The sequence below is a fragment of the Xiphophorus maculatus genome, chromosome 20 (assembly GCF_002775205.1).
Source record: "Xiphophorus maculatus strain JP 163 A chromosome 20, X_maculatus-5.0-male, whole genome shotgun sequence".
Classification (NCBI taxonomy): domain Eukaryota; kingdom Metazoa; phylum Chordata; class Actinopteri; order Cyprinodontiformes; family Poeciliidae; genus Xiphophorus; species Xiphophorus maculatus.
Genome location: NC_036462.1, coordinates 31,578,003 through 31,698,967, shown reverse-complemented (window position 1 = coordinate 31,698,967; position 120,965 = coordinate 31,578,003). Strand labels below are relative to the sequence as shown.

The 120,965-nt window shown below is 41.0% G+C and overlaps 11 protein-coding genes and 4 long non-coding RNA genes across 20 annotated transcripts; 7 read left to right on the top strand and 8 right to left on the bottom strand.

Moving 5' to 3' along the window:
- Positions 1-449: 449 nt before the first annotated feature.
- LOC102220647 (zinc finger CCCH domain-containing protein 11A-like) lies at positions 450-16,572 on the bottom strand. Of its 4 annotated transcripts, XM_023324895.1 has the most exons (18): positions 16,469-16,561; positions 16,123-16,177; positions 14,719-14,790; positions 13,519-13,645; positions 13,290-13,409; positions 11,661-11,784; positions 11,401-11,583; positions 8,430-8,495; positions 8,184-8,354; positions 7,833-7,910; positions 7,653-7,751; positions 7,256-7,315; positions 6,697-7,185; positions 5,650-5,723; positions 5,107-5,566; positions 3,933-4,069; positions 3,511-3,674; positions 450-1,549 (listed from the first exon to the last, which is right to left on the bottom strand). In XM_023324895.1, exons 4-18 carry the CDS (start codon positions 13,570-13,572, stop codon positions 1,330-1,332), a joined length of 2,499 nt encoding a protein of 832 aa, XP_023180663.1. In that variant the 5' UTR covers positions 13,573-13,645; positions 14,719-14,790; positions 16,123-16,177; positions 16,469-16,561; the 3' UTR covers positions 450-1,329. The 4 variants fall into 4 exon arrangements, with proteins under 4 accessions (XP_023180663.1, XP_023180664.1, XP_023180662.1 ...); XM_023324896.1 differs by lacking the exon at positions 16,123-16,177 and having other exon boundaries at positions 16,469-16,563; XM_023324894.1 differs by having other exon boundaries at positions 14,719-16,177.
- Positions 16,573-17,277: 705 nt separating this feature from the next.
- On the top strand, positions 17,278-31,771 carry LOC102220384 (synaptophysin-like protein 1). Its single transcript, XM_005814101.2, has 6 exons — positions 17,278-17,465; positions 17,654-17,728; positions 24,495-24,616; positions 26,960-27,155; positions 28,488-28,664; positions 30,361-31,771. The coding sequence occupies exons 1-6, from the start codon at positions 17,451-17,453 to the stop codon at positions 30,484-30,486; spliced, it is 711 nt and encodes a 236-aa protein (XP_005814158.1). The 5' UTR covers positions 17,278-17,450; the 3' UTR covers positions 30,487-31,771.
- Positions 31,772-33,897: 2,126 nt separating this feature from the next.
- atxn7l2 (ataxin 7 like 2) lies at positions 33,898-50,216 on the top strand. The gene is made up of 10 exons (XM_005814104.3): positions 33,898-34,056; positions 34,979-35,047; positions 37,316-37,652; positions 39,409-39,659; positions 41,115-41,197; positions 42,759-42,970; positions 43,979-44,159; positions 45,937-46,058; positions 47,109-48,060; positions 49,863-50,216. Exons 1-10 carry the CDS (start codon positions 33,927-33,929, stop codon positions 49,878-49,880), a joined length of 2,355 nt encoding a protein of 784 aa, XP_005814161.2. The 5' UTR covers positions 33,898-33,926; the 3' UTR covers positions 49,881-50,216.
- Positions 50,217-52,567: 2,351 nt separating this feature from the next.
- LOC102220122 (cytochrome b561 domain-containing protein 1) lies at positions 52,568-57,150 on the top strand. The gene is made up of 3 exons (XM_005814100.2): positions 52,568-52,936; positions 54,470-54,507; positions 55,967-57,150. The coding sequence occupies exons 1-3, from the start codon at positions 52,780-52,782 to the stop codon at positions 56,471-56,473; spliced, it is 702 nt and encodes a 233-aa protein (XP_005814157.1). The 5' UTR covers positions 52,568-52,779; the 3' UTR covers positions 56,474-57,150.
- Positions 57,151-59,506: 2,356 nt separating this feature from the next.
- On the bottom strand, positions 59,507-70,033 carry zbtb40 (zinc finger and BTB domain containing 40). Its single transcript, XM_023325575.1, has 12 exons — positions 69,905-70,033; positions 68,441-68,605; positions 67,928-68,343; positions 67,333-67,532; positions 65,466-65,664; positions 65,005-65,388; positions 63,521-63,727; positions 63,257-63,421; positions 62,414-62,628; positions 61,063-61,219; positions 60,584-60,795; positions 59,507-60,472 (listed from the first exon to the last, which is right to left on the bottom strand). Exons 2-12 carry the CDS (start codon positions 68,590-68,592, stop codon positions 60,257-60,259), a joined length of 2,523 nt encoding a protein of 840 aa, XP_023181343.1. The 5' UTR covers positions 68,593-68,605; positions 69,905-70,033; the 3' UTR covers positions 59,507-60,256.
- Positions 70,034-71,876: 1,843 nt separating this feature from the next.
- Positions 71,877-85,258, bottom strand: LOC111605796. Its single transcript, XR_002751831.1, has 2 exons — positions 85,183-85,258; positions 71,877-72,361 (listed from the first exon to the last, which is right to left on the bottom strand). It is a non-coding gene; the product is annotated as an uncharacterized LOC111605796 (long non-coding RNA).
- A 272-nt stretch (positions 85,259-85,530) lies between these two features.
- Positions 85,531-88,652, top strand: LOC111605795 (myosin-J heavy chain-like). Its single transcript, XM_023324555.1, has 2 exons — positions 85,531-85,623; positions 85,725-88,652. The coding sequence occupies exon 2, from the start codon at positions 87,180-87,182 to the stop codon at positions 88,311-88,313; it is 1,134 nt and encodes a 377-aa protein (XP_023180323.1). The 5' UTR covers positions 85,531-85,623; positions 85,725-87,179; the 3' UTR covers positions 88,314-88,652.
- A 2,038-nt stretch (positions 88,653-90,690) lies between these two features.
- LOC111605910 lies at positions 90,691-93,400 on the bottom strand. Of its 2 annotated transcripts, none has more exons than XR_002751896.1 (5): positions 93,308-93,400; positions 92,975-93,097; positions 91,765-91,902; positions 91,592-91,632; positions 90,691-91,506 (listed from the first exon to the last, which is right to left on the bottom strand). It is a non-coding gene; the product is annotated as an uncharacterized LOC111605910 (long non-coding RNA). The 2 variants fall into 2 exon arrangements; XR_002751895.1 differs by having other exon boundaries at positions 93,010-93,097.
- LOC111605908 (uncharacterized protein C1orf50 homolog) lies at positions 91,447-94,063 on the top strand. Its single transcript, XM_023325596.1, has 5 exons — positions 91,447-91,574; positions 92,223-92,338; positions 92,413-92,499; positions 92,600-92,731; positions 93,331-94,063. Exons 1-5 carry the CDS (start codon positions 91,526-91,528, stop codon positions 93,514-93,516), a joined length of 570 nt encoding a protein of 189 aa, XP_023181364.1. The 5' UTR covers positions 91,447-91,525; the 3' UTR covers positions 93,517-94,063.
- A 193-nt stretch (positions 94,064-94,256) lies between these two features.
- Positions 94,257-97,784, bottom strand: LOC111605909 (zinc finger and BTB domain-containing protein 40-like). Its single transcript, XM_023325597.1, has 5 exons — positions 97,641-97,784; positions 96,174-96,338; positions 95,877-96,075; positions 95,552-95,758; positions 94,257-95,452 (listed from the first exon to the last, which is right to left on the bottom strand). Exons 2-4 carry the CDS (start codon positions 96,323-96,325, stop codon positions 95,720-95,722), a joined length of 390 nt encoding a protein of 129 aa, XP_023181365.1. The 5' UTR covers positions 96,326-96,338; positions 97,641-97,784; the 3' UTR covers positions 94,257-95,452; positions 95,552-95,719.
- Positions 97,785-99,611: 1,827 nt separating this feature from the next.
- LOC111605791 lies at positions 99,612-99,857 on the bottom strand. The gene is made up of 2 exons (XR_002751830.1): positions 99,769-99,857; positions 99,612-99,687 (listed from the first exon to the last, which is right to left on the bottom strand). It is a non-coding gene; the product is annotated as an uncharacterized LOC111605791 (long non-coding RNA).
- Positions 99,858-100,589: 732 nt separating this feature from the next.
- LOC111605790 (myosin-J heavy chain-like) lies at positions 100,590-103,717 on the top strand. The gene is made up of 2 exons (XM_023324534.1): positions 100,590-100,682; positions 100,784-103,717. The coding sequence occupies exon 2, from the start codon at positions 102,239-102,241 to the stop codon at positions 103,370-103,372; it is 1,134 nt and encodes a 377-aa protein (XP_023180302.1). The 5' UTR covers positions 100,590-100,682; positions 100,784-102,238; the 3' UTR covers positions 103,373-103,717.
- A 2,454-nt stretch (positions 103,718-106,171) lies between these two features.
- LOC111605907 lies at positions 106,172-108,152 on the bottom strand. Of its 2 annotated transcripts, none has more exons than XR_002751894.1 (5): positions 108,060-108,152; positions 107,727-107,849; positions 106,523-106,660; positions 106,350-106,390; positions 106,172-106,264 (listed from the first exon to the last, which is right to left on the bottom strand). It is a non-coding gene; the product is annotated as an uncharacterized LOC111605907 (long non-coding RNA). The 2 variants fall into 2 exon arrangements; XR_002751893.1 differs by having other exon boundaries at positions 107,762-107,849.
- LOC111605905 (uncharacterized protein C1orf50 homolog) lies at positions 106,205-108,815 on the top strand. The gene is made up of 5 exons (XM_023325594.1): positions 106,205-106,332; positions 106,981-107,096; positions 107,171-107,257; positions 107,358-107,489; positions 108,083-108,815. The coding sequence occupies exons 1-5, from the start codon at positions 106,284-106,286 to the stop codon at positions 108,266-108,268; spliced, it is 570 nt and encodes a 189-aa protein (XP_023181362.1). The 5' UTR covers positions 106,205-106,283; the 3' UTR covers positions 108,269-108,815.
- Positions 108,816-109,008: 193 nt separating this feature from the next.
- Positions 109,009-118,818, bottom strand: LOC111605906 (zinc finger and BTB domain-containing protein 40-like). The gene is made up of 5 exons (XM_023325595.1): positions 118,694-118,818; positions 117,237-117,401; positions 116,941-117,139; positions 116,616-116,822; positions 109,009-110,204 (listed from the first exon to the last, which is right to left on the bottom strand). Exons 2-4 carry the CDS (start codon positions 117,386-117,388, stop codon positions 116,784-116,786), a joined length of 390 nt encoding a protein of 129 aa, XP_023181363.1. The 5' UTR covers positions 117,389-117,401; positions 118,694-118,818; the 3' UTR covers positions 109,009-110,204; positions 116,616-116,783.
- Positions 118,819-120,965: the final 2,147 nt, after the last annotated feature.

Sequence of the window (120,965 nt, the reverse complement as noted above, 5' to 3'; positions counted from 1 at the left end):
AAAACATGTTTTACGCAATCAAAGAGACAAAAAAACACACTTCTGGCAAACAATATTATTTTAGAAAATAAGTGGCAAAATGTTTCGGTGGCAAAATGTTTCAATATAGTTTTAGTCCTTCTTGTGTTTCTTTTTTCCTCTATATTCATTTATCTTTGGCATTTCTATTTCTACTAAACTGCATCACCTCTGTAAATTTCATGTTTAGACTTTCAAGTCTGTAGTTGTGATAAAGTCTCCAGTTAGTAGCTTGGGTTATCAAAAAAAAGGACATTTTTACCCTAGTCATTGGTAATTACTGAAATCCTTTTTTGTTTTTGAACACATTGTAATTTTTTGAAATGCATCTGTTTAATGAGGATTTTTTTTTAGTTTTGGAAGATGGGAAAAACCATAGAGAAAATGTGTTGACCAACTTGGTTAACATGAAGTTCAAATTCCAATTTATTTTCCAATCTTTTATTGAGGAAACAAAATAAAGTTGGAGGTGTATTAACATAGGCACTTAGTGCCAAGGTGACCGCAGTGAATTTTAAATAAACTGAATCCAACCCAATACTGCTCCAACTTGTCAGTAAAAGTGTTTTTTATTTACATAGATGATTTTAAGATCATGACAAAGCGTCATGGAGGAGCAATCACACTTAAGGATCGTAAAACCAGTATATCATCTACCAGAATACATCAATATTTTTAAAAAAAGAAAAGAAATAGAAGTGTTTTCTTCTACAGAACTTAGAAACACCACAAAGACTCCCTGAGGTATTCATTATTAAAGTATGCAGAGTGCTGAGGATCTCGGCAAGGATTGGGTTTTTCTAAGTGTTCAGGACGAGACGTCTCAGTCCAACATGATCAAATCCACCCGTGACAAACGGCAGGAGGAATTCCACTCGCATGCTAACTCTGATCACAGGGAACCTGGGCAGAATTGTAACTCATAATACAGGAAGTGGAGGAATCCACCTAGACATACACAACAGAAAAATACACCAGCAGAAGTGCCCCTATGTTCATTAGTTCTATATCCAGCTTGCATACACAGTATACAGATAAGACTCCCCGGCTAAAACGCTGCTTTCCTCCATCAATTCCTGACATACTGCAGCTCCTACAAACATACTTTTCCTTTTCTTTCTTCTGGAACTTGTCAGACGCAAAGAAGTTGGGAGAATGTTCCCACACAATCCAAGTCTGCAGATTTTCACACGACAGCGCATCCGACAGAACGGTGTGCGAGAGACGTCGTCTAAAATGTGACAAACGTGAAGGTAATACGTGAAATGAGCTGAATTCTTTACGACGCATCTCCGACACGCCGGTTCTCTCTCAGCTGTCGATCATTTCTGACAGCTCCTGCAGCAGGTCGTCCTCTCCGATGGCCGGATCCACGTCGCCCTCCAGGTGGTCATCGGTGAACTGGTTGATCAGATCCTCGAAGTCGTCCACCGAGGAGCCGGAGGCGTCAGGGTTGGAGGTGGAGGCGGTGCGGGATGCCGCTGCACTGGATCTGCGTGCCCTGGGCTGGGTGGGACTTCTGACGACGGGACTGAAATGAAAGAAGGGAGGCTGCCTTGTTCATGTTCATGAAGTAACAATCTGACGTCCGGAGGATCCGTGTTGATCCTCTGAGATGGTGGAAGGTAGGTAACCATCTCTCTGTAGTATGCAACTTAGAAACAATGTTTTTCTTTCTACATATTTGTTAAAATTGTCATAATGTTGTGACATTATATTATGAGACAGATAGTGTGATTAAAAAAAATAAATAAATCAAGCTCCACTCCCTTCTCCCAGTAGTAACAGCAGAAATATACAACTCAGTTAGAAACAACCAATCAGAGCCAGGAGGAGGGTCTTAGTGCTGTCAGTCACTCTCATGCTCACCCCTGTCCCTTTCTCTCTGGTGCTCTACAGCAGGGTCACAATTACATAGTCTGCCATGAATGCTAAGGCTAGTTAGCATAGCCACTGTTGTCCACTGTTTAATGGAACGGCAAGTTACACCGTGTTCCAAATTATTATGCAAGTGATATTTTCTCAGATTTTCTTAAATGGTCAATGCAAATGATGGTCAGTATAATTTTCAAGTCATGAACTATTACAGTATAAATCAAATTTTACTGCACAAAGCTCCCCAGTATTTTTTTTCAAAAATAAAAAAACTCAAAATGCACTGTTCCAAATGATTATGCACAGCAGATTTTCTAAACATTTAATGGATTATAAAGAACTGCAAACATTCATTCTTTGAATGTGCAGCATTAAATGGTCACATGTACTAAAATCAAAAGCTGCTTCAATCAAAAGCATCTTAACAGACAGAGTTCCATGTTAACTTTGGACCTTCTTTGATATCACAGCACAATTCTTACATCCATTGAACTTGTGAGTTTGTGGAAAGTTTCTGCTTGAATTTCTTTGCAGGATGTCAGAAAACCTTCCCAGAGCTGCTGGTTTGATATGAACTGCATTCCACCCTCAGATCTTCTGCTTGACGAAACTCCAAAGGTTCTCAAGGGTTGAGGTCAGAGGAGGATGGTGACCACACCATGAGTTTCTCCACTTTTATGCCCATAGCAGCCAATGACACAGTGGCATTCCTTGCAGCTTGAGACGGTGCATTGTCTTGCATGAAGATGATTTTGCTACTGAAGCTCTTCTTTTTGTACCATAAAAGAAAGTGACCAGTCAGAAAGTCCATCTACTTTGCTGAGGTCATTTTCACTCTGAAGGGCCAATTTGCATAATAATTTGGAACACGGTGTATTTCTTTGCCATTAGCATATTGAACAGGATTGATTGACAGCATTAAGCCCCTCCTCCTGGCTCTGATTGGTTGTTTTCAGTTGGGAGTGATGCATTTCTTCAGACTGAAATAATAGCACAGAGAGGAGCTAATATTTCACAGATTATCTCTCTTATAGTATCACGACATAATAACAATTTTAACAAATATTTAAAATACATTTTATGTAACAAAATACAGCTTTAAAATGGGATTTTTTTTTAAATGATATGGATAGTAAAAAATATTATATATATCTTCTGACTGAATAAAGTTCCAATTACAGAATATTTTACTGAGCGTTTATTACCACAAAAGCAAAGGTACAGCTCAGATTAGCATTCAGCTTCAAAAACATTCGGCCTACTCCTGTGTACAGCATCACCTCTGATAAAATAGATATTTCACTGAAGAGTGAGTGTGTTTTCACATCTGACAGTCCAGCAGACTCGTTTTAATTGGTGACCAAAATTGCAATGTTTGTTCTATTTTCATTGCTGCGGTCTCCGGTCCGCATGGTGTTCACATGTGCATTCTAACCACACCAGAGTTCACTTTAACCGAATCCAGGGCTAGGGTTTTAGGCGAACCAGAGTTCACTTTTTTGGTCTGGATCAAAGTTTGACTGCGCAACAAACAAACCAGACTTTCCAGACAGACGGAACGGAGTTGGAAGTGGACTAAACAGTTCTGGTGAGAAAACAGCCTTGGTGTGAACTTACCTTTGTGGAACCGGCCAGGTGTCTCTTACTGCATCTCCACTGGCGCCTGCCTTGATGTCTTGACCCTGAATCTGTGTGAAGACAGGAACCGTCTGAAGTTCGTCCCTCTGGGTGCTGGGGGTGGGCGGCACAGCAGATATTGGCTGGACCTCTTTGTTTGAAGACTGGAAGGGGAAAATTGGCAGAGTGTCAATGAATTCAACGGTAAAATGGCTGATTTGAGATAATGACAAATGTTCTAAACACAGGAACACTCAGATATAATCACAGTCATCTATCATGGACATTTCCGATGAAGCGATGACTGACTGTTTTGATTTCTAGCTTTAAGGTCATTAGCATGTCCCGATAAAATATACATTTTTTTCCACCGGTATTATCATGAATTATGCATAGCTCAGCCTTAAGTGGGAGCAGTCTACCTGCTGAGCAGCGGTGGAGCTGTTCATGGGTTTCACAGCTGCAACAGCAGAACCCTCCACTCCTCTCTTCTTCGGAGGCGGCTTCACCTGCCCTGCAGGCTTCACCACTGATGGCTTCACATTCAGCTTAGGCCTCACTGCAACAAAATGAAAAACAAACAAAAAAACACATTAAGGGATGGAAATAGAAGTGCTTGTCTTCTCCTAACTGTTTTCTTTTTCCGAAGAGTTTTTGCGGCGCTAGTGACTCATATTTTTTCGACAGTAGGCAGACAGGAAGGAGGGTGAGGAGAGGGGGGAAGACATGCGGCAAAGGTTGTCGGGACCGGGAGTCGAACCCGCGACGTCCGCGTCGAGATCTAAGGCCTCCAAACGTGGGGCGTGCTAACCCCCTGCGCCACCACAGCACGCCACCTCCTAACTGTTTTTTATAGTAGATTCTACACACATGTTCAGACTGCAACCAGCTTTCCGTCCACCAGAGGTCACCAAGCTCTCTAAAACTTAATTGCAAACACTTTTTTTGTCCAGCCAAGTAAAAAATTCCTTAACATTGATTGTACTAGCTCCATGGGAGATTATTTAACTTATAACGTCGGAAAATGTCTTGTTAAAAGTGAAATAATCAGAAAATGGAAGTATAAATTGTTCATCAATATTATGGAATTATTTACTGAAAACAACTTGTAAATCTTACTGAAAAGTTACTTGTAAGTTAGTTCTGTCTTATTTCAGGTATACTAAGATATCTGCAGTAGAAAGTAGACAAACATACTTGCTAAGATTTTGTGTTTTTATAATATACACATCCATCTTTGGGGTTCATTAATATTTCAGATCAACTGAGTGGACCGCAGCTGCTGATTAATAAATATAATCCTCAGAAATAAGACCTGCCTAATAATTGTGCACACAGGAGGTGTGTATATTTGTCATGCATGTCTGATCACGTTAATGATTCCTCTGTAAAACGATCGGTGACAGACCAGGACAGGAAACAGATTTGTCTGGACAGAGAACATAATCTGTTATTTGTTTCTCCACCACCCTACACCCCAACAGTTTTGAATAGTTTAATCTAAATTTAGAGGATTTGGATTAAACTCAGTCCTGATCCCAGCAGGTCACGCTTGCTCTAATCAAACAGAGAAAGTGCAGTTCTGTCTCGTCTCACCTTTGCAGCTGCCTGGATGCTCCAAGGTTTTGGTCTGATTAGAGTCTGCCGGGAGTTCTGCAGGCTGACTCGACTCCCTCGTTATCAGTGCAGACGGCTGTGAGACGGTGCCTCTTTTGGTTTTGTCCAGAAAGTCTGTGGAGCTCTGCGTTGGTGAGTCTGAGAGCGCCATTGCCATGGCAACGGTTTTGGGGCCAGGAGAAGCTGTCCTCTTCGGAGGCGATGGTGCTCGCGGTTTTAGGGAGACGAGTTTCCGAATTGAGACTCTGGAAGCCGGCGGGGGCTCTGCCGGGGACTGACAGGTCGTGGCAGGGGTCTTCCTCTTGAGGGTGCTGCTGGCGCTCTGCTTCTGAGACGAATCGGCCTCGGCGGGGCTTTTGGCCTGCCCCTCCTGCTCCTGTCTGCGAAGGCGTTTCTCCTGCATGATCTCCTCAAAAGTCTTCACCTTGATATCGGAGGCCTGCACAGACGGGAAGTTTCCGTTACTTCACGCCTGGCAGAGCAGCAGCCAATCAGACGAAGGCACTGAAGGACTAAACATACCTGAGCAGGAGATGCTGCAGCTTTCGCCGGCCTCTCTGTTGGTTCAGCGCTCCTTTCAGCCGCCGTGTTGCTTTCTATCACACAGGAGAAAACGTGACAAAATCAGCTGGAATTATCCTCCATATCTGCCACATTTTCATTTTGGGTCATATTAAGATCATGAATGTTCTTAAAGGGCCGGTAGTGCCAAGACATGCTGATAAAACCACTAACAGATTGTTAAAATATTAATAAAAAAAACTGTCTCTGCTTTCACTAAGTTCCCCTTAAAGTGAAATAATATTAAGCATGTTTTCACACTGATCAGTCACTTTCTGGAGTTTACAATTGTTTTTGTGATTTTTACAAAAATCAGAAATTACTGCTTTTGTGTCATCAATTAAATATTTGCAAGAAACTTTGCGATATTTGTGATTTGGCAAAAAAGGAGTGCAGAGTTACTAATTAAAACATCAATCATTTAACATGATAATGTTTTAAAACTTACATCATCACATGGACCAAAATATAAAGTTATGTGGAAAGACTGAAATTAAAATAAAATAAATATCAAAATCACAACATTTCCCAAATCAGTTTCTTTCAATTCTGAAACTTTAACAAAAACTTCAGGCGTGTCTGTGTTTGGTAAAAACATGTTTGTTCTTCATTCAGTGGGTAGAGAACCCAGAAATTTTACTCAAATAAGAGCAATATGTCATAATAAAATAACTCAAGTAAAAGTAAAAAGTACAGCATAGTAAAAATACTCCTAAAAGTATATTTTTTCAAACAAGTTACTCAACTACCCAACTCTGCTTAAACACAATGTTTTAGTGGAAAATTCGCACCAAAAAAACCCCTCACAAAACGTGTGGCGTTCTTGTTGATTTTGTGTGAATTTCTGTGAAATTCCACATAAAAATAGAGGGACTGACTTCCGTAATTTGGCAGTAAATAGATAAAAATGGCTTTTATCCGATTAATAAAGTAATACGTATGTACACAAATGCTACCCTGAAGGCTCTATTAAGCGGTGGCGGGCCAGATATGCTTTGTGTTTCTTACGTTGGGTTGGGGACTTCTTGACCCGCAGCAGATGTGGCCTCTTTGGGGCGCTGTGCTCGGGGTCAGGGCTGTCGGTGGTCTGCTGGGCCTGGACCCTGGCTGCTTTCTCCCTGCGGATTTCCTCCAGTGTCTTCACTCTCACCTTCTCCACGTCAGCAGCGTCCGTCGGCCCCGGGCCCTTGGCTGGAGCCTTCTCCTCTGGGAGCTCTGCCTTCATCGGGTTGGGGTTCTGGTTCTGTTCCTCCTCCTGCTTCATCTTCTTCTCTCGAATGATCTCAGAGAAGGTTTTAACGTGGCCGATGGCGGCGTCTGTTAGAGTGATGGATCTCTTGGTCGCCTTGGCGGCCCTGACCAGTTCTGTTTTGGTGGTTTCCGCTGCGTCGGCTGCAGGAACGTCCTTCTGGCTGCCGGCCTTGGCCTGTCTGATCTCTTCTAGAGTTTTGATGCGGATCCGATCGGGAGCTTTGGTAGACACTGGGTTGGCCTCAGCTGGAGAAACGTGGGAAGAGTTTGTAACTTCCAACATGAGTAAGAAGAGAAGTGGTGGCTCTAGTCTTACCTGCATGAGCACCTCTGATAGGTGGAACCAGCCCAAGTCTTTCTTTGATCGGTTTCAAGGCTGAAGAAGAAAAGAAAAAAAAGAGTTTGTTGATCTGACCTCAACCTATGTAACATGTTGCCACAGGAAGAATATTAGTAATCTGACTGAATCAGCAGCAGGATTTGCAGTAAGGAAGCACAGACTGCATGCTTGTTTTTAGCTTGACCTCTGACTGCTCTTTTTGTATGCAGGTGCAACTTCCTCAAAATATTGTAAGAAGAATTAAACGATGCTGGTAGTGATTACTAGAAGGCAACGTGAATAAGCCAAAACCAGCAAAAACACGTCTGAGCTTTAAAACACGTGACAAACAGAACATTTTCAGACACCTCAACCAGTGCGTTTCCCCGCTCACCTTTCTGAGTGTTGACCGGCGGCTCCTCTTCATCAACAATTCTGCCCAAACGCTCAGCCAGACTCTTCTTTATTGTAATCTGTCCCCCGCTTTGAAAATCTGAAGCAGAACCAAACCAGGAGCTTCAGAATGGAACTACATCAGCATCAGCAGCAACAGCAGCAGGAGCTCCAAACCCACCTGCAGGGGGCGCCCTTTGCCCCAGCCGTTCAGCCACCCTGCCTCTGGGTCGCTCAGGCTCTTCAAAAACAACAGCGCCTGACATTAAACACACAGCAGAAGATCACTGATCTGAACGCAAGTGGTTCTCTACTGGCTCTTGATTGGAATTTACAGTGATATGTAAATGGTGACAGACAGGAGAATTAAAAAAATAACTAAATATAGAACTTAAACTTCACCAGAAGCACCATTCTGAAACGTAGAACTTTTTTCTTCAGATTTCCGAGGCCTGAATTATCCGAGGCTAAAGAAACTGCTGATGGTTCCAGGGTAAAAGCTGAGGGTAGAGGAAGAGCAGTTGTTGCTCACCTCCAAACTGTGAGTGGGCGGGCCGGTACGATGCCAGGCAGTTCTCCTTCTCTCCGTTGGTGGAGGTGTCGGCGCTCTGGAGGGGGTAACCCGCCCTCCTCATGCTGGACTTCAGGGCCTTCCTCAGCCGGATCTCCTCCAAGGTGCTCACGCCAAAGTTCAGCGGCTCTCCTGGACAAAACACGACCCTCGTGACCTTTCCCGGGCCTTCAGCCGTGGGGTCAGGGCTGCAGAGCTTGGTCTCACCTGATCTAGCCATCTTCCTAGGTGAAGGACCGACCTTGCCATCCTCTCCCTCCTCCGAGAACTGGTCTGAAACGCAAAGAGCCGAGCGGTCAGAATCGGAGCAGGAAGACATTGTTTAACCCTCGTGCGATCTTAACAGTTTACTCCCCTTGTCCTACGGGTCAAAAATGACCCGCCCTACCAAAAGCCCCAAAATAAAGCAGCTTACTTGAATTTGAAATCCAAAATCTATTTTGCATGATGAAACAATCAGTTATTTATCAATTCAATTCATTTTTATGATGTATTTTTTGTTACACAACACAAAAAGACGATCAACAATATTACACTTTTCTTTTCTTTTTACAACAAACCAACTGTCATAGGTTTTCTTTTACACAGTAGTTTATCATTTTAATTTTTTAAAGTTTATTATTGTAATTATATAAATGTAAAGTAACGACTGCCAAATCAGCTACACTGAAAGGGAAAAAACACAAGTCAGCAACTTTTTTGTGAACAGTTCATTCTTTTATACTGTATAGGACGTCAACTATGAAAATACTTCTCTCATACAACATCCTTCAACATGAAATTTTGAAGACGTTCGACATAAGGACGTCTGCAACATAAGATGTTCAACATCTTGTGTTTGAACATCCTGCAAAATAATTTTGCAGGATTTATGTTCAACTTGCAAACCAAGATGTTCAAATTCTTATGGCCAAGATTTTGAACATCTTGCAAAATTATATAAGATGTTCAACGTCTTGTGGAAGACAGTATGTGTGAACGTACAGCCCATGACCTATTGGACAGTGAAACAGGTCATGGGCCTCAGCAAGGAATCAACCAGGGGTATTTTGATTTACGGCACCCTTACATCCTCTATACTGAATTTGGTTTTATTATGTCTGAGATTGTTTTTTTGTTGTGTTTGGAAGCTTGTGTGATGTGAGGGGTCAGCTGCAGGTGCAGGTCAAATACAAGTTCAATATATACATCAATCCAGTTTATTTGATGTGTGCGTGTGGGTGCATATGCGGGTGTGTAGGTGTCGGTGTGTGTATTAGAGACAGTTTCTGTGTGACCTTCGAACTTTTTTCTCCTGTTTAAATGGTTTTAGAATTCACGGGTCAGAAATGACCCGCAAGACAATCCTTGTACCCTAGTTGTCTACAGCCCACATGGAAACATAAAAATTCAAGTTGGAAAAAGATAGTTCAGGGTTTTTTTTCTACAGCTAAACATGCTAGTGGGTCACTTTTGACCCGCAAGATAACACAGAAGTTAAAAGTGATTAATAGATTAGGAAAAGATGATGATGTCAGTTCAAAACAAAACATACCACTATTTTATACTACCTATATTCTATATTTGCCAAACAGAGAAAATATAGAACCGGTCTACAGGACTGGTTTAACAAGAGAGCCTGTCCAAACAAAACCAGTCATCCAGCCTCTGCAGAGCAGCTTGGACTGAACTGACTGGTCTGTGTTCAGTCATCCAGAAGGTGAAATGGACCTAAATGGACTGATGTTTATGGAAACTCTTCCGAAGAGCCATGTACTCCCGATTGTCAGGTGACAGTCTGGCCTCTGCGACATTTCCTATCCAAACAGCCGTTTTTGCTTTCATTTCTGGCAAATTAAACTCTGAACTGAGTTTAGAAGCACTAATTTCACATAACTTTGGGGGGTGGGGGGGGTCACAACGTTTTTTAATGTCTTCTGCAGGAAATTTGTCGTCAGTGTTAAAGAAACGTCAATTTATTTCTATTGGTAGGTTTTATTTTGAAGGAAAAAAAATGATCCATCATATAGAATGTACAGTATGTGGTGTATATATTCTTTGAGATGTTGGTATTTGTGGAAAATTGCAGAAAACACACACAGTTTTCAATATAATCATGAGGAGAAAAAGAAAATGTTAGAAATTTATTGCAATTATCCCATAAGAAACCTTCCGAAACATGCATTTTCAGAACTACATTTAAAACATTAGTTGGTTTTTTGACTTTCTCTGGTGTTTAACATTTTTAAGTGGTCTTCAAAACAGTAGAAGGTTCTTGAATTATTGCAAAACATCCACCACTGTTCCTGTGGCTCCATCATCCCTAGGAAGTCACATGATTACTGTTGATAAAATTCTTTAGATCGGCGTTTCCCAATTCCGGTCCTCAGGCCTCCCTGCCCTGCATGTTTTAGGTGTTTCCCTTCTGCTACACATCTGGATTGAATATATGGGTGATCAACAGGTTTCTGCAGCACTTGATGGTCATGCAATCATTTGAATCAGCTGCTCTGGAATAGAGGCCCATCTAAAACATGCAGAGCAGGGAGGCCTGAGGACCGGAATTGGGAAACGCTGCTTTAGATTATGCTTGCTAAAACAAAACCTGGATGTTACTTTTTCTAAACCTAAAGAATAAAAAAACAAGTCAGGATATTCTGAACTGTAATCCTCGTCAATCCTTTCCCACCTAACAGGACGTTTTTGTACCTTGTTTTTGTAAATAGTTGTGTTGGAATTAATTTAATTTAATTTCTTTGGTAGGAACAGTGCAAGCTAGTTAACATTTTTGTAAATTTAACAAATTTAGCCAAAAGGTTACTTTTCAGCTGTTGTCCCTGGACAGGGAATAATTTGTCTTGCTAAAAACAAACGCTACAAAAACAAGGTTAAAATGACTTCAGTACACAAATTTTGTTCATAAATGCAAAAAATACAGACAGTAAATGCAAAACAAAGAGAATGTACTTATTATTTAAAATGTTGACAGATCTGAGGTGTTATGAACCAGCTTTTTTTAATTGTTTTTAAATAGATGAGTCCAACTTGTGCTGAATCACAAGAGAACTCTGTTATTTCCTGGCTCCTCGCTGCTTTTACTGGATTCATAATCTGTTTCATCAGATAGAAATATGGATGTCGTTGTTTTGTGTTTAACTGAACAGACAGTGGACTGAACGTAAGACAGCCTAGGGCTCACCTTCTTCATCCTCGTCATCATCTGCTGGATTAATCACCACGGGTGGATGTGTGGGGCTTGGTACCGCCTCCTGTGTGTCCGTCTTGATGACCCCTCGGAGCTGAGGGTTGGCTGCATTGGGCGGAGCGGCAGCTGGCGGCGGTGCCGGCTCCTCGTGCGGCGGCTCCTCACTTTTGATCAGTACTGGAAAAACAGCAGCCGTCAACTTAAAGAGAACTACGTTTCTTTAGAGCGTATTGGTGGGAAGAAATTCAACTTACCTTTATCAGGAGGGACAAAGACGCCCTCTACGTAGCGGGGCCTCTCATGGAAGAAGGCACAGTGTGGTTTCTGGCAGCCAGCGGGCTGGTTCTCCCAGTAACAGGGAATTTCCTTCCTGTTTTTCTGGTTTTGATCAAACACAAACACGCGTGGCACTGTGAGCAGACAAGATCTTCGTTTGGGGTTACTTTAATGTTTCTTCTAATATAATCCAAACTACAGAAGCCCATAATCCTGAATCTGTGTTGTAAGAAAACCTGGAGTCTGAAACCAAACATACAATCCGACTCCAGCTGCAGAGAAGGAAGTAATGTCTGGATCAGAGTCAAGCATGAAGACTTACTGGAGGTTTTAAACTTCTGACAGCTTCTGCACAGGTTTTACAGGAAGCGGCTTCTCTTTCCTCCCTAGTAAGGACTGTGGCTTTAACACCTTCATTTTGATTTATTAACTACACAGATTCTGACGCAATTAATCACTTTTATTTTGACACATGGTTTTGGTACGTGTCAAAATATTACCAAAAATATGGTATGATGCACAAGTGACAACCGCAACATTAATCTGATGGTTGAAGAATCTAAATAACAGATTAGAGACAATAATCTTTGTTATTGAGCTCAGATGTCTATTTATTCAATAATTGAACAGCGAAACAGTTTTTGAAAATATTGCTTATTTTGTCGATAGGTGGTTTTTCAATGTGATTAATGACAGACCCTGCAATTGATACGAGTTAACTAAAGAGTTAGAAATTTTAACGCAATTCTTTTTTTAATGTGCTAAAGTTCCCACTGGAATCTTTGTACTCGCATGTTTTTGGTATGCCAATAAATCTGATGCACAAACAACATCCACTAACAACAGCGATGGAAGCTGCTGGGGGTTAATTTTGTTTAAAAAAAAAACCCAAAAAAACGATCTAATTGGATGCTGGAAAAGACTATTGTGTTCAAGTTGTGCTAAAAGTGAGTAAAATTTTCTTTAAAGTTGACAGGAAATTTGAAAATATTACTCAATAGCAATGCATTTTTGTAAGACTGGAAGACTAATACCTAAACACCAACCACAAAGTATTTTAAAAAGGCAATAATTTACAAAAAACCTAAGTTAAATGAACAATGCTATGCCTGGTGGGGCACAAAAAAAGCCTGATGGCCCACCAGGCTTATAATACACTGAGGGAAACCCTGCTATCAGTGAAGCTATTCAAGCCTGAAATAGCATCTCAGTGCTAAACATGTAGCAGCACCACAGACGTCCCCAGTGCTAACGCCAGCGTCCACAGTCCATATTTTTTATCAGGAGTTCATAAAACATTGGAAAGCTGACTGCCTAGAATATCACTCATCTTCAGTCAGATGGTTGAATGCACAATAAATATCTTTGTTCTTAAGCTCATCTATTTATTCAATAACTTAGCAGCAAAAAGTGTCTTTTGAATTGAAAATGTTTATGTCATTGATATGTGGTTTTCGATTAAAATGCAATTAATTCATTACAGTTAACTTGATTAAAACTCTTCATTGGCTTCCAGCACTAATTATAAGACGTTAAATAGATTAAAACCTAGCTCCTGTATAAAAGAAACCGGAATGAAAAGACAGGGATGGCTAAACCGGGCTTACTGTGATCTTCATGTGGCGAAACTTGCAGACAGTACGGAAGCAGCGTCCTTCCTGCCAGAGGTTGCAGACAGTCTCGTTGCCCATGGCAGCCTCACAGTGTCGGAATGGGCAGCTGTCACCCTGTTCAGTAAAAAAAAAAAAAACAAGCTCACTTTCTCTGCTCTCATTGCAAATCAGCTTCAAAACAAAGGATGAAAGTGCAGAGTGCATCAGAGGCCTCTGGTCTTACTTTAGAGCAGGTAGAGTAGTAGAAGAAGTAGCAGTCGTCTCCATGGTTGGTCATAGTAATACGTGACGAGGCTTAAGAGGCGGCAGTGACCCAGCAGCTGGTTCCCTTCTGAAACGATCGACTCTCCCTGAGATCACAAAGAGAAAAAAAAAAGGCTTCCTCATTACCTCTATTCCTGTTATGCATCAGACCAGGGAGTCGCATAATGAATCCGTCCGCCAGTGTTTACATGGCAGATGGATTTCCTCCGACTTGAAGGGACGTCGGAGGAAATCTCTGTGCATCGGTTTTAAAATGTGACTCAAAAATCCAATCTGTTCAGATGACAGATTAAAGTTTGCGAACGAACGTCGGTAGGGCCGTTCTGCTGCTGCCATGACGACCTTGGAGAGTTACTATGGTGTCTGAGACGACTAGTACTTTTTAGGGAGGCGGGGGAATAGAAAACTGTGGCAAATGTGTCGAAACAAAGACCAAGTTATTGATTTATTTTTATGGAGAAACAACTTATTGTTGTATGGTGCTGACCAGGGCACAATTTAATGTGGACCGTTTAGATTTGTCACAAGGTGTTCTGTCGTTATTTGGATTATTTTAGTTCTTTTTATAAGTTTTAACCACAGCTAAGCTATTACCCAGTTGGAATTATTAGCCCAGTTTTTGGCCATGTTTTCCCATTAATGAACTGTTGAGGTTAAACCTTAGACTGTTCACAGTTTGATTTTTAATGCTTAGAATTCAGAAAATCAATTTTCCTGCGTACAGTTTAGTTATTAAACAGCCCATAAGCACGTCTGCTACAGGACAGATTTTTCATAACTATCACATGTTAATTGCTCAAAATTTTTGTTTTATTTTACAGTTACTCTTATTTCGGTGTTTTCACATCCTAATTTACTTTTTATCATATTCAATCAAACTGAATTGCATCACAATTTGTTAGAAGACAACATACTGAATCGCAGTGAATTAAATCGTAGCAAATCTGGGTTTACTCTTCCTGTATAAATAACCAATCGTGTTGTTGCAATCGTAGGAAGTTAATTATTATGTGGGCTACAAATCAAGAGATGCATAACCCCAACATAGCCGGGCATTTAGGCTAGAGAACATCTCTCAACAGAACTTAGTTTAAGTTTTTGCAATTCCATCGACACCCATCAGCTACAACTGACATCGGTTCACACTGCCCCACTTTACCTGAGGTGCCTTTGCTGGTGTCTTCCTCTTGAGTGCACTGCTGGTACGGTGTCTCCGGAATTATATGGAGTCCTGAAGGAACACTTGATCCATGAGATAAGAGGAAAAGTGGGGTAGGTCGCCCAGAAAAACTCGTCTTCCTATGTGATCCCTGGTCTCAGGCGATGTGAGACATCTGTATCTCAGCCAGACTGCTAAACAGGACTGACAGAGGCTGCAAAAGTCCTTTTTTTTTTTTTTTTGGTATGAATAAATGAAGTGACTAATCGAGGAAATATATAGGGGGAATTAATCAGCCAGACGAATGGAAAGGACCAAAAAAAAAACTTTAAACTCAAGTGGCAAAAGTTGGGTTGAAAAAAGAAAAAATCTTCAGGGTCTTCTTGTGCCTGGGGGCATTTTGTTTGTCGGTGTGGCAATATATATTTAAAAAAAAAAAATGGGAGAGAAATCTGGGCTTCTAGTGATTTTCAGCTGTTGCTTAACAACGCTGAAATGGAGTCTTCTGCCTACGGATTGTGATGGGTGCAAACTATCCACATCCAGAGCTCCCCAGAGAGGGTCGAGACGGCTGGCTCTAAACCTACAAATCAATCAAAAACACTTCCCAACAAACTGAAAGTGGGTTAATGTGAGAAAAAGAGAGAGAGAGAGAGAAGGAGAGAGACAGCACAAACAGCTAGAACATTTCAACATAAAGGGTACATTTATAGCAGAAATACACTTTTGATATTGACTCTGGGGTATAGCAGTATTTGACAAAAATCAAGGTGCAATGCTAAGACAGGCTGCAGCTCTGTTGAATGTCACTTATTTATTTCGTGTATGTTTTTGCTACTTAGGAGCCTCCATTTTACACTGTAGATCAGCTTGAACAGGTTTGGCCTTGTTCTGAACGTTTCCAGGTGGTTCACATCTTCACTAATTATAATCCTTTCCCATAATGTCGCCACTCAAACAATTTTGTACTAATGTATCAGTTTATTTCTCAAGAGAGCTCAGGATATTGATAAAAACAGATAGACAAAATACAAAACAATTGTGGTTCTGATCACCACCATACAGATCGGTTGACTAAAACTGATCCCCGACCAAACCAGAGCAGCTCTGAACGAACTCCAGCCTGCAGATTTTGATTTCGTTGAAGAGCTCAAGATGTTCTTCCCAATAACACGAGTAACGTGAAAACTCCCCGGGTTTACGTCGCGCCTTTCTCGTTCTACCTCTCAAAGTAACATGTCTATTCAAACCGGATTGGCATCAGGGAGGGAACATTTGCTTTAGTACCTTGCCCAGTTGTAGTTGGGTACATGGCGAGGCCAGCTGGATCACAGCCGCCCCACTTTGGTGAAAATAACCAAAGTTTAAAAACAGACAAAGTGAAGAAAGCGATGACATACTTACTCTAAAGTGTGTAAAATAGCTTAAAGCTAGCTGGAACGAGCTACGGGCGATCCCCCTGCAGTGATGGAAATTTGACTATAACGTAAATTTATGAACTGATCACGACTCTTTATGGTTATCAAAAAAACTAGAAGCAGGGATAACGAACTATTCCTAATACTTGTCACGGGTTTGTACGACAGAACTTATTTTAGCACATGCTACATAACACAGGCCGAGACCTTCTCCTTAGCTAAAATGTTAAGATGGCTGTTTATGTCGTAATTACCGGAGAATGTACTCTCCAGCTTCAACGTTTCCAAATAACAACAGTTAGCATATAAACACGATGTATGATGTTAATTACCAGTTGTTGTTTTTTTAAAAGATATTTTAAAAGTTCTGAAATACGAGAGTTGTGGTCCCGGGTCGCTCAGATCCGAAGAAGTACGGAGACAAAATCAAAATGGCGGCTGCAGCTAAAAATACAAGTGGGCTCGGCTCAAGTGTTGCGTTCATGCAACGAGGGAACCTCAGATATTTAACTACTGTAAGCTTCTGTGCAACTCCAAAATATTTAACCAAAGTTTAAAACATAATAACTTAAACAGAAAATGTTAAATTCTGTGAAAAAAATTCACTTATGTTTCAAGTTGTTAGTTTGTATGATTTTGTTGTTTTGAAAGGTTGGGTCATTTTTTTTTCTGCCGTGACGCTCAAATTACACTACAGCCTGAAAGGGTAGAGTACCCAGAAATAGTCCCCAAGCTAGAGTACTACTTAAGCATGTTTTTCACTGAAGTAAAAGTAAAAAGTAGCCATCGAAGAAATTCTTCAAATAAGAGTAAAGAAGTGTTTCGATTGAGCTCCGAGAAACTGGCTAAGACATCAGATTTAATATTTTACAATTATGTTTTCAAAGAGACAAAAATAAAAACTTATGTGAAAATTCTGGTAAAACTGAAATAATTACAAATATTACGAACAAAATAACGTGATTGTACGAACGCTCGGACAGATTAGCGTTGTATAAAGATGATACTAATGTTCAGTGGCAAAAACAAACAAAAAACAGCCCGCATATCCCGCCTCTTTTTCCACTCGCCGTCACTTCTTGCTGGGAAAATGCAACGGTAAAAGGAAAAGGAGCGGAGCCAAAAAACCGGAACTTGTGTAGATTTTATTGTGGTGGGTTTGACATCCGCTGGCTGGTTGAGTAGGGTTTCACAGTAGCTTGCTGTTGTATCGCATGTCAGTTCGAATACTCAGTAAGTTACTCTAAGGTTGATAAGTAGCTTAAGTGACAGTAGTAAAATTTACTAGACGACATTTTACTCCTAACCGTCCCTATGGCGTCTGTTCAGGTGGGTAAAGTTGTAACAGTGGAGTAGCGTTAGCATTTCACCAACATTGAGGTGGCTAACGTTTTGCAGATAGAGGTGGTTGTTGCAGTTTCACAAACAGTAGCTGATAAAATGTCGTAATAAACTGTTTTATTCTTGTGCAGCCAATGAATGTTGTTCTTTTCTGTTCCGGACTTTGTGTCGAGCAGAGTTTGGCGTCTGGGTTCTCGCCGGACCTGGGGCCACTGAAAGAACCTCTCGGATTCATTCGTGTCTTAGAATGGGTGAGTAAAGCCACAACACAAGAATTGAGAGCTGGAGAATACTTTTAGAGCAAACACACACACACACTCCCGTCCCACAGCTTTGTTTGAGCACACGTTTAGAGTTCAAATTTAGCGCAGTTTATTTTCTAATTTGTGAGACGAGTCAGCCGAAATGAGGTCACCATTTACAGTTGCTATGGCTTTATCACCGTGGCATTGTGCGATGCTGAGATAGTACGGCTTGTCTTTTCAATCCGTAACGCAACGGTACGGCGATGGGCGTGTGGTCAACCGACACCAATCTTTTTAAATCAAAAGTAGAAACCCGACATAGCGTTTTGTGAAACCGGGCATGATGAATGAATGCCTTTTGCAGAGAATCTCATTGCTTGAGTACATGTGTGTGTTGCATGCTTAAGAGACTTTACGTCTGCTAAGACACAACAGCTCAGGTGTACCAGGCTGCTGGATTTTCTGGGTATACACCACTACTCAATTTAACTTTACAACCGATAGCACTGTGTGTGTTGAAGGTGTGGGCATCTGTGTCCTGTTGTTGATTAACATACTTCGGGGTCAGAGGTGGGCAATAACTGGTTACATTTACTCTGTAGTTTCCTTGACATTCGCACTGTATTCATCATTATGCGCATCGGAGGAGTATAAACATACAATAAACTGCAAACTGTGCATCACCAGAATTGTGACCAGGGCATGTTTTTTGTTTTAGCTGTGTTAATGGATTCTATTGTTTATAGTCAGCCAGAATTTCAACAAGTACTCATCATGTTGGACATTTATTCAGGTCATCTCTTTTCAGATGAATTAACACAATATCAGACTCTTACTTACAATGCAGTAAATCATATCCATTGAACTACTTATTTGCTTTATACCTCAGAGTACTATTCAAACTCAGATGTAACAAAAACACTATTCTGGAGAAAAAAATGAGCCTTTTACAAACAACAAAAGCAGACCAATACATTGCCCGACGTCCAAACAACCAAAATCTGAATAATGTACCACAAGAAACAAAGCTAAGTTGGATTCCGTGTCTAGTCAGACTCTTAATTTAATCATCAGTTTTTTATTAGTTTTGCATATTCACACATTAAACTGTAAAATTTCCTCTAGAAAAAGAAACAAAACAACAAGCCTGGACTTTTATACAAGAATTGAACATTTAGATAGAAGTGATTAAGAACATAATCACTTCCAATATGGAAGTGATTATGTTCTTAATCACTTCCATTAACATAATGGAAGTGATTCTTTTTGTTTTCGTTCTCTTCTGACAGAATCCTTTTTGCAGATTTGAGGGGGAAAAAATAAGCATAGAAAATTAGTTGTCACGATAACAAATTTTGCTGGTCGGTAAATTGTTCCAGAAGTTTCTGCGATAAATGATAATGTTGTTGTTTTGGGACCATTTTCCAGGAATACAATAGTAATAATGGCATAATAATGCAAGAACACATTCTCAAGGATCAATACATTTTAAATTCTAATGAACATTTATCTCTGGAACAGGAAGACATTTTAAATATCCAAAATAAATCAATAAAATATCAAATAAAGTGAATTTTAAAGTCTTTGTCATCAAAAATCTTCAAATAAAAAAAAGGGCTAGTTGAGACCAAAGCACCAAATGTAAGACTTTTATCGTCCAGTTTTTGGTAGAAAGAGAGGAAAAAAAGAGAAACAATAAATCATACTAATGGACATTATTGAGTTTGTTGTAATTTATCATGTGATTAATGGATTTATTGATGATTGTGACATGCCTAAGTTTACATGCTAACTATTTTTTTTAGTTAGCATGTATTAACGCTTTGTTAGCGTTACAGTCTGTAGTGCTAACAAAGGCCTTCAAAGTATAAAATTATTAGTTGACAAAGTCACAATTTGGTGGTGATGCAAGGACTACGTGTTTTTTTCCAGACTTTCTTAAATTTGGCAGATTCTAATCTGACAGGAAAAAGTAAACTCTTTCAATATATTAATATTCAGCATGTCTTCAACCCAGTCTGCCCAGTTAGAGGCCTCTGTTTTCAGTTGTTTCTTAGTAATTGCTCTCTTACTCGCCATTAAACATTAGCATGTCTCCTGAACTTGTTAATCTTTCATTTGCTCTCCCAGCATATAAGAAGTCAAATACGAAGGGAAATTTCACCTTCAAGATGTAATTCATCAGACTCAGTTTTTCTGATTGTTTCAGTTTGTTTGATCATTTCAGTTTTTCCGATCGTTTAACTCGGTAATAAAATCTGGGCAGGGGGTGGGAGGTTCTGTTTGACTTCAGCCGCCCTAAACCGTGGGCAAAGACGACAGACAAAAGTTATCAATATAACCAATGGAACCCAATTGTGGGGATAGTGACCACAGCTTCCCACGAATACTTGAGACCAACTTTAAAAATGGTTAAAATTTTAAAAATGCTTAAAATGCCCATTTTATTAGTTCAGACACCAAATATGCATTAATATGGCGAGTGGAAACCACCTTAGCACTACAACCAATCAGTACCAAGGAAAATGAATGGTCCTACTGGACTGACTGCTTTGCAATATTTCAGAGAAGATCTACAAAAAACATTTCTGTAAATTCTTAATCACATTCCACAGAGAAATCTGCGAATTGAAGGGTTTACCCACAGAATTGATAATTGGTTAAACTATGTTGTTTTTGTTGTCATACATGCAAATTATTATTTATTAACCTTTTATTTGTTGATCTTTTAGCCAAGTAATGACCTGGTAGGTATTGTTCTTGACACCACAGGGGAGACGTTGCTAGTCACCTGTCAGCCTGCTACCTGTGTCAACCTTAGCGAAATGAGTTAAACTTTAACTTGATGCAAAGATTGACACGGTTACCTTACCACCTGCCACTGAATAATCTCACAAAGAAACTGAAAGCAAAACAGAATGGAGACGTAATTAAGGTCAGGATATGCCGTACTTGGCTAGAATGGAGAAATTAGCTCTTTTCCTGATCGCTCTGAGGACAACATTTCTTTGACCTGGACATTTCATTCTTTACAAGAGCCGAAGTTCAAAAGTATCAGACAGCCTTCACAGGTCCCTCCTACTGCAGCACACCCACCTCATGTTTCTCAGACTCCACTCAAAAAAAAAAAAACAACCTCTGCCCAGAATATGTGCAAAGAAAAAACTGGAAGACCAGAATGAGATTTTCTTCCTTTCTGCTCCTTTTAGAACATTTACTCTTTTTACTAAGTTGGCAGTTTGCCTTGTGCCACTGGAATATTAATGCTGAAGGTTTCAATTGGTAAAATGTTACAACTGACACTGCTGCGTTGGATTAGGTGTAAAACAGTGCGGGTGATTTTTATTTATGTAATATCAAAAAGATAAGAAGTGTTAGTTTTAGGAGATGTACAGTATCTAAATCCAGTCTGCTTTACCTTTACTTTACTAAATACTGTGTAGCCGACCAAAGATTAAAAAACAAAGACTGAGTCCTTTCTAAACTCCTGGTGCTTATCAGTGTTCAGTCTGATCTTCGTGCTTTCTTGGAAATCAAAGGTTAATTTCCTGCACACCTCCAGTGAAAATGAAATGTGCGCAGTCTCTTTTCTGATTACAGCAGTTGTAATGAACTTTTATACATTTTTCCACTCACATCGTCTAAACAGTACCGTAAGCCTGGCAACGCCAGAGAACAGCAAAGAATAAAGACGGTTTGTCACAGCTAGATATGGATCAAAGGATGATAGAAAGTTTATTAATGTGATATTTGGAGCAAAGTTTGTCATTGAAAAGTTTGTAATTTCTTTGCAAGAGAATGATTATTTTCATTTATTCCTCTTTCTATTTTTATGCAGACAAGACAAAGGGCATGACTTCCACTGCACCACTTTTCTTTCTGTGGTTTTTCAGAATGACTGATTGAATTAATGTGGTCCATTGATGTTGGTAGACATTTTTTATAAAGTGGCTGCATGAAATGACCTTTGCTGTGACTTGACACTGTTTACTTAAACAAAAGAAACCTAAATCTAGGAATGTGGTTGCACTACTAGGAAAATGAAAATGTCAAAAGAACACTACAATGCACTGCAATGAAAATAAATCTATCAACACTTGAATGTTAAATAATTATGTTTAGATAGGGAGATTAAAACTGTTGTAAGGTAAAAGTTTCACAGCTAAATTAAACTTCTTGAATTGGACAATGTTGGTTAAAACAACAAACTTTGACTTTTTAACTGCACTTTTCCTTTTATTATATTTTCATAGTGAGTGTAGAGAATAATCATATGCCATACTTTATGTCAAAGCAAGACCTATAAAGCTAATTTTGGTGTTAGGCTAACACCTAATTTTACAAATGCTGTGCTCATATTTATGTCAAGGTTGCTGACAGAGAATTCTTCGCTCATTGTCGTTTATTTAAATGTGTTTTATTGTCTTGTCGGTGCTAACGCTTGTTCCTGTAAGAGCTCTTCACTCAGTGAATATGATTTCTATTGGTTCAAAGCGTTTTAATGATCTTTACTCATTTTAGTTGCTTTGAGTTTCCAAAGTAAAACATTGAAGCAGATTTTTGACCTTTGTCGCCTTAATTTCTCAGGTTAGGTTCGCTGCATGTCAGCTTCCGTAGACCAAGTCTTTAGGGTTAATTGTGTTTGAATGTATAGTTTTAAAACACATTTTGGACCTCTTTGTATAATGTGTCCATACTACCAGATAGTCACTATCTGTGCTACAGCCTTCAAACACGGACATTAGCCTGTAGCAGGAGTGTTTATCCCGTCAGGCATCCAGTGCTCTGGTTATTTTTGCTTTCTGTTGCCACATCCCCATGATGTGTCCTTTATAAATATAGGTTGTTGTATGAAATACTATAGAACGTGCCTTACAACCTCGTGACTGGCTGCTCTGTCCTATTTATGCTGCCACTCCCTGACCAGGAAATGGGGTCTGGAATGTGTTAGACTTTGGAAGCCTGAAAGTGGACACAGGGGTTATGTAGGGGGAATCCCTCCCTTAAAGTAGACCTCATAGAGGCTGCAAGGTGGGCCAAACACCGGCTGAGATGAAAGCTGGAAATGTTATGGAGATAAATATAAATCTTACAAATATAAATGGTACCTAACCATTTATTTTAGGTACCATCTGTTATATTATTTTATTTGAGACTTTGTTTGCCTAAGTTGTCCAAGTGAAGTTGGAACATCTCCATGGAATTTCAGACATTGGCTTTGGTAGGTGTAGTTAAACAAACGGTATTATTCTCTAGGAGAAAGTGAAGATAATAGAATAACATCCTTATTGGAATGTTTTCACTGGAGGAATGGTATCAGATTATAAACTGTTGCTCAAGATGAGTGTTCACATTCCAATATCACAGTTTATGACACATAAGGTTAAGTTCTTGACATTACAACAATCAAGCCCTTATAAATGTTCCTAATGCAAGTCCTGTTTCTAGTGCAAATATCTTAGTGCACTTGATAAAAAGACAAAACTAACTTACAAGTAAGCTTGTTTTAAGTCAATAATTCCTTAATATCCTTAACTAAAACATACTAGCTCCATTGTCAGATTAATGTACTTATAACAAGACAATTTCCCATGTTATAAGTGAAATAATCTGCCAGTGGAGCTAGTACGTTTTTCATCAGAGACAAGGTTTATTTAAAACAAGCTTCTATGTCTTGCTGAGAAGTTATTTTTGAATTAGTTTTCGTTTTGACAAGGAGACACTACACTGTAACAGCTCTGCTGTTTAAGCTCAGACTAGCTTCACACTGTACTGTAGAATCAGTTTTTGTCACAGGTTAAAGGAAGTGCTCTTGCTTAGCCCCATTCTTTCTCCTCTTCCTGCTTATGTCCGTCTGTGTCAGCATACTCAGCAATATCAGCTTATCCCCCTCAGCCCCCGAACAACCCCACCCTGTTCTGCTGGCTTTTGTTTTTCCACTTTTCAGAGTTGTCCCACCTCCCACGAATCGGATGCAAGTTCAGTCCAATTTCATAACGTCAGATTGATCCGGTATGAAAAATTAACACATTTTAAAATTCTGTTTCTCAAAGGCTTTCTGAGTTAAAGACTGTGATTCAATCCCCTCCATCCTGAGGATGAGTAGGGTTAGCTGGGGTGAGTGTAGAGGAAAATCTCCCACAGACGTTTTGACAATAAATGTCTTTTTTGGTATAAAAAATAAGACGACTTTGAATTGTTGTCTTGTGATTAAAAACTACAGTCCTTTGCAGGAACAGCCCTAGCAGTTTCATAGCCTCTCCATAGTTCTGTCCTTATTAAATAGAAGTAGAGAACATTGACTGCTAATGTAGGATTTCTTTTTTTTTTCCCCTCATGAAAAGAGCGGGTCCATGCTGCCCTATATGAATGTCAAATGCAGATAAATACAAATAAACACTGTATCTGTATTTATTGTAAAATATTGTAAAAGCCCCCATTTTGACTCAAATAAAACTGTGACCGTCATACCAGATGATGATGCCGGTCCAGTCTGGGTTTGGGTTGCTATTGACTTGATTAAATAAAATGGGTGGAATAAAAATGTGACAGCAGCAGTTTGATTATTCTCCTGGGAAGCTCGAAGGCAAGATTGAAAAAACAAAAAGTGTTTTATTGATCAAGTAAGAGAAGCATCATGAGATCCGTCTGATATGAAAACTCTTAAAGGCCGTTGTGTTCAGCAACAGATGCATATTATTCTTTGTCTCACATTAAGTTTGATTTCTTTTTAAGCAAAATATTAGAGTTTTTTTCTCTTCTGCCTTTCTAGGTCTTTGCTATCTTTGCGTTTGCCACCACCGGAGGTTACTCTGGAAAAACCACCATAAAGGTCACCTGTCAACCACCATTAGGTTCACCGGATGTCACAGCTGTGTTTGGCTACCCATTCAGGTATTGGAGAGAACTAGTGTTTCCTATAATAATCATCTATGCTACAGCATTTTGCCAATGATCAGACTGACACATGCTAAACTAAAAATTCACGTTCTTGCTGGATCTAAAGTTGTCTAATTTTCTGATCAAAGTAAGCAGGTTTAATGTCAGACTGTCTCCTGCTATGTTTCAACTGCTGTTTGGGGTTTTGCCATTATTAAAAAATTAATATTGTAAAACAGTTCAATGTTTTCACATCGTAGAGTGAAAGTCATACATCACATTGATTTATTACACATGGAGTTAAATATTTCAGACTTTTATTTCTTGTCATTTTGATGATTGTGGCTTATAGATAACCCAAAATTGAGGGTCTCAGAAAAAGTTAAGGATTGGAAACTCATGGATTGGGAACTCATGGTGTCGCATCCCAATCAGCTAAAAACTCAGGGTGTCACATCCCAATCAGGCTCAGGAATACCTGAAAGGATTCCCGAGCCTCTAAATGGTCTCAGTCTGGGTCAGGACTGACTGCACAAATGCCCAGAAAACGGCCATTAACACCTACACAAGGAGGGGCAATCACAAAAGGTCGTTGATAGAGAAGCTGGTTCTTCACACAGTGCTGAATTCAAGCATTATCATAGAAGGTTGAGTGGAAAATTGGCTTCCATTAAGCCATGCATATCAAATTTATAAATGACAACAAGCTTAAAATATTACACTTTGTGTAATGATTATATATTATATATGAGTATCAATTTTTGAAAATCTTTTCACAATATTCTAATTTTTGGAGCTGTACCTCTTAAAAATTAAACGGAAAAGACCTTCATCAGTTTCAGTGTCACACCGATTATGATTCATTTTGGAAAATGACACAAAATGCTAACTATCTAATTACGCTGAAACAAATAAGTTGCCAGGGGTTTGTAAAACAAGCATTTCTTTTCTTTGAGGCAGTAACAATATGGCCAGGCCAGCTTAATCACATCTGGAGATAGTAAATAAAATGGTGCTATCATGAAATTAATATGTTTCTTTTTATTTGTCTGGATGAATCACAATGAAAAGGTTCTTCTAAAAGAGTTTTTTTCTGCACCCATCTAGGGTCTTCTAGGAAAGAGCATTTAATTACAATTAAAGATGAGATCAGGGCCACCAGGGCAGGAGCACTAACAACTCGTAAAATCAAAGATAACCTACAGTTTAGAAGAAAATGTCACTTTTGAAGCATTTCCAAAGAACAAACATCAAGTAATTCTCAATATGGCGTAGGTTTATTTAGGCTGCTTCCATTATTTCATTTTGCCCAGAGAAATAAAATGATTCCACAAAAGGCCAAAACAGCCAGGGTCAAAATGAACTATATACTGCTGAGAACCACAAACCACTGTTACGTGTTTTAACTTTGTGGTCCTTAAAGCTTGACTCACCAAGTTAAAACATCACTTCTGTGGAAGAGACACCTTCAAGTCAGAGTCAAATATGCTAAGGACATCTTGTACAGAGTATGGTGGAAGCATGTCCTCTGCTCAAATGAGTCGAAATGAGAGCTCTTTGCCCCTAGACATTGCTTCTGATTGCAGAAAGAATAGAGAGGAGTAGAACCCAAACTACATTGTCCCATCAGTAAAACATGGAGACTTGCGTGAGTCTGGAAGTGGGAATCTTATTGTGGTGGAAGGAATCATGAAAAAAGGGCATAAGAAGATTCTGAAAGACAACCTAAAGCAGTCTGTATGTCATGGATCTGGGCTATCACTTTGTTTTCCATCATGGCAGTGACCCAAAACATACATTACTACTGCTGAGGAACTACCTCCTCCGGAGGAACATAAACTCTGATCGGCAGTGATCGGCCCTCATGGCTGATCGGAATCGGCAGCAAAAAAACCTGATCGGAGTATCCCTAATCTGATGATGTAATTTTTAAATATTAAGTAATTTATGTTTTAACCAGTTACTCAGAATTTGAGTAGCCTTTATATCACTACTTTTTTAAAACTCTTACTTGAGTAATTTCTTGGATGACTACTTTTTAACTTTTACTTGAGTAAAAATGTATTGAAGTAGAATTATTATACTTGAGTACAATTTTTGGGTACTCTGATCTAGTACAGGCTGCCTGAATGCATTCACTGCTTTAAATACAGCACTGAATACTTGTTGTTCTTGGCTGTGTAAATGGCCTGGCAGAATTTTTATGAAATTCTTTCAAAGTTCACATCATTGTTTCTCTCTTGTTGCTCTCCATGGAAAGTCCACTGATGGAGGTAAGGACATAAAATCCACCATTAAAACAACTTCAGTCACAGCAGCAGGTTAAATAATTCTGTCTCTTTCTTTTTTTACCATCAGATTGGGAGCGCATCCATTTGAGATTACTTTTTGTAACAGCTCTCAAATCACCAGCCACCTCCAGGGCGACTTCTCCTCCTCTGCGGAGTTCTATGTCTGCGTTGGTGTGTTTGGGTTCCTTTACTGCACCGCTACTCTGATCCTCTACTTGTGCTACCAGAGTGTCTACCGTCAGACCAGCCGCGGCCCCATCATTGTAAGGACACATCCTGGTCTCAGCAGTCATGAAGCGCTCCCAGCGTTGGTTTCCAATCCAATCCCTATTGCTGAATTTTACTTTCTGTCCATATCAACATTCTCTGATGCAGACATTTTTACTAAACCATTTATCGTTGCTTTTAATGCATGTGACGCAGGGTTTCCTCCTATGTATTATAAGCCTGACAGGCCACCAGGCTTTACTTGCCTGGTGGCAAGTAAGCATCATTTTGTTTATTTTGAAACGGTTTTATTTTACAGTAACAGTGATAGTAAAGGTGGATTTAGCTAGGTTTATCCTCCTGAGACCCTGCATCCTCATATGAGGACATTACATTTTTGTAAACACAGATGTAAATAATAACATTGATTGAATGGTCTTATCGTCACACAGATAGACCCAATGTCCTCGTCTGAGGACATTGGGTTTTGAGAAAACCACTTATTGTAGAAAGCTGAAATTTCATTTTTAGGCCAATTGGGTCCTTATGATCCCAAATGACAAGGAGAAATGTATATGCAAAAACAGACCCATTGTCCTCATATGAGGGCATTGGTTTTGACATAGTTCAAGAGCACATAGAAAGCTAAAATTTAATTTCAACTAAAATTAGGTCATACTAATCCCAAATAGTAAGGAGACATAAAAAATGCACATCAAACAAAAGCCCGGGTCTCAGGAGGTTAAACTAGTTGACGCAGTGAACTGGGCGCGAGGACGTGCGCACCAATTTCGCCGTCCCTGAAACCTGACCATTGGCTTCACATGCTATTATTTACAAATATGATCCCTGCTCATGCATTTCTGAAGTTTTGTAACTTTTAACATTTTGTAGCACAAAATCACAGTGGACAGCTGGTGGACTGCCCTGGCCCATCAGGCTTATCAGGATTTCTGTGATGCATGTGAATTACAGCCGTTTTCAGTTTAATGCCTCTTAAAGAAAATTGAGTTGAATCTGAATTCCATTTGAGAGGGAGGACTGAGTGGCAAATAGCACTTTGTTCTTGGAAAAAGCTACTGATCCAGGCCTTACTGAGAGGTACTGTGATTATGAAGAGTTAAAAATCCAAGTTAGCATAAAGGCAGCACAACAAGCAGCTTTTTGATGTATATTTTAGTTGATTTTCAGCACATATTCAGATAAATAAGCTATATTAATGCCCATGCTGTCTAAACAAATTATTTTCTTTGTTCTGAATTGAAGTTGAAATTACTTTTTTGCAAATGAGTCAACAGTGTCTCATTTACCTACCCTGATTACACAGTGCTTTCTATATGCTTATGTGTATGCAAAACATGCTGAGCTTGACTTGTTCTTTCTGCAAGGACCTGGTGGTGACTGTGCTCTTTGCCTTCCTGTGGCTCCTGTCCTCCTCAGCTTGGGGCAAAGGTCTGACTGATGTCAAGTGGGCCACCAACCCCAACAACATAGCATCGACATCGACATGTCATGATTGTGAAGCCGGAGAGTTTCCGTCCATGGGTCGCCTGAATGCTTCAGTGGTAAGTTTTGATGAAGTTAGGCAGTGCAGGATCCTTTAACTTCTATCACTCAGATTTCTTAACAAGTAGAAGAAGTTGGAACCCCTGGTAGTTCTGGTAGGCATTCAGGTATTTGTTACTGCAGTACGACAGACACAGGAGAATTTATGCTAGAACTTTAAAACCAAGATTGAACCGAGTCATCTAGTTGCTAGTATCTCAAGCACTCCTTCAGTCAAGTTGGTCTTTAGGTTTGCTGGGTCTTTCACTGAAGTCATTGTGAGAACCATTCGACCCCAGAACACAACCCTGGTGGGAAGACATAACTCAAAACATGTTCAGTTGGGAGCATAACCACTGCGAAACATTTAGAGGTTAACGATTCATTGGTGTAAAAACTGCTTCATAACACGTTTAGATCTCTGCTGCCAAGCTGAATGCAGAACTGCGGTAGTGGCATTCATTTAAACTCTGGTAGTCGCACTGTGCTGCCCGTCTGACTCAGTTGTGGTCAGATGTTCCAATCACATCTCTTCACACTGTTGATCTGTGAATGTCCTCCCTTCCAATGGGTGTGACCTGTTTCTCTAGCATCATAAACGTATTAATGTTGTGAAGATAAAAAAATTAGCTTGTTAGTCTGATGGACAGTTGTACTTTAATTTATTTCCTTTCTCAACAAGGTAAGCCATGTACTCTATTTAAATTATAATAAGTACATTAACACAACTTGATCGTCCATCCTCTTTTGGCTTCCTCTGTATGTACTGCAGGTTTATTCAAAGCGCCACACAAGCCCAACCCACCATCAGGCAAATGGGTTTTGGCTTGAATTTCGGGTCAGGGTACAGATCTAAATTCTAATGAGAAATGCATCTTTTAACGAGTAATTTGTTAAAGCAATGCTCCATTTATGATTTGTTGAAACAGTCGGAGTAATAGTAGACTTAAAAAGAAGAGAAATCCTGTTCTAAATAAAGTACATTTGTTTTCAAAAGTTATTGTGTGAATTATGAGTACCAACTTGTTCACTTTGTATCGAAAGTACTTAAACTGAAGTACTGGTACTGGTCTCGACACATTAAATACTTCCTTATTGATTTAGTAATAAGTAGTATACTAATAATTAATTGGATTGCCTATTCATAGTTGTTTTTTATTATATTTTAGAACCCATATGAACAGCCATGGTGATATGTATTACTTGAGCAGTGTATATATATTTACATTTTTCAGCAGTAAAATATCTGAAGATAAAACAGTAACACAATGATGGCTGTGCTCAAAATGGGGTACTTTATTAAAACTGAAGTAAAATGTATGTAAATGTAAATAATTCTCCTTTTCTTGTGGAAACTGAGATAATTAACGTAATTTTCCAATAATTTTTATGCATATTTGAGGAATACTGCCATTCTGACCTGCACTCCTCACCAGTAGGTGGCAGTAAAGCACACTAATTAGCTTGCCAATAAACTAAGAAAAGAAGAAAGTTATAACAACGTCACATCCACCTGTTTACATCATAAACCTAGTATAAATCTAAATATTGCAAGATAAGCACAAGCTTATCAATTTGAAGTGATTGTCGTGTTTTCTCTGTGTAATACCAAAGAATTTGTGTTTGTTATGAATACTTGATATAAAAAAAACAAATCAAGCAAATTTGGTTTTAAATGACAAACTAATTATTAAACTCATTTGTTATGTTTTCTAGATTTTTGGCTTTCTCAACTTGATCCTGTGGGCAGGAAACTGCTGGTTTATTTACAAGGAGACCCGTTTCCACAAAGACCCCAGCCAAGCAGCCACGGTGGAGGAAGGCGGCGCCCCAGGGCCGTAACCCCGTCCTCAGCAGCCTTAAGCTCCAGTCGGCTCTTATGTTAGCCTGCTGAAATGGAAACAAAGGAAGGCCGACCGCCATTTATTTTCTGTTCAGCCCCACCACGTAGCTTAAGGTTTGACTTCTCTCCAAACAGCTCTTGATGTCAAGTCGTTAAAAACACTAAGTGCAGACCCAAACTTTAAATGCTTTCACACTGTATAACCCGGAACTTCCAGTTGGTTCGATTTGGTTGAAATATGCAACTTTATGGATTTCGGTGAAGCTGACTAAACCAGACAACCAATGCTCTAAACTGCTGAGACACACTAAAAAAAATGTAGTTTTTTTGTATGTCTTTTTTTTTTAACATATATATACAGTATATATATATATATATATATATGTGGGTTTTTTTTAGAACATCACATCAGCTGTATGTTTTACGTCAAAGTTCTTTTTTTTTATTTCAGCCGAGAAAGCAAAACTTTCTTAAGTGTCTTTGGAACAATTTTGTGTTTTTATTGTTTGTTTTCTGTTGAACTCCAGATCCAGGCAGACTGGACTGGTTTCCATGAGCTCACAGTGGAGGTGAAGCATCAGGGCAAACTGGGTTTATTCCCTGTAATGTAATGTTGAACCTGTTCAGTAACACTAAGAGTCATCTTCATTTGAACCAAAATGTGCCTTACTGTGATATTATTTATATGCAGTTCATGTGAATTTTTGTCAACACTAATCAGGTTGCTGCACTTTTTTTTTAAAGTTTCCTTTCTATTTTGTCTGAAGAAAAAAGTTCCGTAGGCAGCTTCTCTGTGACAACTTTTATTTCCTTCCCCTCTTTTTTTTTTTTTTCAGTCCAGTTTAAATCCTCGGCTAGGTATGTTTAGTCTAATTGTCAGATTTAAAATCCCAAACATGCTTGACAGGCAAAGGTCAGTATTTCTTTAAGTGGCCAGCTATGAACTGTAAAATGTTTGTAACCAGACAGGCACAGCCATCGATAATGTTTCGGTTTCTGATTCTTGACGGAATAAATTCTTGCATTGTACCAGGAATGAATGTACCTGTGCGGAGGGAATATTGGTTGACATGTTTTAAACACTACCAAGGGCGATATGTCATATTGAAAATGATTGATTTATACCCTCAGCATCAGTTTTAAAGATTTACTCAGACATAATGATGTATTGTATGTTCGTCTATAGGATTATTGACAATGAAACGTAATGTTTTTATGTCTCATTTGTGCAGGAGGAAGCACTTGTTTTTCTGTATTGACACAATAAATACGAGAGCTGCGCGACTGGACTGTCTCCTTTTTTTTTCTACATGAACTGGTTTGATTTGGTAGATCAGTGCTGGACATGTGAACATTATGCAAGTATATAAAGTCGGCACCACAGAGTCAGGAGCAAAGTTACTGTTACAGGCAGCGACTGAAGCATCCGACACTTGGTTTAAAAAGTACCTGTGGATAATTAGAAAGTATTACTGGGATGTAGCAACACTTTTCAAGCAATAAGGCGTTTGGTTCACAGGAGCATTTTATTTGGATAATTTTTTTTCCATCTAGCAGGTGACATATAAACTGCAGGTTCTGCTCAGAACCAGTTAATACATTCACTTGAATAACTCGTTTGAAAAAAAGAAGTACTTTTAGGAGTATGTTTACTGCGCTGTACTTTTTACCTTTACTTGATTGTGAAGTATTGCTATTGAACAAGTTTATTTGAACCAAAATTCACCAAACACAGACACATACCTGCAGTTTTTGTTAAAGTTTCAAAAGTTTTGCATTGAAGGAAACTGATTTGGCGAAATGTTTCTTCGGATTGATTTTATCTTATATGATTGATATTTTGAGTTGCCTTGTTACCAAATGGTTTTTTACTCTTACTTGAGTAATTTCTTGGACTGCTACTTTTTACTTTTACTCAAGTAAAAATATGTTGAAGTAGTACTACTCTTACTAGAGTATACGTTTAGGGTAACTCTGCCCACCTCTGCTCAGAGCCAGGATCGCTTTACATACAGCAAGTTTTACTTGAAGGTGATGCTTCACCTGTTTCTTTTTGCTGTAAATTAAAGATGAATGAAATCAAAACAGGGTAAAAAAATTTTTTCATCTATTAGTGCAGCACTGTTACCCAGAGTATAGTTTCTACACTACAACAAATGTGCTCTAAACTTAGACAGGCTTCTCCGGTTACAGGCAGTTATTTTAACCAGGCATGTTTAGAGGCAACTTAAATACTCCAGCTGTCACAGTCTGAACTGTTTCCCACATTTCCTCCCCTCCCTTAATTCGATTTTATCAACAGCAAAGCTATTTTACAGCAAAATTAACATATATCACCTCTTTGTATTATTATTAAATATGACTGGAGCATGTTTATTTGTTTGAGATTTCCCAGAAGCTGTACTAATAGTCTTGCCTTAACCTGATCCTGGAATTTGAAAAATAAACTCTTACACACAGACCTGTTCAGCAAACTGTAATGTTATTGAGAAGTCAAGTTATTTGAGGAACTTTATCACAAAGTGAAACGCATAATATAGATTAATTACACACATATGACTGCAGGCTCTTAGGAATCACAAACCCACCTACAGTCTGAGTTCAACGTGCTCCAATAGAAAAAAACAAATTAAATGGGGAGATAGTAAACAACTGAGCTGCACTGTGGATCAACTTCCCAGGTGTTACTAGATTAATGTGGTTTCTTTTAATCAGTGTCATCATCAAGCCTCTGCAGGAGAACATTGTGGTCAAGCTCAACATTGACATTCATAGAACAGTTAGTCGATTAGGAGCTTATTGATAACAGTCCCTCTTGCTCCTCTCATCACCAACTGCACTACCAAGTTGATGCGCTGCTTTAACTGTCTCTATGGCTTAAGAATCTACATGGACTAAAAAAAAAAAAACAGGAAGGTGTGCCTACATGTCATGTGAGGGGGAGCTGGAGACTTATCACAATTTAAGAAAAACATGAACTCCCCGTTCCCTGCTTTTTTCTTCTTCAAATATTTAACATTTTTAGCCAACTGAGTCAGTTGAATTTAAATTCAATTTGCAATTACACCATTTCCAATGGTTTAATTAGAATTTGTGGACATTTTTAATCTAAATGTCTTTATAAACCCAGAATCACAGGAACTTGGATAGTTTATGGTAAACTGGCAAATAAAACAAAAAGTGTTTATTATTGTTCACAGTTTTAGGAATGCGTGAACACAACACATTAATGTCGAAATGTATCAACACTTTCCGAATGATAAAACCCAGTTCACCTGTGACCAGTTCTGCTCATCAGAAAGGTTAGAAGAAAAAGAAAAAAGAAAAAACACCCTCAACATTAACAACGTCGCTTCTCACCGCTTCAGAGCGCGCACGCAGGAAGTTCCTGTCCTGTCGAGAACGCGAGATATGACGTAAGCCGCTTGCCCGCGCAGCGATGATGGCGGTGCGTGAACGCGCAGTAAAAGTAATGGCTGCTCTGGATCGGCGGGTACCTAGCCTCGATGAATTCGTTGGTCAAAGCTGGACTGCCTGGGCCGACTGGGCCAGTGTGACAGCGGCAGATGGTAAGGAACCATCCTGACACAAACAGTAGCAGCTGCGGAGCCGGTCAGCCATCCCTCCGCGATTATTTTTCTTCAAAACGGATGGTAGAACTAACCATGTTACCCAAACAAAGACCCTGCCGGGTCCTAGTGCTGGGTGGATAACATGTTGCTCCCCTCTGCCTCCTTCTACATGCATAGTCTTACAAGAAGATAAACCCATATTAAAAATGAAGTCATGGGCGCTGTGGTGTGTGTGCTACTGCTACGGCCATGAAGGAAGCTGCCAGTGCTTTAGGAACACAGTTCGGCTCAGGGTTAGCAGTCAGGCAGCAGCGGCAGCATAGCGGAAGGAGGCTAGTCCGACTGGCTGGGCGAGCAACTTCTCACCCTGGGAAGCTAAGCTAGCCCGGTCCGCCGCTGTGAGGCGGTTAGCCTGGGACGCTAACGCTAGCCGGAGGATCAGAGCAGACACCGGTGACGGAGGAGGAGTCTGATGCCGCTGCCACCATGGAAATACTGGCCCCAATCTCTGATATTAGCAAACGTTACTCAGTGTTCTCATTGAATTGTGCTAATATTTCCAGCTTTGCGGCTTCAGCTATGCCCGTGTGTGAGACCGTGTGTTTGACAGGAGACCTCACCTGTCACTGATGCACAGAAAACCCTCCTGCCTTTGTCAGTTTGAAGTATTGTGCGCTAACTCAGAGTGTTGCATCTCCTCTGCCGATGAGGTGGCTGTGTGATAAAGTCCCAGCTGTTGCAATAAAACAAACAAAACACACAGAAAACCCCCCACAGAACTGAAGCAGCCGAAGGGGAAAAGCTGCTGACCTACAATCCCATCATTTATGCAGCACTCCATAAGGAGGTGTGAAAACATGAATGAATGAGAACAGAGGCGTCTCTCTAAAGCTGAACATGTATGTTCTGACGTTTTCAGGGCCTGATGTGGACGACTGCAGCAAAAATGGGAAGAAGGCTGCAGAAGCTATGTCACTCAGTAAAGAGGGTAAGTCATTTTAGTCGAGTTTGCATGTGACTTTATAAACCTTCAGAAGTGTCTGAGAAAGTGACTCGAACCCCTTCAGATTATATATCCAGTCGGGAAATATAGTCTGACAGGATGGCAGCATATGTGTGACGTGAGAAATCAGCAGAATTTGGTCCAGGTGTGTGCGCCTCACTGAGGATGCTGCACAACAACTTTTCTTGTATTTAGCAGTCCTGAGTGGACGTGAGCATCCTGCAGGAGGGTTGCATTGCATCAGCACTTGAGTCAGATGTCGTCGCTTCCGTGATCCCAGCTGGATGTGCTGCATGTGCACCGTTTAATCTGCCAGATATTAGAATCCTCCGTTTTCTTTTGATCAGCTCTGATTGGATATCAGAAGATCAAATACTAAAAACAAAAATCTGATTTTGTTTTTCTTTTTGTTCTTTATATTCATCAACTAACAACTCCGTTTTCTGTTGATAAGCGCATGAATCAACAGCATAAAGTTTGATGCATGTTGTCTTAGTTTGTGTTTTAGTCACTTTGTGGGGGGGGAACGAATCAGAATTGGTCAAAACGGCAAAATTGAACTCGACTAACAGAAATTAGCATCAGTTATGCAAAGAGGTAAGTTTTATTAGTTATATTAAGAATCAACTTTAAAATATGATTTTACTAAATACTAATTTAAACAAAAACACACACTAAAAGAGAATCTTCTCTGCTACGCTGCCTCTCTCTCAAATGTAAAAGTGACTTTGTTGTAGACCTGCACCTGATCTCAGTTTCTATGCCAAAAGCATCTTTGTGAAACAGACTTTTTTTTTTTATTCAGGTACAAAAACAATCAAACTGAGTCGCCTGTGACTTGTTGGCTCTGTCCTCTGTGGTCCACTACCTGCTAAAACTTCCTTTATAGACGAGGGTTTCAGTGTTGACTCGTGGGTGGCCGCCATTTTGTTTCCGGAGGGCTGAGCTGACTTAGTTAAATCGATTGCGGAAATATTTTTAATAAGCTGTTTAGAGAGATGCTGGTGTTTAAACTCTTGTGTTCTGCAAGATTAAATTAAGATTATGAATCACTGAATGTACACCTTGTGTTGTAGACTTTATTAAATGACTTTTTGGTAATATTGACTTTATAAATAACTGCTAAGTTTGATTTTTTTTATTTTTTGGTGATGCAGTAAATGCAGATCAGACTTATAGTCAGGGTTTACCTTTTGATGCAGCGATAAGTGCTGCTAAAACTCTTTCTCATGGCAGTAGCCAAATATTAGCAGAAAGGGAGATTTGATGCCTTTGGAAATAAATCTGTTCGTAATTTTAGTCTCAGCGTCATAAACTTTTTAATTAGGCCGCCACGCAGACAGGAAGTGGAACAAGGGAACTGCAGAACACACTGCGAGGACAACAGCTACCGGACACACTCGCTATCTCTAACTGGCCTGTTGAAGCCTCTTTCACACAGTTCAGTTGAGTCTATTTGTACGATAATATTTCACAACTTAAGACGCTTTGCAAAACCGACCAATTCAGTTTCTACATAAAAATATATAATATGGAGAGATTCAGATGAACTTATGATTCAAAATAAATCCCGATGATTACAATGTGAAGTAGTTTAAATTAATCTATCGCTTTTTCTGACGATTAACCGATTAACAGGATAAACATTTGTAGGATTATGCAGATTTTTGTATTGAATCACTTAAACTTTTTTTTTTACACAATATAAGAAATGCATTAAAAATGCCAATAGACAAATGCTGAAATTCCTTTTTTAAATTGGAAAAGAAATATTTAATTGACTAAAATGCACCAACAGCGTTCCTTTAGTGAACTCTTGATCATTTATAGCAAAGGAAGCATCTGCAGCTAAAAAACAGTCATTCTAACATCAGAGAAGTTCAGCTCTTCCTGCTGAACTTTTCTGCTTTCTGCTGATCATATTTTTTATTAGCTGCATAAGGCAGCAAATGGTGCTTAATGGGAGATTTATTTGTTTATTTTATTTGCAGAAATTGAACCAGGTAGAGCTAAAACGTCCACTTGAGGAGTTCCGGGTAGAACAGATTTACACATTTTAAAAAATATATATATTTGTTTTTGTCCAAAATGCAAATTGTATTTATATTTTTGTACAGTTTTGACTTAATCACAGGTATGAGTGTGTGACTTGTATACTCCAGTTAACGATTAATCGATTAGTAAATTAGTTGAGGGTTATTTCAACAAATCACTCTTGATTCCCATTCTCTTCTCGTTCTCTCTGAATGCCAGACATGTCCATCTTTGGCCTGTACCCGGGCCACGATGACTTCTACCTGGTGGTGTGCAGCCACTGTGGCCAGGTGGTGAAGCCTCAGGCCTTTGAGAAGCACTGCGAGCGGAGACACGGGCCCCAGGCCAAGCTCTACGGCAAGCTGCGCTCTCCCGCGCCGGCTCTCCAGCACCAGAGACCCTACCACAGCCACTCTCCCTCGCATGGGGTCAACCCCCCCTCTGCGTCGTCGTGGGAGGCTCGAGGGCCAAGCGTGGGGCAGCCGCGGCCCGCGCCCTCTTCCCCCTCCACCCCGCCTCAGTACAGATACCCGAAGAACGCCAAGGACGGAGTACGGTAAGAGACCCGAGGGTTTCCCCCAGAAATCCTGCTAAGCCCGGTGGTAGGGCAGTCCACCAACGGCCCTACCACCATGCTTTTGTATTAAAAGATATTAAAAGTTACAAAAATTCAAACCTGCATGAGCGGGCATCATAATTTGGAAGTAATAGCGTGTGAGGCCAAGTTCAATGCGTCATCTATAAATAACCAAATAATGCTTAGCCTGGTGGAGGGGCAGGTAAAGCCTGGTGGCCCGCCAGGCTGACAGTATACAGGGGGAAACCCTGGACTAGAGGAGGGCCCATCATTTAATAATGGGTGTGGGGGTGGACTTAAAGTTTTATCATGATACTTTGTGGTGCTATTCTGATAGTGATGAATGTCAATCAGTCACGTTTATTTACACCATTAGGTAGATTTGGTTACTGTGAGGTGAGCCAGCTTTCTTGGCAGATGGGAAATTTTACATAGACACACAATGAATATAAATATAGCATGATTAAAAATGGCCTGGTGCTCAGTACTTTACAATATTAAAGAAACCATAAAACCAGTTTAAAAAAAAACCCCGACAATAATAAAAAAATAAAACAGTAACACTGACACCCTGTGCGCCCTGAATTAGACTGTGCCAGGCAGCCACAATAAGAACTATTTAGCTAACTGCATGGCTCAGCAGTCATAACCCCACAAACCCAAAGAAAGCTCTAGAAACATGTTTAATTTCCAGTAGACTCCTCTAGGACACCAGCCACACAAACGTGTGATACTGTGTCACTAAACTGTAACTGAATTTAATCATATTTTCAAACTTAATACCATCAATGAACAAAAAGTGGAGAAAACAGTAAAGCTGACAATCGTGACAATATGGACAGTAGGTTTTTTTTCCTTTTTAAATGTCATTGTGATGGACCGAGTTAAAAACAGGAGGAGTCACAGGATATATTAGATAAATAGGTTTTTTTATTTTAACCCAAAGATTATAAATGACAAAAAAATAAACTGAGCTCATAAAAGAGGTCAAAGAAACAAAACTGAACTCAGGCAAAAAAATCTAAACAAACTGGCTGCACAAACAAACATAACTGACCTACCAAAGAAATGACTCACAGGGGTTTATATACTGGCTGATCAGACCAATTAAGACACGATAGGAGTAACTAAACAGAATACAATTACAAATAACACAAAAACAAACAGCACCGCTAAGTTTGGCTAAACTAAAGATCCAAAAATGAAAATCAAAAATATTAAACTTTAAATACTAATATTTACTTAAATACAAAACTTATCTAAACAAAGAAACTACAAATTCCCCCTGCCAGCAGGAACTAGTGGTGCAGTCCAATCAGCATTTAAGCCTGCTCAGCCCTGGCCTCCATCTTTTGTCTGGCAACTAACTCCAAGGCAGGCAAGTACCGGCAGGAAAAAACAAAGAGTTAATCTTAAGCAAACAAAATTAACTTTAAGTTGATATAAATACATATGCTAACAAATAGAACAAATGCATCCAAATCAACTAATAAATGTTTTTATTGAAACTAAAGTGCTGTTGTGTTTGTATGAAAAAATAAATTGTGCATAAAAAGAGTTACCGACAGAGTGTGGCCATGGATTTGGCCATCACAGTCATTATTTGGAATCTATTGTGACAAAATCCTTATAATGACAAGAAATTGAAGAGACGTATTGTAGTTTGTTTTTGTTGTTGTTTTTCCACTTGGTGAGTTGTCCTGATGCTGAGGCTATCTCTCCTCCCGCCCCCCAGGCTTTCGCCTCTGGAGAAGTCCTTCCACAGCAGCCACAAAGAGGTGGCCGTGTTCAAGCCGCCGCCGCCCCTGGAGCCTCCGGTCCTGTCTCCGCCTCCGTCCCTTCGAGACCCTCCCTGGCCGCATGGGGCTCCACCCGCTGGCCGGCCAGCGTCCAGCGATAAGCCGCCCCCGCAGAGGAAGGACTCGCCCCAGCTGTCTGCCGTGATGGGCCACCGGGTCCCGAGGCCCTACAACAAAGTGGCCTCCAGTAAGTCGACATTGAGCGTTCAGGCACAGGACTGTCTGGTCAGCTTAGTCTGACATCCAGATATTAGATATGAGTCATATTGATATTAGTACATTTATGGAATGTGACTGTATGTTCTGATATATGAAATATGTTTGATCTGTTGTCATAGTGATTATATTTGGAGTTTTATTGCAGTTTTGGACAAAAGAGTCCAAAATGACAGAACTGGTGAAAAGAGGATCATGTTGGCATGGAAACAAAGTAAGACATCCTGACAACAGTTTCCAAGCGTTCTGTGTTTCACGGGTTACATTAATGAATGACTTGGGCTACGTTCACACACCGGGTCTCGATGTTCAGTTCAGTTCTGTTGTTTTTTTTTGCCAAAATCCAATATTTATTTGTTCATTTTTGCGTGGTCGTTCACACTTCTGTCAGACTTCTGTGTGAACGGAAACCCAAAGCGACCGGCATGCGCAGAAGAAGAACGTAGACGTCGCACAGTTGCGCTCTGTTTCTGGAAGCAATAATGGATGGAGACGTGTATGGATTATATGACGAAGGAAGCTAATAAAAAAAGAAAACACAACTAATGGCGATTAGCACTGACTGCAGCTTCTGTGGAGAAGTCTTTTAATGTGTTGTAACGCAACTCCTGGTCTCAGTGTGGTGGCTTTATTTTGATGTGACTTCAGTTCAACTCAAAGACATTTTCTTTCCCAGAGGTAAATGAAAAGTTGTCGTAACTCAGTTCATCCAAGTGTCTTCAAAGAGGTGTGGTAGATGGCTGATGCTGTGGGCTGGAAGAATCTCCAGTAGCATTCAGTCTTGCAGCGAATCTGAAGAGGCCTCTGACTGAAAACACTGTTGCTGTATGACAGCATCATGCCCGTCATGACAAGCTAACAACTCAGTTTCAAGTCAGCAGATGACATTCCACAGCAACATGTTCTGGATGACTCAAACAGAAGTTATCAATTCTGATAATCCACCTCGTTTGCTTTTGCCGCTACTCTTTAAATCTCCCTCTGGTCATAGGGTTAGTAAGATGTTGGAGTAGGGGATACGATTGTTGCGATGGACAGAAGAGATGACTTGAACTTCCCTCTTCTTACTGCTTTTTGGTTTTCTCTATTGTATTTTCTTTTTATCAACTCATGTACATGGCATTATTGCCACATTGTTTTATATTTATTTTCACTTCTAAAATGTTGCATTTTTTTTAAATTAAACTGCCTTTCTAATCATTGCCCTTCTCTACATGTCTTGAAACAACTAATTTGAGTATTTAACATGCATTTGAAGGCTTGGATGGCATAGTCATGCTTTTGTCTGTAACTCAGTATTTTACAGGATTTTTTCCCCCCAAACATTAGCTTTTTATCTCAAATGTTACCTCTATGCAGCTATATCTGGGCCTCCATTCTTTCAGACCCGTCTGATATTTGACTGAAATGCTCTCTGTGTCCTCAGAAAGGGAGTGCGATCTGGATAAGCACTGCGGCGTCCTCGACCCCGACAGGAAGAAGGTCTGCACTCGGCTCCTGACGTGCAACGTGAGTAACACGCAAACTGGGCTGGCCTGGTGCTAATGTGCAAAGACGAGAAGACAAACCTTTCAGTAACTGCAGTGAAAGCTGGTTCTACAAAGCTCTGACTCAAGGATGTTCAGACTTGAATGTATCTTTCTACTTCACTGTTCTGCACTACCTTCTGTGTTGATCTTCCACTTGAAAGCCCTCTAGAATGTGTTTGAGATCAAAGTTGTAATGTGACAAAACGTAAAAAAAGGTTTGATCTGGACAGGAAGACTCCTGTTATTATGATTGTTTTTTGGGGGTTTTTTAATCTGAAGTAGCATGTAAAGGTCAAAGGTCATGTCCAGACAGGATGACTGTCTGATTATCAATTCCTGATTAGCAGGAAATGACTAAATAAGAAGTTTGCTTCTGTTAACTCTTAGCATCATGTTGACATTTTAGCTTCACATTGAGAAGTGCTTCAAAACAGCATAAAACCAAAGAGCAGCACAAAGAATTCATCCTCATTGTGTCATTAAATTAATTTTATTTCGATAAATTATTGTCTGTGGTGAGCAATGGTGCTCAAAATAATATTTTCAAGTATTTACCTCCAACATCTACAGACTCCTCCAGATAAAAAAAAAGAACACACTGCCTCTGACACTCCAGCTCCCAGCTAAATACTAGGACAGGGTATGTTGCTATAGTAACTTGACTCAGGGTTACACTAACTGGCTTTCTGAAACCAAATCCCCATGCACATACTTATCCCTGAACGTACTGAGCTTTAAAGGGGCAGAATTATGTAAAATTGACTTGTTTGAGCTTTATATAATGTTATTCCCTCATCATAAACATTCCTGGAGTGTTGCCTTGATTCTTTCATGCATTTTTGAGAAAAATCCCTTAATCTCCATGGCAACCACTCAGATGTGCGAAACGTCTGGGTGGAACCTAGAACCGCCTTCGAGACGAATCTCGTCCTCAGAGCTGCAGTTTCCAAGCTTTTGAGCTTCCGCCTCACAGAGCAGCTCTCTCACTTGGCTCCTTCAGACTAGCCAGCAGCAATTAGCAAACACTTGGTGGAAGTGTGCATCTGCTGAGCTCATTAAAGGAGCTACTTCTTAGTGCAAAGCTGGTAAAAATGTTGTTAAAGGGTTAACAGAGGAGCCATGTTGTGATGACTTCCTGAAGGCGGAGTTTCAGAAAGAGCAGGAGTTTCTTAAAGAGACAGAGGCCCAATTTTAAGGCGGTAAATTACAAAATTGAATTTCTTTTATGTCATATTTGATACAAATAGCCTTTTTAAATCAACTCAAGACATCAACACAGTTACTTGATTGTGCTATAAAATGATATTATGTGGCTGGAACACACATACTTATCCTGTAACTAACCCTACTTTCTAATTCCGGATCTCTGCTCTCATCCGTTTTCTAAAGAAATAAAAAACTGATAATCAAATTAAATCAGCATTTTGTCTCACCAACTACAAACTGTTACTAGTTGCACAACATTTGGGGCCCCATCATGAATTGGCGAACGCACCTTTTATTTTCTGTTCTAAGCCGCCTGCTGTGTCTTCATCTTTTAGATCCACTCCATCCACCAGCGCAGGAAGGTGGTGGGTCGCAGCAAGAACTTTGACCAGCTAGTGGCAGAACTTAAGATGAAGGTCCGAGAGAAGGGAGCCCAGGCCCTGGATGGAGGCTTCTCTACCGGAGGGTCACCCAGTCCGGAGGCCCCCAGGGAGCAGGCTGGTGTCCCCCACTGCAGGAGACCTCTGGCCAGCCTCCCTGCGTTCAGGTCAGGACACACAGAGCATGTGGATTCAATCGGCTTATTTCACCTCAGCATAACACGCACCAATGAACCGTTGTTGACATTTCCAGAATGTAGCAGAACATTTTGACATTTCTAGTTAATCTTTAGGAAGTTTTGTGCCTTTCGGACAACACGGTAACTTTTCAAAAGGAAAAGCTTTCTAGCTTCCGTTGTTGGGGGCAACAACGATGTTGTTGTTGTTGGAGGAGGAGTGGATTCCAAATCCCAGAACCTCTTGATCATCACACTGGTTCATAAAACGGGTTTGGAAAACCCACTACCTCCCGTCGAAGCTGTTAAACGGTAGAAATGACCGCAAAGAAACTAAATATAGCTGAAGAGCAAGTAAGAGAGGATTTAAGTGAGCTGATGTTTGGTGTTCATTAGGGCTGAAACGATTAGTTTGATTAATTGTGATTAATCAATTATTGAAATTGTGCACTAATTTAGTTATCAATTAACTGGAGTATACAGACGGAAACGGGCCACTTGCTGAAAGAATGACACATTCAGAGCAGTAATTAAGCCAGAACTGTACTAAACATACAAACATTTTATATTTAAGATGAAACAAAAGCCTTAGTCTATAAATCTGTTGTACCCAGAACTCCTCAAGTGTCAGTTTGAGCTTCACCTGGTTCAAATTTTGTAAAGAAAAGAAGAAAACCCATCTAGCATCTTTTGGATGATTTTTTTTTAGCTGCAGATGCTTCTTTGCTACAAATAATCAAGGAACTGAAGGAATGCTGTTGTTGCATTCCTTATAAATATTTATTTTCTTATTTAATTAAGGAATTTCATCTTTTGATGTATTTCCAACATTGTGTAAAAAAGGATTAAATGGAAAATCTGCACAACGTCCCAACATCTTTATAACTTATCATCAGAATAAATGCTCGATTCTTGAAGAACTAAAATAATGGTTATCTGCTTCCCTAGAGTGTGTGTGCGTGTGTGTTTTTAAAGCGAGTGTGTGACTCTGTGTTCCAGTCGGTCCATGGCCGTGTCGGAGTGCGCCCCGGAGGAGGAGAAGCAGTGGCAGGATGAGGCGGGGCTCCGGGCCCCGTCCCCTCTGCTGCATGGACACATCTCCACTGACGACAGCGAGGCCGAAGCGGCTGAAGAGCTGCCAGACTTCCCTTCGTCTACCACACACCCCACACCTGCAGCGGTAACACATCCCCCCACTCAGCACACACTTCTGCTTTAAAAAAACAATATACACTGGGAGAAGGAACCCTGACCCTAATGAGATGAGACCAGAATTGTTCATTTCTCTTGTAGGATTAGTTAGGTTCAAAGTGACAACTGTACGCATTGAGGCCCCTCGTACATGGAGCCGCTCTTCAGTGAAACTGTAACATTTCTGTTGTGACACCAGAGTGAAACTTTTCTGCAACACCCTCCAGGGAGGTGTGAAGAACACAAGCGCAGAACGCGCGGCGGTAGTGAATGAACAGGCAGGAAACGACAAAAACAATGGTGGATAGCGTTGTGTTGTGCTACTTAATCTTTTCGGTTAAGCATAATTTCTGATAAGGAATATATGAGTCACAGCAGCACTTCGTTTATCGGAGACAGATTACTGTTTACAATGAGGTGGAAGCTAAGGGTCAAAAGCACATGCACATTCGATGACATACTAAAATCACAGTGCCACCCAGTGGTCTGGCATGACAACTACAGCGTATTTAATGCGCCTCTGCGTCGCCATCTCATGGTGAAACTTTTTCCCAAACCTATTAGGGCTGGAGAATAAATCGGTAGCAATATGAATCCCGTTAGACATTTGATCAGTATCAATAGATGATACATCTGATAGAGTGTTCAATATATAGCCTATTCTTTGAACTCTGATCCAAAACCACACAGCATTCTGGGGGATGTAGGCAGAGGAAAGGTTTATCCATTCAGCCTCACAGCCAGCTAGGGTTGGTGGCATCAATTCACTCACTCACTCTTTGGTTAACCAGCAACAACTTGCTTGATGAGGAGCCGTTTCAAGAGCCCTCCCTCCCCAACTGTCGTTACCTAGCAACAACCTGTTGAGTAACTTGCGCAGCAGCAGTTTCAGGTTTTGCAACCGTGTCTCATAACTTCTTAAAAATAAAAAAACAAAGGCATGGAGTGAAAACTGGATAAAACAGGAAAGGTCAAGCCACCAGTTTGACTGTATTTCATATATTTAAAGCAAAAAAAAACCTAATAATTATCGACATTGATGATTATTATGCGAGATATTTATATCGTGATAAATTTTACAGCCATATTTTCCTATTTTCTATTCATATTTAGAATCAATATTTGCAAAACTATAATGTCAACATCCCACGCCGAGCAGTGATTCATTATTACAATATTCACCTGTACAATAATGCAGAAGTTATTGTTTCTAAAAATAATAGGACGGTTAGATCCCCCCCAAAGCCCCCTCCAGAAGTTGAAGGGAAATTGCAACAGTTTGACTTCCTGGCTTTCAGGAAGTTTTTAATTGTGTTTTTAAGAACAATGCCACCTTGGTGGCAGAATCCTCTGAATCAGTGGATTCAATAGTTAGTGAGAAATGTCTGGATCACCACCCTCATCAGATACTCACTGTTCAGACTTTTGCTGAAAGAAAAAATAATTATTCAGAAAACGAGGGGAAAAAAGAGGAAATGCAGTCATCCCGTAACCATGACGGCATGATGATAACATGAAAGCAGAAGTGTTTTGGTTCCTTATACCAGGCGCAGTGTAACAGAGATAACGTGAATTTAAACGGTCCATGAAGAAACCTCTGAACGGCGATGAATGGATTTGATCAGTTACTGAATTGATCAAATCTGTTTTTGAAGATTTTTGATTCTCAGAAGAATAAATTCTTGTTCTAATTCACCAAAAATCTCAATGCGGTCTGTTGTTGCTCATTTTGATCACGAACGCATCTTGTGATCCCGTCTCTGTAGGTGTGCTCGTTCGGCAGCCACTCGTTGGGTCACGGGATCTACACGTTTGACAGAAGGCTTCACCACGTGCGATCGGCCCTCAGCAGCATGCTGGAGCAGCACATCAGCGCTCATCTATGGAAGTAAGAGTCCCGACCTCCCGCTAAGCTCCTGTCACCTTTATGGGAGTCCTACATGCATCTTGCAGCCTGTAAATCTGTGTTTACGTCATCTGAAATAATACGCTAGAGTTTTAGGATCTTACCTGGTGAGAACCAGCAACAAAAACAAGATATTTGTGCTATTTAAAATGAATGTCACTAATAGAATATGTTGGTTCTATGGCTTTATTTAAAATATTTTCAGATTTTTGTCTCTTTTTTTTTGCAAAAACAAAATCTTACCAAGTATTTTTGGTCTTGTTTCTAGAGCAAATATCTTATTTTACTTGAAAAGTTGCTTGTACTAACTTTCAAGTAACTTTTCAGCAATTTTTAGGAGCCTGTTTCAAGTCAATGAAAAATGATGAAAAAGTTCTAGTTACATCTAGTTCCATCCATCCATTTTCTAACACCCTTGTCCCTGGTGGGGTCAGGAGAGGTGCTGGTGTCTCTCCAGCTACGTTCCGGGTGAGAGGCGGAGTCACCCTGGACAGGTCGTCAGTCTGTCGCAGTACTAGTTCCATTATCATTTCATTTATTATTGAAATGATAATGGCAGATTATTTCTTTTATGACAAGACATTTTCCAATGAAATAATCTGCCAATGGAACTAGTACTTTTTCCTCAATATTAAGGAATTATTGACTAAAAACAACATCCTATAAATTACTGAAAAGTTACTTGACAGTTAGTTTTATCTTATTTCAGGAATAAGATGTTTGCACCAGAAACCAGATCAAAAATACTTAGTAAGATTTTGTGTTTTTTGGAGTGCATCTACCGCTGAACATGTCTAATTAGTGGAGGGTGGAGGAGGGTGGAGGAGGCTGCAGCTCGGCGTTTTCTGTTGCACTGCCACCTCTTTGCCAACTAGTTAGACCTGAGTCTAAATTTCTTATATGATTTATGTCTGTTCTGATATCCAGGCTGTAAATGTTTTATATTTATTATTAGTTTAAGTCAGATGCGTTTTACTGAATGCATCATGGATTTATTCATGGATCCTTTTCTGCCTTTTTTTTTATTTCCAGGAAAATACCTCAAGCCACAGACCTTCTGTCACCAACCTCCTCAGCCAAGTCCATCATTTCTTCCTCTCCTGTCTCCATAGCAACATCCTCCTCCTCTTCGTCTCATTCTAAGGTTCGTGCAGGCAGTCACATCAGCTCATCTCTCAAAAACGCGTCGTCCTCCCCCAGCCGGGGACCGGGCAGACCTCTGACCGCGCCGCAGTCGGAGAACTCTGGCGGTGGTTTTGCCGGTTCTGGTTCTGGTTCTGGCTCTCACCCCCTGTCCTTGGGAAAGCCTGGCCTGGGGCGTCAGGTGGCGGCGGGCAGGTCCAGGAAACCGGTGGGGCGACCCAGCAAGCAGATGCTGAAGCTGCGAGAGGAGGCGGCCACCGCCGCCGCGTTCCGTAAACGCAAGGCCCCGTCGCAGGAAGGAGAGCACTCTGGCCCTGAGAGGAACTGCATCATCCTGCAGGACAGGGGACCCCCACCTTCCTCCTACTCCTCTTCCTCCTCCAAGGCCCCCTCTTCCTCCCTCCACCCTCATGGACAGACCAATGGCACTCTCTCCCCCAGCAGTAAGCCCCGCCCCCAGCCACCCCCCTCTGAGTCCCATTTCCCCGCCGCCAAGGCGGTGTGGACTTACAAGCGGACTCTCCCCCCTCTGAGCCACGCCTCCCCCCCAGACCTCTCCCCTGCCACTAACTCCCACAGTCGGACCGGTGTGGGGGACTCGGGGCTGCTGGGCCAGGGCGGCGGGGGGAGGACCTTTCTGGAACATCGGGGACTGAAGAAACGGAAGGGGGGAGGCATGGAGGAACATCCGCCCTCATCCAGACTCTCAGTGCCGCGCCTGCCTTCGTCCTCCTCCAGCTCTGGCTCCTCATCCTCACCACGCTCCACTTTCTACCCCTGGAAGGACAGCAAGAGTGGCGGTCTGGACGGAGACATGGACAAGAAGCTGGCCTCACAGAAGGTGGGTTTACCTAACCTCACCAGGAAAATAACACCGGGCGCATTTACAGTTGTGTCTGAGGAATATTGATGATCCTTCAAAGTAAAAGGCTTTACATCCTGAAACTAAAACAGAGACAATCTGATATTTAACACTGAAGCATAGTAAATGTTTTTTCTCCCCCAAGAAGAATTCTAAAATGTTTATTTTGTCAATTTGTCAGAAGAGACAAACTGACCAAATAAATATAAATATATTTTTATATTAAGGATTTTTTTTGTTGCTCTAGTGGCCTTTGTTTGATAGGGAATGGACAGAAAAGTGGGTTATGAGAGAGGGTAAAGGTCAACAGGCCAGTAATCAAACCTGTGACAGCTGCGTGGAGAACCGAGGCTTCCGCACACGTGTCCCGCTCTCTATCCCTGCAGCACGGCTGCGCCTGAGCAGAACATGGGGAAAAGAAAAAAGGAAACTCTCTGAGCAGGAAGCTATGTGCTCTACTGAAGGGAATAATGTCTTGTTTTACCAAGAGTGTGATGAATACTGGAAAAAAAAAATTTTAACAGCTCGGCTGCATCAATGTTTCACACCTCTTTCCAGTGATTAGGTGTCAGGTGACTCCCAGCAGCTGGTTTTTACTGTCATGCCTGCAGCGAACATAAATTAGGTGTTAAGAAACCCCAAACAACCGAAACTCTCCCTGGAAACCCCGATCGTCTTGGTAACTGGTGAGCTCCTAACACCTGGGATTTAATACGTCTGTAAAAAAAATTATTTCCTCATTCTGATCTGACCTCATCCCAACTCTGTGTCCCAGTTCACACACATGGTGCAGGATGCTGCTAAGGCCTGTTGCTCTAAATGGAATGAGTCAGAATGTCCACAGGGGGGCGCCGTTTAATTCAAGACACTCAACTCTTTGGTTTAATCCAAAGGCCTTCTGCCGATTCCCCCCGCCCCTATTTTTAATTTAAGAAACAGTGATAAAGGCAGCATTGTGTGAAGCATGAGCAGGAAATGCAAATAAAGTCCAACTTGGACATTTTACCATCATGTGGTGTTTTCCTCACGTGGAGAGATGAGAACGGTTAGGAAGCAGCGCCGAGGCAAAAACAACCAGCTTCGTTTCATGGCTCAGATTCAGCCGCACTTTCCTTCCTGTTAAAAACCATCATGGACACACAGCAGTTTTCTTTACAGAACCAAATCCCTGTGTTGCACAGCCTACCCAAACAGATGGATACATTGGTGAGGAGAAATGAATGAGTGTTTGGAATCTTGTAGTAAGATTCAAAGATGGCACCAGCAAACCCACAAAACTGAGTTTAAATAGAAGTGTTTGTTATGGATGCAGTCCAACTTCCTGTTCCCTTATAGAAAACCAATTTGAAGGCTAAACTGAACTTGAACTTGAATTGCTTGATAACCAGGATCATGTTTGGAATTGATTTAGAATCTGTCTGTATGATGGGTTTAGATTTGTTGTGAATTGACGCTATCTAATAAACAAACAAATTAAGTTTCATAAAAGGAACATAAAAGAAAAAAAAGTGTTATTTACATAGATTAAAAGACTTGATGTTAACACTTTGGGAGTGATCCTTTAGCAGAGCTGACCGCCATGTTGTGACTCATTCTATGATCTTCACAGCCGTCGTTTAAGCTATGGAAACCATTCAGTAGCTTTTGGCCTAGATGACCCACTGAAGAAGAAGAAGAAGTCTGTTTCTCTCTCAGACTTCCTCATCCTCCTGCTTGCTGCTCCAACCTGTCAGATGTTTGAATTCTCTCTTAACTCTGAACTGTTTTCTTCTGTCTTACAGCCAAAACTGCACCATTAAGTGTGCTTGCCTTACAAGCCACTAGGAGGGAGCCAGCTCCACTCAATCTGTAACTGGGCCAACAGGACTCTGTGTGAGTGGGAGTGTGTGTGTATGTATGTGTGTGCCTTTGTCTGCCAAGCGTCCGCTCCAGTGTGAATGGGCCGGGTTGTGTTTGTGCCGTATTGACCTGTCGGTGTGCTGCGTGAGGACGGATGAACATGGGTGAGGATGCTGGGATCAACCATAGAATATGGATTTAGAAATACCTCAAGACCATCTGGTTATGCTGCTAAATTGAATATGTTGGTTTATTAAAAGAAATTTATTAAAAATGTCATTTTCACTTTGTTTCTGTCCCTGTGACTGTTATTTTACCTTTTGTGCATTTGATCAGAGGGTACTGGTCAACGTCCATGGTGCTGCTTGTTAAGAACATGAGCGTATTGGGAGTTTATCTTCGAAATTATGTAAAGCATATCAAACGTATAACACAACCTAAACTAACAGTTGAAATAGTCAAAAAAAATGGCTAACTTTAATTGAAAAAGAGTGGAAATGCTGAAAAAACTTGATCAGAAGTGTTTGCAGAATTCTGCCGGATTTTTACATTTTCACCTGTAGTTTCTGTTTTTAATGGATTGGGGAGGAATACTATGTTGGAAACTGACTTTTCCTTTCCTTGAGACGCACTAACTCACCCCAGGTAACGTTCTGTCAGCATAGAACTCAAAGATGGAGGCGGGAGACCAAAAGTATGGGACAAGGAGCCACAACAGGTGCTGGTCTGTAGCCTCCTGACTCAGCAATATACTAAAATACGTGGGCACCAATTTCAAATGTTGCCATCACCACGATCTTAGCAAAAGTTTCAGAGGAATGTTCCAGAAATCCCATCATGAGTGGGGGTGATGTAATAATAGATTATATAAAATTAGATTGGTGTGTTTCCCATGTGATTTAGATGACGCTGAACCTCAGACTGGTGTCGGTCCATATGTGTAAATCCCAGGGGCATCGGGGGGTCTGTACCCCCCCAATCTTGGAAAAGTCTAGAATTGTGCCCCCCACCCCCACCCCCGAAATTGGTCTTAAGAAATTTTCGTGTTTATGGTTCTCCCCCCAATAATGAGATGGGATTTACGCCCTTGTGTCGGTCCCCTATTTAGCGTATTGTGCCGAACTTCCTGGTGTAGTGGGACGTAGATGGGGTACAGAGAACCCTTCCTGCCTCTGTTGAGCTGGAGCCTCAGCAATGCTGACCGCAGGATTGCTGCAAACCTGCAACTTTTTGCAGGGTCTCATGAAGGTGTGCTGATTGTCTCCAGCAGTCATTGGGCGAGAGGCGGAGTCCAACCCGGACAGGTCACACACCTGGTATTTTAAAGACCAGATAACCTAACAGTCGTGGGCAGAATATAGACTGAAGCAGGATAAATGTTATTTAATCCCACAGTTCTGTTCGGCTTCCACTCGCTCATCAACTCCCCTTATCTTAGATTTAAGATCACAGTTTTATTATCGTGTGTATTATTAATATGCTTTACATCAGTTACAGAACTGGTGCTATTAATATAAAATTTGCCATGCTGTAAAACTGTAATTAAATCTAAAATTGCTCCATGGTTATTTGAATTGCCAATAGTAAATTTAGAAACCAAAAAAATAGAACAGTCCTGTGGAGGTTTGTATCAAATTATTCAGCAGTATTTAGAAATAATGTATGAAAATATGACACAAACATATACAGATAGATGCATCAAAAGAGGAAAATGGTAAAACAGGAATAGCAGTTTATGTTCCGAAACAAAAAGAACAATGGATAATTTATCAGTTTTTTCAGCGGAAATGTTAGCAATTATTTTGGCATTGCAATGGCTGCTGGAGGTGAAGCCCAGTAAGGTAGTTATCTGTTCAGATTCAATGCCTTGCTTAACCAGTGGAAAAGTGGAAAATCTGAAAGCCGTGAAGATCTTTTAGATGAAAGATCATATATTTGATTTATGGTATAAAGCAACAAAAGATAAGTATTCAATTCACATGGGTTCCAGCACATAAAGGAATTGTAGGAAATGAAAAAGTAGATAAGTTGGCTAAAGAAGCAGTTAAGGCAAGAGAAAAAGAATATGATGTCCCACTAAGGAGAGCAGAAATAAAAGTAATTATTAAAGATAAAATAAACAATATATGGCAGGAGAGATGGAATTTAGAAGAAAGAGGAAGGCATTTACATAAAATACAGAACGAGGTAATCATAAAAAAATAATAGCATAATGAATAGGAGAGAGGAAATATGGATAAACAGGTTGAGGATTGGGCATACTAGCTTAAATAGTGGTTTTAAAATAATAGGGAAACATCCATCAGGTGATTGTTGTTATTGCGGGGAAACAGAAGGAGTAGAACATGTGTTGATTTATTGTAGAAAATATATAAAAGAGAGGAAAGACCGGAAAAGGGTAATGGGGAGTTCAGTAACTATGGATAATTTATTAGGGAAACATGGATCACATGACATAATTCAAGCACTTATTAAATATTTTAAAAATACAAAATTAGCTTTTTTTTATTTGAAGCTGTATAGTAAAAAATTAATTTCTGAAGTTACATGTCCGTCCAGTTGATGGCGGTAATGCACAAAGTCTGTCAACTGCTATAAAATTCAACAGAAGAAGAAAAAGAAGAACAGACCATTTGGAGACACCACTTCCTGGAATACACCGGAAGTGGCGTGGCGTGTTTATTTGTGACGCTGCAGTGGCTCCTGTCAGCCGCTGGTCTCCTTTTGCCGCGGATCGGATCTCCCGTTCTCCCAGTTGACAATGCAGCGCATGGGGCGTCACTTCGCCCGCGCCGCATCCCAGCCTTCCAGCACGCCACTTCCATCCAGCGGGGTTGACGCAGCAGCGGCGGCGGCACGATGCCGTCTGACGTGGAGTACGGCCCGGTGGGAGAGGGGCTAGGGATGCGGGACTTCTGGATCTACGTGTGGCTGCGCAGAGCAGCTTTGATCGCAGCTCATGTCACCGGTCTAGGCCTTACCATCGTCATCTCCGTGCTGTCCAGACCCGGAACCAGTGAGTGTATTTAAATTGAACTCTTGTTAGCACAAGACTTGATTATTTGTTTCCTGGAAGGAGTCACAACATGACTGGTCTTCTCAGTTCCCTACTAGCTTCCATCCGGGAGCGACGCTTATCGATATAAGGCATGTCGAATTCTGATCCCATCTGAATTTGCTCCTCATGTCAAAACTCGTTGGATCAGGCAACATTTTTCATGCTCTTTTGACCAAAAAGTGCAGTTTTCTGTTTATGGCTGACAGGAGCAGCACCTGGTCTGTGTTTCTGCTGCTGTATTTCCGCAACTGCTTCAGGGTCTATCTGTTATTCATTCAGAGATGGTTTTCCACATTTGGGTGCAGTTATTTAAGGTATCTATCGTCTCAAACCATCCTACTTTTTTGCCTCTGACATCAATAGGGCATTTTTGTTTACATCACTACACCTTATTGGATGGCAGTAAGCTTACACAACTCTCAAGCTTACACAAGCTCTCAAGCTTGTGTAAGCTTGAGAGTTGGTTGTGTGTCAAAATCCCAGTAGGCCACCAGTTTCTGAAATACTCAGATCAGGATAACAGAACTCCTCACTCTGTCTCTTAAGGCTGAGTACAGTTACCCGCCGGAGGAAGTTCATTTCAGCCACTTGAATCTAGAATCTCATTGTTACAGGTGAAGGTCGGAACATAGACGGTCCGGTCAATTTAAAGCTTCACTTTAAAAAAAAGAAGTTTTTTTCACGAATCCACTGGCCTTTACTTAACAGTTGTCAGACAGGAATGTGGGTTATGAGAGAGGGGAAAGACAGACCTCAGACCATCAGGCCGGAACTCGAACCTGTGATGGCTGCGGTGAGGACATGGGTTGCACACTTGACCTTTTTTCTGAGTAGCTCTTTCTTTATTCACCTCAACAGAATGGAGGAGATGAAGCCCCAATCTGTTTGTCTGATGCCATCCTGCTATCACGCACAAAGTAAACACTTAAACTCCTTTCGAAAACCTCAGATTTAAGGAACAGATTGCTTCAAATTCAGCAGTGAACTGCTCTGGTGCAAGTTGGAGGTCGTGACCTCCAGAAGTCAACGGAACCACATCGTCTGCAAAAAGCAAATATGAGATCCTGACGCCCTCCTCTTTATGACTATGCCTTAAGATCCAGTCCATAAACACTACAAACACTGTCAGTGACTAAAAAGAGTTGATTAGGAGGAGCGACTCCTCAAATGAACATTTATTAGTTAATTTAACAAGAAGTGACCTGTAGGATGACGATGTTTAAGCATCAGGTGGGGAAAAAGGAAGGCCTCTCAAATAATTCACCATGCAACCAAAGAACAATTTCATCTGTTGATTATCTTGGATGAGAATGTGTAAATAATGTTGGGATTTCCTGCAGCCGTAGATCTGCTTTTAGACTCCGATGTCTGTCGCAGCTGCAACAGAATAAATGTTGCCACATTCTTAAATTTTTTTCCTCCTGTTCTGAAAATCAACTTCCGTTGAGTCTGAGGATGTGAAACGCTCACTGATGTCTCTCTGTCTTGCAGGTCTGTTTTCTTGGCATCCGCTGTGCATGTCTGTTGCTGTAAGTCTCACACACACACACACACGCACACACCAACTGATGCATCACTACTACCAGGGACGGTTGATTACATCGACTTGTTACCATGACAGCAATCTCTCCTCCTGATTAAGCATTACTAAATATTAACAAATATTGTCAGAAAACACCCACCCTGTGATGTTCAGCCATGTTGGTACCAGCAAAAAGAAGTCCGTTCATTCAGCTGAATTCAGCCTACAGAGCTTTCATTGAACATCAAAGACTTTTGGTCCGTTGTTAGACAGTTCAGCACATCAATCATGATGCGTACTATCCGAGTTAGTCTGACCTTTAGTTCAATATTTCAGTTATTTTTCCTGAATTCTGTACACAACAGGCTGCTGGGACTCTAACTTCATTTTTAAGCGTGGTGTTTATTCCTTCATACCTTACTAATAATGATCGCTTCACCTTAATAAAGTTGGACAGAGTCTACTTAACTCAAATTGCGTTTTCACCACATCTGAAGTAGCTTTATTTGCTGATTCGGTTTATTGATGGGTCCAGCGCGTTTTGAACATTAGCGGCAGGGTTTCTGTTGACTCGGCAGCTTTTTCAGCCTTTCGTATCGCCGTCATCTTTCCACTGTAAATAATTGATGCTGGTGGAGTCGTCTGAAATGAAACGCTGCTTCGGCTTCTGTTTCACCGACGTCTCAGCAGTCTGGCAGCGCGGACATGGCAGATCTGTGATAAGAACTTCATTGGATCAACAAGTCGACATTTATGTGAAGGAGTATTGAGAACTACTGTAGATTAAAATGACTTTACCCTGAGTGCAGCACCACATCAGACACAATGGCAAAATATGTTTTCCACAGGTGTCAAACCTGGGGCCCGCGGGCCAAATCCAGCCTCTCAAAGCCATTTATGTGGCCCTATAGAACCGAACTTTAACATAACAATTAACAGTAATTTTAATTAGGGGTGCATCAAATGCAGTGTAATGACCGATTGCCGATTACCAATCTTTTAAAAAGCCTGACATTCCGATTTTGGCCAATACCAATTCTATTTGTCTGAAATGTCGCTAAATACAGCAAGAAAGTCACTGAGTTGGCAACAGTGGGGTGACTGTTGTTAACTACAACTGTGCAGACATGACCTTGTGGGCGGGGCTAACAGTCAAACCTCTTTGAGGAGAGCAGAAGAGGACAGGACAGATTGTTTAGATCTTTGTTGAGGTAGATAAGATCGGCTTCAGACGGAAGTATCAGCCGATCACCGATCTCCCAAAATTAAGGAAATTGGCACCGATTAATCGACTAGCCGATTAATCAACTGGTTAATTAATCTGTGTACCCCTAATTTTAAATGGTGTTTTTATTAAGGCATTCTGCCACGAGCGGTCCGTTTGAGAACATTTATGGTCTGGATATGATGAAAATGAGTTTGACATCCCTGCAGCAGCATCCCTGACATCGTTCTTCTTTCTGCAGTACTGCTTGTGCATGACTGAAGGCATCCTCCTCTTCTCCACTGAGGGTACCATTTTCTGCCTGAAGTCACGGAAGAACAAAGTGCGTTTCCACTGGCTGTGCCAGGCCCTGGCGCTGGTAGCGGCAGCGGTGGGACTGGGCTTCATCCTGGCCAGTAAGGTCGTGTCTGAGCTGCCCCACCTGGTGTCCTGGCACAGCCTGATGGGCTGCTGCACCCTGGCTGCCTCCCTGCTCCAGGCCGGCTGCGGCACCTGCCTAGTATTCCACAAGCAGCTGCGGCTCTCCTCATCCCCGGCCAGACTCAAACTCTACCACGACACCTGCGGCCTGGTGGTGTACCTGCTGGCCACCGGCACCATTATGCTGGCCATGGTGTCAGACTGGTTCCAGGCCACGGTGAAGGGGGCAGCTTGGTGGCTGATGGCCGTGCTTCCCCTCTTCCCTGCCCTGGTGGCCATGAACCAGATCACCAACGCCTACCTGCCCCGCAAGAAGATAAGCAGCTAGGCTGCAGACGGATCACGGTGCAGAGTCGGAACCCGAAACGAGTTTTCTAAGCTTTTGATGGAGACTGTTTTCACGCTTCGGGGATTCAGTGAGTTCTAAGCAGATTTTTGTCCAAACATGTTCCTATCTGAAGTCTGCAGCCAGCATCTAGTGGTGAGTGGAGGAAATGCAACATGAAGCTCTTAAGCACTAAATCATATGTGACTCTGTGGATGAAGGCAGAGCCTCTGAATGTGTTTTTGTACCGCTGATGCAGTGAAAGCAATGAAGGACGACCGGAAACCTGACAGCAGCTTTTAGATTCCTGATCACTTTAAAGCTGCTGTCTGTCACTTTTATAAATAAAAAGTATGATGTCGTGACTGTATATGAGACCAAAAATCTGTAAAAAAAAAAAGAAAAAAGAATCAACCTCCTCTGCTCTCTCCCAATGCTAACTAGAACTAACCAATTAGTGCCAGGAGGAAGGACTTAGTTAGCAGTCTCATTCAACTAGCTCTGCAGCTAGCATATCCTGTTGTGAATGCCAAGGCTAGTTATGATGGCCACCAATGACGAAGGATAAACGGCTTTCCTGTACTGTGAAGTTGTTTATCCGGCATTAGCACATTTAGCAGAATAATAAGATTGATTGACAGCACTAAGGCACGCCTCCTGACTCTGATTGGTTGTTTTCGGTCGGGAGCAGTGCATTTCTTCAGACAGAAATAGCAGCTCAGGGAGGGAGAGGAGGAGATAGATCTTTTCACAGATTATTTGTCTCATAACAAACTGTCATGATGTGGTGAGTTTTAATAAATATAGAAAAAACTGCTGACAGTGCCCTTTAATTGTTGTTTAAGAGGTTGGTAAAATAAATAGAACTGGATTGATTAGATAATGGGTGTCCAAATTGAGGTTCATTTGTTGTCCCTTGTGTCGCCTTCCAACTGGATAAATGGATGCAGACGGAGACATTTTATTTTTAATCAGGGTAAAAAATATTAGACACCATTTTCGAACAAAAAAATGAACACAACATAAAGCATTTGTCTTTTTATAGCCGAGTGTTTACAACATGTAAGCTATCTTTTACTTAATTCATTAAACCTGCATAAACATGGCTTGTGCTTTGAGAGAAAGTGACCCCTATCGTGTTCTCATTACTGGAAATAAATTTGTCGAGTCGAGCGCAAAAGAAACTGAAATCCATTTTAAGTTTGGATCTCCAACGAGTAACGTCCATTTCATACAACAAAAAAGGGAATTTCTTTATTTGCTTAATTTTACGATAGTTTATTTCTTCAATGTTTTCTTGGCCTGCGAGAAGTTCAACTTGACAATTTTGGCCACTTGACAAAACGTTTGGACACCCCTGGATTAGATGACGTATGTCCTGGAGCTTTAGTTTGTGTGTGAATTGGCTTTATATGAACAAACTGAATGCAGACTAACCTTGAATGGCTCAGGTGAACCTAATGTACACACATCGACCAGATTTACCACCAGTTTGCTGTATAGAAATATGAAAAATACTGTTTTGTGATTTTAAAAAAAAAATTGTCTCTGTCGTTGGAGAAAGATTTCATTTGTGTTTTTGTATTTTCTGCTCCTCTTTCTTTACCTCAGGTTTTCTTTGCCTCTCCACTGTAAAGCACTTTTTTTTGTACCTTTTCTATGAGTTAAAGGTAAATAAAGTGACTGGACTGCACTGGTAGATTTTCAGGACATTCTATATCTATTGTTGTTATTATTATTATTATGTGTCTGATTAGTTTTCAATGTTCAAAGCAATAAAAGTAGAAAATGGGAAAGACGTTGTGGCACTCATTGGCCTTGTGAGCTGATCTGTTTTGTGTTTTTATGATCTGATCAGGAAGCAGCTTCAAGTGTTCCTATGGTAATAAGAAACACTCGTTCAGATGGTTGTTCGCGTCCAGGCAACAGAAGAGGACCTTTCTTACTGTAACAATAAAACCACAGAAAAAAATAATCTGATCACCTCCACATTTTAAAAAAAAAGAAAAGTTTTTTTTATTTTTAACAGATTGACAAAATCCTTCCAGTGGAATTGACCAAATTAGATCAAGCATCAGAGTAGACAGGCCACAGTGATACAATAGTAAACCTTCAATCATTTCGATCATACACCGCTTGGCCAAAAAACACAGTGACTAATATTTGGTTGGGCAGCCTTTTGATTGGTTTATAGCCCATATTTGCTCTGGCATTGTTTCGGGAAACTTCTGCAACGCTGCAAGATTTATTTAAGCGTTCGTTTTTCACCAAGATCTTGCATTGATGATGATGATGATGACGATGGAGTCTGACCGAAGCTGCCTCCTGCTCCATAAATCTCTATCACGATCTCATCCCGATGAAACCTGCTGGCGCTGTCATCTTGGAACATCAGGCGTCATCGGGGAAGAAACAATCCAACGATGAACTAACCTAGTCATTCAGTACATCCAGCTGCTGCTGAACTTTAGCCTGACTGACTCCAGGAACCCCAGACTATAGCACTGCCTTCACGGCCTCCTACAGTAAACACAAGGCATGATGGGAGCATCACTTCATCTGCCTCTCTTCTTACCTGGGAAGCGCCCATCACTCTGGCAGAGGGTAAACTCATCAGATCACATGACCTTCTCCCAACCTTTCTGCTCCCCTGGAGCCTTTTTCTCCAATTAGCTTCACTGATCAGTGGTCTTCTTCTGGTTCAACAGCTGTTAAGTCCCAATCCAATGAGTTCCCTTAACACAATTTCACTTTTCAACAAAGCAATGAGTTCTACTTTTGTTTTCCCTCGATTTGACGTCACCAAACGTTTAAATGATCACTAATGGTTGATCTCGGTCATCCAGGTGGTATTGCTTCCTCATAGACGATGGGTCTCTTCCAGTTTTTAATAATGCGGTGATCGGGGCGTGCTGTGGTGGCGAAGGGGGTTAGCACACCCCACGTTTGGAGGCCTTAGTCCTCGACGCGGACGTCGCGGGTTCGACTCCCGGTCCCGACGACCTTTGCTGCATGTCTTCCCCCCTCTCCTCACCCTCCTTCCTGTCTGTCTGCCTACTGTCGAAAAAATACGAGCCACTAGCGCCGCAAAAACTCTTCGGAGAAAAAAATGGAAGAAAAAAAAAAGCGGTGATCAGTTCTCAGCCCAAATGTAAGCGTTACTGTATCTCTTTCGATGATTCCTCTGTTTGATGCCGATCATCGACCCTTCGTAAAGAGACTAACGTCCATTTTGTGAGGAGTTACCCGTTGCATCAGCTGTGGTTGAATTACGTGTTGAAGCTCCATGCAGAAACTGTCCAATAGGAGGCTCAGACCTATTTGTTCAGTTAAATTAGGTGGTGACATTTTGTTTTGGGTCAGGCAGTGTGTGTGCATCCAAGCTTCAACAGTACATGTTCCTTTAATGTGGTGAAATCTTCCTGTACCATTTGCAAAGAAACATCCCCAGAACGTAACGGTTAAAAACTATTGTTAATTTTCTTGGAGGAGTTGACCTCTTCCTCTTACACTGAACACAGACATTTTTAGATTTTTGTAAGGAGGTAAACCTGAACTGAGCAAAGGATCGAATCATGGATTCTCCCACTGAATACACACACACACTCAGTTCTGGAAATATGCTGAATTCCAACTACAGTTGTGAGTCCTCTCTAAAGTAAAAACTTGCTTCTTAACATCAGAACTGGCCCCGGAGTTCTGCAGTAGTCAGACACTGAGTTATATGAAACATGCAAAGCAGCTCCAGTCCAACCCAGACCTCCAGCTGGACCCTGGGGTCCTCTGCTAGGTGTTTTGAGGCGACTTCTTGTCCTGGCATATGAATGCCATGGAGCTGCTCAGCAGCTCGTTGATGTTCACCTCCACCACCTCACCTGTCGACCCGCCCTCTACTCCACCGCTGACCGCTACAAGCACGTGCTGGCCATTTCCCAGGGTGCTTTGCTCCTCAGACAGCAGGTTGGAATCCTCCCCATCCTGCTTGTCTCCTGACGAAATCACCTGAGGGACAGACAGGCTGGGTTGGTGCACAACCTGCAGACCGTTCTCCAAATCACTACCAACATCCCTGTTCCAGCTAACATGGAGGATTCCGTTAGGAGGTGGTGTTACCGTGTAGGTGGTGGAGCCCTGGCCCTCCGCCCCTTCCTCCAGCTCCATGTGACAGGACAGCAGGTGCTCCTGCAGCTCCAGCTGGGAGACGCAGATCAGCGTGCAGAGGGGGCAGCTGCTGGGCGGCTGGCTGCAGACGTGCTGCTGCGCCTGGTCCCCGCTGCCCAGTTCGGCCTTACAGTACAGGCAGGAGACGGGCGCCGGCTCCGAGCCTGGGGACAAGACAGCGCCTCTGTGAGGGACGGCAAGGGAGCGCTACCGGATCACTCTTCAGTCACATTCTACAGGAGAGACAATGTAGGGCTGACAGAAAACGAGCCCTGAGGGATCCCTCACATCCTGACTGTGGAAGTGTCTGGGAATAACTGGCATCATGTGTCTCTCATAATGATGCCAGTTAGTCCATCAAGACAGGAGACATGTTGATGATGATGACAACGACGATGATGATGATCATGTCTCTGGCGGCCGGTCCTCACCCTGGTGCTCCGAGGCCTGGTGCGTGGACAACGTGGCAGCGTCAGGGAAGAACTTGAAGCAGAGCTCACACTGGACCAGGGTCTTGAGCTGCCGGGTGTGGCTGGCAAACACGTCAGGATGGTTGGTTCTGTTGTGGTACCACAGCCCAGACAGTTGCTGGGATACATGAGAGCAAGAGAGAGAGAGAGAGATGTAATTTAGCTTTGTCAGAGGACACTAACTAATAATTGTGAAAATTATTATTATTTTATTATGGTTCACATCAAGGAAACCAAGCAGGAACATTTGGCATACAATAAATAATTTCTCTATATTTAACACAATGTTTGATGCTTGTCTATTCAATTAAAAAAAAAAAACTTTATTGATCCAAAAGAAAAAATTAACTGTTGTTGTAACGCGTATTATCCAAGGATCTTCAAAGAGTTATTGTAGCCGCTGATGGCAGTGGGCAGGAAGGATCTCCTGAAGCGGTCTGTGTTACAACGATAATGAAGAAACCTCTAACTGAAGACACTTTGCTTTATGACAGTCTTATGAAGAGGACGCTCAGGGTGTCTGTAAATTTCTTGATTTTGTGTCAAACTGTTCTTTTTTTATGCTCCTGGCTCTGATGCTGTTGCAACAGCAAATGTTGCTCTTCATAACAGACCTGAAGGAAGATCTGCAGACCGTACTACAAGACGTACAGTCTTCTATTTTTTTCCTTAATTTTCCAATAAAATTAAAGACAGTCTCCCATTTTCTCTCATAAAGAGACAGAACCCCGTTTTCCCAGAGTTCAGTTTTAGTATTTTCAGTTACCGTTCTTGTTTGTTTGATTTAGCCACACCTCTTCTTTATTCCTAACATTTATCATCCCAGGTTTGTGTATGTTTTTCATTTTTACAGATTATTTGATAGAACATCTTGATATGACTTTTTATTGTTTAATTTAGTCAGTTAACGTTAGGGTTTTGTTTGCCTTGGTTTTTATGGTTGTTTTTTTAAAACAAATATATATATATTTTTCTCATTGCCATATTTAGTCTTGCCTGTAATATGGAACAGCCCATTTTGTTTTTAAGGTTTGAGTGTATTTAACCAAATAGCTTCAACAGGAGAGCACCATGCCAGTTTAGCTGTTTGTACATGTCATCCGTTTTGGTGGGTTTAAATTCAGTATTGTTTATTTCTGCCAACTTCTCAGTCATTTTTGTAGTATTTTGGTAACATGTTTTTTTGGTCACATTTGTTTGTAAACCCACCTGCTACAGTGGACAACACCTGTCTGCTTCCCTTCCTCTGCCTGGTTATCTCTCTTTTTGTCTTTAACCATCTTGTCACAGCAACAGAAATTCATCATCTCACCTGGTAGGATTTGTTGCAGAGCTGGCAGCTGAACGGCCTGCTTCCAGAGTGTGTGACATTGTGTTTCTCCAGCAGGGCGGCGCTCTGGAACACCTTGCTGCATGTGCTGCACTTATGGAACTCCTTAGGGTGGAACTCCTGAATGTGCTGCTGATGCTCCTCCAGGGTGGAGAAGCTGAGGCAGCACTTTTTACAGTCATGAGGTTCTGACAGGTCTGAGAATGACAGCAGGAAGCAGTCAGAACGCAGTGGGAAACAGTCAGTATACAGCAGGAAACAGAACGCAGCAGGAAACAGTCAGTATACAGCAGGAAACAGAACGCAGCAGGAAACAGTCAGTATACAGCAGGAAACAGTCAGAACGCAGCGGGAAACAGTCAGTATACAGCAGAAAACAGTCAGTATACAGCAGGAAACAGTCAGAACACAGTAGGAAACAGAACGCAGCAGGAAACAGTCAGTATACAGCAGGAAACAGTCAGTATACAGCAGGAAACAGTCAGAACACAGTAGGAAACAGTCAGTATACAGCAGGAAACAGTCAGAACGCAGCAGGAAACAGTCAGAACACAGCAGTTCACTCTGATTACAACATCTTTCTGTGTGAACTTTTACTGAGGGAAAATGCATCAAAGTTAGCCATTTTCTGTATAAAGTCAGAGAAGGCACATAAATGTAAAATATTTCTAACACTGTATAAAAAAGGTTTAAGTGGTTAAATGAAAAATCTGCAGAATACACCAATTTGGTATACGATAGAATGATCGATTCGTAAAATAATTGTTAGTTGTGTCCCTGCTGTGAGCAATAATAGTGTTAACATCAGACTGAGTGGGTTCTTACTGTGGAAGGTCTGCAGGTGGACAGTGAGCCCGCTGGCCTGGCTGTAGCCCTTCCCACATTCTCGACACACATAAGGCCGGTCACCAGTGTGCGTCCGTACATGACGTGTGAGCTCAATGGACTGGGCGAACACAGCCTTACAGTACTGACACACATACATCTTTCCTGAAAAAACAATAAAAATAAGGTAATATTTTAAGATCTAAAACTAAGATTATTCCCTCCATACTGGTAGTAAGAAACCACAATGCCAGACTGTCCTACCCTCAGAGTGTTTCTTCTTGGTGTGGTAAGCCAGTGCAGCGGCTACACTGAAGCTCATGTCGCAGTGCTGACAGTGATAGGGTTTCTCTCCCGTGTGCAGCCTCATGTGGTTCTTCAGAGAAGAGTTGGCTCCGAACACTGCGCCACATTCCTCGCAGGCAAACGGCTTCACTTCAAGGTGCTCTGCCTGTTTGTGGTAAACCAAACCTGAAACGCCACAGGTTTGGTTGGAGGCGAATTTGCATGAACAAAGATTTTTTTATTCTAAACAATATGACCTTGTTGTAGGTAGTGATCAATATTGAACTCAGCTAACTGAATTCAACACATTATTGAATTAACACTGACACCAACATCACATTCAGCTACAGAACAACCAACTGAGTGGGAAAGAAAAATTGGACACTCAGTATATTGTCAAATTAATTTGAAAGTAGCTCAAAGATGAAAAAGACTCAACTTTTTAGAGCAGCAATCACAAACCTTGATTTCAGTCCCATACTATCTTTTTCAAGAGAGTTTGAAAAAGTTGGGACAGCGTATGAGCCGCTTGGTTCATACGCTGTCCCAACTGTCCCAGTTCCACCAGCTCAGTCAGTTTGCTGGTCCAAATCTCAGCAAACTACTGTGAGAAGCTTGTGGAAGCATTTCAGAGCTCAAAAGGTAATCCTACCAAACACCAACAAACCAAGAGACTAAAAATGCATGTCCTTCTGGATATTCTAGCACGTAGCAAACAGAAAATATATTAGTAATTCTAACTGACATAAAACAGGGAAGGTTTAGTCCGACTCAATGTCACAGAGAGAAAAAGGGTTACAGGTATATCAGTACTTGGAAAAATACAATGGAGTCAATAACTACTTTAAAGGGGTAGTATTATATATTTTCCAGGCACATAGAATTTTTTTTTAGCTCAATCAAATAACTATGTTACCGTACGTTGTTATAAAAATGCTGTATAGATCAAACATGAGGTCTGTCTCTTTAAAAAACCTCCTGCTCTGTCTGAAAATCCGCCTTCAGGAAGTCATCACAACATGGCTCCTCTATTAACCATTTAACAACATTTTGACCAGTGTTGCACTAAGAAGTAGCTCCTTTAATGAGCTCAGTAGGTGTGCAGTTTCACCAGATGTTTGCTAATTGCTGCTGGCTAGTCAGGTGGAGCTGAGTGGAAGAGTCACGGGGGGGGGGGGGCTGCTCGGTGAAACGGAAGCTTGGAAACTGCAGGTCTGAGGAGGAGCTTCATCCTCGAAGGCGGAGCTAGATCCATCCAGGCTTTTCTGCAGCTGAATGGTTGCCATGGATATTAAAGGATTTCTAAACCATGCATGAAAGAATCGAGGCAACACTCCAGGTATATTTTTGATGTGGGAATAACATCATAACGTGATGTCGAGCTCAAAAAAGTTGATCTTATATAATACTGCTCCTTTTAAAGTTACCATGACAGGAGAGATCAAAGGTCAGGTGACTCTCACCTGACGGGTGGGCGAAGCTGCGTCTGCAGATATCGCATGCCACTCTTTTCTTGACGCGCGGCGTGTTGCGGTGAACCTCCCCGCAGTGGCGCTGCAGAGCCCGCTGATTTGGCAGCTTCTTGGGGCACTGCGGACACTGGACCCTACACTCCTGTGACAAGGAGCAGCGCTTCACATGGGCTAACATCCGGCACTTAAAGTTAAAAGTCTTCTTGCACCACCGACAGGGGTAGCGGTTGGAGTCGGAGGAGGGCAGGAAAGAGGAGTCTGCCGCAGCGTCGGCCTCCGCCTCATCCTCATCGCTCTGGTTCTCGGTGGTCTCCATGTCTGCCTTCTCCTCTGGGTTTGGCTCCTTTGCAGAGTCGTCTGGCTCCTCTGAGTCAGCTAGAAAACACGGAGAAATGTCTGATGATGCGTGAAAAGCAGGGAGCAGCGTACAGGTCCCGTGTTTTTCCCTCTACCTGCAGCTTGCGGTGTGTTCTCGTCCGGATAGTCCAGCAGAGACCGCAGCGGTTCAGGGAACGCCAGCAGAGCTTTCTTCTGGACGCTGCAGAGTAGCTGGAGGAAGGAGCCTTCGCTGATTCCTCCGTCCCTCAGTCTGCCAATCAGCTTCTCCACCACAGAGGCTGGATCCCTGTCCTCGTAGCACTGACTCACCACCTGGCACAGACACAACGTGACCTCTGAACTTCAGAGAGCAGCACCAATGGTTTGGATTAAAACTGAACCTTTAGTGAATGTTTGATCATCTGCAGATAAATAGCAACATGTTAAAAGTTTAGGCCTTTCTGCTGGACTGAGCATCAACACAGAGTAGGCCTGATCTACTTTTTTATTTTATTTCTACTACTAAGTGAACAGCACAATGTGCTTAGGATACCATATTTTTCGGACTATAAGCTGCAACTTTTTTTTTTCCAAGCTTTGAACCATTATAGCCCGGTGAGGCTTTTCTGTGGATTTTTCTCCAACCGAAAGCAGGAAGTGAATCATTGGAAGTCAAAATTGGTAATCAAAGAAGAAAGTGCTAATTTTCATTTAGAGCAAGCACATGCTAGCAGCAGGCAAGACAGAGAAATGTTTTCAAACTCAAACCCCCTCATCATGGAAACAACATGAAGAAGTTCATATGATGCAGCTTTTAAGTTTAGGTCTATCGATCTGGCAGTGCAGATCGATAGCCGCTGCACGTAAGCTCGGCGTGAACGAATTTGGCGTTGGAGACGCAGGGCTGCGTCCTTAATAGCAGGTTTATTAAGGATCCAGCCCTCTACTGAGTCCTTGTGGAAAACCGAGAATGGCGAAGACACTGGCGGCTTATAGCCCAGTGCGGCTTATTTATGTACGTTTTTAGTTTGTTTGTTTTTTTGTTTTTGTTTTTTTAAACTTTGTGGGTGCGGCTTATAGAAAGGTGGGCTCCGTAGTCCGGAGAATACGGTATTTCTGTTTGTTTTGTTTTTTTTTACAAACTTGAATTAGGTGAAGTTAAAAATGCCACCTGACGAGTTCTGGGTGGAACACCTTGAAAGACAAAAAAGTTTTTCATTTTAAATGAAAAATGCATACATTTTTATTACAGTTTTGGCTGAATTACTGCTGTAAGTGTGTTGTTCTCTCATCAAATGGCCTGTTTAAGACTCTGTGTACTCTAGCTATTGATTATTCAGTTGCTAAATAATCCTAGGTTGGTGATTATTTCAATAATCGATTAATCGTGATTGCTTCAGCCCTAATCTTGTCCTTACTGTACAGCATATTATTCCTAATTGTGTTTTCATAATTTTTTTAAATAAATTTATACGTTGGCGTGAAGCTGCATGCCTCAATGTGCCGTCACACCTGAACTTCCACACTATTTCTATTCTATTCTTTTTTTAATTTAAGAACAATCCAATCACCATGCTAAAGAAAAAAATTAATTTGCACATATTCATGTTCAGTCAGTTTAAATAACATCCAGAGATCTCCGTCGTCTTGCTAGAAATCTAATTTTAATTAACTTTAGTAAATGTATTTACATACAATAACCTGATGTCTTTACATGAATAAATAAAAAAACTTAAACTGGCATTTGTGGGGGTGGGTGGGTGGGGGGGTAATCATTAACATTTAAGTTAATCCTAAGCAGTAGCAGCAGAACATGAAGTCTGCATTTTCAATATTTCTAACATTTTGGAGGAAATTTTTAACTTGAACAGCTTAGATTGAAGCAAACGGGAGATGAAGACAATGACAACAGACAGGCAAAGTCATAGACAGAATGGAGAAGCCTGTCAGTGTGAACAGGATTATGCTGCTCCATGGTTGAGAGGCGTGAACCTGTTGTACCTGTCTGCTCTGTTCATCCAGGCTGCTCTGTGCCGCCTGGCTCAGCAGCTCCAGGACAGACGGCATGCTGCTGAGGAGCTCCACCACCTGAGAGGAATGTTGAAGCAGCAGAGCAGCAGGTCCCTCTGGCACCTTTGTGGCCGACGGGCTGCTTTCTGCTGCTGCTGCTGCACTTCCAGAGGAGAAGGCCTCTTCAGGTTCTGGGGTCAGAGGGGGGTAGGGGGGGGGACAACAATGTTATATGTCTTTTTCTGCTAGAAAAAGTACAGTGTTTTTAATCAGACGTGCAAGGTTTGTTTAATTGTAATTGCAGAAGATTTCCTGGATGCAATGTTACGGCATTAAAAGGCATCCATGTTTGGTAGCTGGAGAGACTTTCACTATCCCTGATGTGATGGAGAGGTGAAGGAAAACTCAGCAGTTGCTACAATTACATGTTTACCTCATTTCATGCAGCCAATTTCTATGCTGCTTAATCAAGGAAAAGAGAACCATCAGTACACAGGCTTACTGAGCCATTTGCACTGATTGGTTCCCCTGCTAAAGATGGTTCAACAAAGCTTTGGTTAAATTACTGTAACATGTGGAAACAAACCTGAGGTGCCCAAGCCCTTTTCACAGGCTTTTCTACCAGTGGCTTCCTCTTCATCCTTTTTGTTGTCACGGCAACGTTTGCCCTCAACTGTCGTCTCCATCTTCTCAGAGGCCGAGTTGTCCTCGTTGGGTGATGCTGAGCGTCGGGTGCTCTCGCTCCCGGCGCCGCTGGTCTCCTCCTGGCTGCTTGTCTGCAGAACCGGGACTTTCTGACCCACCAGAGTGGAAAGGACCTTCTTAAAGCCCACGGCTACGTCGAACATTTGCAGGCTGTCCGCAGCCGCAACAATGCGGCTCGCGTTGTGCTTCCCCAGAGGCAACCGGCCAGTGTAGATCATTTCCAACAGCGCCCCAAACTCCTGGGAGGAAACCACGGAGGTGTCGATGGAGATGGTGTCCGAGCTGTCCAGAAGGGACCTGAGCAAGGAGCAGAGGCTTTTTTTTTTCTGCTGGTCCTGTCTCGTCCCACGTTTCAAACCGAAGCAAAATGTGCTGAACAGTTCAGACGTTTTACCTGAAGAGCAGGCTAGAGGCAGCCAGTACAACCTTGTGAGCCCGGTGAGAGCTGTCTCCCACCAGGATGGTGCAGTCACAGAACAGACCCTCCCTCCTCAGCGTCCACAGCTGCTGCAGCAGCTGCTTGCTGAAGTCAGGGAGCTCCATCATCGCGATGAATGATCTGCAGACCAAAAAAACAAAAAACAAAATCTGGTTCAACCAATGACTGTGAAAGACAGGGTTGGGCTTTGTTCTGCCAGCTCAGCTCAATACAATCTATATTTAGCAGCAATTCACAACTACTGTAATGTCAAGGGACCTTAAAAATTGGTCCAAATCATGTTTAAATGGGCTTTATTAAGGGATTCACACAGGATGCTCGAAAACCAGAACATCTGTTTTGTAAAAATCTGTAATACGATGACGAACCCCCTCCATCAAATGCTACATCTCCTGTAGCATATCTTAGCAAAAAGAAAATAAAATTGAGTCCAGGAAAACAAAAAATGCCTAATTACGTTTGGATCCCGTCCACTTCTGTCCATGGTTGAGGGGATTAACACAGACAATTTCCACAATTATTACAAATAGCATAATACTAACTCAGTTTTTCAATGTCTGTGAATATCAGTTGTCAAATATGGGTGGGCATTTAATGTATAGTTTATTATTTGTTGTAAAAAAAAATTCTTATCATGATAGAAGTTTTGATTTATTGTCGTCTCAATAAATTAGTTGATGTAAAAAAAAAAAGACAAATGTATGTCTGAGCGCAGTTTGGTAATTTAAATCATGTTTCTTTAAGTGGCTACTGAAGAAGCTTATTTTGACATAGGAATGTTTTTTTTAATAGGAATGCTATTTATGAACAGTATTTGTGTTTGTAGCAGTAGTTATTAGTTCTAAACTTATCACAATTAAACCGCAAAATATCGTGATAACAATCTAAGTCCGTATAGACTACCCCTACACGGTGGTCTATACGTATAGGGGTGGTCCGTATATTAGAGACTTTTACATTAGTCTCTAATATTAAACATGGAGCTTGACTATTCAGTTTTATCTCTGAATGAGATTTTTATCCTGAATTTAACGGGTCACCAATGAGGGGAAGGTACATTTGGAGACATTTAACCTCTCCTCTCCTTTAAAACTGTTTTGCTGTAGAGCACATCCTCACACAATGATAACGGACCTTGAAGTGAACACAGGAGAAATCCGACTCTTTTAGGAAAACCAAAACAAGACCTCTCCTGGTCGACTTACAGGAGAAACAGGGAAACTTCTAGATCATGACTACAGCTAAAAAAGAGAATCCATTTATCCTGTGTGTCTGTCTGTAATAAGGCCGCAGCTAGCTTTAGCTAAAAATGCTAATGTAATATTAAGAAAGCAGCTTTACTAAGGACAAACTACAGGGAGAATGCACTGAGACGGGCAGTAGACTCAGGTCCGCCATGCTTCTGCTGGTTCTCTTTACCTTTCATTCAAAGTTCCAGCTCTTTATTTAAACTTCTTTAGTGGACAATTCCAGTGTGCAATAAAGCTTAGCCGTTTTGAAAATGGCGACCACAATACTCAAGTACTTCCGCCTTGTGTACGGATATCTGCGTTACGTCATGAAGAATAATACTGCCACGGTCCTTTTTTAAAAAAAAAATTTTATTAAACAAACAGTATACAAAGACTCGTTGAGGTATAAGAACATTGCAACATAGGTAGAAAAAATAAACAAAAACAAGGAGCTAAGACTAAAGACAAGCACATAAACAGTAAGGCAAATGAATAACAGAGCAAGATTTTAAAACAAAAGAAAAGTAGAGATACTGGCAGTTACTTTTTTTGCAGAAACAGATTTCAAATGTTTCAATGAGGTGTAATACAATTTAAATTGGTTAAGAAAAAAATCAAAACAAGGTGTAGAACCTCTCCATTTACAGCAATGTATATAATATTTAACAAGCAAGAAGACAATATTTACCATGTCAGATATTTGACTATCAAGGCCATCAACATAGTATTATAATAATATCTCTGGGATGTCTTCAATTTTAAGGGACAACCAGTTTTTAATGTCTCTCCATAGTTTAAAAGAAAAGGGACAGGAAAAAAAGAGATGATTAATGGATTCCTCTGGACATTCACAAAAGGCACAACATGTTGAATCAAATTTTAATCTTTTGTGCAAAAATTCAGCCACTGGGTAAAAATTGTGAGAGATTTTGAAGCGAGTTTCTTTAACCTTTGGTGAAATCGGCCATTTTACATACTTGGAGAACGCCTTCTTCTTTATAATAGACAGATTGGTTGTTGTCAAGATCCTATTGTTGTAATCATTAAATAATTTAGATTTGAAGGCAGTCACAAGCATAACATTATTGCACTTTCCATCAGTCACACTATATTCCCCAATTTTCAGTTTGGGTAAAGATGAAATAACATTTGAATATCTTAAGGTGTTTTGGATGAGATGGATCAGAGCTACAGGAATAGCTTTGCATACTTCTAGATATTCATTACAAGTACAGTTCAGATCAAATTTGTTGGTAAAATCTCTATGATTTAACAAAACACCATTACTATCCATTAAGTCAGTTACAAATAAAATACCTTTTTCATACCAGTCAGTTTTAAAAATAGATTTTCCATTTATTAATATTGATCTGTTATTCCACACAACGGATCCATGTGGGGTAAAATTGTGGGTAAATATAATTTTCCAGAAATGTAAAACTTGCTTGTGGAAATTAGACAGTGCAATATTAATCTTTGTTAATTCAAAATCACATTTAAGCAAGAAACCTAAGCCACCGAGCTTATTAAATATAGATTCAGGTTTATGAAACCACATCGAGTTGGAATGAGACAAACAGGTCTTCAGCCAATTTACTCTAAATGAACCAATCAGAGCCTCAAAATCCAAAGCTCGAATTCCTCCTTTATCATAATCTTTAATAAGATGAGATCGTCATAGTGAGTTTTGTTCCTCCAGATAGAAAGATTATTGAATCGGCTTTCTTAATATTCTTGTCAGAGATGAAAGCAGAATGGCATGGATACATTAACTTGGACACTCCTTCAGCTTTGGACAGAAGAGTTCGTCCAAAAATAGTCAGATCTCTAGTGAACCAAAGACTCAAGGATTTCTTCATGCCATCCAAGCAACTTCCGATGTTCGTTACGTCATCAATAATAATACTGCCACTGTCCGCGGCAAGTGCTTCTTCTTTATTATGCGGGAATCGCAAGCAACTTTAAGGTTCATACCGCCACCTACTGTACACGAGCGTGTAGTGACACTACTTTACATCTATTAAATTCTATTTTTTTTAAATTTGGTATTTTAAAGATAGGTCCTTAATCTTTAACTATCCCCTGTGTTTGAGGGCGTGGCTGTCATGTTGGGGTTTAGGTTTCTAGCCCACATGCAGAACATCACAGGAGACAAAGAATCAGTTGAAGAATATTTATTGTAAAACAATAACCCAGTACAGATGTTGGCGTGCTTAGGGTCCAAACTGGGGGGGACTGCAGAACAGCGAAGAGGAAATGGTGAGTTCAATGGCAGCTGGGAAACAGGATGTGCGAGAAGGGAAAATCAGTTCTTACTTTCTGGTAGATATAGTCTCGGATTGAGAGGGTGGATGCTGCGGGTTCCGGATGGGCAGCAGAGCTGAGCGAGGTCCAAAGGCTGGGAGATGGCGGTGGAGGGCGGACAGGTAAGTTCTGGATTCGACGATGATGGAGGGAAGGGTCCGACAGCCAGCCGGAGGAAGTGAAACTGGAGAATCTTGAGATCCGACAGATGAGGAGGAAATGGGAACTCGGGCCATGCACCTGTGGGTACCACCCACGGCGTCACGAGGAGGGCTTAATCCAAAAGCCACAACGGAAGTCTCTCAGGGAGGATCCAGGGAATGACTCGAGAGGAAAACACCTGGAGAGCACAGAGAACAAAACGACGAACTAGAAAATTTCGGAAGAAATTTAGCCGGGGCCTGCCAAGGCGCGCCCGTCGGGCTTGGGCCCGGCGTCGTCGCGCCACAAATTGGCGTCGACGCTAAAGAACGCCGCGACGTAAGCAAGTTCCGAACTAATCCCATGTGTAACATTGCTTTGGATGAAAAAGTCATATACGGCCAAAAAGAGCAATTACTTCATGTAAAATATTCAAGGCTTTTATTTTGAAATTTTCAGTATGCTTCATTTTAAAGTTCTGAACTAATACCACGTGTAAGAGTGCTTTGGATGAAAAAGTCAAATAAAGCCAAAAAGAGCAATTACGTCATGTAAAAATATTCAAGGCTTTCATTTTGAAATTTTTGTTAAGCTTCATTTTAAAGGGCCAAACTAATACCACGTGTAACAGTGCTTTGGATGAAAAAGTCACATAAAGCCAAAAACAGCAATTACCTGATGTAAAAATATTCAAGGCTTTTATTTTGAAATTATTATTATGCTCCATTTTAAAGTTCCAAACTAATCCCATGTGTAACAGTGCTTTGGATGAAAAAGTCATATAAAGCCAAAAACAGCAATTACCTGATGTAAAAATATTCAAGGCTTTTATTTTGAAATTATTATTATTCTCCATTTTAAAGTTCCAAAGTAATCCCATGTGTAACAGTGCTTTGGATGAAAACGTCAAATAAAGCCAAAAACAGCAATTACCTGATGTAAAAATATTCAAGGCTTTTATTTTGAAATTATTATTCTCCATTTTAAAGTTCCAAACTAATCCCATGTGTAACATTGCTTTGGATGAAAAAGTCATATACGGCCAAAAAAAGCAATTACCTGATGTAAAAATATTCAAGGCTTTTATTTTGAAATTATTATTATTCTCCATTTTAAAGTTCCAAAGTAATCCCATGTGTAACAGTGCTTTGGATGAAAACGTCAAATAAAGCCAAAAACAGCAATTACCTGATGTAAAACTATTCAAGGCTTTTATTTTGAAATTATTATTATGCTCCATTTTAAAGTTCCAAACTAATCCCATGTGTAACAGTTACTGAGTTAAATCAGTTATATACAGCCCATAGCAGCAGTAGTTCTAAAGGCCAGTTGTCAGTCCTGATCTGTTTCAACTGAGGATAGATAGAACTACAGCGATGCGTATTCGTAGTCCAAATCAGCAGCCAATAGCCTCTTGAGTTCCGTTGCTATGGCAAATAATGGTCTCAGCAGGTGTGAGCTCTGAGCTGTGAGCTCTCAAACACACAAGTGTGTTTGAGCAAACACACTTTACTGAAAAAAAGCATTGGAAACAAATCCTTCTTGTTCGGGAACCGTAATACATATTCGAAAAGCGTTTCGAGCGTATGACAGTTCAATGTGTCTTCTGCGATAGTCCCGAGATTCATATCTGTACCTCACTCAGAGCATTTACAGTGATGAGAGAAAGAAATGTTGTGCCCATATCTGATCCGAGAGCGGCTGTCACTGTAATTTCAGCAAAAATGAGAAACTTTGGGTCGCTTAGAGGCAAATTGTGGACAAACCGTAACTGGTATCGACGAGCCGTCTTCACTTTCGAAGAGATCACAGACGTATCTACAAAATGAAATTTGAATGGCATTTCTAGGTGAATTTGTGACGACACAGCAAATCCTCAAAAATAGGGTATTTCTAGGATTTTTCCCATTGAGTTATAATGGGGTTTTTTTCGTAGTTTTTTGCGAATTATGTCGCCACGTTAAGCCCAAATCCCACCAAAAATAATAGCTCCAATGGCGTGAATTTTCTGCACGTTTTGATACCTCATTTGTAGGTGTGCACCCAGCGGTACGAGCCGCATTAACGGTTACGGAAGAAAAATAAAGAATTATAACTAGAAAATTTCGGAAGAAATTTAGCCGGGGCCTGCCAAGGCGCGCCCGTCGGGCATGGGCCCGGCGTCGTCACGCCACAAATCGGCGTCGACGCCAAAGAACGCCGCGACGTAATCAGTGGCACGCGGAGAACCGCAAGAACGTTGAGCGAGGCGGACGTGCACCATTCGGTACGATTTAAAATGTTGTCAAGGCTTTTATTTTGGAAGTTTCAGTATGCTTCATTTCAAAGGGCCAAACTAATCCCATGCGTAATAGTCCTTGGGTTAAAATAGTTATATAATGCTCAAAACACAAGTAGCTGATGTAAAAATATTCAAGGCTTTTATTTTGAAATTTTCAGTATGCTTCATTTCAGAGGGCCAAACTAATACCACGTGTAACAGTGCTTTGGATGAAAAAGTCACATAAAGCCAAAAACAGCAATTACCTGATGTAAAAATATTCAAGGCTTTTATTTTGAAATTATTATTATGCTCCATTTTAAAGTTCCGAACTAATCCCATGTGTAACATTGCTTTGGATGAAAAAGTCATATACGGCCAAAAAGAGCAATTACTTCATGTAAAATATTCAAGGCTTTTATTTTGAAACTTTTGTTAAGCTTCATTTCAAAGGGCCAAACTAATACCACGTGTAAGAGTGCTTTGGATGAAAAAGTCAAATAAAGCCAAAAAGAGCAATTACGTCATGTAAAAATATCCAAGGCTTTTATTTTGAAACTTTTGTTAAGCTTCATTTCAAAGGGCCAAACTAATAGCACGTGTAACAGTGCTTTGGATGAAAAAGTCAAATAAAGCCAAAAAGAGCAATTACATGATGTAAAAATATTCAAGGCTTTTATTTTGAAATTATTATTATGCTCCATTTTAAAGTTCCAAACTAATCCCATGTGTAACAGTGCTTTGGATGAAAAAGTCATATACGGCCAAAAAGAGCAATTACATGATGTAAAAATATTCAAGGCTTTTATTTTGAAATTATTATTATGCTCCATTTTAAAGTTCCAAACTAATACCATGTGTAACAGTGCTTTGGATGAAAACGTCAAATAAAGCCAAAAACAGCAATTACCTGATGTAAAAATATTCAAGGCTTTTATTTTGAAATTATTATTATGCTCCATTTTAAAGTTCCAAACTAATCCCATGTGTAACAGTTACTGAGTTAAATCAGTTATATACAGCCCATAGCAGCAGTAGTTCTAAAGGCCAGTTCTCAGTCCTGATCTGTTTCAACTGAGGATAGATAGAACTACAGTGATGCGTATTCGTAGTCCTAACCAGCAGCCAATAGCCTCTTGAGTTCCGTTGCTATGGCAAATAATGGTCTCAGCAGGTGTGAGCTCTGAGCTGTGAGCTCTCAAACACACAAGTGTGTTTGAGCAAACACATTTTACTGAAAAAAAGCATTGGAAACAAATCCTTCTTGTTCGGGAACCGTAATACATATTCGAAAAGCGTTTCGAGCGTATGACAGTTCAATGTGTCTTCTGCGATAGTCCCGAGATTCATATCTGTACCTCACTCAGAGCATTTACAGCGATGAGAGAAAGAAATGTTGTGCCCAGATATGAACCGAGATGGGCTGTCACTGTAATTTCAGCAAAAATGAGAAAGTTTGGGTCGCTTAGAGGCAAATTGTGGACAAACCGTAACTGGTATCGACGAGCCGTCTTCACTTTCGAAGAGATCACAGACGTATCTACAAAATGAAATTTGAATGGCATTTCTAGGTGAATTTGTGACGACACAGCAAATCCTCAAAAATAGGGTATTTCTAGGATTTTTCCCATTGAGTTATAATGGGGTTTTTTTCGCAGTTTTTTGCGAATTATGTCGCCACGTTAAGCCCAAATCCCACCAAAAATAATAGCTCCAATGGCGTGAATTTTCTGCACGTTTTGATACCTCATTTGTAGGTGTGCACCCAGCGGTATGAGCCGCATTAACGGTTACGGAAGAATAAAGAATATTAAAGAGACGCTTCTCTCCGACAATAGTAATAGGTTCCTGCCATTGCTTTGCATGGCAGGCCCCAACTAGAAAAACAAAATTTCTGAAGAAATTTAGCCGGGGCCTGCCAAGGCGCGCCCGTGGGGTTTGGGCCCGGCGTCGTCACGCCACAAATTGGCATCGACGCCAAAGAACGCCGCAACGTAACCAGTGGCACGCGGAGAACCGCAAGAACGTTAAGTGAGGTGGACGTGCACCATTCAGTACGATTTAAAATGTTGTCAAGGCTTTTATTTTGGAAGTTTTGTTAAACTTCATTTCAAAGGGCCAAACTAATACCACGTGTAAGAGTGCTTTGGATGAAAAAGTCAAATAAAGCCAAAAAGAGCAATTACGTCATGTAAAAATATTCAAGGCTTTTATTTTGAAATTTTCAGTATGCTTCATTTCAAAGGGCCAAACTAATACCATGTGTAACGGTGCTTTGGATGAAAAAGTCAAATAAAGCCAAAAAGAGCAATTACATGATGTAAAAATATTCAAGGCTTTTATTTTGAAATTTTCAGTATGCTTCATTTTAAAGTTCTGAACTAATACCATGTGTAACAGTGCTTTGGATGAAAAAGTCAAATAAAGCCAAAAAGAGCAATTACGTCATGTAAAAATATTCAGGGCTTTTATTGTGAAATTTTCAATATGCTTAATTTTAAAGTTCAAAACTAATCCCATGTGTAACAGTTACTGAGTTAAATCAGTTATATACAGCCCATAGCAGCAATTAGTTGTAAAGGCCAGTTCAGTCAACCTCTGTTTCAACTGAGTATTCCACTATATATAGAACTACAGTGATGCGTATTTGTATTCCTAACCACCAGCCAATAGCCTCTTGAGTTCCGTTGCTATGGTAAATAATGGTCTCAGCAGGTGTGAGCTGTGAGTCATACATGCTCAAACACACAATTGTGTGTTTGAGCCTACACGTTTTACTGAAAAAAAGCATTGGAAACAAATCCTTCCTGTTTGGGAACCGTAATACATATTCGAAAAGCGTTTGCAGCGTATCAGAGGTCAATGTGTCTTCTGCGATAGTCCCGAGATTCATATCTGTACCTCACTCAGAGCATTTACAGCGATGAGAGAAAGAAATGTTGTGCCCAGATCTGAAATTCTATTCAAATACATGGGAGAGAGCCTCAGACAGCCTCAGAAAATCCTGTCGCATGACTTTGCTCTGAAGCACCGTGACAGAAAACCGTACGGTCTAGATAAATTTCGAAAACATTTTACCGGAGCAGACAGGCGTATCAATGTCAGGACCGATTTTGATACTAATCGTGCGATATTTGTGGGCGTGATGGCGATTTCAAAAATGATTTAGGCTGAAAAAGTTGTCTTCATCTCTCACTCTAAGCAGCGAGAGACGCACTCTAACTTTAGGAAAAATGAGAAACTTTGGGTCGCTTAGAGGCAAATTGTGGACAAACCGTAACTGGTATTGACGAGCCGTCTTCACTTTCGAAGAGATCACAGAAGTATCTACAAAATGAAATTTGAATGGCATTTCTACGTGAATTCGTGACGACACAGAAAATCCTCAAAAATAGGGTATTTCTAGGATTTTTCCCATTGACTTATAATGGGGTTTTTTTCGTAGTTTTTTGCGAATTATGTCGCCACGTTAAGCCCAAATCCCACCACAAGTAATAGCTCCAATGGCGTGAATTTTCTGCACGTTTTGATACCTCATTTGTAGGTGTGCACGCAGCGGTATGAGCCGCATTAACGGTTACGGATGAAAAATAAAGAATTACTAGAAAATTTCGGAAGAAATTTAGACGGGGCCTGCCGAGGCGCGCCCGTGGGGTTCGGGCCCGGCGTCGTCGCGCCACAAATCGGCGTCGACGCCAAAGGACGCCGCGACGTCACCAGTGGCACGCGGAGAGCCGCAAGAACGTTAAGCGAGGCGGACGTGCACCGTTCGGTACGATTTAAAATGTTGTCGAGGCTTTTATTTTGGAAGTTTCAGTATGCTTCATTTCAAAGGGCCAAACTAATCCCATGCGTAATAGTCCTTGGGTTAAAATAGTTATATAATGCTCAAAACACAAGTAGCTGATGTAAAAGTATTCAAGGCTTTTATTTTGAAATTTTCAGTATGCTTCATTTTAAAGTTCTGAACTAATACCACGTGTAAGAGTGCTTTGGATGAAAAAGTCAAATAAAGCCAAAAAGAGCAATTACGTCATGTAAAAATATTCAAGGCTTTGATTTTGAAATTTTCTGTATGCTTCATTTCAAAGGGCCAAACTAATACCATGTGTAACAGTGCTTTGGATGAAAAAGTCAAATGAAGCCAAAAAGAGCAATTACATGATGTAAAAATATTCAAGGCTTTTATTTTGAAATTATTATTATGCTCCATTTTAAAGTTCCAAACTAATCCCATGTGTAATAGTCATTGGGTTAAATCAGTTATTTATTGCTCAAAAGAGCAATTATCTGATGTAAAATATGTCAAGACTTTTATTTTGGAATTTTTGTTAAACTTCAATTCAAAGGTCCAAACTAATTCCATGTATAACAGTCATTGGGTTAAATCAGTTATATAATGCTGAAAACGCAAGTAGTTAGCAAAATGCTAATGTTAGCATCATTGCTGTCACTAGCATGTGGGACATCACTAGGATGTTCTCTATAATGGACTTACTCCATTCAGTATACTAAACATGGCTAATAAGTCCAATAAATAGCTAATAGCTTATTTAAGCTAAAATGCTAATGCTAATGAACTGCCTTGCTGTGCAAGGCAGTTCCCTAACCTGAGAGAAACAGATAATGCAGAATAATATTATTGCACTGCCTGCGGCGGTGCACTAACCTCAGGGGCATGTTGAGGCTTTTATTTTGAAATTTCAGTATGCTTCATTTTAAAGTTCTGAACTAATACCACGTGTAAGAGTGCTTTGGATGAAAAAGTCAAATAAAGTCAAAAAGAGCAATTACGTCATGTAAAAATATTCAAGGCTTTTATTTTGAAATTTTTAGTATGCTTCATTATAAAGTTCTGAACTAATACCATGTGTAACAGTGCTTTGGATGAAAAAGTCAAATAAAGCCAAAAAGAGCAATTACGTCATGTAAAATTATTCAAGGCTTTTATTTTGAAATTTTCAGTATGCTTCATTTCAAAGGGCCAAACTAATACCACGTGTAACAGTGCTTTGGATGAAAAAGTCAAATAAAGCCAAAAACAGCAATTACCTGATGTAAAAATATTCAAGGCTTTTATTTTGAAATTATTATGCTCCATTTTAAAGTTCCAAACTAATCCCATGTGTAACAGTGCTTTGGATGAATAAGTCATATAAAGCCAAAAACAGCAATTACCTGATGTAAAAATATTCAAGGCTTTTATTTTGAAATTATTATTATTCTCCATTTTAAAGTTCCAAAGTAATCCCATGTGTAACAGTGCTTTGGATGAAAACGTCAAATAAAGCCAAAAACAGCAATTACCTGATGTAAAAATATTCAAGGCTTTTATTTTGAAATTATTATTCTCCATTTTAAAGTTCCAAACTAATCCCATGTGTAACATTGCTTTGGATGAAAAAGTCATATACGGCCAAAAAAAGCAATTACCTGATGTAAAAATATTCAAGGCTTTTATTTTGAAATTATTATTATTCTCCATTTTAAAGTTCCAAAGTAATCCCATGTGTAACAGTGCTTTGGATGAAAACGTCAAATAAAGCCAAAAACAGCAATTACCTGATGTAAAAATATTCAAGGCTTTTATTTTGAAAATATTATTCTCCATTTTAAAGTTCCAAACTAATCCCATGTGTAACATTGCTTTGGATGAAAAAGTCATATACGGCCAAAAAAAGCAATTACCTGATGTGAAAATATTCAAGGCTTTTATTTTGAAATTATTATTCTCCATTTTAAAGTTCCAAAGTAATCCCATGTGTAACAGTGCTTTGGATGAAAACGTCAAATAAAGCCAAAAACAGCAATTACCTGATGTAAAAATATTCAAGGCTTTTATTTTGAAATTATTATTATGCTCCATTTTAAAGTTCCAAACTAATCCCATGTGTAACAGTTACTGAGTTAAATCAGTTATATACAGCCCATAGCAGCAGTAGTTCTAAAGGCCAGTTCTCAGTCCTGATCTGTTTCAACTGAGGATAGATAGAACTACAGTGATGCGTATTCGTAGTCCTAACCAGCAGCCAATAGCCTCTTGAGTTCCGTTGCTATGGCAAATAATGGTCTCAGCAGGTGTGAGCTCTGAGCTGTGAGCTCTCAAACACACAAGTGTGTTTGAGCAAACACACTTTACTGAAAAAAAGCATTGGAAACAAATCCTTCTTGTTCGGGAACCGTAATACATATTCGAAAAGCGTTTCGAGCGTATGACAGTTCAATGTGTCTTCTGCGATAGTCCCGAGATTCATATCTGTACCTCACTCAGAGCATTTACAGCGATGAGAGAAAGAAATGTTGTGCCCAGATATGAACCGAGATGGGCTGTCACTGTAATTTCAGCAAAAATGAGAAAGTTTGGGTCGCTTAGAGGCAAATTGTGGACAAACCGTAACTGGTATCGACGAGCCGTCTTCACTTTCGAAGAGATCACAGACGTATCTACAAAATGAAATTTGAATGGCATTTCTAGGTGAATTTGTGACGACACAGCAAATCCTCAAAAATAGGGTATTTCTAGGATTTTTCCCATTGAGTTATAATGGGGTTTTTTTCGCAGTTTTTTGCGAATTATGTCGCCACGTTAAGCCCAAATCCCACCAAAAATAATAGCTCCAATGGCGTGAATTTTCTGCACGTTTTGATACCTCATTTGTAGGTGTGCACCCAGCGGTATGAGCCGCATTAACGGTTACGGAAGAAAAATAAAGTTCTATAATAATAATAACTAGAAAATTTCGGAAGAAATTTAGCCGGGGCCTGCCAAGGCGCGGCCGTGGGGTTCGGGCCCGGCGTCGTCGCGCCACAAATCGGCGTCGACGCCAAAGAACGCCGCGACGTAAGCAGTGGCACGCGGAGAACCGCAAGAACGTTAAGCGAGGCGGACGTGCACCGTTCGGTACGATTTAAAATGTTGTCAAGGCTTTTATTTTGGAAGTTTTGTTAAACTTCATTTCAAAGGGCCAAACTAATCCCATGCGTAATAGTCCTTGGGTTAAAATAGTTATATAATGCTCAAAACACAAGTAGCTGATGTAAAAAATATTCAAGGCTTTTATTTTGAAATTTTCAGTATGCTTCATTTCAAAGGGCCAAACTAATACCACGTGTAACAGTGCTTTGGATGAAAAAGTCAAATAAAGCCAAAAAGAGCAATTACGTCATGTAAAATTATTCAAGGCTTTTATTTTGAAATTTTCAGAATGCTTCATTTCAAAGGGCCAAACTAATACCACGTGTAACAGTGCTTTGGATGAAAAAGTCAAATAAAGCCAAAAAGAGCAATTACCTGATGTAAAAATATTCAAGGCTTTTATTTTGAAATTATTATTATGCTCCATTTTAAAGTTCCAAACTAATCCCATGTGTAACAGTGCTTTGGATGAAAAAGTCATATAAAGCCAAAAACAGCAATTACCTGATGTAAAAATATTCAAGGCTTTTATTTTGAAATTATTATTATTCTCCATTTTAAAGTTCCAAAGTAATCCCATGTGTAACAGTGCTTTGGATGAAAACGTCAAATAAAGCCAAAAACAGCAATTACCTGATGTAAAAATATTCAAGGCTTTTATTTTGAAATTATTATTCTCCATTTTAAAGTTCCAAACTAATCCCATGTGTAACATTGCTTGTGATGAAAAAGTCATATACGGCCAAAAAAAGCAATTACCTGATGTAAAAATATTCAAGGCTTTTATTTTGAAATTATTATTATGCTCCATTTTAAAGTTCCAAACTAATCCCATGTGTAACAGTTACTGAGTTAAATCAGTTATATACAGCCCATAGCAGCAGTAGTTCTAAAGGCCAGTTCTCAGTCCTGATCTGTTTCAACTGAGGATAGATAGAACTACAGCGATGCGTATTCGTAGTCCAAATCAGCAGCCAATAGCCTCTTGAGTTCCGTTGCTATGGCAAATAATGGTCTCAGCAGGTGTGAGCTGTGAGCTGTGAGCTCTCAAACACACAAGTGTGTTTGAGCAAACACACTTTACTGAAAAAAAGCATTGGAAACAAATCCTTCTTGTTCGGGAACCGTAATACATATTCGAAAAGCGTTTCGAGCGTATGACAGTTCAATGTGTCTTCTGCGATAGTCCCGAGATTCATATCTGTACCTCACTCAGAGCATTTACAGTGATGAGAGAAAGAAATGTTATGCCCAGATCTGAACCGAGATCGGCTGTCACTGTAATTTCAGCAAAAATGAGAAAGTTTGGGTCGCTTAGAGGCAAATTGTGGACAAACCGTAACTGGTATCGACGAGCCGTCTTCACTTTCGAAGAGATCACAGACGTATCTACAAAATGAAATTTGAATGGCATTTCTAGGTGAATTTGTGACGACACAGCAAATCCTCAAAAATAGGGTATTTCTAGGATTTTTCCCATTGAGTTATAATGGGGGTTTTTTCGTAGTTTTTTGCGAATTATGTCGCCACGTTAAGCCCAAATCCCACCAGAAGTAATAGCTCCAATGGCGTGAATTTTCTGCACGTTTTGATACCTCATTTGTAGGTGTGCACCCAGCGGTACGAGCCGCATTAACGGTTACGGAAGAAAAATAAAGAATTATAATAATATTAAAGAGACACTTTGTTGGGTGTAGAGTAATAGGTTCCTGCCATTGCTTTGCATGGCAGGCCCCAATAATATTAAAGAGACGCTTCTCTCCGACAATAGTAATAGGTTCCTGCCATTGCTTTGCATGGCAGGCCCCAACTAGAAAATTTCGGAAGAAATTTAGCCGGGGCCTGCCAAGGCGCGCCCGTCGGGCATGGGCCCGGCGTCGTCACGCCACAAATCGGCGTCGACGCTAAAGAACGCCGCGACGTAATCAGTGGCACGCGGAGAATCGCAAGAACGTTAAGCGAGGCGGACGTGCACCATTCGGTACGATTTAAAATGTTGTCGAGGCTTTTATTTTGGAAGTTTTGTTAAACTTCATTTCAAAGGGCCAAACTAATCCCATGCGTAATAGTCCTTGGGTTAAAATAGTTATATAATGCTCAAAACACAAGTAGCTGATGTAAAAATATTCAATGCTTTTATTGTGAAATTTTCAGTATGCTTCATTACGTCATGTAAAAATATTCAAGGCTTTTATTTTGAAAATTTCAGTATGCTTCATTTCAAAGGGTCGACCTAATCCCATGTGTAATAGTGCTTTGGATGAAAAAGTCAAATAAAGCCAAAAAGAGCAATTACATCATGTAAAAATATTCAAGGCTTTTATTTTGAAATTTCAGTATGCTTCATTTTAAAGTTCTGAACTAATACCACGTGTAAGAGTGCTTTGGATGAAAAAGTCAAATAAAGCCAAAAAGAGCAATTACGTCATGTAAAAATATTCAAGGCTTTTATTTTGAAATTATTATTATGCTCCATTTTAAAGTTCCAAACTAATCCCATGTGTAACAGTGCTTTGGATGAAAAAGTCATATAAAGCCAAAAACAGCAATTACCTGATGTAAAAATATTCAAGGCTTTTATTTTGAAATTATTATTATTCTCCATTTTAAAGTTCCAAAGTAATCCCATGTGTAACAGTGCTTTGGATGAAAACGTCAAATAAAGCCAAAAACAGCAATTACCTGATGTAAAACTATTCAAGGCTTTTATTTTGAAATTATTATTATGCTCCATTTTAAAGTTCCAAACTAATCCCATGTGTAACAGTTACTGAGTTAAATCAGTTATATACAGCCCATAGCAGCAGTAGTTCTAAAGGCCAGTTCTCAGTCCTGATCTGTTTCAACTGAGGATAGATAGAACTACAGTGATGCGTATTCGTAGTCCTAACCAGCAGCCAATAGCCTCTTGAGTTCCGTTGCTATGGCAAATAATGGTCTCAGCAGGTGTGAGCTCTGAGCTGTGAGCTCTCAAACACACAAGTGTGTTTGAGCAAACACACTTTACTGAAAAAAAGCATTGGAAACAAATCCTTCTTGTTCGGGAACCGTAATACATATTCGAAAAGCGTTTCGAGCGTATGACAGTTCAATGTGTCTTCTGCGATAGTCCCGAGATTCATATCTGTACCTCACTCAGAGCATTTACAGTGATGAGAGAAAGAAATGTTGTGCCCAGATCTGAACCGAGATCGGCTGTCACTGTAATTTCAAGCAAAAATGAGAAACTTTGGGTCGCTTAGAGGCAAATTGTGGACAAACCGTAACTGGTATCGACGAGCCGTCTTCACTTTCGAAGAGATCACAGACGTATCTACAAAATGAAATTTGAATGGCATTTCTAGGTGAATTTGTGACGACACAGCAAATCCTCAAAAATAGGGTATTTCTAGGATTTTTCCCATTGAGTTATAATGGGGTTTTTTTCGTAGTTTTTTGCGAATTATGTCGCCACGTTAAGCCCAAATCCCACCACAAGTAATAGCTCCAATGGCGTGAATTTTCTGCACGTTTTGATACCTCATTTGTAGGTGTGCACCCAGCGGTATGAGCCGCATTAACGGTGACGGAAGAAAAATAAAGAATTATAATAAAGAGACGCTTGTTGGGTGTAGAGTAATAGGTTCCTGCCATTGCTTTGCATGGCAGGCCCCAATAATACTTAAAGAGACGCTTCTCTCCGACAATAGTAATAGGTTCCTGCCATTGCTTTGCATGGCAGGCCCCAATTACTCGAGAGGAAGCTCAGAGGAAACAAACTCGGAGACTGACTCCGAGGGGCTCAGAGTGCCGTTTTGGCGAAAACACTCCAGCGTCGAAGTGCTGGCTGTCAGCGTCTTTTCACCTCCAGCTGATGATGAGAAGATCATCGTCAGGTGTGCAGAACTACAGGCACACCTCCGCCGGGAAACCAGCCTCTGGCGCCATCTGGTGGACGGCCCGTGAACCACCAAGAGGATCCAAAAATAAAGAAAAAACAGAACAAAAAACCCCGGAACCCGGTATTAATTGGTTAAGCAACACTAACCAATTAATACCGGAATTTAAGAACGCAAATATGCGGAGGTTACACTGACAGTGATATTTTAAAGCTGTGTGATGTTAAAACAACACGTACACTTGTCATTTAATGCTACACCTGAGATTTTCTTTTTTTTGAATTCTGTTGTCTTTTCTCTTTATCTCATTTCTCCGTCAACTCGTATCACATGACTTGAGTTGAGCAACAACTAAAGGAGAAGACCTGCTCCACTTGATGATCTAATTGTAACAGATTGTGGAAAAGGTGAGGACATGATGATGACTTGATCAAAAAGTCCCTTTCAATCATCTTTTATTTAGACAGAGATTAAGAAATGTTTGTCTTATTATGTGATTATTCTCCAGCATTACTGAGACAAGACAACAACACTGGGCCAATCAGGAGAGAGAAGACAGAAATGATGGAGGATTCTTTATAAAATTAAGAAAATTATGGGCAACTCTGACCATCCTCTTCATGAGACCGTCTTGAAAAAACACAGTATCATCAGTCAGAGGCTTCTTCAAATTGCTGTAACACAGACCGCTACAAGAGATCTTTCCTGCCAACAGCAATCAGCCATCTGCAATAACTCTGTGAAGAATCTGAATTGATGAGCTACAACATTTAATTTTCCTTTTGGAGCAATAAAGTATTTTTGAATTTAATTTTGAATTAGAATTTTTTTTACTAATTTAGGCTTCACGGCAGAGAGACGTTTTCCCATTTGGCGGACTGACAGTTAACAATGAAAGCAGAAATATAATGTCGCACCAGTTGTGAACTTAGACTGGTTGGCCAGTAGGTGGCAGCATACGGCGTGATGAACAAGAAAATACATCTATTTTCTTGTTCATCTTGGTAAAGTTCAACACTTTACCAAGTGTAAAGACAACACTTTACACTTGGTAAAGTGTTGTCTTCAAAATTCAACTTTACTGATCCCAAAGGGAAATTAAATGTTGTTGTGAGTCACACAGATTTGGTTAATGATAACATTACCCAAACCACGAATTTCAGTAATTACATTCAAACTAATCAAACTCAATTTCTCAGAAAATAATCCTAAATAATAACTAATTAAAATGGATTTTAAACACAGAAATAGTCTAATTATGGTAAGGCTGAACAATATTACAATATCATGAAATAAGTGTCTTATATCTGTATCAATAATGTTTTTGTTAGTTTTTCTGTTTTCAATATTTGGAATACATTCTTGTTTTATCCATAGTTTTCACATCACAATGCTTTTTAATTTCTTTTTTTTATTTCTAAGCAATTATGAGGAATGGAGGTGAAACCAGAAACTGCTGCTGCGCAAGTGACTCAACAGGCTGTTGCTAGGTAACCAAAGAGCGAGAACATTATTTGATTCCACCAACCTTGCTTAGCTAGAGAGACGTTGAGTTGGCGTCAGCTGGGTCAACAGGCCCGTTTCCCCTTTTTCTGTTTTCGGACACAATGTTTCCTTTTGACCTGTGGTCCTCGCACCCTGCTGTGCCAGTCCATTGGCTCCCCAGTGTGGATTTCAGCCTTGGTGGCATATTACCAGCTGAACTGTCTCCAATAGCCATCAGCTAAGCCGAGCAGCGTTCAGCCGTAAAGTTTGTTTTTATTCAAACTTCAGCAGTTTTCTAGTTGTTCTGCTGAGGCAGTGACATCAATGTGTGACATCACGCAAATTGATGTCACAAAGAGCGATGCACACTTTGTGGAGCTAGAGGGCATCACAGAGCTGCACGCTTGAATTCTACGGTCATAACCATTGAAGAAGAGAGACAGAGAGCACGTAGTAGTATCCTAACAAGAGATTGAAAATGAAAGCTTTTCGAGATAAAGAGGCAAATTCTAACACACAAGTAAAGAAAATCATTGAGAAATTTTCGGATTTGTCCAGAGAAACGGGATCAACAATAAGTCGCAGCAGTAAGACATCATCTTGTGATTCTGGGAAGGAAAAAGTACAACAGACATTAGCTGAAGAGACACAGAAGCTCCATGGAATATTGAAAGAAGTTGGCATGATGTCCATTGTAAAACAGTCTCTGATTGAAAGAAATGAGGAGCTGAAGATGCAAGTTCTGAACATAGAACAAGCTGCATTTGAAAAAGACAATCTGCTTCGAGACAAAGATGAGAAATTAAACAAACTGTTCCACGTAAACAAAACGTTAAAGGAGAACAACACCACCCTGGAGCAGAATACCACTGCCTTGGAGAACAAAAGCACCTCCCTGAAGCAGAGAATCAATGCCCTGGAGAAGGAAAAAAACACCCTGCAGCAGGAAAAAACTGCCCTAGGGCAGAAAAGCACCGCTCTTCAGCAGAGAAACAATGTCCTGGAGAAAGAAAAAAATACCCTGGAGAAGGAAAAAACTGCCCTAGGGCAGAAAAGCACCGCTCTGGAACAGAGAATCAACACCCTGGAGAAAGAAAAAAGTACCCTGGAGAAGGAAAAAACTGCTCTAGGGAATAAAAACTACACTCTGAAACATATAAACCATGCCCTGGAAAGGGAAAGAAATACCCTGGAGATGGAAAACACCATTTTCAACGAGATAAACACCGTCTTGGAGCAGAAAAGAGCCTCCTTGGAGGAGAAAAGCAACTTCTTGGAACAGATAAACACCGCCCTGACGCTGAGAAGCACCTCTCTGGAGCAGAAATGTTCTATCTTGGAGAATATCAACACCACCTTGGAGCAGGAAAACGAGATCCTGGAGCAGAAAAATACTGACTTAAAGAATATGAACACCGACCTGCAGCTTAAACTGGAGCAGCTGAACCAGCAGCCACCTAAACAGAAAATCAGCGAAAACATCAAATCAGTTTCAGATCAGCTACAGAAGCAGCCTATATTCAGACGTGTCATCAGTGGCGTCTCCAATACCTTCCTGAAAATGTACCAAACAGGTACTATCAGGTACTGGATTGACACTTGGTACTGCTAAATAAAGAAGTGTGATGAGGGCTCCAAGCTTCATGCTTGAGTATCTGTGGCAGAAAGGCTAGAGGACAACAGAACTACCGTGTCAGGGGAGCTTGACACTTGGGGACTTATGGTGGAAAAGCTTAACGCTTGAAAGATGTTGACAGGAGAGCTTGAGGCCCGCAGGACTGCGGTGCCATGGGAACTTGAGGCCATCGAACACAGGTCTCCTTCGTCACCAGACAATTCCTTTGTCGCCAGGTCATCAGACCCTTATTTATCTTATGAACTCTAGTTTTGCTTTTATTTTAGTTAGGCGTCAGATGAAGAGCTTGGGGTCAGCAGAGCCTCCCGGCCTGCCTCCAGGGCTTCGTATCAAGTCCTGTTGGTCTCCAGGCTGACCTCCAGGGCTTCGTATCAAGTCCTGTTGGTCTCCAGGCTGACCTCCAGGGCTTTCGTAGCGAGTCCTGTTGGTCTCCAGGCTGACCTCCAGGGCTTCGTAGCGAGTCCTGTTGGTCTCCAGGCTGACCTCCAGGGCTTCGTAGCGAGTCCTGTTGGTCTCCAGGCTGACCTCCAGGGCTTCGTAGCGAGTCCTGTTGGTCTCCTGGCTGACCTCCAGGGCTTTGTAGCGAGTCCTGTTGGTCTCCAGGCTGACCTCCAGGGCTTTCGTAGCGAGTCCTGTTGGTCTCCAGGCTGACCTCCAGGGCTTTCGTAGCGAGTCCTGTTGGTCTCCAGGCTGACCTCCAGGGCTTTCGTAGCGAGTCCTGTTGGTCTCCAGGCTGACCTCCAGGGCTTTGTAGCGAGTCCTGTTGGTCTCTAGGCTGACCTCCAGGGCTTCGTAGAGGGTCCCATCGGCCTCCAGGTTTGTATTTGGTTTATGTATGTTGTATAATGGTTCATAAATTACATTTTGAAAACTATGTTTGATATTTATCCTTACAGGACTTTAATATAAGGTAGCTATGGAAAGATAGTTTAAATCTCAAAGCCCCTTACCTTTGTGAAATGAAGAGCAAATGTTTCCAAAGCACAGTTAAAGAGTTGCTGGTAAATTAATTTATTCCCATGTTATAGAGTGGGAACGGATTATATCAGGTGGCTAAAGTATTTGGTTCTCCTCCTTTAACTTTGGCAAATAATTTCTGGCAGCTGAAATATCGATTCTCTCCTCCCCCCATAACTTGGGGAAATAAAGAGCAACTGTTTCCAAATTCTGAAAAAATATTATGTGTGATAGCATGTAATATACTATAAATTTCCTTAATCCAGTAATCTGTCATACTTTACATTAGAACAGGATTTACCAGGAAGTCTACACTCTCATCTTTTCAGGAAGTCTTAATGTTTGTGCCCTGCTATCAGCAGCTTCCATCCTCTATCAGCAACGAACAATTAGAAATACACACTTCGTGTTGGAAAACTGTGTTTGGTGACTGACTTTTATTTGTCAGACTTAAGTGACAGAAGTTGGAAAAAGAGCGATTCTCTTGGCGTTTAAAATAACAACACAAAACAGCGTAAGAAGACCTCGTTTATTTATTTATTTTACAATTTTGTTATAGCTTCTTTTTAAAACAACAGCTGCCGATTAAACTGAATGTTACAACCTTGACATGATTATATGAGTTGTTTTAGTTGTGTATGAGTTATATGAGTTGTCTTCAATTTCTCGGCCCGAGAAGGAGAAGGATCAGGCTTGGAAAGCTCTGAAGGAGAGAGAAAACATTCTCAAGCTATTAGATGGAGAAAAAGAAGCAATGTTTGGTTTTTCTTCTTTCTTTAACCCACATCTCATCCTGTCCTTACAGACTCAGACAGGAGAAACTGCCCTGTAGTGTAAACATTTATGTGACATAGTTTTAATAGTGTGTAAAATCAGCCATCTGACTCTCAGCCTTGAGTAACTTTTTACTCAAATGATCTGAAAATGATGGTCAGATCATTTTCAGATCATTTTCAGATCATTTTCAGATCTGACCAGCACGGATCGTGCAGTGACGACACTGTGGACATAGAAATGAAGACGTAGATGTGCCTCTAACCCTGAAAGCTTTACGTCAGTATCGCCCCCTTTGCGTCGGGTGGACGCAGCTCCCCGCGGTCCGGACCGACGCAGCTAAACAACAGCTGACCAAATCCAGATGTCAGCTTTTGTGTTTTTGAGCTGCTTCCTGGAGCTTTATTGTAAGAAAATAAAATAATTTTATTATTGAAAATTTTGTATTGAAATTTTCTTAATTTCTATGGAAGCCCGTTTCCGTCACTCTGTTAAAAAAAATAAATGATCTCATTATGATATAGTATCTCAAAATAATGAGTTACTATCTCATTATAATGAGACGGTATCTCAAAATAACGAGATAATAATGAGATAGTATCTCATTATATTGAGATAATTATTTTTTTTTTTACAGAGTGGCGGAAACGGGCTCCCATAAATTTCAACACGAGCTTCCAGCTGAAACGTTGTTTCTTCCGCTGTTATAATTTAAATATTTTATTTCACAGCCTTCTGATCCATCGTGTGTTACAGCAACACTCCTGATTCCATATTAAGTTAACGGGTAAAAGAGAAAAAAAAAACTGATTTGGGGATTTTGCTACATCTTAGGTAGACTAAGCTTGATCAACATTTACATAACTAATATGTGAAATATGTCTGTTTATGTGTAATCTGTGGATATATAACGTTCACATTTAAAAATAAATGATTTTTTCATTAATATTCTAATGTGCTAAAATGCACCTATGTTTCTTATTTTTACTTTTTTTTAAAAAATACAAAACTGTTTTCTATCATTTCGAGGTTTACATCTGTTTAATGTCTATGTTGTGAGCGAGTGCAACCGAATATAATTCTTTGTGCACAAAAGCCTAGAAGGTTAATTCAACATAGACATGAGTGGAACATAGATCTGGCTACATTTGTTTCTTATTCTTTCAGTTCTTATTAGAATTTGACATGAAACGCGCCTGAAGTTGTAACAAATCAAGCAGGTTGAAAACGGAGTGATTGGAGACAAGACAAGTTCCCGTGTTTACATTAAAAAAAAAACCGGCAGCCGTCGAGGCAACATCTATGTATCTATATCTATGTTGCTGCTGCTAATGACAGAAGCTAAACCCGTAGTTCTCCGCCAGGCGGTCGGAGGCAGCAGCCGGGAACCACCGGCGTTTGGCCGGAGGAAGGGAGGCAGGTTGAAAATAGTTCGGTTCTGAACGAGAGAAGAGAAAATGGACAGGGCCGTCAGTCTGCCCAGCCAACCAGAAAAGGTCACCACAGGTAACACTTTTACTCACCTAGTGCGAAACATGACGAAAACATTTATTCTGCGCCGAATCTTTAAAAAAAAAAAGAAGAGAAAAAAAAGATATCAGTCCGCGTCGTCATATTCTTACTGTATAATATTTGGTCTTTGGTAATTGCTGATATTATTTTTGGTGTAGCCAAACTGTCAGTAGGTGTACATTACGTGAGCGTGTCTTTGAAAGGCGGTGACAAAGTGGTTACACAAGCCTGGATCACCATGGACTCCCAGCTGTTCTGACTCCGAACCCAGATATTATGAAGTCATCAGGGTTCCGAGCCCGCGGCTGCTGACGGGGGGCCACTGCAAAGGAACCCATGAGAATAGCTTGCAGTTTTAGTGATAATATTACATTTTATTACATTTTATTAAGTGAGCACGTTGATTTATAACCTAAGTTAAGAAATAATTGATTATTATCTGTGTAGATGTCATCTTTGCATTATGTTGCTTGGTCTTCTTCCTTAACATTCAGTCAAGTTATGTCAAATTCATATATATATATTTTTCTATGTGAACTGTACGATTATGGTTTAATTGCACTGGCAAAAACTAACTCATAAAATCAGGGATTTCCCAGACTCTGTGACAGTCATGATGTAGCCTTGCCATGTGTGTTGTAGTGAACCTGGTTGAGACCAGCACGGCCCCCAGTGGGATGGAACTGGTCAGCTCCTATCAGACCAACAGAGTGGGGGACCCCATGGACCTGGTCGCTCTTGCCGAGCAAGTGCAGAAGGTGAGGCATGTTTTGTCAAGTTGTCTAGCTCACAAGAGCGTTTTTCCTCCTGAAGTGACGTGGATGTTTCTCAGGGGGACGACTTTGTCAAAGCCAACGCTTGCAACAAACTGACAGTAATCGCTGACCAGATCAGGTACCTGCAGGAGCAGGCCAAAAAGGTATGACCGTCGATTCACAAAACGGTTGTGTTTATGTTCAGACGGGTCACGTTCACCCGTCGGATGGCGCGTGGCATTGATCGCCGATTGACGACCGCAGGTTTTAGAAGAAGCAAAGAGAGACGCTGACCTCCACCATGCTGCCTGTAATATTGTGAAAAAGCCAGGCAACATGTACTACTTGTACCAGCGGCCGTCTGGACAGAAATACTTCTCCATCATCTCCCCTAAGGTTGGTTCCATGAAACGTGAACTTCGAGTTCTGTCACCTTCATTCATTTTATGCATTATCTAACACACCCGGAGGGGGAGTCTCTGTAGGGAGCTCATATGAATACCTAACATGACTCAGCAGTTCTGTGTGTGTGTGGGTGTGTGTGTGTGTGTGTGTGTGTGTGTGTGTGTGTGTGATGTCGCAACAGTTGCAGTTCAAAATTTAAACTCTTGGCAGAGAGTTTTTGTCCTCGTTATTTACCAGGAGAGTTCAGTGTTGTTTTAGCAGCCGCTTACATTTCACCCCCAGCTGTTGCCGACAAAGGATGTGAAGTCATCGGTTCAGTTGTTGCTAAGTTACAGACGCGACACCCCAATGCGTTTCCTATAGAAGGAATTAGTAAATGCATAAGAGACATTGTGCAGGAATAAGTGGGATAAAATACATCACTCAGAGCGACAACCCTGGAGTAAAATTTGTCCAGTGGACAAAAATCTCACGTCCAGTTGGCAGCCGAATTTTTATTAGGTTAGCATGAGACTGTTTTTTTTTTTTTTATACAGAGTCATCTTGTTTTATCTCTATCTGGCTTACCTGTTTTCCAATTTCCTTTGAAGGAGAGGGGACCAAGCTGCCCTCATCCGTTTCTTGGCGCATTCAAGCTTCAGCCTGACATGTCCTGGACTCCTGTGGATGAGGTGGAGAAGAGGGACGCAGAGCTCGCCGTCATGGGCAAACTGCTCAGCCACCAGACAGCCCTACCTCCATACACGGGACCCAACTTCAGAGGTCTAGATGAATAAAGTCCCGTTTAAACTGGACCAAAAATATGATCGGTACATACAGATACATGTCCCACGCAGGGAGAACCACCGTTTTGTCTTAGGCTGCCATGAATGCATAATGGCTTATTTTCAAAGAATGTGTGTTTTTCATTTTCTGGAAAATATCAAACCGGGACTCATGAGTGTGTGTGTGTTTAATTTAAACTGTTTGGAATGTTTTTGCTGTGCTTGTATTTGACCAATCATTAACACAAACCAATGGTTTACATGGGACAGTCATACCTCTACAGCAGTCGGACATCAACACGCTTCGGAGACAGAGAAAAACGTCACAGAATAGAAAAGGTGTCTACATTTTCTTTTCACCATCAACAGGTGCAGTTTCTGGAATTCTGTTCGGAAAGTAAAACTCCTGTAAACTCGTTCCACACAGAGAAATGCATCTCAAGTGTTTACTTTTCTTAATTTAATTTCTGGTGTCAAGTTGACGAAATCCCCAAATGGGAGTTTTTCAAAACATTGAAATGTTGCATCAGGCTAATAAAACCAGATTTTCTTACAGAAACGTTCTGTACAGCACTCAGTACTTGGTCAGGGCTCCTTTTGGATGAAACACTGCATCAATGCGCCGTGGTGTGGAGGCAGTCAGCCTGTGGTTCTGCTGAGGTGCAACCTCAGCACAACAGAGACCTACATCTGTTAGTTCTGGTTTTTCTTACTTACTCTTCCCAAAAGCCCACCGATTTCCTGTGGGGTTCATGTCAGGCCAGTTTGTTGGTGTTAAAATGGTTATTAAACCAGCTTTTGGTAAGTTTTGTAGTGTGGGGAGGTATCAAGTCCTGCTAGAAAATAAAATCAGCATCTCCATAAAGCTTGTCAGCATAGGGAAACGACCGCGGACTTCAGAAAACCCAGTGAATTAACACCGGCACATGACATGGCAACCCAAATCACTTGTGAAAACCTAACAGTGGCCAAAAGCAGGATGGAGTTTGTGTCTCTCCGCTCTTCCTCCAGACTCTGGATCTTGATTTCCAAATGAAATACAAACTTTACTTTCATCTGTTTTTGGGATGTAAAGCACTTTGAACTGCCCTGTTGCTGAAATGTGCTGTACAAATAAACCTGATTGATTTAACTTGATTGATCTGAAAGGAAAACTTTGGACTACCAAACCAAAGTATAGTTCTTTTTCTCCAGGTCCAGTAAGACACTTCTGACTTTAGCCTCTGGTTCAGGACTGGTTCCATACAACGAACGTGTTGATCTTGAATCTCTGACTCCAGCTGCAGTCTACGCCTTCCCAGATTTTTCAATGATCTTTGCTTCGCAGTTCTCTTACAGCTGCAGTATGTAACTGTTATTAAAAAAATATGTCTATATTTTTTACCAGCCCTAAAAATTATATACCTATTTTTCCATAATGCAATCTGAACATTTTAACACATTACATAATGCAGATTAACTAAAGCACCTATTTTGAGCTAAACCTAAATTTAAAATTCCCCCCATATTTAATTTGCATTTATAGAAAAAACACAGAACAAGGAGACATTACTTGTACGTACAAAAATAAGAAATTAGAGAGTATAAAGTCTAAAGTCAGAGAAGGCACATAAATGTAAAATATTTCTAACACTGTATAAAAAAGGTTTAAGTGGTTAAATGAAAAATCTGCAGAATACACCAATTTGGTATACGATAGAATGATCGATTCGTAAAATAATTGTTAGTTGTGTCCCTGCTGTGAGCAATAATAGTGTTAACATCAGACTGAGTGGGTTCTTACTGTGGAAGGTCTGCAGGTGGACAGTGAGCCCGCTGGCCTGGCTGTAGCCCTTCCCACATTCTCGACACACATAAGGCCGGTCACCAGTGTGCGTCCGTACATGACGTGTGAGCTCAATGGACTGGGCGAACACAGCCTTACAGTACTGACACACATACATCTTTCCTGAAAAAACAATAAAAATAAGGTAATATTTTAAGATCTAAAACTAAGATTATTCCCTCCATACTGGTAGTAAGAAACCACAATGCCAGACTGTCCTACCCTCAGAGTGTTTCTTCTTGGTGTGGTAAGCCAGTGCAGCGGCTACACTGAAGCTCATGTCGCAGTGCTGACAGTGATAGGGTTTCTCTCCCGTGTGCAGCCTCATGTGGTTCTTCAGAGAAGAGTTGGCTCCGAACACTGCGCCACATTCCTCGCAGGCAAACGGCTTCACTTCAAGGTGCTCTGCCTGTTTGTGGTAAACCAAACCTGAAACGCCACAGGTTTGGTTGGAGGCGAATTTGCATGAACAAAGATTTTTTTATTCTAAACAATATGACCTTGTTGTAGGTAGTGATCAATATTGAACCGAGACTTTCTGACCCACCAGAGTGGAAAGGACCTTCTTAAAGCCCACGGCTACGTCGAACATTTGCAGGCTGTCCGCAGCCGCAACAATGCGGCTCGCGTTGTGCTTCCCCAGAGGCAACCGGCCAGTGTAGATCATTTCCAACAGCGCCCCAAACTCCTGGGAGGAAACCACGGAGGTGTCGATGGAGATGGTGTCCGAGCTGTCCAGAAGGGACCTGAGCAAGGAGCAGAGGCTTTTTTTTCTTCTGCTGGTCCTGTCTCATCCCACGTTTCAAACCGAAGCAAAATGTGCTGAACAGTTCAGACGTTTTACCTGAAGAGCAGGCTAGAGGCAGCCAGTACGACCTTGTGAGCCCGGTGAGAGCTGTCTCCCACCAGGATGGTGCAGTCACAGAACAGACCCTCCCTCCTCAGCGTCCACAGCTGCTGCAGCAGCTGCTTGCTGAAGTCAGGGAGCTCCATCATCGCGATGAATGATCTGCAGACCAAAAAAACAAAAAACAAAATCTGGTTCAACCAATGACTGTGAAAGACAGGGTTGGGCTTTGTTCTGCCAGCTCAGCTCAATACAATCTATATTTAGCAGCAATTCACAACTACTGTAATGTCAAGGGACCTTAAAAATTGGTCCAAATCATGTTTAAATGGGCTTTATTAAGGGATTCACACAGGATGCTCGAAAACCAGAACATCTGTTTTGTAAAAATCTGTAATACGATGACGAACCCCCTCCATCAAATGCTACATCTCCTGTAGCATATCTTAGCAAAAAGAAAATAAAATTGAGTCCAGGAAAACAAAAAATGCCTAATTACGTTTGGATCCCGTCCACTTCTGTCCATGGTTGAGGGGATTAACACAGACAATTTCCACAATTATTACAAATAGCATAATACTAACTCAGTTTTTCAATGTCTGTGAATATCAGTTGTCAAATATGGGTGGGCATTTAATGTATAGTTTATTATTTGTTGTAAAAAAAATTCTTATCATGATAGAAGTTTTGATTTATTGTTGTCTCAATAAATTAGTTGATGTAAAAAAAAAAAAGACAAATGTATGTCTGAGCGCAGTTTGGTAATTTAAATCATGTTTCTTTAAGTGGCTGCTGAAGAAGCTTATTTTGACATAGGAATGTTTTTTTTTTTAATAGGAATGCTATTAATGAACAGTATTTGTGTTTGTAGCAGTAGTTATTAGTTCTAAACTTATCACAATTAAACCGCAAAATATCGTGATAACAATCTAAGTCCGTATAGACTACCCCTACACGGTGGTCTATACGTATAGGGGTGGTCCGTATATTAGAGACTTTTACATTAGTCTCTAATATTAAACATGGAGCTTGACTATTCAGTTTTATCTCTGAATGAGATTTTTATCCTGAATTTAACGGGTCACCAATGAGGGGAAGGTACATTTGGAGACATTTAACCTCTCCTCTCCTTTAAAACTGTTTTGCTGTAGAGCACATCCTCACACAATGATAACGGACCTTGAAGTGAACACAGGAGAAATCCGACTCTTTTAGGAAAACCAAAACAAGACCTCTCCTGGTCGACTTACAGGAGAAACAGGGAAACTTCTAGATCATGACTACAGCTAAAAAAGAGAATCCATTTATCCTGTGTGTCTGTCTGTAATAAGGCCGCAGCTAGCTTTAGCTAAAAATGCTAATGTAATATTAAGAAAGCAGCTTTACTAAGGACAAACTACAGGGAGAATGCACTGAGACGGGCAGTAGACTCAGGTCCGCCATGCTTCTGCTGGTTCTCTTTACCTTTCATTCAAAGTTCCAGCTCTTTATTTAAACTTCTTTAGTGGACAATTCCAGTGTGCAATAAAGCTTAGCCGTTTTGAAAATGGCGACCACAATACTCAAGTACTTCCGCCTTGTGTACGGATATCTGCGTTACGTCATGAAGAATAATACTGCCACGGTCCTTTTTTAAAAAAAAAAAATTATTAAACAAACAGTATACAAAGACTCGTTGAGGTATAAGAACATTGCAACATGGGTAGAAAAAAAAAAAAAACAAGGAGCTAAGACTAAAGACAAGCACATAAACAATAAGGCAAATGAATAACAGAGCAAGATTTTAAAACAAAAGAAAAGTAGAGATACTGGCAGTTACTTTTTTTTGCAGAAACAGATTTCAAATGTTTCAATGAGGTGTAATACAATTTAAATTGGTTAAGAAAAAAATCAAAACAAGGTGTAGAACCTCTCCATTTACAGCAATGTATATGATATTTAACAAGCAAGAAGACAATATTTACCATGTCAGATATTTGACTATCAAGGCCATCAACATAGTATTATAATAATATCTCTGGGATGTCTTCAATTTTAAGGGACAACCAGTTTTTAATGTCTCTCCATAGTTTAAAAGAAAAGGGACAGGAAAAAAAGAGATTATTAATGGATTCCTCTGGACATTCACAAAAGGCACAACATGTTGAATCAAATTTTAATCTTTTGTGCAAAAATTCAGCCACTGGGTAAAAATTGTGAGAGATTTTGAAGCGAGTTTCTTTAACCTTTGGTGAAATCGGCCATTTTACATACTTGGAGAACGCCTTCTTCTTTATAATAGACAGATTGGTTGTTGTCAAGATCCTATTGTTGTAATCATTAAATAATTTAGATTTGAAGGCAGTCACAAGCATAACATTATTGCACTTTCCATCAGTCACACTATATTCCCCAATTTTCAGTTTGGGTAAAGATGAAATAACATTTGAATATCTTAAGGTGTTTTGGATGAGATGGATCAGAGCTACAGGAATAGCTTTGCATACTTCTAGATATTCATTACAAGTACAGTTCAGATCAAATTTGTTGGTAAAATCTCTATGATTTAACAAAACACCATTACTATCCATTAAGTCAGTTACAAATAAAATACCTTTTTCATACCAGTCAGTTTTAAAAATAGATTTTCCATTTATTAATATTGATCTGTTATTCCACACAACGGATCCATGTGGGGTAAAATTGTGGGTAAATATAATTTTCCAGAAATGTAAAACTTGCTTGTGGAAATTAGACAGTGCAATATTAATCTTGGTTAATTCAAAATCACATTTAAGCAAGAAACCTAAGCCACCGAGCTTATTAAATATAGATTCAGGTTTATGAAACCACATCGAGTTGGAATGAGACAAACAGGTCTTCAGCCAATTTACTCTAAATGAACCAATCAGAGCCTCAAAATCCAAAGCTCGAATTCCTCCTTTATCATAATCTTTAATAAGATGAGATCGTCATAGTGAGTTTTGTTCCTCCAGATAGAAAGATTATTGAATCGGCTTTCTTAATATTCTTGTCAGAGATGAAAGCAGAATGGCATGGATACATTAACTTGGACACTCCTTCAGCTTTGGACAGAAGAGTTCGTCCAAAAATAGTCAGATCTCTAGTGAACCAAAGACTCAAGGATTTCTTCATGCCATCCAAGCAACTTCCGATGTTCGTTACGTCATCAATAATAATACTGCCACTGTCCGCGGCAAGTGCTTCTTCTTTATTATGCGGGAATCGCAAGCAACTTTAAGGTTCATACCGCCACCTACTGTACACGAGCGTGTAGTGACACTACTTTACATCTATTAAATTCTATTTTTTTTAAATTTGGTATTTTAAAGATAGGTCCTTAATCTTTAACTATCCCCTGTGTTTGAGGGCGTGGCTGTCATGTTGGGGTTTAGGTTTCTAGCCCACATGCAGAACATCACAGGAGACAAAGAATCAGTTGAAGAATATTTATTGTAAAACAATAACCCAGTACAGATGTTGGCGTGCTTAGGGTCCAAACTGGGGGGGACTGCAGAACAGCGAAGAGGAAATGGTGAGTTCAATGGCAGCTGGGAAACAGGATGTGCGAGAAGGGAAAATCAGTTCTTACTTTCTGGTAGATATAGTCTCGGATTGAGAGGGTGGATGCTGCGGGTTCCGGATGGGCAGCAGAGCTGAGCGAGGTCCAAAGGCTGGGAGATGGCGGTGGAGGGCGGACAGGTAAGTTCTGGATTCGACGATGATGGAGGGAAGGGTCCGACAGCCAGCCGGAGGAAGTGAAACTGGAGAATCTTGAGATCCGACAGATGAGGAGGAAATGGGAACTCGGGCCATGCACCTGTGGGTACCACCCACGGCGTCACGAGGAGGGCTTAATCCAAAAGCCACAACGGAAGTCTCTCAGGGAGGATCCAGGGAATGACTCGAGAGGAAAACACCTGGAGAGCACAGAGAACAAAACGACGAATTACTCGAGAGGAAGCTCAGAGGAAACAAACTCGGAGACTGACTCCGAGGGGCTCAGAGTGCCGTTTTGGCGAAAACACTCCAGCGTCGAAGTGCTGGCTGTCAGCGTCTTTTCACCTCCAGCTGATGATGAGAAGATCATCGTCAGGTGTGCAGAACTACAGGCACACCTCCGCCGGGAAACCAGCCTCTGGCGCCATCTGGTGGACGGCCCGTGAACCACCAAGAGGATCCAAAAATAAAGAAAAAACAGAACAAAAAACCCCGGAACCCGGTATTAATTGGTTAAGCAACACTAACCAATTAATACCGGAATTTAAGAACGCAAATATGCGGAGGTTACACTGACAGTGATATTTTAAAGCTGTGTGATGTTAAAACAACACGTACACTTGTCATTTAATGCTACACCTGAGATTTTCTTTTTTTTGAATTCTGTTGTCTTTTCTCTTTATCTCATTTCTCCGTCAACTCGTATCACATGACTTGAGTTGAGCAACAACTAAAGGAGAAGACCTGCTCCACTTGATGATCTAATTGTAACAGATTGTGGAAAAGGTGAGGACATGATGATGACTTGATCAAAAAGTCCCTTTCAATCATCTTTTATTTAGACAGAGATTAAGAAATGTTTGTCTTATTATGTGATTATTCTCCAGCATTACTGAGACAAGACAACAACACTGGGCCAATCAGGAGAGAGAAGACAGAAATGATGGAGGATTCTTTATAAAATTAAGAAAATTATGGGCAACTCTGACCATCCTCTTCATGAGACCGTCTTGAAAAAACACAGTATCATCAGTCAGAGGCTTCTTCAAATTGCTGTAACACAGACCGCTACAAGAGATCTTTCCTGCCAACAGCAATCAGCCATCTGCAATAACTCTGTGAAGAATCTGAATTGATGAGCTACAACATTTAATTTTCCTTTTGGAGCAATAAAGTATTTTTGAATTTAATTTTGAATTAGAATTTTTTTTACTAATTTAGGCTTCACGGCAGAGAGACGTTTTCCCATTTGGCGGACTGACAGTTAACAATGAAAGCAGAAATATAATGTCGCACCAGTTGTGAACTTAGACTGGTTGGCCAGTAGGTGGCAGCATACGGCGTGATGAACAAGAAAATACATCTATTTTCTTGTTCATCTTGGTAAAGTTCAACACTTTACCAAGTGTAAAGACAACACTTTACACTTGGTAAAGTGTTGTCTTCAAAATTCAACTTTACTGATCCCAAAGGGAAATTAAATGTTGTTGTGAGTCACACAGATTTGGTTAATGATAACATTACCCAAACCACGAATTTCAGTAATTACATTCAAACTAATCAAACTCAATTTCTCAGAAAATAATCCTAAATAATAACTAATTAAAATGGATTTTAAACACAGAAATAGTCTAATTATGGTAAGGCTGAACAATATTACAATATCATGAAATAAGTGTCTTATATCTGTATCAATAATGTTTTTGTTAGTTTTTCTGTTTTCAATATTTGGAATACATTCTTGTTTTATCCATAGTTTTCACATCACAATGCTTTTTAATTTCTTTTTTTTATTTCTAAGCAATTATGAGGAATGGAGGTGAAACCAGAAACTGCTGCTGCGCAAGTGACTCAACAGGCTGTTGCTAGGTAACCAAAGAGCGAGAACATTATTTGATTCCACCAACCTTGCTTAGCTAGAGAGACGTTGAGTTGGCGTCAGCTGGGTCAACAGGCCCGTTTCCCCTTTTTCTGTTTTCGGACACAATGTTTCCTTTTGACCTGTGGTCCTCGCACCCTGCTGTGCCAGTCCATTGGCTCCCCAGTGTGGATTTCAGCCTTGGTGGCATATTACCAGCTGAACTGTCTCCAATAGCCATCAGCTAAGCCGAGCAGCGTTCAGCCGTAAAGTTTGTTTTTATTCAAACTTCAGCAGTTTTCTAGTTGTTCTGCTGAGGCAGTGACATCAATGTGTGACATCACGCAAATTGATGTCACAAAGAGCGATGCACACTTTGTGGAGCTAGAGGGCATCACAGAGCTGCACGCTTGAATTCTACGGTCATAACCATTGAAGAAGAGAGACAGAGAGCACGTAGTAGTATCCTAACAAGAGATTGAAAATGAAAGCTTTTCGAGATAAAGAGGCAAATTCTAACACACAAGTAAAGAAAATCATTGAGAAATTTTCGGATTTGTCCAGAGAAACGGGATCAACAATAAGTCGCAGCAGTAAGACATCATCTTGTGATTCTGGGAAGGAAAAAGTACAACAGACATTAGCTGAAGAGACACAGAAGCTCCATGGAATATTGAAAGAAGTTGGCATGATGTCCATTGTAAAACAGTCTCTGATTGAAAGAAATGAGGAGCTGAAGATGCAAGTTCTGAACATAGAACAAGCTACATTTGAAAAAGACAATCTGCTTCGAGACAAAGATGAGAAATTAAACAAACTGTTCCACGTAAACAGAACGTTAAAGGAGAACAACACCACCCTGGAGCAGAATACCACTGCCTTGGAGAACAAAAGCACCTCCCTGAAGCAGAGAATCAATGCCCTGGAGAAGGAAAAAAACACCCTGCAGCAGGAAAAAACTGCCCTAGGGCAGAAAAGCACCGCTCTTCAGCAGAGAAACAATGTCCTGGAGAAAGAAAAAAATACGCTGGAGCAGGAAAAAACTGCCCTAGGGCAGAAAAGCACCGCTCTGGAACAGAGAATCAACGCCCTGGAGAAAGAAAAAAGTACCCTGGAGAAGGAAAAAACTGCTCTAGGGAATAAAAACACGACTCTGAAACATATAAACCATGCCCTGGAAAGGGAAAGAAATACCCTGGAGCTGGAAAACACAATTTTCGACGAGATAAACACCGTCTTGGAGCAGAAAAGAGCCTCCTTGGAGGAGAAAAGCAACTTCTTGGAACAGATAAACACCGCCCTGACGCTGAGAAGCACCTCTCTGGAGCAGAAATGTTCTATCTTGGAGAATATCAACACCACCTTGGAGCAGGAAAACGAGATCCTGGAGCAGAAAAATACTGACTTAAAGAATATGAACACCGACCTGCAGCTTAAACTGGAGCAGCTGAACCAGCAGCCACCTAAACAGAAAATCAGCGAAAACATCAAATCAGTTTCAGATCAGCTACAGAAGCAGCCTATATTCAGACGTGTCATCAGTGGCGTCTCCAATACCTTCCTGAAAATGTACCAAACAGGTACTATCAGGTACTGGATTGACACTTGGTACTGCTAAATAAAGAAGTGTGATGAGGGCTCCAAGCTTCATGCTTGAGTATCTGTGGCAGAAAGGCTAGAGGACAACAGAACTACCGTGTCAGGGGAGCTTGACACTTGGGGACTTATGGTGGAAAAGCTTAACGCTTGAAAGATGTTGACAGGAGAGCTTGAGGCCCGCAGGACTGCGGTGCCATGGGAACTTGAGGCCATCGAACACAGGTCTCCTTCGTCACCAGACAATTCCTTTGTCGCCAGGTCATCAGACCCTTATTTATCTTATGAACTCTAGTTTTGCTTTTATTTTAGTTAGGCGTCAGATGAAGAGCTTGGGGTCAGCAGAGCCTCCCGGCCTGCCTCCAGGGCTTCGTATCAAGTCCTGTTGGTCTCCAGGCTGACCTCCAGGGCTTTGTAGCGAGTCCTGTTGGTCTCCAGGCTGACCTCCAGGGCTTTCGTAGCGAGTCCTGTTGGTCTCCAGGCTGACCTCCAGGGCTTTGTAGCGAGTCCTGTTGGTCTCCAGGCTGACCTCCAGGGCTTCGTAGAGGGTCCCATCGGCCTCCAGGTTCGTATTTGGTTTATGTATGTTGTATAATGGTTCATAAATTACATTTTGAAAACTATGTTTGATATTTATCCTTACAGGACTTTAATATAAGGTAGCTATGGAAAGATAGTTTAAATCTCAAAGCCCCTTACCTTTGTGAAATGAAGAGCAAATGTTTCCAAAGCACAGTTAAAGAGTTGCTGGTAAATTAATTTATTCCCATGTTATAGAGTGGGAACGGATTATATCAGGTGGCTAAAGTATTTGGTTCTCCTCCTTTAACTTTGGCAAATAATTTCTGGCAGCTGAAATATCGATTCTCTCCTCTCCTCCCCCCATAACTTGGGGAAATAAAGAGCAACTGTTTCCAAATTCTGAAAAAATATTATGTGTGATAGCATGTAATATACTATAAATTTCCTTAATCCAGTAATCTGTCATACTTTACATTAGAACAGGATTTACCAGGAAGTCTACACTCTCATCTTTTCAGGAAGTCTTAATGTTTGTGCCCTGCTATCAGCAGCTTCCATCCTCTATCAGCAACGAACAATTAGAAATACACACTTCGTGTTGGAAAACTGTGTTTGGTGACTGACTTTTATTTGTCAGACTTAAGTGACAAAAGTTGGAAAAAGAGCGATTCTCTTGGCGATTAAAATAACAACACAAAACAGCGTAAGAAGACCTCGTTTATTTATTTATTTTACAATTTTGTTATAGCTTCTTTTTAAAACAACAGCTGCCGATTAAACTGAATGTTACAACCTTGACATGATTATATGAGTTGTTTTAGTTGTGTATGAGTTATATGAGTTGTCTTCAATTTCTCGGCCCGAGAAGGAGAAGGATCAGGCTTGGAAAGCTCTGAAGGAGAGAGAAAACATTCTCAAGCTATTAGATGGAGAAAAAGAAGCAATGTTTGGTTTTTCTTCTTTCTTTAACCCACATCTCATCCTGTCCTTACAGACTCAGACAGGAGAAACTGCCCTGTAGTGTAAACATTTATGTGACATAGTTTTAATAGTGTGTAAAATCAGCCATCTGACTCTCAGCCTTGAGTAACTTTTTACTCAAATGATCTGAAAATGATGGTCAGATCATTTTCAGATCATTTTCAGATCTGACCAGCACGGATCGTGCAGTGACGACACTGTGGACATAGAAATGAAGACGTAGATGTGCCTCTAACCCTGAAAGCTTTACGTCAGTATCGCCCCCTTTGCGTCGGGTGGACGCAGCTCCCCGCGGTCCGGACCGACGCAGCTAAACAACAGCTGACCAAATCCAGATGTCAGCTTTTGTGTTTTTGAGCTGCTTCCTGGAGCTTTATTGTAAGAAAATAAAATAATTTTATTATTGAAAATTTTGTATTGAAATTTTCTTAATTTCTATGGAAGCCCGTTTCCGTCACTCTGTTAAAAAAAATAAATGATCTCATTATGATATAGTATCTCAAAATAATGAGTTACTATCTCATTATAATGAGACGGTATCTCAAAATAACGAGATAATAATGAGATAGTATCTCATTATATTGAGATAATTATTTTTTTTTTTTTACAGAGTGGCGGAAACGGGCTCCCATAAATTTCAACACGAGCTTCCAGCTGAAACGTTGTTTCTTCCGCTGTTATAATTTAAATATTTTATTTCACAGCCTTCTGATCCATCGTGTGTTACAGCAACACTCCTGATTCCATATTAAGTTAACGGGTAAAAGAGAAAAAAAAAACTGATTTGGGGATTTTGCTACATCTTAGGTAGACTAAGCTTGATCAACATTTACATAACTAATATGTGAAATATGTCTGTTTATGTGTAATCTGTGGATATATAACGTTCACATTTAAAAATAAATGATTTTTTCATTAATATTCTAATGTGCTAAAATGCACCTATGTTTCTTATTTTTACTTTTTTTTAAAAAATACAAAACTGTTTTCTATCATTTCGAGGTTTACATCTGTTTAATGTCTATGTTGTGAGCGAGTGCAACCGAATATAATTCTTTGTGCACAAAAGCCTAGAAGGTTAATTCAACATAGACATGAGTGGAACATAGATCTGGCTACATTTGTTTCTTATTCTTTCAGTTCTTATTAGAATTTGACATGAAACGCGCCTGAAGTTGTAACAAATCAAGCAGGTTGAAAACGGAGTGATTGGAGACAAGACAAGTTCCCGTGTTTACATTAAAAAAAAAACCGGCAGCCGTCGAGGCAACATCTATGTATCTATATCTATGTTGCTGCTGCTAATGACAGAAGCTAAACCCGTAGTTCTCCGCCAGGCGGTCGGAGGCAGCAGCCGGGAACCACCGGCGTTTGGCCGGAGGAAGGGAGGCAGGTTGAAAATAGTTCGGTTCTGAACGAGAGAAGAGAAAATGGACAGGGCCGTCAGTCTGCCCAGCCAACCAGAAAAGGTCACCACAGGTAACACTTTTACTCACCTAGTGCGAAACATGACGAAAACATTTATTCTGCGCCGAATCTTTAAAAAAAAAAAGAAGAGAAAAAAAAGATATCAGTCCGCGTCGTCATATTCTTACTGTATAATATTTGGTCTTTGGTAATTGCTGATATTATTTTTGGTGTAGCCAAACTGTCAGTAGGTGTACATTACGTGAGCGTGTCTTTGAAAGGCGGTGACAAAGTGGTTACACAAGCCTGGATCACCATGGACTCCCAGCTGTTCTGACTCCGAACCCAGATATTATGAAGTCATCAGGGTTCCGAGCCCGCGGCTGCTGACGGGGGGCCACTGCAAAGGAACCCATGAGAATAGCTTGCAGTTTTAGTGATAATATTACATTTTATTACATTTTATTAAGTGAGCACGTTGATTTATAACCTAAGTTAAGAAATAATTGATTATTATCTGTGTAGATGTCATCTTTGCATTATGTTGCTTGGTCTTCTTCCTTAACATTCAGTCAAGTTATGTCAAATTCATATATATATATTTTTCTATGTGAACTGTACGATTATGGTTTAATTGCACTGGCAAAAACTAACTCATAAAATCAGGGATTTCCCAGACTCTGTGACAGTCATGATGTAGCCTTGCCATGTGTGTTGTAGTGAACCTGGTTGAGACCAGCACGGCCCCCAGTGGGATGGAACTGGTCAGCTCCTATCAGACCAACAGAGTGGGGGACCCCATGGACCTGGTCGCTCTTGCCGAGCAAGTGCAGAAGGTGAGGCATGTTTTGTCAAGTTGTCTAGCTCACAAGAGCGTTTTTCCTCCTGAAGTGACGTGGATGTTTCTCAGGGGGACGACTTTGTCAAAGCCAACGCTTGCAACAAACTGACAGTAATCGCTGACCAGATCAGGTACCTGCAGGAGCAGGCCAAAAAGGTATGACCGTCGATTCACAAAACGGTTGTGTTTATGTTCAGACGGGTCACGTTCACCCGTCGGATGGCGCGTGGCATTGATCGCCGATTGACGACCGCAGGTTTTAGAAGAAGCAAAGAGAGACGCTGACCTCCACCATGCTGCCTGTAATATTGTGAAAAAGCCAGGCAACATGTACTACTTGTACCAGCGGCCGTCTGGACAGAAATACTTCTCCATCATCTCCCCTAAGGTTGGTTCCATGAAACGTGAACTTCGAGTTCTGTCACCTTCATTCATTTTATGCATTATCTAACACACCCGGAGGGGGAGTCTCTGTAGGGAGCTCATATGAATACCTAACATGACTCAGCAGTTCTGTGTGTGTGTGGGTGTGTGTGTGTGTGTGTGTGTGTGTGTGTGTGATGTCGCAACAGTTGCAGTTCAAAATTTAAACTCTTGGCAGAGAGTTTTTGTCCTCGTTATTTACCAGGAGAGTTCAGTGTTGTTTTAGCAGCCGCTTACATTTCACCCCCAGCTGTTGCCGACAAAGGATGTGAAGTCATCGGTTCAGTTGTTGCTAAGTTACAGACGCGACACCCCAATGCGTTTCCTATAGAAGGAATTAGTAAATGCATAAGAGACATTGTGCAGGAATAAGTGGGATAAAATACATCACTCAGAGCGACAACCCTGGAGTAAAATTTGTCCAGTGGACAAAAATCTCACGTCCAGTTGGCAGCCGAATTTTTATTAGGTTAGCATGAGACTGTTTTTTTTTTTTTTATACAGAGTCATCTTGTTTTATCTCTATCTGGCTTACCTGTTTTCCAATTTCCTTTGAAGGAGTGGGGACCAAGCTGCCCTCATCCGTTTCTTGGCGCATTCAAGCTTCAGCCTGACATGTCCTGGACTCCTGTGGATGAGGTGGAGAAGAGGGACGCAGAGCTCGCCGTCATGGGCAAACTGCTCAGCCACCAGACAGCCCTACCTCCATACACGGGACCCAACTTCAGAGGTCTAGATGAATAAAGTCCCGTTTAAACTGGACCAAAAATATGATCGGTACATACAGATACATGTCCCACGCAGGGAGAACCACCGTTTTGTCTTAGGCTGCCATAAATGCCTAATGGCTTATTTTCAAAGAATGTGTGTTTTTCATTTTCTGGAAAATATCAAACCGGGACTCATGAGTGTGTGTGTGTTTAATTTAAACTGTTTGGAATGTTTTTGCTGTGCTTGTATTTGACCAATCATTAACACAAACCAATGGTTTACATGGGACAGTCATACCTCTACAGCAGTCGGACATCAACACGCTTCGGAGACAGAGAAAAACGTCACAGAATAGAAAAGGTGTCTACATTTTCTTTTCACCATCAACAGGTGCAGTTTCTGGAATTCTGTTCGGAAAGTAAAACTCCTGTAAACTCGTTCCACACAGAGAAATGCATCTCAAGTGTTTACTTTTCTTAATTTAATTTCTGGTGTCAAGTTGACGAAATCCCCAAATGGGAGTTTTTCAAAACATTGAAATGTTGCATCAGGCTAATAAAACCAGATTTTCTTACAGAAACGTTCTGTACAGCACTCAGTACTTGGTCAGGGCTCCTTTTGGATGAAACACTGCATCAATGCGCCGTGGTGTGGAGGCAGTCAGCCTGTGGTTCTGCTGAGGTGCAACCTCAGCACAACAGAGACCTACATCTGTTAGTTCTGGTTTTTCTTACTTACTCTTCCCAAAAGCCCACCGATTTCCTGTGGGGTTCATGTCAGGCCAGTTTGTTGGTGTTAAAATGGTTATTAAACCAGCTTTTGGTAAGTTTTGTAGTGTGGGGAGGTATCAAGTCCTGCTAGAAAATAAAATCAGCATCTCCATAAAGCTTGTCAGCATAGGGAAACGACCGCGGACTTCAGAAAACCCAGTGAATTAACACCGGCACATGACATGGCAACCCAAATCACTTGTGAAAACCTAACAGTGGCCAAAAGCAGGATGGAGTTTGTGTCTCTCCGCTCTTCCTCCAGACTCTGGATCTTGATTTCCAAATGAAATACAAACTTTACTTTCATCTGTTTTTGGGATGTAAAGCACTTTGAACTGCCCTGTTGCTGAAATGTGCTGTACAAATAAACCTGATTGATTTAACTTGATTGATCTGAAAGGAAAACTTTGGACTACCAAACCAAAGTATAGTTCTTTTTCTCCAGGTCCAGTAAGACACTTCTGACTTTAGCCTCTGGTTCAGGACTGGTTCCATACAACGAACGTGTTGATCTTGAATCTCTGACTCCAGCTGCAGTCTACGCCTTCCCAGATTTTTCAATGATCTTTGCTTCGCAGTTCTCTTACAGCTGCAGTATGTAACTGTTATTAAAAAAATATGTCTATATTTTTTACCAGCCCTAAAAATTATATACCTATTTTTCCATAATGCAATCTGAACATTTTAACACATTACATAACGCAGATTAACTAAAGCACCTATTTTGAGCTAAACCTAAATTTAAAATTACCCCCATATTTAATTTGCATTTATAAAAAAAACACAGAACAAGGAGACATTACTTGTACGTACAAAAATAAGAAATTAGAGAGTATAAAGTCTAAAGTCAGAGAAGGCACATAAATGTAAAATATTTCTAACACTGTATAAAAAAGGTTTAAGTGGTTAAATGAAAAATCTGCAGAATACACCAATTTGGTATACGATAGAATGATCGATTCGTAAAATAATTGTTAGTTGTGTCCCTGCTGTGAGCAATAATAGTGTTAACATCAGACTGAGTGGGTTCTTACTGTGGAAGGTCTGCAGGTGGACAGTGAGCCCGCTGGCCTGGCTGTAGCCCTTCCCACATTCTCGACACACATAAGGCCGGTCACCAGTGTGCGTCCGTACATGACGTGTGAGCTCAATGGACTGGGCGAACACAGCCTTACAGTACTGACACACATACATCTTTCCTGAAAAAACAATAAAAATTAAAGCTGCAAGCAGCCTCGGGCGGCCCTCGCAGCAAGCGCCGCTCCGGCCTATTGGCCACCGCGGGGGTTCCAGCCACCGCAGAAGCTCTCGCGCGGTTTCCAGAGCCGCAGCCCGCTCCCCACCGCGGAAGCTCCGCCGCAGTTTCCAGCACCGCCGCCCGCCAGCCGCCGCAGAAGCTGTCGCGCATTTTCCACGCCCGTCCACCGGGCGACAGGCATGAATGCGTTCGGCGGCGCTCCCCGACGACTGTCGAAAAATCTGGTGCAGATCGGTCGATGCGTCGAGGAGATACGGCCGATGTATTAACTTAGGGGGCGCAGTGGAGCCAAATTACATTTCAACCTCGTTGGGCTCTTTAGAGGTGAACAAAGGTCATACATATCCAGTTTGGCGCCAATCGGATGATCTATGCGTGAATAAGAGCCAAACGTATGCATATGGCGAGGGACTGATATTCGCCATTTGGCCACGCCTACACGGTTCAGCCAGCAGCAAGCATTGACAGAGTTTATCATCCGAATCATCTTGATTAGGTCAAAAGAGCCATAAACAGAGCTTTCCAAGGAAAAAAACGGCACTTCCGGTTCCGAGGGGGCGGGGCTTAGATGACGTCATAATGTGATGACGTAGGATTGACGGGCAAGCCTCCAGGATCACTCAGGCCAAGTTTGATGCAGCTCGGTCAAAATATGTGGAATGTAGAGGCAAACGTATACGAACGGCGTTGCCGCCATTGAACACTCTTGGCACTTTAAAGCAAGTGAGATCAACTTCCTATCTGTCATCCAACACAGAATCAACTTGATTAGGTCAAGAGAGCCATAAACAGAGCTTTCCAAGGAAAAAAACGGCACTTCCGGTTCCGAGGGGGCGGGGCTTAGATGACGTCATAATGTGATGACGTAGGATTGACGGGCAAGCCTCCAGGATCACTCAGGCCAAGTTTGATGCAGCTCGGTCAAAATATGTGGAATGTAGAGGCAAACGTATACGAACGGCGTTGCCGCCATTGAAAACTCTTGGCACTTTAAAGCAAGCGAGACCAACTTCCTATCTGTCATCCAACACAGAATCACCTTGATTAGGTCAAGAGAGCCATAGATGAAAGTTTCCAAGGAAAAAAATAGCACTTCCTGTTCTGAGGGGGCGGGGCTTAGATGACGTCATAATCTGATGACATAGAATTTTCAGGTATCACACCAGCATCACTCAAGCCAAGTTTGGTGCAGCTCGGTCGAAACATGTGGAATCTAGAAGCAAACGTATGGCATCGGCGTTACAGGTCACTTCGCCACGCCGCCACGCCCAGCTGCTATCTCAAAGCCGGTCAGGGTTGGAATCCTCAACACACCAACATGTCTTCTGTGTCTGGACACAGTTTCATGTTGATTAGGTCAAAGGGCTAAGATAGCGACCGTTCACAGTAAAACATGACACTTCCTGTTCTCAGGGGGCGTGGCCTAAGTGATGTCATCATTTCACCACAGGGTATTTTAGGACACCCGATGACGATCAATCACTGAAAGTTTGGTCCCTCTATGTGTTTTTTTATAGGAAATATAAGAGTTTCGTGTTTCATGGCGAGTAGGTGAACTTTGACCCCTGCTAACCCCCCTTCAACATGCTCCAAAACTCACCAATTTGATAACTTTAAATCAAACATGCCTTATGATCAGACTGACCGAGTTTGAAGTCGATCAATCGAAATTCCTAGGAGGAGTTCGATCAAATACGAAGGCTGTAAACGTCAAAATCGAGGAAAAAAATGGACGTTCAAGACAAAATGGCCGACTTCCTGTGATAGTTGGCTAATAACATTAAATGTAAGTTCTGAGTCTTTTGGTGAGCTCTACAAGTGTACCAAATTTCATGTCTCTACGATGAAGTACGTTCATACCATTGTGTCAACAGAAAATTGCTAGTTGCCGCCGTTCAGCAATTTTTTTTGCGATTTTTGCGACAACCTTAAAATTCAAAATTTTTAAATTTTCTAGTCGCCACCGCCAAGTTTGGTGAGTTTTTGAATATGATAAAGCCCCCAAAAAGGCGCCTCTTTGGGGGGGCAGAATCGTAATAATAATAATAATAATAAGAAACAGTACAGAAACAATAGGCCTTCGCAGCGCTTTGCTGCTCGGGCCTAATAATAAACAGTACAGATACAATAGGCCTTCGCAGCGCTTTGCTGCTCGGGCCTAATTAAAGCTGCAAGCAGCCTCGGGCGGCCCTCGCAGCAAGCGCCGCTCCGGCCTATTGGCCACCGCGGGGGTTCCAGCCACCGCAGAAGCTCTCGCACGATTTCCACAGCCGCAGCCAACTCCCCACCGCAGAAGCTCCGCCGCAGTTTCCAGCACCGCCGCCCGCCACCAGGCGACACGCGTGAATGCGTTTGGCAGCGCTCCCCGACGACTGTCAAAAATCTGGTGCAGATCGGTCGATGTGTCGAGGAGATACAGCCCATGTATTAACTTAGGGGGCGCAGTGGAGCCAAATTACATTTCAAACCCGTCGCGCTCTTTAGAGGTGAACAAAGGTCATACCTATCCAGTTTGGCGCCAATCGGATGATCTATGCCTGAATAAGAGCCAAACGTATGTATATGGCGAGGGACTGATATTCGCCATTTGGCCACGCCCACACGGTTCAGCCAGCAGCGAGCATTGACAGAGTTTATCATCCGAATCATCTTGATTAGGTCAAGAGAGCCATAAACAGAGCTTTCCAAGTAAAAAAATAGCACTTCCTGTTCCGAGGGGGCGGGGCCTAAGTGATGTCATCATTTGACCATTGGATATTATTCTACACTCGATTATGATCAATCACTGAACGTTTGGTGTCTCTGTGAGTTTTTGTGTTAGAATTACTAATTATTAAATTTTTTCCTCTTTAATTCAACATTGAACTGTCATTCCGTAGGGCAATGCTGCCCTCTGGTGTCGAATTACTGAAATAATGAAACTATTTCAGTGGACAGCAGAGGGCAGCATTGCCCTACAAACAACGAACATGGACTGTTTATTATGTAATTACACAGAAGATCTCTCTAATTCATTCTGAGGGGGCGGGGCTTAGATGACGTCATAATATGATGACATAGCATTGTCAGGCATCACACCAGGATGAGTCAGGCCAAGTTTGGTGCAGCTCGGTCGAAACATGTGGAATCTAGAAGCAAACGTATGGCATCGGCGTTACAGGTCACTTCGCCACGCCGCCACACCCAGCTGCTTCATCGCAGCCAGTCAGGGCTTGAATCCACAACACACCAACATGTCTTCTGTCTCTGGACACAGTTTCATGTTGATTATGTCAAAGGGCTAAGATAGCGACCGTTCACAGTAAAACATGACACTTCCTGTTCTCAGGGGGCGTGGCCTAAGCGATGTCATAATTTCACCACAGGATATTTTAGGACACCTATTGATGATCAATAACAGAAAGTTTGGTCCCTCTATGTGTTTTTATATAGGAAATATAAGAGTTTCGTGTTTCATGGCGAGTAGGTGAACTTTGACCCCTGGTAACCCCCCTTCAGCAAGCTCATACAGTCACCAATTTGATAACTTTAAATCAGACATGCCTTATGATCAGACTGACCGAGTTTGAAGTCGATCAATCGAAATCCCTAGGAGGAGTTCGATCAAATACGAAGGCTGTAAACGTCAAACTCGAGGTAAAAAATGGACGTTCAATACAAAATGGCCGACTTTCTGTGATAGTTGGCTTATAACATTCAATGTAAGTTCTGAGTCTTTTGGTGAGCTCTACAAGTGTACCAAATTTCATGTCTCTACGATGAAGTACGTTCATACCATTGTGTCAACAGAAAATTGCTAGTTGCCGCCGTTCAGCAATTTTTTTTGCGATTTTTGCGACAACCTTAAAATTCAAAATTTTTAAATTTTCTAGTCGCCACCGCCAAGTTTGGTGAGTTTTTGAATATGATAAAGCCCCCAAAAAGGCTCCTCTTTAGGGGGGCAGAATCGTAATAATAATAAGAAACAGTACAGAAACAATAGGCCTTCGCAGCGCTTTGCTGCTCGGGCCTAATAATAAACAGTACAGATACAATAGGCCTTCGCAGCGCTTTGCTGCTCGGGCCTAATTAAAGCTGCAAGCAGCCTCGGGCGGCCCTCGCAGCAAGCGCCGCTCCGGCCTATTGGCCACCGCGGGGGTTCCGGCCACCGCAGAAGGTCTCGCGCGATTTCCAGAGCCGCAGCCAACTCCCGACCGCAGAAGCTCCGCCGCAGTTTTCAGCACCGCCGCCCGCTAGCCACCGCAGAAGCTGTCGCGCATTTTCCCCGCCCGTCCACCAGGCGACACGCGTGAATGCGTTCGGCAGCGCTCCCCGACGACTGTCAAAAAATGTGGCGCAGATCGGTCGATGCGTCGAGGAGATACAACCCATGTATTAACTTAGGGGGCGCAGTGGAGCCAAATTACATTTCAAACCCGTTGGGCTCTTTAGAGGTGAACAAAGGTCATACATATCCAGTTTGGAGCCAATCGGATGATCCATGCTTGAATTAGAGCCAAACGTATGAATATGGCGAGGGACTGATATTCGCCGTTTGGCCACGCCCACACGGTTCAGCCAGCAGCGAGCAATGACAGAGCTCATCATCCGAATCATCTTGATTAGGTCAAGAGAGCCATAAACGGAGCTTTCCAAGGAAAAAAACGGCACTTCCGGTTCCGAGGGGGCGGGGCTTAGATGACGTCACAATGTGATGACGTAGGATCGACGGGCAAGCCTCCAGGATCACTCAGGCCAAGTTTGATGCAGCTCGGTCAAAATATGTGGAATGTAGAGGCAAACGTATACGAACGGCGTTGCCGCCATTGAAAACTCTTGGCACTTTAAAGCAAGCGAGACCAACTTCCTATCTGTCATCCAACACAGAATCACCTTGATTAGGTCAAGAGAGCCATAAACAGAGCTTTCCAAGGAAAAAAACGGCACTTCCGGTTCCGAGGGGGCGGGGCTTAGATGACGTCATAATGTGATGACGTAGGATTGACGGGCAAGCCTCCAGGATCACTCAGGCCAAGTTTGATGCAGCTCGGTCAAAATATGTGGAATGTAGAGGCAAACGTATACGAACGGCGTTGCCGCCATTGAAAACTCTTGGCACTTTAAAGCAAGCGAGACCAACTTCCTATCTGTCATCCAACACAGAATCACCTTGATTAGGTCAAGAGAGCCATAGATGAAAGTTTCCAAGGAAAAAAATAGCACTTCCTGTTCTGAGGGGGCGGGGCTTAGATGACGTCATAATCTGATGACATAGAATTTTCAGGTATCACACCAGCATCACTCAAGCCAAGTTTGGTGCAGCTCGGTCGAAACATGTGGAATCTAGAAGCAAACGTATGGCATCGGCGTTACAGGTCACTTCGCCACGCCGCCACGCCCAGCTGCTATCTCAAAGCCGGTCAGGGTTGGAATCCTCAACACACCAACATGTCTTCTGTGTGTGGACACAGTTTCATGTTGATTAGGTCAAAGGGCTAAGAGAGCGACCGCTCACAGTAAAACATGACACTTCCTGTTCTCAGGGGGCGTGGCTTAAGTGATGTCATCATTTCACCACAGGGTATTTTAGGACATCCGATGCCGATCAATCACTGAAAGTTTGGTCCCTCTATGTGTTTTTTTATAGGAAATATAAGAGTTTCGTGTTTCATGGCGAGTAGGTGAACTTTGACCCCTGCTAACCCCCCTTCAACATACTCCAAAACTCACCAATTTGATAACTTTAAATCAAACATGCCTTATGATCAGACTGACCGAGTTTGAAGTCGATCAATCGAAATTCCTAGGAGGAGTTCGATCAAATACGAAGGCTGTAAACGTCAAAATCGAGGAAAAAAATGGACGTTCAAGACAAAATGGCCGACTTCCTGTGATAGTTGGCTAATAACATTAAATGTAAGTTCTGAGTCTTTTGGTGAGCTCTACAAGTGTACCAAATTTCATGTCTCTACGATGAAATACGTTCATACCATTGTGTCAACAGAAAATTGCTAGTTGCCGCCGTTGAGCAATTTTTTTTGCGATTTTTGCGACAACCTTAAAATTCAAAATTTTTAAATTTTCTAGTCGCGACCGCCAAGTTTGGTGAGTTTTTGAATATGATAAAGCCCCCAAAAAGGCGCCTCTTTGGGGGGGCAGAATCGTAATAATAATAATAATAATAAGAAACAGTACAGAAACAATAGGCCTTCGCAGCGCTTTGCTGCTCGGGCCTAATAATAAACAGTACAGATACAATAGGCCTTCGCAGCGCTTTGCTGCTCGGGCCTAATAAGGTAATATTTTAAGATCTAAAACTAAGATTATTCCCTCCATACTGGTAGTAAGAAACCACAATGCCAGACTGTCCTACCCTCAGAGTGTTTCTTCTTGGTGTGGTAAGCCAGTGCAGCGGCTACACTGAAGCTCATGTCGCAGTGCTGACAGTGATAGGGTTTCTCTCCCGTGTGCAGCCTCATGTGGTTCTTCAGAGAAGAGTTGGCTCCGAACACTGCGCCACATTCCTCGCAGGCAAACGGCTTCACTTCAAGGTGCTCTGCCTGTTTGTGGTAAACCAAACCTGAAACGCCACAGGTTTGGTTGGAGGCGAATTTGCATGAACAAAGATTTTTTTATTCTAAACAATATGACCTTGTTGTAGGTAGTGATCAATATTGAACCGGGACTTTCTGACCCACCAGAGTGGAAAGGACCTTCTTAAAGCCCACGGCTACGTCGAACATTTGCAGGCTGTCCGCAGCCGCAACAATGCGGCTCGCGTTGTGCTTCCCCAGAGGCAACCGGCCAGTGTAGATCATTTCCAACAGCGCCCCAAACTCCTGGGAGGAAACCACGGAGGTGTCGATGGAGATGGTGTCCGAGCTGTCCAGAAGGGACCTGAGCAAGGAGCAGAGGCTTTTTTTTTTCTGCTGGTCCTGTCTCGTCCCACGTTTCAAACCGAAGCAAAATGTGCTGAACAGTTCAGACGTTTTACCTGAAGAGCAGGCTAGAGGCAGCCAGTACGACCTTGTGAGCCCGGTGAGAGCTGTCTCCCACCAGGATGGTGCAGTCACAGAACAGACCCTCCCTCCTCAGCGTCCACAGCTGCTGCAGCAGCTGCTTGCTGAAGTCAGGGAGCTCCATCATCGCGATGAATGATCTGCAGACCAAAAAAACAAAAAACAAAATCTGGTTCAACCAATGACTGTGAAAGACAGGGTTGGGCTTTGTTCTGCCAGCTCAGCTCAATACAATCTATATTTAGCAGCAATTCACAACTACTGTAATGTCAAGGGACCTTAAAAATTGGTCCAAATCATGTTTAAATGGGCTTTATTAAGGGATTCACACAGGATGCTCGAAAACCAGAACATCTGTTTTGTAAAAATCTGTAATACGATGACGAACCCCCTCCATCAAATGCTACATCTCCTGTAGCATATCTTAGCAAAAAGAAAATAAAATTGAGTCCAGGAAAACAAAAAATGCCTAATTACGTTTGGATCCCGTCCACTTCTGTCCATGGTTGAGGGGATTAACACAGACAATTTCCACAATTATTACAAATAGCATAATACTAACTCAGTTTTTCAATGTCTGTGAATATCAGTTGTCAAATATGGGTGGGCATTTAATGTATAGTTTATTATTTGTTGTAAAAAAATTCTTATCATGATAGAAGTTTTGATTTATTGTCGTCTCAATAAATTAGTTGATGTAAAAAAAAAAGACAAATGTATGTCTGAGCGCAGTTTGGTAATTTAAATCATGTTTCTTTAAGTGGCTGCTGAAGAAGCTTATTTTGACATAGGAATGTTTTTTTTAATAGGAATGCTATTTATGAACAGTATTTGTGTTTGTAGCAGTAGTTATTAGTTCTAAACTTATCACAATTAAACCGCAAAATATCGTGATAACAATCTAAGTCCGTATAGACTACCCCTACACGGTGGTCTATACGTATAGGGGTGGTCCGTATATTAGAGACTTTTACATTAGTCTCTAATATTAAACATGGAGCTTGACTATTCAGTTTTATCTCTGAATGAGATTTTTATCCTGAATTTAACGGGTCACCAATGAGGGGAAGGTACATTTGGAGACATTTAACCTCTCCTCTCCTTTAAAACTGTTTTGCTGTAGAGCACATCCTCACACAATGATAACGGACCTTGAAGTGAACACAGGAGAAATCCGACTCTTTTAGGAAAACCAAAACAAGACCTCTCCTGGTCGACTTACAGGAGAAACAGGGAAACTTCTAGATCATGACTACAGCTAAAAAAGAGAATCCATTTATCCTGTGTGTCTGTAATAAGGCCGCAGCTAGCTTTAGCTAAAAATGCTAATGTAATATTAAGAAAGCAGCTTTACTAAGGACAAACTACAGGGAGAATGCACTGAGACGGGCAGTAGACTCAGGTCCGCCATGCTTCTGCTGGTTCTCTTTACCTTTCATTCAAAGTTCCAGCTCTTTATTTAAACTTCTTTAGTGGACAATTCCAGTGTGCAATAAAGCTTAGCCGTTTTGAAAATGGCGACCACAATACTCAAGTACTTCCGCCTTGTGTACGGATATCTGCGTTACGTCATGAAGAATAATACTGCCACGGTCCTTTTTTAAAAAAAAAATTTTATTAAACAAACAGTATACAAAGACTCGTTGAGGTATAAGAACATTGCAACATGGGTAGAAAAAATAAAAAAAACAAGGAGCTAAGACTAAAGACAAGCACATAAACAGTAAGGCAAATGAATAACAGAGCAAGATTTTAAAACAAAAGAAAGTAGAGATACTGGCAGTTACTTTTTTTTGCAGAAACAGATTTCAAATGTTTCAATGAGGTGTAATACAATTTAAATTGGTTAAGAAAAAAATCAAAACAAGGTGTAGAACCTCTCCATTTACAGCAATGTATATGATATTTAACAAGCAAGAAGACAATATTTACCATGTCAGATATTTGACTATCAAGGCCATCAACATAGTATTATAATAATATCTCTGGGATGTCTTCAATTTTAAGGGACAACCAGTTTTTAATGTCTCTCCATAGTTTAAAAGAAAAGGGACAGGAAAAAAAAGAGATTATTAATGGATTCCTCTGGACATTCACAAAAGGCACAACATGTTGAATCAAATTTTAATCTTTTGTGCAAAAATTCAGCCACTGGGTAAAAATTGTGAGAGATTTTGAAGCGAGTTTCTTTAACCTTTGGTGAAATCGGCCATTTTACATACTTGGAGAACGCCTTCTTCTTTATAATAGACAGATTGGTTGTTGTCAAGATCCTATTGTTGTAATCATTAAATAATTTAGATTTGAAGGCAGTCACAAGCATAACATTATTGCACTTTCCATCAGTCACACTATATTCCCCAATTTTCAGTTTGGGTAAAGATGAAATAACATTTGAATATCTTAAGGTGTTTTGGATGAGATGGATCAGAGCTACAGGAATAGCTTTGCATACTTCTAGATATTCATTACAAGTACAGTTCAGATCAAATTTGTTGGTAAAATCTCTATGATTTAACAAAACACCATTACTATCCATTAAGTCAGTTACAAATAAAATACCTTTTTCATACCAGTCAGTTTTAAAAATAGATTTTCCATTTATTAATATTGATCTGTTATTCCACACAACGGATCCATGTGGGGTAAAATTGTGGGTAAATATAATTTTCCAGAAATGTAAAACTTGCTTGTGGAAATTAGACAGTGCAATATTAATCTTGGTTAATTCAAAATCACATTTAAGCAAGAAACCTAAGCCACCGAGCTTATTAAATATAGATTCAGGTTTATGAAACCACATCGAGTTGGAATGAGACAAACAGGTCTTCAGCCAATTTACTCTAAATGAACCAATCAGAGCCTCAAAATCCAAAGCTCGAATTCCTCCTTTATCATAATCTTTAATAAGATGAGATCGTCATAGTGAGTTTTGTTCCTCCAGATAGAAAGATTATTGAATCGGCTTTCTTAATATTCTTGTCAGAGATGAAAGCAGAATGGCATGGATACATTAACTTGGACACTCCTTCAGCTTTGGACAGAAGAGTTCGTCCAAAAATAGTCAGATCTCTAGTGAACCAAAGACTCAAGGATTTCTTCATGCCATCCAAGCAACTTCCGATGTTCGTTACGTCATCAATAATAATACTGCCACTGTCCGCGGCAAGTGCTTCTTCTTTATTATGCGGGAATCGCAAGCAACTTTAAGGTTCATACCGCCACCTACTGTACACGAGCGTGTAGTGACACTACTTTACATCTATTAAATTCTATTTTTTTTAAATTTGGTATTTTAAAGATAGGTCCTTAATCTTTAACTATCCCTGTGTTTGAGGGCGTGGCTGTCATGTTGGGGTTTAGGTTTCTAGCCCACATGCAGAACATCACAGGAGACAAAGAATCAGTTGAAGAATATTTATTGTAAAACAATAACCCAGTACAGATGTTGGCGTGCTTAGGGTCCAAACTGGGGGGACTGCAGAACAGCGAAGAGGAAATGGTGAGTTCAATGGCAGCTGGGAAACAGGATGTGCGAGAAGGGAAAATCAGTTCTTACTTTCTGGTAGATATAGTCTCGGATTGAGAGGGTGGATGCTGCGGGTTCCGGATGGGCAGCAGAGCTGAGCGAGGTCCAAAGGCTGGGAGATGGCGGTGGAGGGCGGACAGGTAAGTTCTGGATTCGACGATGATGGAGGGAAGGG

Excerpts from the sequence above, each read along its gene's own strand:
- LOC102220647 (XM_005814102.3), bottom strand. The coding sequence starts at position 13,572 with ATGACCAACCATGGAGACGACTGCTACTTCTTCTACTACTCTACCTGC. Across the intron at positions 5,724-6,696 it reads CAAGAAGTCCCCAACCCAAC|AAAGCAACACGGCGGCTGAA; the intron begins GTAAGAAACACA and ends CCTGTGTGATAG. Across the intron at positions 3,675-3,932 it reads GCTCCACCGCTGCTCAGCAG|TCTTCAAACAAAGAGGTCCA; the intron begins GTAGACTGCTCC and ends TTCCCCTTCCAG.
- LOC102220384 (XM_005814101.2), top strand. Across the intron at positions 17,729-24,494 it reads TCATTCGTGTCTTAGAATGG|GTCTTTGCTATCTTTGCGTT; the intron begins GTGAGTAAAGCC and ends CTGCCTTTCTAG. Across the intron at positions 27,156-28,487 it reads CCAGCCGCGGCCCCATCATT|GACCTGGTGGTGACTGTGCT; the intron begins GTAAGGACACAT and ends TCTTTCTGCAAG.
- atxn7l2 (XM_005814104.3), top strand. The coding sequence starts at position 33,927 with ATGATGGCGGTGCGTGAACGCGCAGTAAAAGTAATGGCTGCTCTGGAT. Across the intron at positions 37,653-39,408 it reads AACGCCAAGGACGGAGTACG|GCTTTCGCCTCTGGAGAAGT; the intron begins GTAAGAGACCCG and ends CCCGCCCCCCAG. Across the intron at positions 44,160-45,936 it reads CACACCCCACACCTGCAGCG|GTGTGCTCGTTCGGCAGCCA; the intron begins GTAACACATCCC and ends CCGTCTCTGTAG.
- LOC102220122 (XM_005814100.2), top strand. The coding sequence starts at position 52,780 with ATGCCGTCTGACGTGGAGTACGGCCCGGTGGGAGAGGGGCTAGGGATG. Across the intron at positions 52,937-54,469 it reads GCTGTCCAGACCCGGAACCA|GTCTGTTTTCTTGGCATCCG; the intron begins GTGAGTGTATTT and ends TCTGTCTTGCAG. Across the intron at positions 54,508-55,966 it reads CGCTGTGCATGTCTGTTGCT|TACTGCTTGTGCATGACTGA; the intron begins GTAAGTCTCACA and ends TTCTTTCTGCAG.
- zbtb40 (XM_023325575.1), bottom strand. The coding sequence starts at position 68,592 with ATGATGGAGCTCCCTGACTTCAGCAAGCAGCTGCTGCAGCAGCTGTGG. Across the intron at positions 62,629-63,256 it reads CCACCTGCAGACCTTCCACA|ACCTGTCAGAACCTCATGAC; the intron begins GTAAGAACCCAC and ends TGTCATTCTCAG. Across the intron at positions 61,220-62,413 it reads TCTGCAACAAATCCTACCAG|CAACTGTCTGGGCTGTGGTA; the intron begins GTGAGATGATGA and ends CATGTATCCCAG.
- LOC111605795 (XM_023324555.1), top strand. The coding sequence starts at position 87,180 with ATGAAAGCTTTTCGAGATAAAGAGGCAAATTCTAACACACAAGTAAAG.
- LOC111605908 (XM_023325596.1), top strand. The coding sequence starts at position 91,526 with ATGGACAGGGCCGTCAGTCTGCCCAGCCAACCAGAAAAGGTCACCACA. Across the intron at positions 91,575-92,222 it reads ACCAGAAAAGGTCACCACAG|TGAACCTGGTTGAGACCAGC; the intron begins GTAACACTTTTA and ends TGTGTGTTGTAG. Across the intron at positions 92,500-92,599 it reads TGCAGGAGCAGGCCAAAAAG|GTTTTAGAAGAAGCAAAGAG; the intron begins GTATGACCGTCG and ends TGACGACCGCAG.
- LOC111605909 (XM_023325597.1), bottom strand. The coding sequence starts at position 96,325 with ATGATGGAGCTCCCTGACTTCAGCAAGCAGCTGCTGCAGCAGCTGTGG. Across the intron at positions 96,076-96,173 it reads GCCTCTAGCCTGCTCTTCAG|GTCCCTTCTGGACAGCTCGG; the intron begins GTAAAACGTCTG and ends CTCCTTGCTCAG. Across the intron at positions 95,759-95,876 it reads AGAAGGTCCTTTCCACTCTG|GTTTGGTTTACCACAAACAG; the intron begins GTGGGTCAGAAA and ends GTGGCGTTTCAG.
- LOC111605790 (XM_023324534.1), top strand. The coding sequence starts at position 102,239 with ATGAAAGCTTTTCGAGATAAAGAGGCAAATTCTAACACACAAGTAAAG.
- LOC111605905 (XM_023325594.1), top strand. The coding sequence starts at position 106,284 with ATGGACAGGGCCGTCAGTCTGCCCAGCCAACCAGAAAAGGTCACCACA. Across the intron at positions 106,333-106,980 it reads ACCAGAAAAGGTCACCACAG|TGAACCTGGTTGAGACCAGC; the intron begins GTAACACTTTTA and ends TGTGTGTTGTAG. Across the intron at positions 107,097-107,170 it reads TTGCCGAGCAAGTGCAGAAG|GGGGACGACTTTGTCAAAGC; the intron begins GTGAGGCATGTT and ends GATGTTTCTCAG.
- LOC111605906 (XM_023325595.1), bottom strand. The coding sequence starts at position 117,388 with ATGATGGAGCTCCCTGACTTCAGCAAGCAGCTGCTGCAGCAGCTGTGG. Across the intron at positions 117,140-117,236 it reads GCCTCTAGCCTGCTCTTCAG|GTCCCTTCTGGACAGCTCGG; the intron begins GTAAAACGTCTG and ends CTCCTTGCTCAG. Across the intron at positions 116,823-116,940 it reads AGAAGGTCCTTTCCACTCTG|GTTTGGTTTACCACAAACAG; the intron begins GTGGGTCAGAAA and ends GTGGCGTTTCAG.